The following is a 144,179-nucleotide window of genomic DNA, read 5'->3' on the forward strand; positions in this document are numbered from 1 at the left end:
TTCCACAGTTGTGTTGAGTTGGCTGGTGGTGGATCTCTATTCTGAATAGATTGTTCCATCTCATCCCACAGATGTTCAACTGGATTAGTTACTGGGCAGGCCACTGCATTAAGTCAAATTAATTGTCATGTTCATGGAACCATTCCTGGACAACCATAGCCTTTGTGACATGGGGCATTATCCTGCTGAAAAAAAATCAATTTGCAGATGGATACACTGCTGCCATGAAGGGATGCAACTGATTGGCAGTGATGTTCAGATATCCTGTGGCATTCAAATGTTGCTCCACTTCTATCAAGCCATATCACTCTGCAACTCACAACTGGCAACCTATTGAAGCTAAGCAGGTGTGAGCCTGGTCAGTACCTGGATGAGAGACCTCCTGGGAAAAAAAACTAAGGTTGCTGCTGGAAGAGGTGTTAGTGGGGCCAGCAGGGGGCGCTCACCCTGCAGTCCATGTGGGTCCTAATGCCCCAGTACAGTGACGGGGACACTATACTGTAAACAGGCACCGTCCTTCAGATGAGACATAAAACCAAGGTCCTGACTCTCTGTGGTCATTAAAAATCCCAGGGCGATTCTTGAAAAGAGTAGGGGTGTAACCCTGGCATCCTGGCCACATTTCCCTTTGGCCCTTACCAATCATGGCCTCCTAATAATCCCCATCTATGAATTGGCTTCATTACTCTGCTCTCCTCCCCACTGATAGCTGATGTGTGGTGCCGCTGCATCATCTAGGTGGATGCTGCATATTGGTGGTTGAGGAGGGGCATGACCATTACCTGTAAAGTGCAAGCAATTATTATTATTAATTATTATCAAGGGGCCCAATGTGTGCTATGAAAACACGACCCACACCATCACACCACCACCAGCCTGTAATGTTGACTCATGGCATGATGGATGGATGTGGTTTTCTCCATGCCCTGGTCCTCTCATCAAAATGAAACACTAGGAACTGGGATTTGTTACACCAGGCAATGTTTTTCCAATCCTCCAGCATCCAATGTTTACGTTTCTTAGCCCACTGCAACCACAGTTTGTCAAAGGTTGTCATAAGGGTGTCGGCTGCCATGCCCAATTTATGTCAAGGTGTAGGGGTCTTTCGGCACCAATGTTGTACTGGACTCTCAGTTGACTGACTGTAGATTGTCTGTTGACCTGCAGAATTCATGTCAGCCTCCTTTCCCTTCTTTCATTCATGAGCCATTTTTGACCACTGGCCTGCCTTTGGCTGAATGTCTTTTGGGTGGCCATTCCAAATACACACAGGACACTGCTGAGCTTAAAAAACCCAGCAGCGTAGCAGTTCTTGACACACTCAAACCAGCGTGCCTGGCACCTACTATCATACCACATTCAAAGGCACTTAAATCTTTCTTCTTGCCCCTTCTCCCTCACATACACAATCCAAGTCTCAATTGTCTCAAACTTTAAAAATCCTGCTTTAACCTGTCTCCTCCCCTTCATCTACATGGATTGAAGGGGATTTACCAGGTGAAATCAATTAGGGATCATAGCTTTTACCTGGATTCAGTCACCTGGTCAGTCTATTTCAAGGAAAGAGTAGGGTCTCTTATGTTTTGGACACTCAGTATATATTGATTTGAAATTGCTTAATTTTAATTTCCACCTCCTCCATTCTCACTGTGGAACTGTGTAATGAGTAATGTAGGGTCAGAGCAAATAATGAAGTGGGAAAGGTCGTCTCCAGTTCTAGATTCAAGTTATTTTTCATGAAAACCTCCTTAGATTCAAAATACAGAGGAAACAAGGCTCTTGTAGCCAAGTTGTCAATGACATAACAGGTAGAAGAAGATGTAACACCTGGGATGTCTCAACAGCTGTTCTGTCAGACAAAGACTGGAACAGAATGATGCCGCCAATCATCCTGGACTCCATGGCTTCGTACTCCAATCCTTTCTCTACAATTTATAAATTGACACATGCACAGATGTTTTCCATTCCCAGTACATTCTTCAAGTCCTCCGGCTGTCAGCTAATGGCAAGGGGATCCGGATGTTTGGAAGATTCTAGTCCTGATTTTAGACAATTTGCAACAGGAAATAACACATAATAAATACTTTTTTTATCTTAAGACATCACTAACTATTCCCCACACATCTGAAAGTATATAGTCATTGACTGATAAAAGAGGCAGAGAGCTACGACTAATTTTGTTCTATAATCTTTTGTTCTAACATTTTTCACATTCTTTTGAATTAGACATCTAATTAAGGAACTTCCTACAATTTAAGCTTCCACTTTTTCAGATGTACAAACCAAAATGTACACAGAGGCGGCTTTTTTTATTACAATGGTAATGACTTAAAGCTTCAGTTTTTGCATTACATAGCCATTACTTAGCACGGCTATCAATGCATTTGCAAGTTTCATTGTATTTAACTCGGCAGGAAACAGAAATCTTTAAATACCAGTTGGTATTCAGAATTACATAGTTTCTTTTTTTAGTTTTAGAGTTGAGCTAGTTATGTTGTCAAGTCTTACTCTTACTTATAGAAATTAATTGTCTTTGAAATATAACTAAATTCTGCAGTTGTTCTTTCTGTACTGTCTACAGTATAACACTAAATCAGCCACTGAAAAGGTGTTCTTTGTTATGCTTAAAATAATCAAAACAATCATGAGATCACATTTTGGTGTTTTTCTGAGCCACTTGTATCATACTATACAATGCATATCTACCAATATTTTTTCATGATGATACATGTATGATACACCTAGTGAAAAAATAAGGTATGCGGTTCTTTTAAATCTGGGGTGGAGCAGTGGCACTGTGGCTAAGGATCTGTGCCTGTGATTAGAAGGTTGCTGGTTCAAATCCTGTGGCTCACAGAGGAATCCTACTCTGTTGGGCCCCTGGGCAAGGCCCTTAACCCCTGCTGCTCCAGGCATGCCATATAAATGGAGAGCATGTTGGGTATATGAAAAGACAAATTTCTAATGCAAAAAATTGTATAATAAAGTGATCTTACAATATTTGTTATGTTATATCTCATGTTTTTTATAAACAAAAGCTATAAATGCCAATAGGTACTAAATTGGTTTCTACATGGGTTTTTAGTCCCATTTTTCTAAATAATTATCTGACTTACTTTGAGGAGTTCCCTAGTGGCTCTGCCTCCAAATGGCCGCTGTGTGAACCTCAGGGCTTTGAGTGTCATCGGGACTAGTTGGGCCTCAATTTGATAGGGTGTATTCATTGTACTTTGGAATATTAAGACTACTAGACTGATAAAGTGCACAGACGTGTGCTTCAACTTCATTTCATTTTCATACCACAATTACACTCCATTGAAAACAGATTGTATTGTTTTTGCTTCTATACCATACTGAATAATAAGCATAGAAATGCAAAAAATCATATTCAATTATTTTGTTAAACAAATCATATCCTTTTTAAATATATTACTTGTCTTATCTTCAAATTCAGAATAACCTACATATAACAAATACTTTATAAAATGACAAAGAAATAACACAAACTATGATGTGAAGTTGTGACATTTATTAAAATCAGGATGACTGTTAGATTCAGAGTGTCTATGATTTTTAAAAATATTTAGCAGTACGAGAATCACAGCCAGGTTAAAATTCACTGTAACATTCAATGAAATCCTTTAAATATTTTAAATATTATTTCCTATATCCCTATATATTGGTCATTGACCACTTTTTGTGTCACCACTGATTTTGTGAACAATTCCATGCACTTTAACAGGAGAAATTCATCTCTTATTGTAAACCATTTCCTTTGTTTTTTTCCTTTTCGTTGTGTCATTCACTGATGCAACAGACTCTGTCTTTCATCTGCTACAGAAGATACAAATAAAGAAAACCCCTTTATTGTCATAGACTGTAAAGCCTGCACATGCAAAATAGTTACCATGGAAACACTCCACCAAGAAAGCTGCAATTTCTACCAGTACCTTTTAAAATTGCACTTGTTATTAAGGAGAATTCTTTGAGCTGGTCTCTTTCAAAATAAGGGTGATGGTTTGTCCAAGAAGCTTTGCTAGTAACAAATCAACTGGAGGCTTTGCTACATTTCAGGATTTACGATTCTCTGGAAAACACTCTAACTATATTTAAATATCAGTATTTGTCTTTTTTTATTTGCAACAAATTAACTGACTTTTTCTGATATGCTAAACAGTAGAAATGTAAGGGAAAGATTTTTTTTTCATTGAACATGCTCATGAGAATGCTTGTCAATGTCAATTTTGTTGTTGCAGAATCATTGACTATTTTTGTAAGTGGTTGATATACAGTAAAGGTATTTTATAAATCAGATATATTGTGTATTGTGAAATGTATTGTGCAATTTGTCATTAACAAAGAGTATTAAACAAAATGAAGTGAGAAAAGAGTAGAGCTGACATTTCGATAGGTGATACACTTTTATAACATGATATGTTTCATTCCTCAAAGGATTGCTTTAACCACATAAATCTATATTATGAAAAAATATTTCAGACAAGCGATATTTAAAATACGTTCTGGTCTATTGAAAACATGAACCATTCCAATGAAAAATGTAATACTTGATTTCTGTTTGATATTGCCAAGAAAAGCACTGGTGAAACATTCATATAACCAAGCATGACACAATATTTAGAATTGAGTATGTACCATTTATGAAAAATAAAACTCACAGCAATGATGATTATGTGGAATCTAGTCATTAGTTTAAAAGTGTAAGTGTTGCAACCAGGCACCGACCCCCATGGACACTGTTGATGTCACGGACCCAAGAGCTTGGGCACCACAGTCCAGGGTGAGTGTCCGGCTCATTGCTCCTTGTGTGCTAGACGGAGGTTGAAACTGTCCTCAGGCGAAATTGCCTGAGGAAATCCGCAGCCAGGTTCCAGGAACTTGGGCTGCCCAGATTTCTGGAATCCACAGGTTCGGTCCTGATTCCTTGCTGCCAGGCCCTCGGTGAAGAGGCCGCACGGGGTAGCGGACAGGATGCTTGCAGGCAGACTGAGAGACTGGAACACAGGGGAGGAGTTCAGGGAAAGCAGGTGCAGGACAAGCAGAGCCACAAAGGTCCGGAGCTGTGCTACTTATGTCAGGACAGTTGTCCGAAGGTGCACTAATGCATGCTCTTTGGGGGGGAGGGGTCTCCTGCCAAGATCAGGGAAGCTGTCAGGGCTGACTTCTAAGGTGTACTATAGACCAGATATCTGCTGAGTTAGGATCCAAAGCGGGGTACTGGCCTCTCTTCTGCACTCAGCAGCCTGGAAGAGTTCTGGCAGAGCTCCCAGGTGGAGCTCTGAAACTGGAGACCAGGAACAGGAAAGGGCCCCACTGTGAACCTAGGAGGCAGTTGAGTCAATGTCAATGCAGAATTACCGAAGAGAAAACAAGCAGGGTTTAAATATCCCTGAGCACCTGCTGCCGTAACAGTTCTCACTTCAGAAAAGTAGTGTGTAAGTTGTCTCCACAGTGATCAGGGCAGAGCTGACATACCCTGCTGAGGTACAGTGGGGCGAGAATAACATTAAGAACATACATAATAAATACTAAAACATAATATGTGTAGTTTGTTGTGTAGTTATACCCATCTCTGTGTTAGCTGAGAGACAACTGTCTCAACTGAAAAAGTAAGAAAATTCAAATAAAGGCATTTGGTTTAGAATCTGTTCATAGGTTTAAAGCCTGTTTGAACTGGACCAGCAGTGTCAAAACTTCTAAACACTTAGCTGAGCCATATTTTGGATCAATGTGCCAGTCATTCTTTTCCGCTATTATTTCACAGGGACCAGAGGGCAAGCAATTTCCATATTTTTGTCCAATATTAATGAGTTGTTGTCATACTGTGGATATGCAATAAGTTTTGATAGATTATCTAATTTCTACACCATGAAAGGCTTGTTGGTAGTTGTATGCTATTATGTTATCTTTTGTTAGTATAGTACTTAAAGATCTAGAAAATTCATTAATATTAAAAGAGTTTAATAGAATGTTATTAGGCGGACAGAAATATTAATGAACAGAAACCAGAAAATCCAACTGTTACTGATGAAGGAAAAACACATTTTCCATGGCACTTTGATACATTAACATTGCTGCTCAAGTGAAACACTATCACACAATCTTTGAATCAGTGAACTATTCATTAATGATGACTTGACATACTAAATTATTAATACAAAACTAAGACACCTCTAATACTAAAGGTGAAACTACCATTGAAGATCTGCAAAATATGTGTGTGGACTACTATAACATGTTGCTAGTCCTCACCATAAATGAATCAGACCTGCTCTGTGCTAGCAGTTTTTTAATAACCTTGAGGTCCAGTGAATGCTACACTGTACTTAGAATCTAAATATTATGTATATACAGTATATAAAACTGTACTTTGTGTGGCACAATAGTGTGGTGATTTATGAACATACATACATCAATTCCGTAACGGTGTCTTTGATTGTTTTCAGCTTGTGTCTGTCTACCTGGAGTTCTGGTTTTAACATTCAGCTGAAACTATGTCACATTATGTACATGTTTGAATAACAAAATACTTGTAAAGAATTATGCATGTTATTATATCGTGTTGTGTTTTTTTGAAGAACTTACGATGGAGTTTTTTAGCTTCATTCAAGTGTAATCAGATTTATTGTCACGATATTAGTCCCCCCTCCTTAAGGGTGCTCCAGCCCTTTCATTAAAGACTTCATTCTCTGCACCTGTTTCCCATTCCCAGCCCACCTTAAAAGCCAAGCGCTGACGCTCATCCGGGCTCTGCATCTGATTTCCATATCGTGCGAGTCCGGGACCAGGAAGCGCCTGGTCCCGTTAAGGTTTTAACCTCTGTTCCCCGTCCGCCGGTTCCGACCCGGCCTTCGTGGTTTTTAGTTCTTGTTCTGATGGATCTCCTGGTTTTGGACTTACTCGTGTGTTTTGGATTTTCCCTAAGGACTACTCTCGGATTGTTCGCCTCGGCCACGCCTCCCCCGTGCACCAGCGCACCTTGGACACGCCCCCCTGTCTTCAGCCCCGTTTTCCTGCATGACGTTTCCCCTGTGTTTCCCCACTCCGTCGGACTGTGTCGGCCGCATAGGGTCCGGAAAGAACTGTTCGTTACATTTATGCTATTTGTAATGTTTTCACTAATAAGAGATATCCTTCACACACCGTTACCAGAGCCTTTGGCCGAGCCAAAAACAGCTCTTGAGAAAACAATCCCAGGAGGTGTCTCCACAGTCATGATCATTTTGCTTATGTCCTTCAATTCTTTCCTAACACTCAGTTCTTTCCATGACTCAAAGTCATGTTACAGACAGATGTTTTAACCAGAACCTTTTATCCAAACTCACTTATTACCTCACATTTCAATCAATTTTATATATTCTCATAGAATGGAAGAAAAGCTACTCTATCACAAGCCAAAAAATATTCAACAGGATATACATTATATACTACACATGTACATGTTTTTTGTGGCAACTTAAGGGTCACACAGAGGGCATAATGTTGGCAAGAAATGTCTTCTTTAAGAAGATACCATTAATTCATCCATTTACTAATCACTTTATCCAATTCCAGGTTGCTGAGGAACTAGAACCAATCCCTGCAAGCAATGGGCACAAGGCAGGATTCAGCTGCACAAACAAGCACACACTCACACCAGGGTCAGTTTTCTCAGAAGCTGATTAAGCTTCCAGTATGTCCACAGTATACTGTTCACGGAAACCACAGTACCAGGAGGAAACCCACACAAACCCTGGGAGAACATACACACAAATGACAAACCAGGAATTGAACCCAAGGCCCCAGTGCAACAAGGCAGCAATGCTAAGCACTGTGTCACAGTAGCACCCATTCTTTACCTTTTTGTAAATGTAATTCAATGTGCTCTTTCCATATGGTCTATCAGATTGTCACTGTCAGATGTCACTGCTTCCCATTTCTTTAACCTCCATCTTTTGTCTCCTTTGCTTTCCTTTGAAAATACATTTATATACAGAAAAGTTTCCAAAGCTCAATTTTCTGCTCTTCTCACATTACTTAGAAATGTGTTTTTTTTCAGAAAAAAAATGTTTTATTTAACAGAATTGTTGACAAAATTAAAGAGAGTAATTATAGACCAATAAGTCTTACTTCTATTAAATGTTAGGTTATGGAGACAATAAATATAATTTACTAATATGATTGTAGGGGACAATCAGCATTGACATAGGAGGGGGATCTTGTTGATCAAATTTCTTTGACATGAGCTGTAATGAACAAACACAGAGCATGCTATAGCATTATGCTTGTAGCAGGGCAGCCGCCATGTGGAGAGTTTGATTTAGTTGTGGTGTCTAGGGAACCATATATGGATTGACTGGTTAGTGGGGTTAGTATAGAGATTGGGGCAAATGTGTGCAGATGGGATAATTACAAACATTTGGACATACAGCTAAGCAGTGCAGCTGCACGTGAGAGCACTGCGGCATCCTGCCATAGCTGACATTCTTCTGTGGTCTCTTTAAATGGTTGAGACAGAAACTCTTGAGATCAGAGCGGAAGGTTACACAGTGAGAGAACATCCATCGTGGAGTTTCCCTGTAGAAGGCTAAGACCTATATTCCAGCTGTGGAAGGTTAGACAAGTTTGAGGTTTAGGTACACCTGGAACACATGCTCTGCTTAGGAGATTGTCTCTGTATTGAAAGGGAAGACAGGGAGGGAGGAGCAAAAGTTAGCTTTCCCTTTGGGTTAACTCTGAAGATAAGAAGCTCTGGTTTTGCCCCAAGGTTATAAGGAACAGCAGTGCTGATATGACTGCCAGGTTTCAGCCTGTTGCTAAGAGGGAAAACACAGTTATCAATAATCGTTAAGGGAGTTACACAATAAAATAACATCTGGATATACTCTATAGAGAAAACACCAGGTTATTACAATTATGGACTAATGTATAGGGCTTTGGCTTGGCTGATGTGGTTATGGGCTGATGCATATGGTATGAAGATCTACTGGTTATTGTTCTCAGGTTGGTTGTGGTGTGTGAACACATAAAGGTTTAACGTTTACAGGTTTGGTTATGGGCTCTAGTCTCTGTCTTATGGTTTAAAAAGTTTTCTGGTCTATACCTTCTCTTATTCCCTGTAGGACTCTGTAAAGCTTGGGGTTTCACTGAAGACTGGAGTCTGGTCCTGCAGTGAGCATGCTCTGGTTTCAGGTTAGGAGGCTTCAGTTTATAGACACCCCAGAAAAGCAAAACAACACGACCATAGAAGGAAACTCAGCTGCAGGTCTGTAAAAACTCCACAAGTTATATTCAAGTGCAGTAGATGCAAAAGTGTGAGTCACAGACTGTGGGTGTCCAAAAAAAAGGGCTGTCATGTAGCTCATGGGGGTGATGAATGTGGCTATAAAGGTGTATTTAGATTTTCAGACAGATTTCAAATAAGTTCTACATCTCCTGTTTTCACACATAGAAACTACTAGGCCCAGTTGAAAGCAATTTTTTATTTGGAAAATGATTTGTTCATTAATAACAGTAATTAAGCTTTGTTTCTAAAGAACAAAACTCAATTTGCAAATTAATCATTTTAATGGTATAGGACTGTGTGTGTGGAATGTAGACATACTGGAGACCATTAGTGCTAGTCTGCAAGTCAAAGCCTTTCAGGAGAGGTAAACAAAAATTGGTGTTTGTTGGAAACTATATGCAGAACACCACACCAGGGACCATGAGTTGACGGCAGCATTTTGTCTCCCTGTAGCTGAGGTGGCTGATGTTGTCCATAAAGTTCATAGGCTGGCAACAACACAGTTGTTATTATCCATGTTGGCACAAAAAGCATAAAAAAACACACTTTACCTGTACCAAATCAGTGATTTTCTCGGGAATCCATCACAGGACAAAAGAAAACAATTTTAAGTATTAGTCCATCAATACAACACATAGATGAAGACACAATGTGTAGGAGAAGGCTTCAGCTTTCTTGGTCACTCGAAAACTTCCATTGTAAAGGAAATTTGCAGTGCATCACAAATGTGGCAAATTGTATCTGTTTATGTAAAGGTTTTTGAGGAAGTAAATATATATCCAGGACAATACTGGAAACTGCTAGACACTTCATGGGAAAAGGCTAATGTACTAAATGAGTATTTCACTCTGGTGTTCCGTGTGAAATCAATAACCTGCCCTAGGGAGTGGAAGGACAAAGTTATGTATTAAATAGTTCAAGCACTAAAAAAGGCAGAAGTGTTTCAGGTACAGTACTAGAAATAATTAAGATTAATAAATCCCCGGACACTGTTGGTGTCTTGCCTCAAAAAACAAGAGATGTTAATCAGAGATCATTGACATCACTCTTCAATGAACAGTCTCTCAAGACAGGGGTAGTATCCAGGAACTGGAGAACTGCTGATGTAGTAGCCTGTTACAAAAAATAACGAAATTGTATCAGTAATTATAAACCAATAAGTCTTGACTTCTACTACATGTAAAGTTATGGAACCCTTAATTAGAAATAAACTTGAGGATAACTTGGAAATATGATCCTATGGAATAGTCATGGATTTAGAAAAAGAAGATCTTACATATCTTATCTGATAAAAGTTGAACGAGCAACAACAGTAACTGACACACACAGAGCAACAATACGGTGTATTAAGGCTTTTATAAGACTTTTGATTAAGTTTTTCATGAGAGATTAATTCTAAAATTGCAGGTGGAAGGCATTTAGAGAAATGCTTGTGTCTGGATTGAGAATTGATTAACAGAAAACAGTACAGATAAGGGGAAAATACTAACATAGTTCTAGGACCACTGCTATTCATAATTTAGATTGATTATCTAGATTCTGATACTGTATACGTAGTAAAATATTCAGGTTTGCAGAGGGCACTAAAACTGAAGAAGTTGCAAACATTGGAGAAGCTGCAAATTAAATTCAAAACAATCTTGATAAAAACCAGCAATGGGAAAACAGCTGGCAGATGACATAGATGACATTTAATACAGCCTAGACAAGTGAATATTACATCAGATAGTAAATATAAGCTGTATATAACAATGGAAAATTCTGAGGTTGAAGATATGAAAAAGACATATATTTGTGTTGACATATGCTTTACAACTAGGCAATGCGGGGAAGCTATACAAAAGGGCAAAGGCAAATAAAATGTTAGGATATATACTGTATCTAAAAACATATTCTTTAAATCAAGCTATATAATATGCTAAAATTATGCACTGCGTTAGTAAATACTACATTTCGAATATTGTGTGCAAGTTTAAACACTGCAATACAAAAAATATATTGCAGCTCTGGGATCATTCCAGAGCAGATCAGCCAAATATATTCTGAGGCTTAAAGGAATGTCCTACACTGACAGGCTAAAAGAGTTTAACCTTTCTAGTCAAAGCTATTGACAAGTAAACTCAGTTGGCTTCTTCGTATTCAACAGTGAAACATGAGGTCACTAGTGCAAACTACATGTGCATTTAAATGTGTGAACAAGTGGTACCTGGGGAGAGCAAAGGGTTGTTTAGGATGGAACAAGCTACTCAGCCACGTAGTTGAAGACAGAAACCCAATTTCTTACAAAAACAGCTGCTCTTATGTTGTTATAAGAGTTTGAATTTAAAGGCCATTTATCCATCCATCCATATCTGTCCGACATGCTTGATGTTGCATGGAAGCAAATGTAACCAGGTGACAAAGTGTGTGGTAATTGCCTAAGCATTAGCATCCTCGTGTAGATTGATAGTGCCCTGCGATACTAGTGTCCTGTGCCACCATAAGGAATCATCTGGAAGTCACCTCCCCCCATTGTATATTAATATTTTTTTTCAGAAAAAAACATAAATAAGAGATCCTATGGGTTAATTCTTAACAAAAGTGTATCACACCAGACCAACACCATCAGGCCTGGGAGGAACCTGTAGGACATCACAACTGACATGCGGTTTAGTGTCTTGCAACATAGAAGCATTATATGAATTCACCTTATATGTCAGTGCCAACTAGATCTATACTAGCCAATTTTTCTGAACACAACTCTCTGCAAATTAAGTTAACCTGTTGCCCATGCAGGCCATGTGTAGTACAAGCCTGTTGTTGGGAATCACTAGGACAGGGTTAACTAAACACAGTCTTCTTTTCCATTGAAGATTGACCCACTTAAGGGTTAATCACTTGAAGGCTGTCAACACAAAATGATACACATAAAAATGAGATATTACATATTGTGTTATTCCAATGAGCCAGTGTAAGTAAGTGCACTCAAAATAAGATGGCAAGTTCAAAATATGCAGTCCTTCTGTCGGCTTATACAGTATGAATATGAAAGCTGAAATGGTTCAAACTATAAAGCTATAAAGAGTATTCTACCAGTTATGTTGAGTGCATTTAGAAGTACCTTTCTTAAAAGAAAGAGCTGTTATTAAAATATTGTCTTTGCTTGGAGACCACCTTTTAGCTATTTCTTTCAATGGGTAAACAATAGTTATAACTGACATGAAATATGAACTACATACTGTATTATAGTAAATGTAATGATCCATTTGATAATGAAATATTAAAATCAGATTCACAGCCTGCCCTTTAAATGGCAACAATGTGACTTTTGCTTGATGTATGTATTGATGCAAAAAAGCTTATCATATGACTGAATTTCACATCCATCAGAATAACATAAGAACCGTTATATATTATATATCATGAACTCTTTGTACACAGGGGATTATGAATAGAATGTAAATTGCAAACAAAGAAACAATGACATGGAATAAAGAGGTTTCCTTGTTAGCAGAAGTTTGTGATAACACTTACTTTATCAAGAAAACCCAAAGAATCTGTGCCTTTCTGTCCATGTATCATTTATAGAAAATAATAATTAAAGAACAAAATTTGTAATAATGTAGTAATATTTTTTTCAGTATTTTGTCAGTTGACTTTACTTATTTAATGAATAGAGAAACAGAAAGACCTAGGGTCACAAACTTCAGCTCAGTAAAGAAAGATTTTCCAGTGCGTTGTGAAAGTGACATAGCTGGGGAAGTACATCAGCATCTTGACATTTCTGCTGCAGCAACGTTTTTACTACAGTTATGCAATTCTGTGTACAGGAATACTATGCAAAAAATTTAAATAAAGCTTCCATCTAATAAATATAATGTCCTCACGGTCATTGTAATTCATTGATACAGTACCTATCGTAGTTAACCAACGTTAATTTCTGAATAAAGTTAATATGTGTTAGAATTAGTTGTTTGCTTTAAAGGTCACTGTGCTAAGTCACTTTATATTTTGGGGGATTTAAGATTCCATCACTTAAGGGCAACAAAACGTACGCAAACATAACTTACAATTAATTAAGTCTCCAACAGCTCTTCTACAATCAGTTTTTTTTAAATGGAACATTAGGGAAATGTGGTCTCCTTTGGATCTCTGTACAGAGATCATGCAGAAAAGCAAAAACTTTTCTTATTTATTTCCTCATTAAAACAAGGTTTCCCAATCTCTTGGGTCTGAGAAACTACAGTTTAAGCTTTTGCTTTAAAATGGTACTAGATTTAGATTGTGGTACTAATTTATGTCACAAATAGATTTCACTATTAGTGACGTAAATTTGAATTTAAACAGTACATGATAACCTCATATTAAATATTAAGATCAGCACTGCAGGCTAACACCCTGAAAAAAACACAAAAGGTCTTTCTAACCAGCAGGAAAAAAAATATTGCAAACGAGTCACTTGCCTTGCCTATCTAAGTTATGTGAGTCCAGTTACTCAAGGATGCAGAACTGTTTTAATTGTCTCTGAATACACCAGTATTCTTCAGTTTCCCTTTGGAAACCTTTTGAATGATACATTTTGTAATTTGTGACATGGCCCCGTGATGGACTGGTGTCCCATCCAGGGTGTGCCCTGCCTTGCTTCTTTGACTTGCTGGGATAGGCTCCAGCTCCCCCATGACCCTGAATTGGATGAAGTAATGGGAGGGTTAAAAATGACATATGCACTTTTTAAAACGCATTTTTCAGCAAAACTTGAATGCCCAAACCGAACAATTTTTTTATGCCCAACAGCCTGTGCTTTCTGACTGAAGCGGATACTGAGGAAGGCCTCTCAGTTCAGAGGAAGGACTGTGAAGGAAAAATTGTGAAGAGTAGGTATTAAATATGCTTTTAGTTCTGAATGTAGAGTTAGGCAGAAACGGTAGATGGAAACAATATATTGTACGTGATTAAAGCCATGAGCAAAGGTAATGGAAAACAGTTTGGCTCTATCTCCTATGGTGATAAGAGCGAGGCATTATGAATGAAGTACATCAACATTATGAAATCAGCACAGACTGGAAATTAGTTAAGGGAAATCTGAGGTTTTTCCCAGGTGCCTCAGCACCTTAAGATATAATCACATTTCAGATTCTTTTTGTTCTCTCTCTGCTGTTTCTATGCTTATGAATGAGTTATGGAAATCAAATTACAGGGATTCAGATCAGTTCTTTAGTCTTCCTTTGTCTCCATTGTGTTGCATAGGATATAACATGAATGGAGCTTTTGGACTTTAACAAATGGCAAGGAACTGATGTTAGTAGTTAGTTTTTTTACTGAAAGCAAATGTAAATTTCTGCTGATATACCCCATTCAAATTAAGCACTTAGTTTTATTTAATCAAAACATTGTTATGAGATATTAATTTGGTATCCTAGGTTCATTCTATGATTTAATTTTTCAGTCACAATTTCACTCACCAGAAGTTTTAAATACTTGTAATTAATAATAATAATAATAATAATAATAATAATAATAATAATAATTGCTTATATTTATATAGTGCTTTTTCTGGACACTCCACTCAAAGCGCTTTACAGGTAAGGGGACTCCCCTCCACCACCACCAATGTGCAGCATCCACCTGGATGATGCGACGGCAGCCATAGTGCGCCAGAACGCTCACCACACATCAGCTATTAGTGGGGAGGAGAGCAGAGTAATGTAGCCAATTCATAGATGGGGATTATTAGGAGGCCATGATTGGTAAGGGCCAATGGGAAACTTGGCCAGGACGCCGGGGTTACACCCCTACTCTTTTCGAGAAACGCCCTGGGATTTTTAATGACCACAGAGAGTCAGGACCTCGGTTTTACGTTTAATCCGAAGGATGGCGCCTGTTTACAGTATAGTGTCCCCATCACTATACTGGGGCATTAGGACCCACATGGACCGCAGGGTGAGCGCCCCCTGCTGGCCTCACTAACACCTCTTCCAGCAGCAACCATAGTTTTGTAACTCAACCATTGTAATTCAATAATTCAAAAATAAATGGATAATAATTCAAATCAAGAGATGCTAAAATTGTACATTAGGCTTTTAGTTTGTTACAATTGATTTCACATGTTGGTGTTGATTCCAGTTTGATTCAATATCGATTATAACAAACATTGATTCCACATGCTACATTGTTGATTATATCTGGAATCAATCCAGAGAACAACATTCCAGGACTTACAGGAATGTCCTACATTCTGACAGAAAAAGTACAGAGGTCACTTAGGAGGTGACCTGTTACAAATATTCAAAATTCTCAAGGGCAGTGACAAAGTAAAGCCAGTGCACTTCTTCACAACAGTGAAACAAGAACCAGATGACAGAAGTGAAAATTAGGTGGAAGGGCACTTAAATCTGAGAAGAGGAGGCACTACTTTATCCAAAGGTTTGAAACAAGGTACCCAGCCAAGTTGAAGTTAAGGTTAATGCCTTGACTTCCTTAAAAAAACATCTAGATGTGATCCTTCAATCGATGTTTTCTTTTTTTCATTTGTAACCTTTCTTGTTCTGAAGTTATTGAATAAATGCTACATCACAAAAAAAAACCATAATAAGTTATATCAAATGCATTTATCCTAGGACTACCCAGTTTACAATCTGAAATGTTCTGGGGGAAAAAGCAAACATTCAAAAGCAACATTCACAAGAAATGACCAAGGGTTTATCCCTTGTTGTAGAATTCTAACCTCACTCCCCTCAGAAATGAGCCTAGAGTTTGCTACCAAGGTGTACATCCAGAGATCAGAAGAGACAAAAAAAACCCACAAATTTAAGCACCTAAAAAATAACCTACTGTGGGTTTTGGTAATACTGTATTAACTTCCACAACTGGTATGAAGAACGATTTTTCAGCCACATGTTGTTATACTGACCTTAAATGCCCCAGGGAGTGCAATTATTTCACTTCAAAGCATTACTTTATGTCATCTGTTTACATCATAGCTGAAAATATTTTAATGTTTTCCAGCCCTTGTTATTTCATTATACTGTTTTCTTGGTGGACACTGTTATACTGTATAGCGTTTTGTACTCATTTTAGCTCTTTTTTTTTTAGTAGCGATCAAAATCAGTTGTCAATTGATTTTTTAATTTGATATTTTGCTTTTTGTTCAAGATTAATGCTTCAGTATGGAATGCTGTTAAAGCAAACAAATTTATGTTAAAATGAGCTATTATACAGCCTTCGTATCAAGCTTTAATGCCTATTGCAATTAAACCCTTAGGATATTTTTTTTTTTCCATATAATTTCATCTTTCGACATTATTTAAATAATATATTTATTTCTGTTGTGAAAATGAAATGGGCACTTTGAATTCTAAAAGAATGTCTTTAATTTGCTGTACAATAAACTGCATTGCCATTTATATCACTATATATCAAACTCAATCAATTATTCCAAAGAATTCCCATCTGTGTGCACCTCTCCATACTTTAGAAAAACTTTAGGTGCAACCTAAAAGCACAACAAATGAACCCATTGTTATTTCAAGTGTGTACTGCTTGTCTAACATTTTTAAATGTAGATGTAAGACTAAATTAAGACAAAAAATGTGTTATTGTAGTAAATACCATAGAAGTGAAGAGTTCTGTATAGGCAACTAAGCCAGTTCTCTCTTAATTTTGTGCACAAACATTTTTAATCTTGGCAAGCATGTATCATTTTAGATTGAAAATATTGACTTGCTTCTCTGTGCATTATTGTGATAAACAAGAAAGAACTATATACTAAAATATTTCAAAATGTGCAGCCACTTTTTATTGAGTTTATGGAAAAGAAATACAATCCAAATTTACTGAAGATTTTCTTAAATGCTTTGAGCAAAAGCCAAAACAAATGAAACAGACATAATGACATCGCTGATTGTGTTCACAAGTATATACAAGATCAAATCTCTGAACATGTGGAATAAACCACTACCAGGTGAAGTTGTGATGCAGCAATGCCGTGAAAACAAGTTTTAAATTAGGCCACCAGGATAAATGAATAAAACAAAACGTAACAAAATGAATCTATGATACTAAAATACACTTAAAACCAGGTGTTAACATTTTTTACAAAGGGACTTAACAATATGTAGTAGTGAGATTCAATTTATAATATTGTTCTTTGCACAGTGTACAAAGCCTAGAAAAAATCCAGAAACTTCAAATACAGGATTTATGCGGATAAAAATGTATTTCTCCTTGACATTACTGGCTGACTTTATTTAAAAAGCAGGTAGCCTAAAAAAGGTTAAAAACCTTTATTTTCAAGAAGCTCCAGTACAAAATATACAAAAATGCAGTTGTAAAAAGCAGCCTGAAGTCATAGAAATAGAAGCACAAAAATAGCGATCTATGAAATGGACGTTCTTTTAATGAGAACTAGATAGGAGGCAGACAAAGTTGAGTGGAGGTTCTTGATTGGACAAAGAGCAATTTGGACTTTTATTGGTTTAGGTTAAGAAGAACCAAATTATCATCCTCACTAGCCATTTCTGAACACCTGTTCCAAACACTTTTTTAATCAAAATACAGGATAGCAATTTCTGTAATATTTTTATCTGAAATTTGATAGGAATAACTGTTGCACTAGTGTTTACATATGTTGTTTTCCCAAACAAACCTCTACTAATTTGTTATGCAGATAATGTGAAAAGGTGTCATAAAGTGGTTAAAAGAAGACAAAAATGTGCCACTTAAAAAACAAGATTAAACAATTACATTGACAACCATATTGATAATTAAAAAACAATATTTTGTTAAAAAATACTGAGACCACTTAATTTTTGGCTGGGATATCACAGGGCAAACTATGTCCACGATTCTCATGAGGGATCCAGTCTAACAGTGGGCAGGAGCTCAGGCATTTAAATAGCAAAGTCATCCTGAGTGGAAGGGCTGAAGGCTGAAGCCCTCAGTGTGTCCAGACAGTTGACAAGTATCAGCGTGCCTGTCAGGTGTTTCCAGCGCTTAGTGATTGGGTTCTTCATTTTGTCCAGTCCTAAGTGCAGCTCTTGGATCACATCGCGGTAACTGTCGCCAATCTGGGCCGCCCAGGTCAGCAGAAAATCATATGCTGGCTTCCACATTGCCTACGACAGAAATACAAGATTAATTTAGTGAGTGACTTGTAAGAAGCATTATCAATCAGTCAGGCACAGTTTGATATTGTTATTCAGAGATGTAGCGTTTTCTTCATTGAAAATGCATGGTCAATATTGAAAACTGTATAACCCTTTCAAACTGCAATGGAACAACTGTGCTTTATCATATTAATTTAGGGTATGAAATTGTGTAATCTTGAAGTAGATAAGTCGGGGAAAGGAGAAAGACCCATTTTATTAAAATAAATGTGACAACAATGAGTCATAGGTTATTTCATATCTTGATAAGCAATGACTACTTTAAGCATTCGGTTTCTTAATATGTTGAATTACAATGCATATTCCCTCATTCCTTTATATAAAACCCTATAGTGTTTTAACACAAAACATCCAAAAAGTAAATATTTTTTAAAAAATATCTTAACACCTTCACAAAACTAAAGGAAATACTGTCACTAAAGAGTAAAGTTAAATTGGAAGATGTCTAGAATGTCAGTCAAAAAGGCCTTTCCCGGAGTTTTTACTTCATAACATGGAAAATAAAAATATCTTGGAACTTTAAAAACAATGCTAATTTGCAACAGATTTATTTCAATATTTATATATAATTAAAATATGTTGTTGAAAAATATTTGGAGAGAAGTCTGAGCATATGTACATACTATTTGCATACTATCATATATCCCTGTAGTCTTACCTCACTGTCCACCACTCCATTTTTGTCCCTGTGTGGAGCTTCGTAAGCATCCATTTGCTGTTTGGACACCTTTGCCAGCTTCTCAGCTAGCTCCCTCCACCTGCCAGCTATTTCCACAGCAGTGGTGAGCAGCACAAAGTCCTGGATAAGCCTGGCAACCAGCCCCTGGCAGTCCATCTTCAGCAGGGCCTGAGCAACCAAAAGCACAGTGTTGACAAGTTGTACAAGGACCAAGTGTCACTTCAGAGATTCAACAGAACTGGGTGGAATTGTCCAATTCTCCTACATCAATTCTGTATCACTGACATGAGGCGAGGCTACTGAGACTGAGACTTTCATGTTTTGCTGCATGTGCATAATCTTGGTCTGTGATGATTTTAATATGCCTGTCTGGGAAGTGTGTTAACCAAGAAAGCCCTTTTCACTCTTTTAGTACAACAAACAACACAGTACATTTTGATATGGTTTTCACCTAGGCAGAATGACGCAGAGCCTTGATAATTAAGTGTTACAGTATGAAAATTCAAAGTAACGTTTAGCAGTACACTGCTAAATAAATTAACAGAAAGGTTAAATTAATCCAAACGTATCTGAAGCACAACTGGCAGATCTTGGAAAAGAAACCAGGCCTCTCTGGTTAAGAAAAAAAGATGAGCAAAAAGGCTGAGTTACATATAAACAGATATGTTAACTGCAGTGGAGGGCACATACTTTGCAAAGCAAATCTTCCTTCTGCACTCAATTATACTTGTTTTCTGTATTCAAATGTTACGATGCCAGCCGTGGTTTACAATTGCAACATCACTTATGCTACAAGTTTTTTGTGCCAAGTATCCTTGTTATGTTCAAACATGATGATTCTCTAAGACAAATATTTGTCATCCATTCACAAATAAAGTACAGTGTGATGATGCTGGGTTGGAGCCAGCGTGTAAAGCACTGCCAGTTATATGGTGTGAGCCAGCAGAAGCTCTTGCGAATGAAGATCACAAGGTCAGAGATTGTATCCATTCATTTCTGACACAGTACCACACTGAAGAAGGCAGTGCCCTGGGCAACAGGCTGATTTGAAACATTACGGTTACAGGTCGGTGATAGCTTGGAATGTCTGGAATGGGAGACATGCCAGTGCAAGCAGAAATGGATGAGCAAGCTTCTCTTTACTTCAGGAAATTTGAAAACAAATGGGTTTCAGGAATGTCCTTGAAACAGGTATTGATGGCAGTCAGGTTATGACTGAGGAAACACAAACTATACCCTTTATTAAAATTATAATATATAACAACAATTGAATGGAAGTTTGATCAACTTCTATAAGCTGTTGTAAAGTGTGAAGATGTAACATTTTCAATATTGTTTTGCTTGTGAAGCTCTGCTTCAAAGTAACAGACTATGCATGACTTTATGTTAAGTGTATTTACATCATTTTGATTATCGCAGCTTTTTAACACGAGGGTACAGCTTGTAAAACAAAGCTGCTATACTAACTGCTGTAAAAATGTATTATATATTGGGGCTGTGTATTTGTAATTGTACAATAATAAAAAGCTTAATATCATGTTTTTAGAGTCCAGTAAATGTCACTGCCTAGTCATTTTTCAGGGCAGGAGGTTTCCTCAAGAAGAGATAAAAAAAAACTCTTATCCACTGAACATCTTTAATATTATTATTATATAATAATATTTAAATAACTTAAATAATATTATTATTTATTATAATCTTTTTTTCTGGATTTTAAGCATGATTGTTTGAAGGATAAGTAATGTGTTGGGAACTTCAACAGAAATTATTATTTGTAAAGTTTCTAAGTATGAAAGGCAGTGGGGATGCAACAGACATTTCATTTGGTACATTACTTTATACCAAAACATAGCTAAGGCTAACAAAGTCACACCATGTGAATTCAACCAGAGAGTCTCAGATTTAGTTAGAAAAATTCACCAAGGGACTTTTTTAAGGGGGAAACAAAGATAAACTTTGTTTATTTATTAATTGATTATACACAAATTCTTACTTTCAGTAAGATACAAGATATTTAATCAGAAACATCCTAATCTTGTATTTAACGAAGCACAAAACCCCCTATTAAACAAAATATACAAGCTTTCATTAAGAGACCATATACCTAAATCAAGAGAACTTATTATTGCATTGTTCATTTGTTCATTAACAAAGTATTCACGGAAAAAATGTGATTACAAAATTGGTTCAAGTAATATACTTAAGCATAACTGCTGACCTTATCATCCTAAGAAATAAGAGCACAGACAGCTCATAAAAAATATACCTGGTTTTCGCACATCATTAAAAAATGTAAAAGGTGCTCCCAAACTTTGCATAAATATACTAATTTGAATAAAATAAAATAAAAACAAAAGGTACTAAGCAAACAAAATGTTTACCTAAACAAAAGGTATTTGTTGATACATTAAAACAAACATTATACTCTATTAGACTGTTAACAACTTTAGTTAACTCTAGTTATCCTATATTATGCTACCATAAATACTCCGAATTGGATAATGCGAGCAGGAGACTGAGGAGGTTAACAAGGCTAGGCTGCAGAGATGCCTTTGGAAGACAGTTCACACTCAGGTCACAAATAAAACCACGTTAAGCTTAGCCCTCCCAGGAAATCAGTTCTCATCTCTTAATCTCTGCATATTTTAAAATGCTATGCAATTCCTGTCAAAGAAATCTGGCAGCTCTCAACTCCAGTATTAGGTCAATAACTGATAAGCATATTGGCACTGCAATATAGCCAAATTAAAAAAATATTCTAGTTGTTTACCTTTCAGAAAAGCTAATGCTTTCTTTAAAATAATACATTATTAAAGGGAGGAGCTGAATGCAGAGTCCAAGTTATTATATTTTTCCCCCACTTTCAAATGAGGAAAAACAATTGACCTACTGTATTCTGTAGCTGAAACTGTATGTGCTCTTGCATTGTACCTAAGAGGTTATGGGTTGATATCCTAGGTGGAGCGCTGTTGTCATACTTGTGACCAAGATGCATCATTTTCTTTAGTACCCAGCAGTATAACTTTGTGCAAATAAAAGTAATTTGGGATAAAAGCATCATCCAAATAAAGCTGTAATAGTGCTGAATTAAACTACTACCATGTTGAACTCATGCACTTTTTTATATAGACATAAAAGAAAAGACTATAAAATATATTTCAATTCCTTGGCTTAGAAAATGTTTAAATCCTTTAAAAGTTACAATATTAATAGGCCAAACCATACACATACACAGGTGATTTATGTACTACAACCACCTTGATTTATTCTCAGACTAATGTATTATATAATCTTTCAAGAAATTAACTGTGCTATACCTTGGGAAGCTGAGCAGAAGCCTTGCAACACACCTCCTTTAATGTCCCAAAATGGTGCTTTGTTTCATTAATAACAATGTACAGGAAACATCTGTTAAGTTGCTCTTTTCCATATTGTGAAAAACACCCTCCCCCCAACAAATTTGACAATACTTTCCCAGTGGTTGACTTTGAAGGGATTCTGGGATTTCTCTTAAGAAAATTCCCTTATTATACACAAATATCATTTAATCAATAACTTGTAACAAAATAAGAAATGCTACATAAGGTTTTGCAGTCATTTTGTAGCAGTCACACAACATATGCTACAAACTCTTAATAGCTAAATTGTATCCACAGTAATTACATTAAATGGCATAACAGGAAACAATAACACCATGCGGTATTCTGTGGCACTTCAGCATGCCCAGTTTTATTTGTGACCTGAGTGTGAACCGTCTTCCAAATGCATCTCTGCAGTCTAACGTTATGAGCAGAAGGATGAAGTTAACATTATCCAAGTCTGATGATGTGGTATAATGTAGGATAACTAGATTTAACTCAAATTGTTAACAGTCTCCTGAGTATAATTGTTTCCATGTGAGTACAAATTAATACCTGCTGTTTATTTAATTCAAATTAGTATTTGTAGTATGAGGTGTCAGGTATGTTTTTAAATGCTGTCAATGCTTTCATTTATAAAGATTTAGAAAGTTTTTTGTTTGCTACTCAAGCATGCACACACCAGTTATCACTCCTTTAAATTCTCAAATCGACAATTCTATAAATAAACTAAACAATGGAACAGGAAAGTATAAATGCAAAAGTGGTTGTAATATACTGTACTTCACATAAAACCAGATGATCATAATACCTCTTAAAATACTTGTACAGCTTTCCAGCTACTGTAGACCACACAACAGTACATGGATGCTGCGTGTGCATTTCAGATTTAAATTCTTTATTTTAATAATCTGCTTTATACAAGAAGGTTACACAACAGCTTTTGTTTAGAGTTGCCACCTCTCTCTCCCAAGTGAAATAAGCTTGCAAATCCACCAGGGAAAATAAAGGAAAATAATTCATTTAACATACCTCTGGTTGCCAGGAGCAACATTAAAAACCCTACCTTTTGTTTGAAGCCTAAGTTGTGTTTTCTTTTAACCCAAGTCCAATACCTTTTTGGAGTAGAATAAATGCACCTCTAGAGAGAGCTGCTTTTATTTATTATTCAGTTTAATTGCATACTATGAGATGCCGACATGAGATGGCAGCTTTAATAATAATATTTGTGTTTGAATCTCCTTCACACATTTAAAACAGTGTCACAACAAAGATTATATGTAGGTTTGTTCTTTACTTTTTTGACACCGTGTAGTAAAGAAAGCCAGCTCTGAGTCAATGAGCAAACATATACATAGCATATATTTCTGCAGTGATATAAAAACTTAAAATCGTGAACATACAAATAAAAATAAAAGCATTTCTATTTCTTTTGAGATATTACAATGAACTCAAAAAAGAAAAATATAATCAAATTAATAATATAAGCTGCCTTGCAGAAGTATTCTTTCCCTTCCAAAAGTGATCCATTTTGTAGAATTACAAAAGATAGACATGTAGAAGATGTGTAGACACATTTTTTCAAGTGAAAATTTACAATTAAAACCTGAATGCTCAAAACATGAACACATGCATGGGCAAAAAAATAATTATCAGACAAAACTGCAAAGAAAAATAAAACCCTATGATGTTTATTGCAAGTAAATCACCTAGTTGCTATGAAAAACCTAAATTAGTTGAGGTACACAAAAAGTTACATTGCCACATAGTTATTTGCCCTCTGCTTGTGTGCAATAATAATGGTTTACACATTATTTCAGAATAAATATACCGGTTTTGGTAAGGTTTCTCCATTAGGCAGTGAATTTCATGTATGCTTACATTGAGCATTAATAACTGGAAAGGGATATCCTACCACAAGGAACTCCCTATATCAGGTTGTCCCTCCAAAGTGAGAAGCAGTACAAGGAGGGAACTGGTCAGAGATGCCACCACAGGAGATTGTGAAAGGGCTAAATTATTCAATGGTTGAGTTGGGAGATAATAATCCAACAATATACAAAATACTAAACAAACATTCCCTCTATGGCAGAGTGGCAAAATGTAATCTATTCCTGAAAAAAAAATAAAACAGTTAACACCATCCACACATTCAAGTAGGTGGTGGCAACATTACAAGGTAAAATCTCATCTGTAGGGAGTGGGAAGCTTTCTGAGATTGGTGGGGGGAAAATGGATCAAGCAAAGTTCATTCAGTTTGCCAAAGCAGATACATAAACCTAAAACTAGGACGACATTCACCATAAGTCAGGAAATTTACCTCTCAGCAAGTAAATGACCCAAAGCACATAGCTAAACCTACAATGGAGTGACCACCATCTTGACAAATACTGATACAAGCTTACAAAGAAGAATCAACCCAGTGTGCAAGGTTGGCAGATACATATTTCAAAAGATTTCTAGCTGTCAAGTATGCTTCCAAGTATTGAATGCAGGGGATGAATACCTATGCTATCAAAACATTTTAAACAAATCCCATTTGGAAGGAAACAGAGTACATTGCAGTTATGATCCAAATTAATGTAGACTTTACATGTTCTGTGCAAGAAAAACACAGCAGTACCTTGAGAACAAAGTGCATAGGTGTTATACCACTGAATTATAAGAAAATAACGCGAATGTGGTTTGTGTTTCCTTTTCTTAATATCTTCCAGTATTTATGTATGTATGAATTACTGTACTGAATCTGAAGACACTCATTGCTGTTACTTATGTCTGAAAGAGGAAGTATCACAGGGCTTCTGTAGTTGTCAATCTAAACCACGTGGGGCCTTGCTAATGACCTCAAAGTGCCGAGTCAGGCTTCTCATTATTGCTGTCAAAAAGACTAAAAATAAATTCTGCATGGTTGCCTTTCTGTGTAGGCCACATTTTGCCATCTGTCACAGCTGACAGATAAGTCTGAGAATGAATTCTCCCAGAGAAAGGAGAACTGTAGTAACAATGTGACCTGCATTCTCCAAAATATAAAAATGCCTCCAGCCAACTAGAACAGCATTTGTTGTATAATCGATGTAGTATCAGAATGTCACAACTGAATTCATCAAACTTTATAGGAACTTGCTTTGTACTATGTATCAGAACAACTAACTAAAATTAAAATTCCAATGTTTTCAGAAGGCTATAGTAGAACATGCTAATAACGGATTATAATACGACTCAATACATTTTGTGTATTCTTATGCAAAAGTGTATTCAGACACATTATCTGTTTCTGAACACCAGCCATCCATCATCATCAGTCTTGACCTACTGCATATGATGTGCAGAAAGGATTGGGGATTAAGGTGCTTATTTACTTAACAGATAACCGGGTTTCCCTGACCCAATAAAATCTTTATAAATATAAAAACTCGAAGGTGATTTACACAACAGACACCCATACAAAAGGGGAGTAGAATTTGGTCTCTGGGCCTGTAACTAGAAGGATTTAGGGAAATATTCTGAACTGGGGATGCTGTTGTATCCTCGGGGAAAGTAGTGCACTTAAAATTGATCCACTGAAGTGTCCAGCTGTACAAATGGGTAAAAATATAATTTGCTATGGACAAAGCTAAGTAAACTGGTAATGATTAAACTTTAGTCTGTCATTTTTCTATGAAACATAAACATAGCATGTCTTTTGTGATAAATTTAAGTGATTGGTTTATAAATCAAGAGTCATGAAGAGACATGTTTTCTAATGTAAAAAAAAAATGTCTATACTCTACATATAGGCCACTACCATATCTAATTTAAATTCAGAAGGTCAAAAACATTAATGGTGTTGTTTGTCAAAAAGAAAGTTCTGAGATTCACTTCGATTCATGAGAGCAAAAGCTCTAACCAGGTTAGAGCTCTAAACTTTTAACATTACAAATTATAGGGACAGTTTAATATTTTAGAAATATCTCTCAGTTAAAACCAAAACATATAAACATCAAAATATCCAAACAAAATCAGAGGCTTGGTAAAAAATGTTGTGTATAAATGATTATGTTGCCTCAAATGTTCAAGTAATGCAAGTCCAAATCACATTTTCATTGATAACCTTTCAAAGTCTATAAAATAAGTACCCAGTAAAGGTTTTTGGTTAGAATGCAGTTAAAGCCCTGTAGTGCTGTGATCAATGGTTGGAGCTGTCATTAAGTGACTGTAACCTGGATTAACCTAGTAGTTGCAGCGAGTTTGAGTTGGTCAGGGATTCCTTGGCTTGGAAAATAACATTGATTCCCAGAATCTATAGTGCATCCTTATGCTATAAATGATTTAATCAAGAAAAATACTAGTCTGCCATTCTATGCTTACTCTACTGCAGCTTGCAGTGTGTCAAGTGATCAATAGATGGGCATGTTGAAGGAGTACAAGAACAGGTCCTCTCTCTTCCTGTGCAGGACAGGGGACAGGTCAGTAAACAGAGCTGATTCATAACTGGAGATGTGTTATGAATAATGGCCAAACTGTTTGAAAAGAATGCACAATTTGAATTAAAGAATGAAAATTACCATGGCAACACATGTGACAATGTTAGATTTTTCCCTGATATCCATAAATGTTCTGTTTGATATTCAAGAGACAGTTCTGGGGCCACTTAAGTCATGCAATGGGACCTTGGCTACCTACCTTTCCTGTTAATTCTTTTAACCAATAATAAGCAAACACTTAAGTCTATCATAATTAAAATCCTGTAAGTATAAAAAAATACTTCAGTTACTCATAGTTCCTTAAATAGCTTGAGCAATTCTTAGCTCAGTGTTAACCAGCTGTCTTGATTTCACCTTTTCCGCCACATTATAACACTGCTATTATAACTGTCAAGTTTTGTATGGTATACTATGTGTTTAATAATAATAATAATTGCTTACACTTATATAGCGCTTTTCTGGACACTCCACTCAAAGCGCTTTACAGGTAATGGGGTCTCCCCTCCACCACCGCCAATGTGCAGCATCCACCTGGATGATGCGACGGCAGCTATAGTGCGCCAGAACGCTCACCACACATCAGCTATTAGTGGGGAGGAGAGCAGAGAGTAATGAAGCCAATTCATAGATGGGGATTATTAGGAGGCCATGATTGGTTAAGGCCAATGGGAAATTTGGCCCAGGACGCCGGGGTTACACCCCTACTCTTTTCGAGAAATGCCCTGGGATTTTTAATGACCACAGAGAGTCAGGACCTCGGTTTTACGTCTCATCCGAAGGACGGCACCTGTTTACAGTATAGTGTCCCCATCACTATACTGGGGCATTAGGACCCACGTGGACCACAGGGTGAGCGCCCCCTGCTGGCCCCACTAACACCTCTTCCAGCAGCAACCTTAGTTTTTCCCAGGAGGTCTCCCATCCAGGTACTGACCAGGCTCACACCTGCTTAGCTTCAGTGGGTTGCCAGTTGTGAGTTGCAGGGTGATATGGCTGTTTGAAGTAGCATTTTTAACATTTTGTCTCCTCTAGAAGGCAATAAAATCATAGTAAAGTGCTAAGCTAGTAATAAGGTTAGTTTTTAAACAACCATGAATTTTAGTGATAATACCTCAATAAAAATTAAAGAATTTCCTCCTTCCACATAAAAAACACGCACTTGCCATGAATCAGCGTCACAGAGCAACTGAAAGATCATCAATTGTCTTGCCAATAGAAACTGCTCAGATTTCACTTCATTAGTGCTACTTCAGAGCTTCTGTCACTTCACCTTTTCTGTTTCCTGTAGATTTTTGAATATTTTTCACAGCCATAAGCACAAAATTTTGATTTTATTACCAGTTCTTCCACGTGATATGCTAATAAATATGGATCAGCTGAATGCTTTAAATTATTAAATGTAAAAACTATGTATAAAAAAATGCTCATATTAAATGCAATGGAGTCACTGCAACCGAAGTTACAAGCTAAGTTCAATGCCTTATTTAGATCCGTGTTACAGTGGCCTTTTATTTGAGCTATCATTTATTGTATTCTGTTTAGATTTCTCTTATCTATGGTGAAGCTGAAGACCATTTGAAATATTCCACCTCAACTGAAATAGATGTCAAAGTGACCTCTCTGGCCAGTCATAAATGGAAAAGAGAAAAACAGAAGTGAAATCTCCTTGCTTTTGTATGAGGGGACACCTATGAGGTAAATTGGATTTTATATTAGCAATAAATTTCACAGCATTCAGAACCTCTGCAAATGCTCCTGTGATAAATCTATAGGCTTATACAACTAACCCTACATGTCAAATATATATTCTTAATTCTTCTGAATTTAAAGATAATAACTACCTCCTCTAAAACAGCAAGGGGCCAAAGAAAATGAAGTTAATCTAAAAAGATATCTCAAGCATTATCAAAAAACACAACTACAGCAGACTAAAGTCAATTTGGTAGAGGACTAACTGGCCCTGAGAATATATTTCTGACAAAATACACTGCATACGACATCTCATGAAACCTCAAAATGGACTAAACTGTCGATTCATCATTGTAAGCTTTGCAGCGTTTGCTTCACGTGCTAATTTTTCATCACTAGTGATTGTTTAGTAAGCCATTTTCAGACAACGTAAGAAGTTGTAAATGGACTGAGGTAAAAAAGCAGGCTGAATAAATGACAGTCACTGATGTACAGATTTATGTTTTACTTGAATTTTCAATGCTCTCCCAGGAACGACCGCAGGTTATGTGCATAATTAAACGTTCTTTCCTTTTAGCAATACCAGGATTAAATGTTCTCAAATTTGCTTTCTTTGTGTTGAGCAGACTGAAGAGGCATTCCAGGCAATATTCAAGTACATCAAACAATTAATAAATGAGATGCAATGGTGTACCAGTCATAAATCAAACAGCTACCATGGTGCTAAAATACAATTCTAAACATACCCTTTGCTGTCATACACGAGTATGAAGTTCTTTACCTAAAGGGCAGGCAGTCAGAAGCAATAACCTTTTTAAGTAAAACAACTCTAATTCATATTTATGTTTTCACTCTCATAGTTTGGTTTAGCTGATCTATGTGGTATAGGTTATTTTTGTTGCCTTTTACATTTTTTTAAATACACTTTGTACACTTACCATTACTGTCTTGTGTATATATTAGAATGCCATGTATAGTTAGGCTACAAATTGACATAAATTATAAGAAATTCGCCACTGATTTTTATAACTGTCTTGTAAATGCTGGGTTTTCCATCTATCTCTTATGTTAGCTCTCAGGTCTTATTTATGCATTCATCATCATATTCTATTTTAAAAGTAATAGCCTATATTATTTTCTAAAAAAATAAGGAATTCACTACAAGAGCGCAAGTAACTATTGCATTACAGTAAGAATTGAAACATAGCTTGGGGAACAATTATTCAAAATTAAATTACACACATTTTTTTAAAAAATAGAAGGGGTGGTTGTGTAAGACTATATGTGAGACATAACATGAAAGTTAAAGAATTTAAGCAAAAGTGCACAGGAATTTTACAATCTATATGGATTAACATGGGAAACTAAGGGCTAGATTCTAAGGGCTTAACAACAGGTGTATGCTGAAGACCACCTGATGTAGAAAGTAAGCAGCTTACTGTATGAGATCAGGAAGATATGTAGCAGAGGAGACACTATAGTATTAGAAGATTTCAATTTTCCACAGACTCGTAAATTGTGGTGAGGAACAAAGAAGCTAAAACTGACATGGTCAAAACAGTCAAGGACTGTAAAATATAAGTCACTTACATTAATGTACAAATATGTATGATTCAAACCTTTTTTTCTATTTCTTATATTAGGATTTGTTTAAATCTCCAATTTATTTAAATTTAATCTCCCACCTTTTGAAAAAAAAGTTTATGTATTTCCATAGGATGGAATTTTATCATTTATAGGAACTGGGCGAGATGGAATTATGCAAATCTAAAACTACAGATGGACAGTAATTGCATATTTGAAAAGTTTTTAAATGAAGTGTAAAGTGTAAAGTTTGATCAAATAGGCCACAGTACGCAATATATGTTCCTTCAACAAAAATGAATGAACTATTACAAAAATGAAGAAAAAATAAACCATAGTCCATTCAAAAATGGATGTACAGTGATTCTACCAAATCACAGGACTAAGAGTCATTTACATGGACAAACTCATAATCTGTTTAATCCTTTTGTGCAAATACTGTATATACTGTACATAATACAGTTTAAGTCAAACACAGCTTTTCGAAAACAAACAAAAGTTTCAGCATTGAAGAAAAAAATAACTCAGTAGCATCGAAGAAATGGGTATTTCCATGTGATATGTATGCAATTTTAGGCTGAAGGAAATAGGAACTGGTAAAAAATAAATGTATTGGTGATATGCACTTAATTCAGAAACCCAGCTTTTAATAATAAGTGTTACATTCACACAGTATCGGTGCAGTACAATACTAAAGTGCTTCAGCTTTAGAGAACCTGCTATAAATTGTTCTAGAATACAATATTTGTGAATGATTCACAAAGCACATTCTGAATAGTACTGCTTTGAACACCAGTGTAATTTAACAAACATGTTCAGCATTTACCTCTGCTGTAGAAATCTGACTAAGCCTCGATGCCTGAGGGTCGAAGTGAGTGATAAGATAAGCCTCTTTCATCTGCGACATCACAACATCACATCACTTTCAAGAACCGCTTATCCAATTCAGGGTCACTGTGTCCTGCAGCCTATCCCAGGAAGCATTGGGGGCACGACTGGATGCACCCTGGACAGGGCACCAGTCCAACAGACACAAACACGCACACATTCAGATTAGGGCCAATTTTTACAGAAGCCAGTTAACCTCCCATCATGTTTTTGGACTGTGGGAGGAAACCAGAGCATTCAGAAGAAACCCAAATTAACATGGGGAGAACATACAAGTTCCAGCCAGGTCTGGAGTTGAACCCATGCCCCAGGGTTGTGAGACAGCAATGCTAACCACTGTGCTCACCTGATCAAAAACATTTTTTGAAAATATCATTCTGACCCACTTCATGGAACTTTCAGTATTTATAACCATCCTCATTCTTTTAAAATTACACAAGTACATTAAAAGGAACAGTGTATGAACCAAGCTTATATTTTTATGTTATTCGATTACAGAAAATCTCCAACGTAAAGCTAGAATTTAAATCTGTTAGTTTAGGGAGATAGCTTTTTGAACACTGATGAACGTGGTTCCTTTTGTGTATCTGATGCCACAGAAATTTGTTGATGAGCTTTCAAGATTATGTTACTAATTATCATTAATTAGCAAAGGGTGAAGTGGCAGACCAGATTATGTTAATACATCAAAGGTACAGAAAAAGAAAGGTCAAACTAGAATCATATACAATATCCTGTGCATATTAAACCATTTCTTGCATAAATCAAGACTTACATAAAAATGCACAAGCTGAACTAATGGAAATCAGCTAGTCATGGTCATTACTGACAACAAGGGACAAATATCATCACCGTGCATCACGTCTGCTTCTCTGTTCTTCTTTTCTATCTAGTTATGTTCCCTTCTAACTGAACATTAAGGCAAAACTAGATTTTCAAGAGTTAACTTAATGTACTCCAGTCCACTTAAATTACAGTATATATCATCACTGACTGATGCTACTGTCCAGTTGTTAGTGGTATTCTAAAAATTGAATAAATGTTAAACAATTGATCCACAGGGAATGGTGAAATGGGTAACACATCAATTCTGATCCAATTCTGAATATTAATATTAATACTGTGTAATAAGAAATTAGGTGATTTTTGCATAGTCAGGATAATTGTGTTTACAGTTAATATGTTTTCTTTGTGTCTCTTGTTTCATTCATGATGCCTTTTTGTACCTTTTGTACAGAGAATCGCATGATTATAGATCAATAACTGGAAAAAAATAAAGTTTATATCGAAGGAGGGAGATCCCTAAAGCACATTTCTTTATGCTTGATATTGCAAAATTTGGTATTTATTTCAATCATCACGAAGATTATACTTTTTAAAAACTAGATTCCAAATGTTAATTCCATTTTTTTTAAATGTGGGTAAAAGTGCAGGAGTAGAACTCAGGACTTGAATTATACATCCATTTGTTGCCCCAAAACAGCATCTGCCTGTTTTTCCTTTGCTTTTTCAAAAGTAGGACTAGGCACCAATAACACACCAATTTCAAAGGGCACAGGGAGTGATCAGCCAATTTTGTGAAGCTGGGACACAAACAATGGCAAATATCAATTAGCGAAGAAAAAGGTTATCACAAGGTAACCCAAACAACAGGCAGCTGTGAGGACAAATCTTTAAAAGCACGGGTAGGAAAATCCTCATCACGGGCATCAGTTTTTATAGATAAACTTCAGTCAGAGCTGCAATGCAGCTGAAAAACACACTTTAATTAGTTCAATTAAACCATTAAGGGTAGAATGAAAACTGGAAACAAACACAGTATTTCAATATTTTCCATTACTGCTCTGTTCTGGGAACTTACAGAGTTCCTTTATTTAATTCAAATACTGTAAATGTTAAACTATAAAGCCTTTTCATGCGATTTTATTCATTACCCATCCAGATGTCTCTTTCTGCTTTTGAAAGTATCGAATTCTTGCAATGACGCAGTTCAATATGGCTTAGTGTTCTAAAAATATTTATTTACAGTCCGTTTTTCCTAATACACGATTGCCTTTGAGCCCCTTGTCCAGGTCATTTTTCATCTCACACCTTTTTGGATGGCTTTTATCAACTATTTATTACATCAACAATTTTATTTTAAACCATAGGGATTTTCTATGAAAAGGTTATTTGTAGATGTCCCTCTATTTGTGCCAAAGACACAAGACACTAAACAAAAGGACCAGCAATTAATATTTGGAAATATTCCAGTGGTTGTCGGCTGTAGGATTCCTTTTAGTAGAAATTGTAGAATGCCATAACTTTAACTTTAAATCAATTTGCCCTTACTTAATGCACAACCTTTAGAAAACAAGGGCAGTGCCTTTAGGAAATTTGGGGTGGAATTGCATAAAAAGAAAACCCATAATCTGAACCTTTTAAATTAATTCAGCATGAAGGCCCAACAAAAATCAATCTGATTAATTTTATATATGCCTAGTCACTGAGTAAATCACATAATACAAACCCCACTGACTTCATCAGAACTGATAAAAAGTGGTAATGTTGCAATTTGCTAGATCTGAATCCTCACTGTTCAAGACAAAAACAATACACCCATTTTCTGCTTTTATCTGTCCATATATGTAGTAATGATAACCGATCTAGAGTAATGCCAACAGATCTAAAGGCTACCTGATCATCAATCTGTTAAGAAAAGCCAGTTATTTCAAGTGACGGTTGTGTCCACCCCTGAACTTTAAACGGATACACAAGGGACAAGGCAGGACTACATGCTGAATAAACTGCTAATCAATCACAGAAAATGTATGCACAAGCACAGGGACAAATTAGAGACACAGAGTAAACCAGCCAGCAAATCTTTGGAAGGTGGGTGGTACCTCCACAGAGATAACCCAGACAAACTGCTACAGACTCCCCACAGAATATATCCAGGTCCAGAATGTAACCCAGGATTAGCTGTGATGCAGCAGTGCCAACTGCCATTCCACTACACTGCCCATTAAATAATTATGTGTCCATTATACATTTAAATGCAGCTATAATCTCTGCTAGCACCTGTGAGAGTTAAATGACTATACAAAACAAAAAAATCCTATTCACTTTTGGGCTTTAAAAAGTTAATGTTTATTTAATAGCACATGCAATATAACTTCACATAAATTAAAGGACTGTGTTTAATTCCATACAAGCAAATGCATCTGGTCTGCCTAAACAGGTCTTACCTAAATTATATTTCTCCCACACCAATACAACTTTAAAATCTATAAATACTTGTAACCACTCTGTTTATAACTGGAATTAAATTATAGCTTTCATAAACTGCACTAGTTTTCTTGTGGGGTATTTTTTACTCAGTGATCATACATGTTCTGCTCAATGTATTTCCGTGCTTCAGTACAGAATGTCACATCATTTTTTAAATGGACATTCACCTTTTAAAAACACAAGTCACTTATTTTATTTTATTTTACCTGAGAAATGTAATATAACAACACATTTTAAAAATATATATAATTGCTAGTTGTGTTTTTAAAACCCCGTAATTCTGAGTGCCAACTGTTAATCAGGTCAACTCACCATAGCAACCTTATCATCAGTTCTGGATAGAAACATACAAAAATCCTCTAAAATGTACACTGTAGTCTTCAGGGGTCACAGTGTAATGACATATCAGCAAACACTCACTAACGTAAGATCCCACCCAATACTAGCACTCTAGGACAATTGTGAGGTGCCCCATGTGGTATATATCAACCAGACAATGACACAGTGTAGATCTGAACCAGTGATCCCAGGACTATAAGGCACTGTCAACTCTAAGTGGAGGCTGTACATTGGATCCTAAGATTAATTCAGAAAAAAATTAAACATCTGTAGTGATGAAATCTAAACGTTAATTGAATGTCCTATGTTAAACCATGTGTACATCTATTTTTTGCCTGTTTTCAAATTCCGAAGTGCAATAAAACTACTATGCAGTCATACATACCAGACATTTAACTGAAAGTAATTGGTAATATAAACAGCTGGAGCTCAGGGGAAAAGAGGGTCGCAGCAGAAAGAGTAAAAAAATACTTGTGTGCCTTGGTAATGCTGGACAAAATAGTTTTATACAAATCAAACCAAAAGGTTATTTAATAGCTTTAATGTTGTTTCTGTCTTGTTATTCATAGCTCAGAATAGAAATAGTTTATTCTTTTACCAAAGCTATAAAAAGCCTTAAAAAGTTCCTTTGATCTGAATTCTATACTGAGTATTCTATACTAATAAAAACACCACCTATTAATTCCAATACTCATTTGTTATTAACGCCTCTCAGTATATAAATCTAATCAGATGACAAGCAGAGCTTGCATTGTCTGAAGCTTACCAACAAGCTGTTAGCCAACATGATTACACAAACAGATCACATCTAAACCCTGAGACTGTGGAGTACTTGAGACACAATTAGAACATGCACTGCAACTACTAGCAAATGGAAGATTAACCACTTGCATTGCAACCCTTTTACGGTACAAGGCAAACAAACTATTTGGAAGGTATTTTTTTTACTGGATAATGTTATACAGTCTTGTGCTAATTATTTTATTGTGGATGAAGTCATATCCTTAAACGCAGTTTTATAAATTTAGTAGAAAATCGCTTAAAGGCAGCTGTGAAATAAGCTTAGTTACATATGCTGTCTGCTACACAGTTAATGACTGCAGCACCGAAATATTCTGTTGTGCTTCAAATATCCACAATATATTAAAATAACTCCTGTCAAATATTTCCTCAAATGTTTTGAAGAAACAAATAACTTAGCAAATAGAATAGGCATGAATAACTTAGCAAACAGAAAAAAATTGTACTTACGGTCATGAGCTCCTTCTGAAATGACTTTTTTTCTTTGTTGTCTGCATTATTGCAATCCTCCTTCAGCTTCTCTAGTACAGAAGCTACTCTCTCTGGCTCACTGTCTAGATCTGCCCGGCAAAAGTATGACAAAGGTAGATTGGTGTAGCCAAGAGCATCAGAGAATGCTCGCCAGCTCCCTATGTTTTCCATCAGAATTGTCCGCACTGAAGCATAGATATACGTTAAGAACTTGCAAGGCTTTAGGATCTGCTCCAACAAGGTTGAGGTTGTGAGATCAGGTCCACAGAAAAAAGTAGGTTTCATTTTTCCAACAATCAGAACATTTTTTGCATGGACAAGCCCAGTCTTTCCTTGATAGTACCCGATATACCACTCTTTGGTCCATAATTGTCCCTTTAATTTGATTTTCTCCTCACTCAGCAAAGCAATCACATCTCCTTTCTTGTACTCTAAGAGGTACTGATTCTTGTTTTGTCTGACTACTGTTTTTAGTAGCTTGCCATATTTTAAGCTGTTAATGCAACGGTCCTGAAATACTGGATATTTGGTTGTGGCAGCCAGGGGAGACAATATTATCTTCCCGATTTCCTTTTTCTTCAGGAATCTCCTTTGCCCAGTAGTCCGAACACCTGTTTTAGGTGGTGGCTGAGGCGTCTGCACACAAAATTGTGCCAGAATGCATTCCTGGTCATCTTTCACTTGGACCCGAAGAGTGAAGTCAGAAATGTCTTCAGCATTACGGGATGCAATCACATAAATGAGCCGACTTACTTTTCCCAACTTAATCTGAAACCCGCGTACAATCCGAGCTTGTTCATTTGCCTTGACTTCGTAATTAGACATGTTTGAGTACATGCCTATTTGTAAGTCCTGTGGTCTTCCCAAAACAAACTGGTGCTTTCCCCACAGTTGTAAAGCCACTGGTGGAGCGCTGTGTGCCTGCTTTCCAACCTCACTCACTAACAAGGTTTTTGGTGCACAATCATGCCCAAAAATTGCCACAACAGTTTTGAAGGAAGGGTGAATGTGTTTAGGCCCATAGACACCAAGTGTGACTTTCTTAATAACATGGTCCCAGACTGTCATGGGGGGAGAGACGTGCTGTGCTTGTACTATCACAGCTACATACATACAAGGCTCCAAATTGTCCAGCTGAACTTGCACAGTGTCCCCATATATGTATGCTTGGGGCACAGGAGCATAAGGCCCTTCTTTGCAGTCACTTCTTACACACAATATCTCTGCTGTTTTACTGCTATTCTTTTTTATATCCACAGACACTTTCATTTCCAAGGTTATGAAGGTCTTGATCTCCATGTTGTTTAGCTTTATCTCAACAACAGGACTCACAGTGGAGCATTTGTCATTGTTGAGCTCCAGAGGTGGATCAAGCAGAGCTTTCATAGAGATCTGCTGGGTGTCCCCAGGTGCTACATGGCCCTCAGGGACATGAATACTGATGCTGGTGTCTGGCAGCTGCACAGCACCCCCCGAACTGTCCAGCTTACAAACTATATTGGTTTCCACTGGCTGTGTCTGTCCCCAGCCTGGATTCTGCCCCAGAGAATCCAAGTCATGACAAGACCTTGCAAGTTTCCTATGGTTCAGCCAAGCAGTCCTAAAGTCCTCCCTGCTTTGAAACTGTTCAGGGGAAGGAGCCTTTAAGCCAGAGAAGAAACCACATGATGCTCCTGTTGAACCAGACTGGGCCTGGAGGATGGAAAGCTCTGACAAGCTGTATGAGCGTTTGCTCCTGAAGAAAGGGTTGTCCCTCCTGAGTGGTTGGTTTATCTCTAGGTTTGGGCTACAGGGAGTAATATCAAAAATGCTGTTGGTAAAACTATTGGTGGTTGAAGAATCAGCAACAGGGACAGGTGGAGCCAGGGAGTCAAAAAACAGCAAATCCACTGCTGTATTTTTCACAGCCTTATCACTGTTCTGATCAAGGGCTGTTTGCAAGGCTCCATTAAGAAATGGATTTGTGGAGGATCGGTGTGTGAAAGGATTGCTGTCATACGGTTTTGTAGGATTCAGGACAACTCCTGTCCACTCTCCAAGGAGGTCCAGTTCCTTGGCTCCCTCATCAGCACTGTCACCAAGATTGTCTATCATCCCACTGTCACTGAGGGATGAGTTCCGGTGGTTGACTGGTTGGACATATGCTGCAGGGATATAACCCATTTCTGTATTGTTGTGGGCATACCACCACTCTCCTCCTGATGTGTCTAGCACAAAGAGGCGGTCACCCTTGGAGAACTTCAATGTAGTGAAGCTGGTAGGACAGTAGTCCTTGATGGCAACAACCTCACGAGCAGTTCCAAAGGAAGAGGAGTTATCCAGCCGTAAGGCACTTGGAGAAGGCACTGTGAAAAAAGAATTAAATATACTCTTAGGAACTAGGGCTAGATCACTGTACAGGAGAAGCCTTTATGCTTGTCTAATGTATCATGATGTGCAACATCATAATTTGCATCAGCTAGATTAGGTTTTATTTTTTACCCTTAATCATAAGCCTCACAATCCTTTAGCTGTAAATCAGCATCAGGCCAAAGGACAACACAGGAAGCATCAACAGCCAAATCTGACTAATTTAGATAATAACCGCAAACAATTCATGGAAGTACTGCCTTTATCTAATATTTCAATTATGTAACAGAAGTATGTATTTTTTAAAATATGTTTAGACTTCAATAACAATGCTACAGAGAGAAGAGCCATTCATCTTATTTGTAAATTATGTTTTATTTAAAAATCTTAATATTTTGCATTACCGTTCTAAAAGTAAAACGTCTTTCTTATATACTGAGACAGAAGTCAGGACTGTAGCCTCAACCACATGGCCCAACACTCTGTGTGAATATAGTTTAGACATGGCTTATACTTGTGTCATAAGGCTCAAGCTTTCCTGTTGATTCTGAAGACGATTAGACTTTGTCAAAGCCTTTGAGGATTTTGAAAATGTGCAGCATCTCCTCATGTAGCCTTTTCTTTTCAAGACTAGAAGATTCAGTTCTTTCGTCTGTCAGTGTAGGACATTTCATTTGGAACCTGGGAACATATCTGGTTGCTCTTTTCTGGACTGATTCCACAGCAGCAATATATTTTTTCTAATGTGGAGACCAAAACTCTACACAACATTCTAAATGAGGTCTTACTATTACTATAAGTTAAAGGGGAACTGGAGTTCTCAGTTTCTATGACAGATTACTAAATCTCAGTAATAAATTCATTGACGGTATAGATTTCACAAATTTTGAATTGAGCACAAGTTTTATGAAAGCACTGTAAGTTGTTGCAAACTCCTGCTCTCGCCACAGGTGAGAACGGGAATTAGCACGGATTGCAACGTGAAGCGGCCCTTCTTGCTCACTGTTCTCAACATTTCAACGCAGAAATATTGCAACGCTGATCTATATGCAGAGTCAACAAATAAGCAGTATTTGCCAGCAAAAGGTGAGAGCAATATTTCAATTGGATATAAAAGAGATGTGTTCACAAGCCTGCTTGTTTAAAATGTAATACGGCCGCTTCACGTCACTGGAAGCTTTGTTGCCTCGGTCTGAATTGCAGAACATGGTGCTGCACAAACCAGGAAATTCTGTCAATTCTGTGATATAAATTGGAGTTTTTCCTCTTGACTCTATACATTTTAATTTCATTACAGTTTGAAATGCACTCATCAATGCGGATTCTTTCTAACATATAATAAAAAAAACAGCATTTCAGCTCCCCTTTAAAACAAAAAACACATTTTCAATCATGCTAAATGTAATGTATAGTGAAAGACAGTTACCTTTGACATCAGTAAAATTTGGCTCAGACACTCCATCACTGAGGTCTATGAGCGTCCCTTCAGATTTACAGCGTGGGAGCACGTTGTTATTGTTGGTAGCTCGAATTCTGTGGGCAGCCATGTCCGTCCTTGTCCAGGGAGACTATTTGTCCATATCCATTACACCCATGACAAAAGCAGTCATTGGAAGCATTTCATTTCGTCTAAAATAAAAACAGAAAGAACAAACGGAGATCAGCCACTTAAATGCATGGGACAGCACTTTTGAAAGAACAGATTCATTATAAAAGTGCACTCCATACTGGCAAACCCAATGAAGCAGTTTATAATCAGCTTGCAAGGAGATAATAAAGACTAAAACACTTACACAGATTAAGTGCATCATGTAGTGCTCTTCTTCCCCCAAACCAACATGCTGAATATTTTGAAACACTTAAAATGGTACTTAGCATGAAACATGACTGTTAGATGACCAAAATAATAATAGATCTAAAATTCAAAAAATGTTTCTAAAAGATGTATAAACCAGATGACCTCTCTATGCGTGTACAAGTAAATACAAAGACCATGAACTTCATGGATTTGCAGTTTCATAACTGATTAAGATCACAGTAGAAAGAAGGACAAAATTCAGTCTACTAAAACCACATAATGTGTAATTAATGAGTAGTATGCTCTGCTGGCCCCTGGTCTTATTATATGGTCTTACTTTATGTGCAGTACATGAAAAACACCAGTCCTTGAAGGCTAGAATTCAACTAGTTTTGCTGTCTCTTGTATTCATCAACAGCAGAAGACCTTTAAAAATGTGTTGAATAGGTCTAGTTAAGCTAATGAATAGCTTTAATTAGGTCATTAATAATAGAGGTGGAATGATAACATATAGACATTGAGGATCTACAGAGCTAGAGCTGGGCACAACTGGATTATACAGTTCATCATGGCAGTGTCGTGGTCCTTTAGTCCATTGTCTTCTCATATATACTCAGGTTTCTTAGCTAAGTGATGAGCTGAGAAAATTATTGGCAATTTAATCAGTTGTACATTAAATTTGTAGATGTACATTACATTTACTAGATGAATATTTACATTCTAGCCTAAAAATAGTATATTTACTGGATGATTTACATTGAGTCCTGAAAATTGTAAAGCACTCTTAAACAAAGTAGGTACACTGTAAAGTTTTTAACAACACAAACATCTAAGCATTCCGGCAGCATTTCAACATGTACAGCTTGGTATACTGTAGACTGCATATGTGTTGTCAAATCAGGTATGAGCAAAAATAAACAATAGGTTACTGAAAATTGGTTTTGTGACAAGGCTTCATTTGTGAAACAGTGGCTGGAGGCAAAGGAAAATGAAATATTGCATCTGCCGATACATGTAGATCCAAGAGACTACTACTAATGAAATACTTAGTTTTTCCTGTTCTCATACCTAATGTTACATTCAACTGCTTATCTTTCACTTTTGCTTGATATAAGTATTGAAAAAATACCAGGGTTTCTAATTCCAACTGTACAATACAGAACTATATTCACAACCATATGGCACACAACCATATTCCTCTAACAGAATCAAAGATGCACTTTGTTTAAATTGCAAGAAATGAAAAAAAATTATCCTTTATTCTCAAGGGTGTTTGTGGGGAGACAGCTTTTGTTTTTGGTGTTAGATCTTCCCGTTTGCACCCTTTGAAGTTAGTTGTATTGAACATTTTACCCTGTTGTTTGGAGGAATTTTGCAATATGATGCCAGTAATTTGGGGATTTCCTTTTGTTTTCTGAGTTTGCTGTCAACATAATATTTTTCCTTGTGTGTGCAGACCTTTTTCAGGACATTGATCTCTTGGATTAATGGACACATTTCTTTTTTTTGTCTTATCAATGTATTTTATGCAGTCTTTTTATGGAATATGTAATGTTCCTAGTTTCCTGCATTTCTCTACTAGGACAGGACTACAAAAAATATAGTTTCATGGTAATTGCACATAAAGATTTTTCTTTTTCCTCTCCTTTTGCTTTTCTCTGGAGTCTCATTTATGAGTTGTGAACAGCTTTAAAGTGTTTATCACATACATCTTTAATCATTTGTCTATGGTTATATTTTCTATTGATTTCTTTTTTTATCCTCTTAGTTATACTGCCTTTGGGTTTCACCATATCACATTTTACATGACAATATAAAGGCAAAAGAATGGTGGTAACATTCAGATAGCCAGGAACATGGTTTAACATTTAATGTAAAGGATAAACTACAAAAGGAATTTTTGGTTCCTTTTAGTATGGATTTTATCTCTGGCAAAAACGAGAATACTAAAGTAACAGTAAAAAAACGTGTTTATTTAAATATTTTGAATTTAAAACGGTGTCGTCTACAAAATTACTGAATTTACAAACTGTAAGAATAAATGGCACTTTTTTAAAACTTGGTATGGAGATGAATGGACAATTAGTGTTTCTTCAGAGGAAAGAGATCTCAGACAATACATAGGTTACTATCACTTTAGCAAATAAAAAAATAAAAATGTGTATTTTTACTCATATGAAAATAGTTCACATTTTCTCTAATATATTGCAGAAAAACGGCTCATTCTAAAAAATGTATCTGGACATATACATTGCACTCAATCTAAGTTCCCAGGGACTCACATGAAATAAGTCTAATTGACTCTTTCACTTTTGACCTATGACAAGCAATATGTCAACAGCTTCCTCTCTTAGCTATGTGCCAAGCCTACTGCTGCATTGAAATTTAGCATAAAACCCATGTCTATTAGTACTTCCCGGCACTGTTTGTACAGTGCATTAAACCAGTTTGTGACTTCACCACTATGCATGTTTAAAAAAATAATAAATTTGTTGACCACGTAACACAATGAGCACCTCCCATATTTGCACACATGCATGAGCATGGTTCAATGCATGAAGTTTCTGTACATTCAATAATTTCAACTACCATAACCTGGCTTCCACAAGATCTTCCAACAAACAACAGGTCAAAATGAGAAGGTATCAGAGTGACCAGAAACAGCTTGTATAACACGTCAATCAGGAAACAAATTAGTAACAGCAAGCTTGAGGCACAGACAGTGTATGATACCAAGTTGGTCAATATTTTTTTTTGCTGTTAAACATATACAGCAATGTCTGAAAGACACTGAAGGATTCTATTGTTTTTTGTCATCTTTATTAATTTTATTTACATGCATTTTGCATACTGGTTCTAAATTCAACATTCACAAGAGTATTACTCAAGTATTACTGTTGAAGAAAACAATTCCATTCAGCAAAAGTAGTCTAATGTGTGTGTTCTAAGAAAGTAATTTAGTTAAAAATTCTTACATGTACTTATTCTGTGTTACGGCCCCAAGTGTCTAGGGGTAAAGGGGTGTAACATTTAGGATAATTTTTGGATGCAGGTGGGTTCTGGGGAGGGACTTAGGAAGCTTGATAACATGGGTTGGTGCAAAAGTGATGATTTTAAGGTGAATAAGTGACTGGTACAAAATAGGACACGATAACACACACGGTAAGGGAGCTAGAGTGGTGCCAAAGAAAAGAAAATAACAAACAAAATGGAACTGGCTAAGAAAGTGAGGGAAAGCTGACCTAATTACAAAAGAAAACCTGAAACACAGTCTTCAAACTCCCTAGGTAACCTTCACTGACTACCCAAAACCATACAAATGGCACTCACCCATACTAAACTAGTGTGACTAATACAAGAATCAACTACGTGTGTGGAATGTACCCATCCACCTAAACTAACTCAATACACAAAATGTCACACAAATACACAAGTGAACTATGAATACAAATGAGAGTAGACAAGTAACAGGGTACAAAAGAACACAGAGGTTGATGCAATAACAAGTTTGGGCAAGGTAACGGCAAAACAAGGATAAACACAAACAAACGAAAGTACGAGGAGATGAACAGAACCCAACAAAAGCCGAAGCTATATGAAAATACACACACACAAAGCAAAACAACAAACCAACAAAGCTGAAGCTTAAGCAAAAACCAAAAGAACAAAGCCGAAACAAAAACCAAAAGCGAAATGAAGCAAAGCAAAACCAAGCAGGACCGAAGTCAAACGAAAGGCACCTTCCTTCTGAAAACCTCTATGTTACAGTATATACTGAATAAGATGAGTTCTGATTGGTCGAGAATTAATTGAAGATGATGTAATACAGAAACAATGGTGTAATGATGGACCAATGGGGGAGGGAGAACAATCAAAGTCAGAAGTGTGCAACATAATAACAGAAACACACATGGACCACACACTGGGGCGTAACATTCTGTATTCTAGACTTATTCATCTTCTTAATGAACTGATTTCAAAACAATATGCAGCTTATTTGTGTCACTTCAGGCAGATGGATTAAGCCTTGTCCTCTGGCAGCCCATACTACAGCAAGTAGTTTAACTCTCTTGTAAACTGGAATATTAATGTAATGTAATGTTTCTTTATTAGCCCTATACAATTTCTTGCATTAGGAATTTGTCTTTTCACATACCCCAGCTTTTTCTCCAAGGAAACACAGACACACAGACAGGGAGAGAAGCTTGGGGTCAGAGCGCAGGGTCTGCCATTGTACAGCGCCCCTGGAGCAGTTGGGGTTAAGGGCCTTGCTCAGGGGCCCAACGGAGTAGGATTCCTCTGCCGGCCGCGGGATTTGAACCGGCAACCTTCCAGTCACAGGCGCAGATCCTTAGCCACAGAGCCACCGCTCCGCCCTATTACTGGTACATCAAAGCTTTTCTTTAAGATGTGAAACAGACACATAAATCATGTACCGTATAGATATGCCTTAAATGCCTGTACTGCCAGTTGGCACAGAATACTCAAAACCAATTAAAAAGCCAAAAGCCTACACTTATTCACATTAAGTCAGAGAGTACTGAAAACAATGACATACCACAAAGAAGATACTCATAAGGAAACAAACGCTAATGTTCTAATTGTCTAATTCATAAACCATGACATTAAATTGCAGTAGAAGTCCTCCTTACTTCCTAAAGTACATTTAGCATACTTTGACGAGCCTTTGTACTCGTTATTAATTATAAAACAAAATTTCAAAATATATTTCTTAATCTTAGATGACACAATGGGGCCAAGCACCCTTCATCCAGAAATCATATATAGAAAGAAAACACTTTCGGCTTTATTATTCCAGGAGGCATACATGACATAAAATCCAATTTACAAACTGTCCAGGTGGAATAAAAAAAATAGATCAAACAAGAATTAATTTTCCATGTTATTATGTTTTGTTTTCAACTACAAAAAAACACACCGATTGGCTTGCTTGTTTGTTGCAATTAGTCTCTGTAACTGCAAGCAAAAACATTTGCATAAAAAAATCATTCATAGAACACTCGGAAAGGCAAAACCACACTGATGCACAATGGAAACAAGTTCTACATTAAGGCTCATTGGTCATGCAAATAATACAGGGTGGAGGGTATGAATGGAAAAAATGGTTACAACATCATCATAGTAATACTCAAAAATGATGTTTAGTTCTTATTTTAAAATTTCGGACTATTTTAATGATGAAGTGTATACTCTGGGCTCAAACACAGAACAATGCTCTCTGCAATGCCATCACTTTAACAAGAAACATAAAATGCAGACGTGACAAACATGGGTGGAACTGTAGTGTAGCTGTAGGCACCACTGCATCACAGGTTTTGCATCTCACTTCAATTCTGTGTGACCATTCTCCCTGTTTGTGTGGGTTTCTGTTTGGTACTTTCCTCCTTCCAAAGACATACTGGTTAGGTTAACTGAGGTCTCTAAACTGTACTCCTGTGCACATACCCTGTGACGGAATAGCATCTCATCCAGAGTGAAGTCCCGTCTTACACCCTATGTTTCCAGGATAGGCTCTGGTTTGCATGCCACATCTAGGAAAAATGCTTACTGATAATGGATGCATAGAGCGAGAGAGGACAAACCAACCAAATTCCACTCACTAAAGCCACAAAGCAACAGGAATGATTTTCATGAAGGTACTGCATTTCAGTACCTGTGAATTTACATAGTGATTACTGAGACTAGCCAGCAGCTATATCCTACAGGTCTCAACTGGCTACCCACTGAAGCCAAGCAGGGTTGAGCCTGGTCAGTACCTGGATTGGAGGTCTCCTGGGAAGCTACGGTTCCTGCTGGAAGTAGTGTTAGTGGGACCAGCAGGGGCCCACCCTGGGGTCTGTGTGGGTTCTAATGCCCCGGTATAGTGACGGGGACACTTTACTTTAGTGGGAGTCATCTTTCTGATGAGACGTTAAACCAAGGTCCTGACTCTCAGCAGTCATTAAAGATCCCAGGGCATTTATCGATAAGAGTAGGGAGTTATCCTGGTGTCTGGGCCAACTTTCCCCCCTTGGCCTTTACCGTGGCCTCCAAATTGTCTTCATGTATGATTGGCTTGCACTTGCCCTGCGATGGACTGGCACCCCGATCAGGGGTACACTGTCTTGTGCTTGTTGCTTGCTGGGTATGCTCCGGCTTCCCGCGAAACTGTATGGTATAAAGTGGTTTGGCAAACAACATGACATTACTGAGACTATCTAACAGGATACGTTGAAGTAAAAGTGGCAGGAAGTACAAACTGCCTGTGTGTTTCCATGGTTAAAAAATCTGGGAAAATGAACTTGGCCAAATAAAACTGGCAACTGCCAGCGATTAGCGATGGATTTCCAGTTATTTCATCGTGGCATCCAGTTTTACAAGCAATCTGTGGTACAACGTTAAGAAATTAATCTAGGAAGCAAGCAAAAGACATTCATATTTGCCGACAGTAACAGGGTGCTGAATTCAAACACTTAAACAGTATTTAAAGAACAGCTGTAGAGTAAACAGAAAACAAAAACACCAGAGCCAGAAATAAGAAAAAATGCTTTGTTCACATTTGGAATATTAGATTTTAAGGAATTGTGTCCTGTTCATCTGGGTATGATTTAAAACAGGTCATGAGTTGTCATGTTGTCTAATAAGCATATTGTGTAAATACTGTGTGAAATCAAGCTGTCATGCTTCTAAACTGCTGGCAAAACACAATGCTCAAATTGCAGGAAATGGCCTCCATCAGTCTTGTAAATGTTAAAAAACCTCCACCTGCTAATTCTCTCGGCATCCACCACTTGTGCCATCATACTTGACCGGAATTCCGGTTCCGGTCGAGAGGGAACGCTGGCGCATTTGGCTGCCGCTCCTCTCACCAGTTTTTCATTTCTATCTACTTATTTATGTTTTTTTTTCCCTTTTTCTCCTCGATTGCACTGATTTCTAGTTTATCTATTTTCATCCGCTTCACGTTACAAGTTCACGGGTGCGACTTCCACTGCATTGTGAACTTACTCAACTGAAGACTTTCACCTCTTGCTACCGCCTTCTCTGGATTTCCTTCCCGTCTCGTTTCATCAATCATGTCTCTGAGGTACACTGCACTGCAACTTCTTCAACTAAAACAAAGCTACTTCCTGGTCAAAGACACATTCGATTACTGCCGTTTTACTGGGATTTTACGACCGACTCGCTACATCCATCGCAGCACAGGACACCGTTCTCTACGTTCGTCTGCCTGCGGAGTCTCTATCCCTGCCTTTCGCCGCACGTCTGTAAGTCCATCACGTACCGGCGCCGATCTAAAAAATCTCCTCTCACTACCGCACCTGGACCGCACTCCGCTTCCCCCCGCATCCCCGAGACTGGCCAGATCAGCGCTACTCAACACCCGCTCCGTTAACAGCAAGGCTCTTCTTTTATGTGACATTATCAAAGAAAAACAACTGGACCTTCTGTGCTTAACCGAAACATGGCACAAACAAAACGATGGACTCCTGTTCAACCAACTAGTTCCTCCTGGATATGGTTTCTTTGACCTTCCGCGTCTTTCAGGCAGAGGCGGGGGCATCATTGTTATTTACAACCTTTTTTACAGTCTAAGTCCTATAGCTATACCTCCTCCCTCTTCTTTTGAGTGTCTTGTTTTAAATGTTTCTATCCCCCAATCTACTATTATTGCCACAGTTTACAGACCACCCAAACCCAGTGGAGTCTTCTTAGGTGAGTTTGCTGATTTTCTCTCATTTTTATCCCTTACATTTAAAAGGATCCTTATTCTAGGGGACTTTAATATACACATTGATTCAACTTCCTCCAGTCTGGCTAAAGACTTCCTTTCTCTTTTGGGATGCTTTGACCTTGCTCAGTTTGTTTGTACCCCTACACATAACAAAGGACACACCTTAGATCTAATTATTGCAAATGACTCCTTTGTCTCCCACTGCTCCCCCCTTGATCTAGGCCTCTCTGACCACTTAGCCATTCTCTTCAATCTGGAATTACCTGTTTCTAACACTTCCCCCTCACGCTCTGTAAATTTCCGCAACTGGCGATCAATTGATCACCCAAGGTTTGCAAATTCTGTTCTGTCCTCCTTATCCTGTTTCTCTTCCTCTGACCCTCTAGAGGACAAAATACAGTTACTTGACAATGCTCTTTTATCTACCCTCGACACCTTTGCTCCTTTAAAAACTCGAACCATCTCCTTCTCTCGCCCTGCCCCCTGGTACAATGACCATCTGCGTTTCATGAAGGCAGCCTCTCGCAAACTTGAGCGTAGGTGGCGTCTTTCCGGCCTAAATGTACATTATCAGGCCTGGAGAGATTACTTATCTGATTATAAGGTTACTATAGAGTCTGCTAGATCCACCTACTTCTCTCACATCATTGAAAATCACCAAAACAATCCCAGACATCTTTTCTCCACCATCAACAGACTGCTCAAGCCAAACTGCCCCACCACATTACCTGCCTCATCACAACTTTGCAACACATTCTTAGATTTCTTTAGTTCTAAGATTGACAACATCCGGCATCACATTCTCTCCACTACGGATATAATTTCCACACCTCCTCCCTCCTCATCCAACTTCTCTGGTTCCCGTCTCTCCAGCTTCTCTCTTCTTGACTCAGCATCCCTAAACAAACTAGTTACGCGCATGAAACCCACCACATCTATTTTAGATCCCATTCCCACCACTTTATTCCAGTCCTGTTTCTCTTCTCTCTGTCCCATTGTCCTCAATATAATACATGAATCCTTGAGCACCGGCATTGTACCAACGGTCCTCAAAACTGCTGCTATTACCCCAGTGCCAAAGAAGCCTAACATGGCTCTCGACAATCTTAACAACTTTCGCCCCATCTCCAACTTACCCTTTCTCTCTAAAATTCTAGAACGTGCTGTCACACTTCAGTTACATAACCACCTCATGACAAACAACCTTTTCGAACCCCTCCAATCTGGCTTCCGTCAACTTCACAGCACAGAAACCGCCCTAGTCAAAGTCACCAACGATCTCCTAATAGCTTCTGATTCTGGTTCTCTTTCCATACTCATCCTTCTTGATCTCAGTGCTGCCTTTGACACTGTTGACCATAACATCTTGCTTTCTCGTCTCGAGACTGTGTTTGGAGTCTCTGACACTGCCCTCAAATGGTTTAAGTCTTACCTCACTGATCGCTGTCACTTTGTCTCTCTCAATGGGTACAGGTCTGAAATTGGTCTTGTCAAGTCTGGTGTCCCTCAGGGCTCAATACTGGGCCCCTTGCTCTTCAGCATTTACATGTTCCCACTTGGTCAGCTTTTAAGATCACATGGCCTCAGCTTTCATTTTTACGCTGACGATACTCAAATATACATCCATACCAAACCCGACACTGATGTGGCTGTCTCTATTCTATCTAATTGCATCTCTGACATAAAAATTTGGATGACTCAAAACTTCCTTCATCTTAACTGTGACAAGACTGAAGTCATGCTTATTGGTACCCCCCATCAACTTCGCAAAGCCAGTCCTGTAACCCTGTCTGTAGATGGCTCTGTACTTGAGCTCCAATCAAAATTGAAAAACCTTGGGGTTATATTCGATTCTGGCTTAACATTCGACCCACATGTACAGCATACTGTCAAAACATCTTTTTTTCACCTTAGAAATATCGCAAGACTACGCCCTATGCTATCATTAACTGTGGCTGAAAAGCTGATCAACATATTTGTATTCTCTCGAATTGACTACTGCAATGCTCTGCTCCCTGGGGTATCTAAATCTACTCTGAACAAGCTGCAGTATGTCCAAAATTCAGCAGCCAGAATCCTGACCAGATCTAGTGCAAGTGTTCACATTACTCCTATCCTGGAGTCCTTGCACTGGCTTCCGGTCAAATTCCACGTAGACTTTAAAATCCTCATGCTCACCTACAAGGCTTTACATGGCTTGGCACCTCAATACCTGTCTGAACTTTTATCGCCCTACTCCCCACCTCGCAACCTCCGCTCTTCAAATTCTGCCCTCCTTACTGTCCCCCAAGCCCGTCTACATTGTATGGGCGACAGGGCCTTCTCCTGCTATGCCCCCAAGCTCTGGAACTCCTTGCCCAAGGATATTAGAGAGTCACCTTCTCTAAACTCCTTCAAATCCAGACTCAAAACCCTCCTTTTCAGAAAAGCCTTTACTTAACTGGTTCCATTCTTCACCCCTCTGCTCTTCTTAATACCATCTTCCACGGTCTCCTCTATTGTTATTGTTGTATTGCTGTAATTATAATTGTGTCCTGTCTTGTGAAATTTTTCTTATTTATTGTTGTAGTCTTCTTATTTATTGTTATTGTCATCCTGTAAAGCGCTTTGAGAAGCCACCTTTAAAGGCGCTATATAAAATAAAGTTTATTATTATACTTCAAATTCCTGTGGAGAACCCTTTTTACTTTTTAAATAGTAAGCAGATTGGTTTGTTGACTGAGTATTATTAGGCCTTGGGATAACATATCATGGGATTACACAAACCCACCAGGTGCCCAGTAGCTGCCTTTTCAGTTAAAATTGATAAGGAATCTTTAAACTTTAGAATTTTTTTTTCAACATAAGGAAAGCTAAATTTGTATACGGCTGTATACAACTATTTCACAAGAGAGTTATGAAGATAATGAAGAGAAGCTGCCTGGAGAATGAGATGTTCTGCTTTAGTAGCTAAGAAACTATTCCAGAGAAAACAAGAAACTGGCAAACTCCATGTCCTGATGCCACACCGGCCCAGAACACTTGGATCCATCTGATTCGTTCATGTAAAGGCTTTCAGACTGCAGTAGCAACACAATTAAAAAAAAAAAAGAATCAAGAAATATTTAACCTGTGCATTAGCAGAAAGACTATAGATGGCTGCCTGCATGAAAATGATCTATGTGCTTCCATGCTGTTAAGAACCAACAACTGACTGACAAGATACAAAATTGTCTTCCTATGTAGATCAGATACCTGAGGTGGTGGAAGAGACACCAGTGGAATGTTTCATTCAATGATGAAAACTGTTTTGGAGTATGTAGAGGTATTGCTGTGACCATTATATCCACACTGCTAAATTCAACCCGTAGAAAGGCATAAGGCTGATGTAGGGAGAAATAATATTTAGCACAAAAACACCTCTGACACACACTGAGGACAAATGTACTGATCAGATATACAGCAGTCTTTAAAACATTTTCCTGACTTGACATTTTCCTGATTTCAATCAGTAATTTTATGGTATCAATTTTTCAAGATCATCAACGGGAGAAAAATGCAACTGGTCAACCTTCACCTGCTGGCGATAGTGCCACCAGGAGAACAGCAGAACATCCCACATCAGGTCTATGCATCAAAGCTACCAGGATTGCATTAATGTTACACTTGTGATGCTTTCCTGTGTATCACACTGTACATCATAACCTTCTTTGATCTGTATTTTTGCTCACAATCAATCAGTGATTTTGTAAAATACCTACATGAAAAATATTTTGATTAAATCCACTAAAGTCTTGCATTTCTTTTGTGCACCTGCACATAAAGGCATTAGTGTCTCATCCAAAACATAGTCAAATACTACTGTGTTTACAAGGATATCTTAAATATTATAAGGTAAACCCTTTTTTTAGTTTTTGGCATTATAACAGAATGTTGGATTAAGGTTCTTTTCATTCCATGTGTGCTTAATAAAGGGATTCAGATGGATTAAATGCATCATTATCTGTAGCGAAAAAGGAAAAGAACTGCCAATTTTTTCTCAGAAAAAAAATAAACATTAATGCAGTTGATAACACACTGCACATTATTATTGTGAAAGGGGGTAGGCAGCAGGATGAACACAACAGACATCATTTTGAAATAAAATGATGACATTCATCAAAAATCTCAGTCTTATAACTTCCTTCCGTGAAGTCTACAGCAGGACTAGTCACAAGTCAAACAGAGTTAACCTTTGGAAATCCATTTAATCGAGACATATTATACTACCCACACCTGTCACTCATACTTACATTAGTTGTCAATCTTTAATCTGAGGTGCTGTTTTTCAGTTTTAGAGCCTGAAATGAAACCCCAATAACATATCTACATTTCACAGCAAAACTGTACAACTGGTAGTTTGAAAAGCTCTTCCTATTTCAACTGAAGACTTCTACATATGCACCTTGATGATATACACAGTTTATTTTTCAAATTCAAATTCTTTTAATTACAATGTCAAATAGATAATTGCTAAAACAATTAAGAAATTATTCTGTTTATATAAATCAGCATTTACATAAAGTTAAGAAAATGTATGTCAGTAACTCTATTTTGCTTTTGTTTGGTTTCCTACTTCAATATGATATGCATTTGTAGTGATGAAAAGATTTTTAAGTCATGCATGTTACCCCACTACTAAACTCACCGAGTTACTTTTCCAAAGTATACTCCAAAAAAAGCTCTTAACAAGTTGGTGTTGATCATTCTATGTGTAATCAATCACAGCTAAACCCAGGCTTTACTTGTTAATTTGGCATTTTCTAAAACTGGTGCTGCATAAAAACTAAATCCCCTTCCTTCTAATTTGTCTATAAAAACATTCTTTGTAGAATCAGGCAAAACCAAAGCAATTGAGCTTGTATGCTGTCTGTAACAGTCCCCTGAGGTCTTCTTTAACAGGGATGTGGCATAGTTCAGTACAACTAGACATCAAAGAGGGTTTCCTACCAGAGGCCTCAGGGTGCCTCTACAGTAATTAAGGATACCCAGACACACAGAGTGGAAAAATTACTTTTACCCTATAAGATAGGATAAGAAACTACAAACATATTAGTGATAAGCTTATTTTTTAGATAAAGTTCTCATTTGAATTTCTTGCTTTTTTAGGTAACATGGTAGCATTTATTATCTATATGACACACTTCTTCTTGACACACCTGAAGAAGGCTCCACGGCCGAAACGTTGTGTTCTCTTTCTTCTTTTTTTCAGCATGGAATAAACCTATTACTTGTTCCTTTGCAGCCTACGCATGCTGACGCAGCTACCCACCTTATCTATATGTAGTTAGGCGAAAGTATATTGAAGTAGGATATTCACTGAAGCTAAGCAGGTGTGAGCCTGCTCAGTACCTGGATGGGAGACCTCATCGGAAGAACTAAGGATGCTGCTGGAAGAGGTGTTAATGGGACCAGTAGGAGGTGCTCACCCTGCAGTCTGTGTGGGTCCTAATGCCCCAGTATAGTGATGGGACACTATACTGTAAAAAGGCGCCATCCTTCGGATGAGACGTAAAGGTCCAGACACTTTGTGGTCATTAAAAATCCCAGGGATGTTACCGCTGTGTCATATTGTCGTAGGATCACACAAGTCTTTTCTAAACAAAACCAAACTTGTCATTACAGTGCCTGTTTTTCAAATGCACTGTTTCTACTCTGCTGAGCGATGCATGGAGTCCTGACGCTAATTCCTCACTAAATTACTTAATGTTGGGTAGATACAATTAATCTTTTTCTCTCATTTTAAGGAAATCTGATTTTATTTAAATTTGGAACTGCTATGCATTTTGTGTTTAGTGTCAAATAGTTTTTCAGAAATATGTACAATATAATTTGCATATTTTAGGATTTCTTTGGATAGATAGGCAATATTAAATGAAATATTTATGGGTTGTTCTATGCTGTGTTGGGGGAAAGGAAGTATTTAAAAATCAGTTCCACACTGCAGGAACATTTCACAGAGACTAGAGCACTAACATTCCCCTAACATTCTCCTTACTTAATTTTTTATTTTTAGAATATTTCTTTCTCTGGGCACACCTATAATTTCTTCAAAATGTTTTTTTAACTAATACCTATTACTGAACAATAAGCATTTCTATTAGGTTTCCAAGGGAAGCACATTTAATCTGTAGTATTTACCACTTCTTGTCTGTTGTTGTCAGGGTAATTTTTCATGGACCCAAAAAGAAAATGCTGGGGTGAATGGTTACATCATCCTGTATGACATAATCTACTCCTTTCTCCAAAACAAGAATGTGAAAACTGCAAAAACATTTTTTTCAGGAAAAAAAGTATTTTTGGAGAGAACATCTTTTTAATGCTCCATCTACATAAAAAAGCAGCAAGCCAAAACAGTAAACAAAGTCATTTCAGTATCATACAGACATTTTCTAATGTGTGACTATTTAACAAACAGGTGTACAGTCTATGACTCAAATGTTCCATTCACAACACAAAAATTATTTGAGAATTAGTACTGTACATTTGGTGAATTGACAATTTTATTCCTCAGGAAGTCAGTGTCCAGCACAATCACAAATAGATACAGCTACGAAACACAATTCATTCACAAAAATGAAAAGAAAATTACCACCTCGTTTTCTGCATTCAAAAATCATCTAAATACAACTTGCAGTTGTGTTCACTGCCTTATAGTTTCCCAGAGCTGCAATCTCCAATCTTATGATGACCTGCTGTGACTAAGTGCCACTGGGTCTGAGAGAAAGCTGATCACACTGTCCTTGTGACCATGTTCGTAGACCACAAGCCTACTAAATGCGTCACTATGCGTCTTTGGAAATCATCCAACGATGAGCACATAAAAAATTGAAAAGATCTGCTGTTTATAGGACTTTAAAAAGATAATAACACTTTCCATGGCATACACTGTAAAGACTACAGCCTATATTCTAAAATAAAAACTGCATTTCAAAATATTCTTTAGTAATATAATCATATAGCTACTGTATGATTATATTGACTGTATGATTATACTATATATACAGATTTAGTTCCTTGTCTAGTATTAACTTCCTTGTCTCGAAAACATGTCCCTGTCTCATAAAGAGATTTTCACCAGGATACAACTATTATCATGTCACTAAAACAAACACATTTGCCTAAAAATGTATTTCAGAGACACACTCGGATGTATACACAAAAATATAAATGAGATGAGGGGCAATATTTTGCAGCAATAAAGAATGTGTGGAATTTTCAGAACTTTATCTACCCATTTTACTTAATGACGCATATTTCTTCACAGAATTTCTTCTGCTTTGCTAACAGTCCATATTGAATCATAAAGAGAAAGAGAAAGTGAAAGTGAAAAGAAAATGACCTTTCTTTTTAGTATTCCTAATCAATGATAATAACCTACTTTGATTTTTATGAATATTAATCTGTATTCAGTACTGGTGTATTTTTAGCAATACTAAGCCACGCGTATGAATTTCATATGAACACATTTTATCCTCATCAAGTCCCACGTGGGATTCTCAAAACTATTTTTGTGTGCCGTTTTTCATGAACTTATTTTTCTCTACTGCTTCACTGTTAGTGAACCTGTAACATCCTCTTTACAAAATGGACTTCCAAAAAGCTTTTAAGTACCATTTTATCTGCAGCTATTTTTAAGAATATACCCGTATATGTGCTTAAGAAAGCATTTTCTTGTGTCTGTTTTGTGATGATTTGAAATTATTAATATAGTATAAATACACAGGATACTACTTTCTAAAGTTGTTTACTATTTAGATTGTTATACCATTACTAGCCTTGGTATTAAACTGCATTGTTGCTGCATTTTTAAAGCAGACTTCTTGCACTTTGGAGATAAGCAAAACATGCTCTCGCATTATAGCCATTTCTTCGGTTCAGGGAACGGAAGTGGACCACTGTGAGGTATAAAGGCATATAAAGGTAAATAGCATTAGAATCTACATACCTATAACCTTTATAATAATAAAAACAAAAGTAAAGGTAATCTTGTAGTTTATACCCTTAGACATATAAATAAAAATGCATCTCTTTTACCTGGTTTCAGAAATTAATTTTATTTAATGTCCATATAGTAACCTACCACAAGCTAGGTTAACATGTCTTCATTATAAACAGTCCTTGGCATTTGTTTTTCACATTATCTTCTGTTATCCACTCTAAACCCAAGGCAAGACAATGCTGTCACTTTTAACACATTTTGACAGGAGCTGCGTCAGAAAATCTGCTTAAAACTATAACTTAAAACATACCCTGCTCTTTCCCACAAAGGAAAGGAATCTTTGCAAAACTCACCGATTTAAATGTAAATGGTATTCCCAAAAAAATCAATTTTTTCCATTTTTCAAACTTTGTATTTTGTACCACCATCTACTGTCTCCTCTGTGTTTTCTCATAGTGCGTATTTTTTTATTGTTGTTATAAGTCTGTAAAGTGCTTTGAGAAGCCACCTTTAAAAGTGCTATGAAATAAAGTTTATTATTATTAAAGAACACCTCCTTTTTTGTGAATCTGTTTTGCTTCTCACAATGCACTGTAAAGTCTATACACAGTTCTCTTACACAACTTGTTGAAATGCACACTACCATTCTTTAACCAATGCCAAACCAATAAAACACCCAGGTGGCTGACTTGGTGCATTATAAATTATTCCACAGCACTGAGCGACACCAACTTACTGTGAATAACCATTTTGTGACATTTTTCAATTTATTATTTCTAATACTAACTAGGAGTATATTCCTATTTATATATACTTTTAAAATAAATTTAATACAGATTATAGTCAATACAATACATTAATCCATAGAAATGAAGTGTATTCCTTCACACTAACCATAAACTTGGTCTTATTATTCTTTTTCATGTGAGGTAAATTTAGTATATTTCAAGAAGATCACTTCAGTGAAGAGTTAACTGATCCAATCTCTGGATGTAGGTTTATGTCGTTTTTATTTCTGAACCAATTAGTACCAAAACAGTGTATATGAAGTCATTAAACTGCAGAAAAAGTAAACCAAAGCATATGTCTGTTTTTTATTTTCTGCAAAAAGGCTCAGTGGTTGTTGCCTGGTAACATAACTTCAGGAAAAACTATCCATGTTTCTGACACTACTACTACAATAAATATATTTCTTAATATACCTTGGGTTTTACAGATGAAGGCAAAAGAAGTGAAAATATTTTAGTTCAAAAGGTAAGTACCCATGATCATATCAGATAGCTTATGTAGAAAAGTGTTTGGTATTGTCTTCATTATTCTGACAAGTTTAGAACCTAGAGACAGTGCACAAAAATTGGTAACACCAATGCAAAGTGACTTAAAAGGGTTTAAGACCACTTCATGCAGTCAGTACAGCCTGCGTGCACCATGGTATAGGATCTGGAATTCTGCGGGCGGAATGCAGCATCATTTTTCAAGAAGAAAGTGAATCAACTCATGCCTAGTTGCAGTAGGTAGAACACATGGTCTTGGGCATTATTCTACAGTATCTCATAAATATTCGATTGAATTCAGACGTGCTGAATGACAAGGCTGTGACATATGAATAACGTTGACGTCATGCTCATGAAACCACTGGGAAACCACACAAGTTCTGCAGATGAGAGATAGCAATTACCATTGACCTTGCCTTCTGAGGGAATGAGTGTACCCAAAAAATGTCAGGAAAATGCATCCCACAACATTATTGAACCAGCAGACCTCTTCAATGTTGCAACAGAACACTCAGCGCAGTAGAGTCCTTTAGGTTAGTATGACATATGTTCTTGTTGAAAACATGGTGAAAGACTTGTGTCCTCTAGGTTGTGTGTCTTCAGACTGTCAGCATAAAATATACACTTAAGCCCTCAAATGTATCTAGCTGCTTTTCTATGTGCCAATTCCACAACTGCAATATCTTTTTATAACATGGTAACCAGGATGTGCACTATATTCTAAACAAGGTCTTACCTACACAATTTTAATAGCCTTGAGACAAATTCTACACTTTTAACTTTAAATCCTAACATTCTATGCTTTTTAATGCTTCTTTTTTCATGAGTAATCTCTTCAAGCTTAGTGTTTCCTATTTTGTATTGATAGTTTATATTTTTGCTACCTGCATGTAATACTGCACTTGCCTGCAAGTGCAAACTTCATCAGCCACCAGTTTTCCCAGTCTTTAATCTTATCTAAATCTTTCTGGATTTCATTTGCTGTTGCAAGTGTTTTCTAATCTTACTTTTTTACTATTGTTTGAAAACGTGATTGGTTTAGTAACTATAACAGAAAAATTAGGGGGAGGCATGGTGAGACAGTGGTTAGCTTTGCTGCCTCACAGCACTGAGGCCCTGGGCTCTACTACCTGCATGGAGTTTGTGGATTCTACTCATGTTCACATGGGTTTCATCTGGGTGCTGCAGTTTTCTCACAGCCTAAAGACATACTGGGTTCTGGGAAAACTGGCCCCGGTGTGATTGTGTGCACGTCTGTGTCTGCCCTGCGATGGCCTGATATGCCTCCGTTGCTCTCCCACAACCAAGTATTGGATAAAGCAGTTAGAAAATGGGTGAATATACCGTACGTTAGGAAGAGCAGTGATCCTAGTCAGATCTCTGTGGTATGATTTAGAATTGAATACAAGTCATTTGGTGCCGTTTTTCTAAAGTCATGGTGGCAGCTCCCTAGAATCAAAGTATCCACTGCATTCTTTATTCTTAAAGAAAACCAAATGGGGAGGACCTCATTCCACAGCTTTTAATGCTGTACTCTTTCCTGTGTGAAATTGTTACAAATAGAAAAAAACAACCGAATCAGGCAAAGTTAACAACTGACTTTCACAGGGTCATAAAAATGGAAATCTACATTAAATATTAGTTAAGCCTTGAATGAGCTCAGAACAGTGAGCACTGTCTCTAGATTCAAAGTTTCTGTGGGGAGCAACTACAATATTAAATATTCTTTCTCCTCCAACCACACATGTAGTTCAAAGTCTCCATTAGAATCCCTTATTTCATTCTACTGTATTTGCATTGACAAGTTTACTGTATAAGGAAAGGAAAAAAGGCAATGTATTATATATCTTTCAAAAATACAAAACGTTTGAACCATTGTTCAAAAAACAGAAATTGGTGAAAAGAAATTGTCTAACAATAGTCTCTATACTGTCTATTTCTCACCATAAAGCATTCAGAGCCAAAGCAGTTTTACAGATTGAGAATTGAGCTTATATTCTGGAACCTGCTAACCTAAGGCTAATTAAGAAAACAAAACAGAATAAACTTAGTGTTAATTTAGTTTGGTCCAAAATACATAACTTATTAATTGTTGAGATGGCGACTTCAAATCTCCTAAAGGCTAAAGGCCTGTTAATTTCTTTCCTTACAGCCTGGATGACATGTTTTTCAAAATCACTTAATCTCTCTCCATGCAGAATGACAACATTAATTTCCAGATCAAGTGTTTTTGAGCATGTTAATTGTAACAAAAATATCTGTCATCCTCCCAAGATGGAGATCACATGTCTTTGTGCACTACCTACTCATGCGACAAGGACGGTTAATTTAAACAAACATAGCTTTACACCAATAAATCAATTCCATATCACGCTAATTTCACATCTCTTTTTTCTAAAAGTATAGTTCTCTCTATTTTAGAGAAAACTCTAAAATATTAGTTTAAGATTCATAAACTCTCCTGTCAGGAATTTAATCAGGCTTTAAACACAAACTCAGCTTTAAACACAAACTCAATATCAGCAAAAACATGAATGCTTTTTTCAGCATCTAAATCCATCTTCAATGTCGGAGCTCCACAATAATTAACTTGAGCTGCAGTTCCGCTAATGGTTATTAGTTCATGCCTGCCCCGGTCCTTTCAGTTGGCACTTGTGCAGTTTCCACGGCTACGACCTTGCAGGAGAAAAGCATCTTGGGACTAGCTGTTCCGAGAACAATGTTTCTTTACTTACATAGCCTGAAAATGAATACCTTCCTCACAGTATTTTTCTGAAAGCAGAAAAAAAGGCTGAGGTTGAGTCATCTTCCCATTAATTAATGATTGAAAACAAAACTTTTACAGTGAGAATAAGTTTGTGAGTTATTTTTTAAATGCCTTTCTCCAGAGCAATGATTTGGCCAAACCCACAAAATGAACAGAAAATATGCTGAATCGTTTTGTAAAGTATATATTTCTCCAGTCCGGAGGGATATGGAGGAGTCCTCCCCTTGCCTTATGTGTATGCATCTCATTAATAAGTAGTGATTATTGTAACCATTGCAACTTATTAGAGACAGTAACTATTTTTTACCTGAGATCCACAGAAAGGCATCAGTATTCTGGGATAGGAGAAAAGGAGAAAAGGCCTGAGAGTAAGTAACCTGTTAGAAACCTATTACACAACATTGTTGCCTTCAGGTCTGCCTGTGCCAACATTTAAATAGTCTATCTAGAAGCAAATTCATTGGTTTGAAATGCATTATTAGTCTGTCATCAGTGTGTCTGCATTGTTCAGCGAGCTTGTTTCTCACATTTTACCATCCCAAGGGCTACTGTAAAAGTTATTATATTGCTGTGTGACAAAACCATATTGGCCTTCTTCCTTCTGGGTCACAGAAGATGAAAAAAGCCTTGTCCTGACATTTGCTTTGGTTCTCATATCTTGCTAAATTGCATTAACAAGACAAGCTTTTTGCCTCTGCAGCCAATATGTCAACTGAAAATGAGGACTGGGCTATATGTGGGTTCTTATCATAACTATCATAATCATAATCATAACCGCATCATAATCATAACCGATAACTGGACTCATTGGAAGCAGATCAATCGCTCCTCTCAAAGGCAGTTTAGGCATGCTACAGAGAAAGCACACCAAGGTCAAACCTGACAGTTAAGATATCAGCAAGAAATATAAACATTTAGGCTGCATTTCTGAAAAACTGCAGTTAATATACACTGCATTCTGTATATACATAAGGCAATGGGTTTCACTGTATTGTTTAAACAAACATAGCATCCAACCGATGTTACAGACTGCACACACACAAATTTAATTAGGACTATGCATATCATTAAAGGCTGGAAATAAACCTAAAACCAACTTAATACAGAAGGAAAACTCAGCATTTCATCTTTTTCACTCATTGTTAACATTTAATTTAATGGTTTTCATTGAACAGCACTTGTTAATTGTATGTTGATATGGCATGACGTTTATCCATTTCATGTGGTGACCTACAATTAACTACTTATTTTTTAACACTTTAATTACATAATTCCCGAAACAACTGGAGACTGCACCTTTCTTTCTAGGAATCATGCAATTGAAATTTCTGATCGATTACATACTTACAATTAAAATGTTGTTTGCATTTTCTGAATAAATTCTTTTCACCCAACATAACTGCATCCAAGCTCATTTTTCAGTAGTTGAAAAACAAGTTTCAATAAGTCATTTTCATGTACTGTATGTAGTAATGAGCATGGTAAGCAAAAACGTCTCATATCACAACTTAATTATTTAATAACCTAATCTCTAACCTATCCAAAAGTTGTGCAAATCAAAATATATAAGATATAAGTATACAGCCCTGCAGTGCCCATATTAGAAAAAGCTGTTGGTGTGTCAGAATTTATGACTAGTAGAAATCTCAAATTATCAAAACAATCTGCAGCATATGGGAATAAAAACTGCCCTACAGATTTTGCTGTTGGATGTGAATTTATTGGTGAAAGCAAAATTTTAAAGGCACTCCTGAAAGATTATGAAAAAAGCAGACTCTCATATATGAAGGAACAGCCACTTAGTTTACAATGATGGTTTCTAAATAAAAAATGAACAAAAGACTACACATGAAGGATAAATTGCTTAAGTTTTATTTTTTTCCTTTCTGTGCAGATTCTTTTGTAGAGTTTTGATCATACCCTGTCTAAAGATCCAAATGCAAAAGAACATCGATCAAAACTAAGTATTAACAGATAGGTAACCCAAACAAGCACAACTGTGAAGCACTTAAATATAGATAGAATCACCCAAAACAACATCATTGCTGTCCTCTTTCCAGTGCTCTTTTTGATTAAGATCACACATTGCAAGGAGATCAGTATACAGTAGATGGCTAAAAGAAAAGTGGTCTCGCTTTCTGACTAAAGCATCTCTATGGCTTCCCATCTTTCATTTCACAGATACCAGGGGAAAAACAAACAAGCATCAGAATCCATCGAAGTCAGGCAAAAGCAAGCATCTTAAAAAAGGTTTTTATAACATATATTCCCCTAATAAGGTGACACAGTGGTGAAGTGGTTAGCATTGCTGCCATGCAGCCCTAGGGCCCTGGGTTCAAATCCAGACCTGAGGTGCTATCTGTATGGAGTTTCTCTGTTCTCTCAGTGTTTGTGTGGGTTTTCTCCAGGTGCTCCAGTTCCCCCAGAGAGCTGAAAAACATCGTAGATGAATTGGCTTCGGGGAAAACTCTTCCTGGTGGGAATGTGTTTGTGTCTACAGGTGTACCCTGCCTTGTGCCTTGTACACTGAATCAGAGGAAGTGGTTAGAAAATGGATGGATATTCCAATAATAATTCATTTATTATTATGTTTTACTCATTATACTCATATGCTGAATACTGCAGTTGTGTGCTCTAAAAAGTAATATTCATATGGCTGTTACTTGCTCTAAATAATAATATTCAGCACAATAATTTTAAATCCTACAATCTTGCGTGTAAGATTGTATGTCCTGGGACATACAATGGAATTTTTTCCCCACTCTTGGTCCTGGTTTGACTAATTTCTACAAACGTTAATTAAAGAAACAGAGCAGGTGCAGGTTCTGGTCTTTTCATTTTCCCAAGTAATGCAATGTTTGCAACAACCTAATAATGTTCTTCAATACACATTTTTGTACCTTTATAAATATTGAATAAATATTATAGATATACTATTTGAATTAACATTTTATATAATTTTTTAAAAATCTAAAATATTTTCTTGGAGCTTAAATTAAAATCCAAGAAAAAGTAACGGGGTGTTGACTGTGAGAATTAATTTCATATTTACTGTAAGTCTTACAGAAAAAAAATATTGAAAGATATTTCAAAGACTGCAAAACAAAAATGTTAAAATATTTTAACAAGTCTACAATCACTATAAAAAAAATCATGTGCTTTGTAAATTCTTAGAAGATCAATAAGAAAGTCCTAACAAACAGTTTGTGACCAGTGTTTTAGGTTACTTAAAAAGCTATATTCAATATTTAAGTGCTCATTCCCTGCCATGAAAAAAATAATTACATAATTATACCAACGTCCTCATTTTACAATTTTACAAATACTGCCACATCAGTACTGTAACAAAGGGCTGACGAAACCAGCAGCCTGCTTTATAAAATGAGATTGCATGCAAAAGTAAATATCAGTGAAAAGGCACTGGTGTTTTCTGGCTCTCCCCATTAAATCTTTATCCAGTTTTATCCAAACTAAAACCCCCTAGGGTTGCCTGGACTGACCACTGCCTTATTCGTGCCATATGTCATTGTTTTATTAATCCCTCTGCTACACTGATTTAAAGCCCTTATCTATTTGGACACTATGACATGCACTGTACACACAATTTGAACGATTCCTTAAGTTGTAGCAAAGCTTTGACATGAGTTAAAGTTGTGCAAGCTTTACGATTAAAACACATTAATACTTGGTCACAAATGGAATTTCTCATGGTTTGTGGTCTTGCAGGGGTGGTATGATGTTTCTTCCTGCCGTTCCTGGGGGTAGCTCAGCTTGTGTTTACGAAGCTGGGAGGGCAGGTCCCAAGGCAGGAAGCGTCTGAGGAGGGAAAACGAAAAGGAAATGCCTTCCTGATGAGGAACTCCAGCCAGATTCGACTCTTTATTCTTTTCTCTATTGTGATTAAAGGATGCTGCCTCCCAGTTTTTTTTCCCCCCAGCTTTGTCCTTTTTAAACAAGCTATGCCTCATTCTAGTTTAAAAATAGGGTGTTTGTTTACATTATTGTAATTATGTTAGTAACATTATTATGATTAATAATAACAATATTAACAATAACAATACTATCATATGATTAATGAGAAGAAATAAGTACCTTCAGTACTTTGTGATTCATGGGTTGACTGCACTTGAGATTCACCAATAATTGATTTATCTGATTAAATAGTGTGTGCATTGTTCCACTTTTATGCCACTTTCAAGAATCAGATTTTAAGTTTAGACTCAATGCTCAAAAGATGTCCTTGCTTGCTATCTGTCTAATGTCACTCAGGTCTTCAAACAATGTCCATAGGTCAGGAAAGCAATGATGACAATCTTCTGGGATCAAAGGGAGGCTCTTCATTCTCTTGTGACACACCTGAAGAAGGCTCCATGGCTCAAACGTTGTGTTTTCTTTCTTCTTTTTTTCAGCATGGAATAAACCTATGACTTGTTCTAATGTCACTCAGAGCTGGTAGGTAAGTCACTTCCTCCATAAAAATGTTATTTAGCTTCAGGAGCTGCAGTTCAATGTTTTATACACTCTGGTATTTTTATTGAATGCCCTGCAATACTTTATGCATATTGCTGGATCCTGTTTCCAGTATTATTTTTAGAAGCATGAAGTATGTTAGACTTGTTACTATTTCATGGGCCAGAATGAAGTGGGTCACAAGAGCCTCCCTTTGATCCCAGAATATTGTCATCATTGCTTTCCTGACCTATGGACATTGTTTGAAGTCTTTTTGGTGCTGGTGATAACGAGGAAGTCATTCCTCGCACCACTGGGTCAAAAAAAGCTCTTCAAGGACAAGAACGTCACCGATGACAAAGAAGTTCATGTGACAGTGCTGGGGAGGCTCAGCAACTAAACATAACCTTGTGAATCAGTGACTGGAACTAAGCTAAAAGATACAACAGTCTCCTCTATTAATGAAGTGATTCTGGTATACAGATCAAAAACGTTTCACATATCAAAGGTTATTTGTGTTGAAAGGATTGAAAGAATTAAACACAAGTGAAGACAATCACAGAACATTTTTAATATGATCCCAGGCCATTTTACTCAGCACCTACTGTACATACCAGGGCTCTGAATACGACTTCATGACTCTTTAACAAAATCTCTGGAGACAGGCCCAGTCAAGACTCATGATTCCATTTTAAGACAGCTTTTAGGGTAAGTAGTGCTATGAACTCCCACACGCACATGATCCATCATGTATCCTGCCTCTGGCAAGTACCTCTGCTAATAAAGTAAAGTATTTTAATTGGACTGCTTTTGCTCAGAATTAATTACACATTAACTGTAGTTACTCAATATTGCTGTTTTCCAGAAAACTATCTTGCTCAGAAACCAGTGTTATCTCAGCATCCACATTCAAACTTTCCACAATTATTTAAAAAAGCATTTTTTCTGGTCATGGGAGTCTGGTACTAACATTTCAACTTTCAAAGTGATAAGCATCCAAATACTTGGTGTGTATAGAAATCTTCATCTTTATTTAAGGACAAATATTATGGAACAGCTTGTGGCTAAAAGTATCATGAGCCTGAGAACTCAAAGCCTGAGGCAGTTAAAAAAATAAAAAATAATAAAATCAGTCAAAGGTCATTATCAGTTATGCAATGTTAATTAGATCCAGCTGGAAGCCATACTTGTGAAAAATGAAATACTAATAGAACTATTCATATTTTAAGATTATTTCGTGTTTTTAAACAATGTTGTATGGCACCAAAAAAAGACAGAAGTAAGAAATATAAAAGGATAAATTCTAAGTCTCTGGAAAACATTAAAGACAAAGACTTTCAATACCTGTTGTTCCCAAAGTACAGTTAACATGAAATCCAGAATTGATTTTCGGTTCCCCACTGGCTGGGAGTTTGAGTACTGGTGTTTGCAGGCAACACAAGCCAATGAAAAAACAAAGCTGACTGTGATAACTGCAAAGAGTTTCAGCATACAAAAAAATGTGCTGCCTAGAGAGCTGCTTGTCTGTGAATTATTATCTGTCACAATCTCAGAGAGTGCTTGATGTCATTGCTAAAATCTTGACAGATGAAGAAATCAGATGAGAACTGAGGAGGAATCTGAAACCTTGACTGGCAACATATCAAATATACTACAACCTGAAACCTGAAAAGGAAAAGGAAGGAGATGACACTTTGCTACTTTTATTTATCCACTCAGTTTTTTTTTACACAGACTGAGAATCCTCCAGGCGTGCCACATGTCGGCGATGTTTTCGTAATTAAGTGATAACATGTCTTAGATATTATTTTCAAGAAATCCATCAGCATTATTGGTACATTTCAAAGCTACAGAAAAGATCTCTGTATCACTTGTGTAGCCAAATTATATAAATGAGGTCAATAAAAGCTAACATTTAGTACAGTTCTTATGAATCAAAGTTTTTTGTGCGTATTATATTGTGTTTAAAAAAACAAAGCACACTGAATAAGTATTAAGGTAGAATTTGTTCCGGTTCTCCGAGTTGCAGTATAAATTGGTATGGGATGTACCAATAAATATTGCGGAGTACAAGTGAACCAGTATAGATGAAAAGCATACAGATTTCGGACTACAAACCATCTACTTTGTAAAATATGACCAATTACAAAAGTGATGGCTTCTGAAACCAAGGTTTAGTATCCCCATCTGTTTTCTGTTAGGGCCATCTAAGGCAACAGAGGAAATTGAAGTTATTAAGAGCACAAAGAAGAATGACTTATTGCCTGGATTAGAAATTGATTTAAATGAAGATTAGGGTACTGGGACCTCTACCTGGACGTCCAGTTTCATATTATAGATGGGACACAGCGGTTATATTCTTGAGCAAATTATCTCTCCTACCTTATTTGTGCACAAATCCCCAAATGGTTAAAAGTTTACAAGTTACTTTGTATAGGTGATAGCTAACCAATAGCTTAATATACAGTATCATGCCTTGTACTGTATATTTGAATTGCTTTACTGAAAGCTGTATCACAAAAAACGTTTTAGATTACAATACGTGGTGATTCTGATAGATTAAGATATCCACCCCAACAAACACAAATGGATTAGAGCTAGCATAACTGGGTCTAGCATACAGCACTGCCAATGCAAAGGATGCCAAGAGTTGACTGTTCTTTAGAGTGGAATTTATTGCCCCATAGCCTGAAATTCAAGAATGAAACTTCTTTTTTGCTTTTTCAAAAGTATTCGTGCGGTGTGCAGGGGGCCCGCAGACTTTCACATTTCTTTTCGGCCAAGTTTCACCTTGCAAAATCACGCTCAGTGGTTTATAAGATGAGGCCCACACTGCTTTGATTTATTTTCCAAGTATTTTCCCCTTCTTCTTATTGTTCACAAACATGGTAAAATGACAACGTTGAAAATGTAATTAAGTGTAATATTTCCTTCATTTTCTATCAAGGGGAAAAGGAAAAAAAATATTTATAGCTGTCTGAATCAGACTTAACTAAATTTTTTCAAACAATTTTTTTGCTCATTGATTAAAGAAGGTGATTAAAGACAGTGCATCCTACTGTGGAATATCTAGTTTATTATATTAATATCTAGAGATTCAATTCCTCCAGCCGTACCATACCCACACAGATAAGCGGAAACTGTGACAACATTCCTTGACAATTTTATTTGCCTAATCTTATCACTAACAAGTCTTCTTTAGGGTCCTCTCTTTTTTTTCCCCCATAACTTACAAACTAAAACTTTTTAAAACGGAAGAATATTTGAAAGACTCATTAGAGTAGTTTTACTACATTATTCCCCTTCGGAAATGCTACTGCTGCAAAAACCACTTTTCCAAAGGGGGAGTTCTATGAAAACTTTTCCTTTCTACATTTCCCATAAAGACCACTCTGTCCAGGAGGAGAATGTCATGTAATTTAAAGAGTTAAGCGAGTGAGCACAGGATAAGAGTGGAATGTGTGTGTTTCACACTTAATGTGCAAGACTTGACGTCTCTGTAAAACTGATCCACAGCATGCATCCTTGCACAAAACCGGTCATGATACAAATGGCATATGTCAGTGCTTAGCCCAACCCATTAGCAAACAACTGCCTCAGGCCTTAAAAGGCTAGAAGCTGCTATTTTTAGAGCTATAAAAATACCCTTTTATTGTCTTTCAACATTTAATGCTCAAATACCATAAACACAGACTATGTTTTTAAACTAAAAAATAGCCAGTTAAATGACACAGGTTCCTGTTTAAAAAACAAACATGAAAAACAACAGCCTCCCAAAAAAGGATCTACTTGGAGGTCAGGAGGCCCAGAGTCTGGTTACTGCAGGTCTAACCCCAAGACATGACATATTCTAGTGTGACCAAGATTTCTACTTGTAATTAAAAGCTGACCAATTTTCCCCTTTGTTCTTTTACCCCTGTCCTCCTCCACAGCTTCCCAAAAGAGCACCAGCCTACTAAGCAGTGTGCACTTCAAGAGCACATACTCACTTCCAATCAGATCTCTGTGAGATGAGCCTGAAAGCTCCCAACACAAGCGTACTTTCCAGTAAGGAACAATGCATAATTGCATAGCACAGAGGCTGCATGTCTCCTGGGGAACTCCCTGAGGACTCGAACACACCTTCAAGATGTCGACTCTCACAGCTGGGCAGTGCTTGAGAGACAGGCTGCTATTTGGCATACAGGCCTGCGCTCTGCTATGTCAATACTGGGATTACTATGGGAAAGGAAGTGACCAGCATTATAGCATATATCCACAAATGATACAAACTTGTCTAGACTCAACAGTTCAATTTGATCTCTGCAGAGGCTCCATTTAAAGTACAGTTAATATATTTTAAACACAAGTAGCATAAAGACAAGTTAATGACTCAAACTCCAACAAATGCCATGTTAGAATATAGCCTACATATGTGTAATTTAACACTGACATAGATAATTAATATTCACAACTGAGTTTTAAAAGCTACAGTATTTCAACTTTATACGTCTTCTGTTTCCTCATACAATCCTACTTAATATATAAACTACCTTACCAGCAAAAATATAGTTTAGGGACTCCTTTGTGCGTGTAAGAAAAGCTTTGTACACCAACACTGTTGGTGTTATAGGCCAACTTAGAACTTCTTCTAAACTTAGAAGGCAAGGGCTTTAAGTAGAAATATAAACCCAAATTACTCTGAGTGTATATAATGCACAAAATATAAAGACAGTAACAGGACATATAACTTATCAGAAATATAATAAACTACATATGGAGAACACTTAAGCCAAAGATTGAAGCCAAAGAAATTCTGCGTGTATAATTTATCTTTCTTCTATCTCAATTTCAATAGAATTGATTAATGTTGTCTTATTAAATGATTAATAAATTTGTCTTCCACAATGATACTGCAGCAACTTTGAAAGACTGGTGATTGTTAGGGTGCATTACACGGGAAATTGAGTGACCTAGACTTTCCAATGTTTCACAAACAACTGAGGTGGTGTCATGAAGGATATACAAGGGGAACATTTTTGTAGGTTGTTACGCAATATTGCATAGGATTAGAAAAAGGTAACAGTCAGTGGAAACTCATCTTTGTGTACAATGCATCAGTTTGAACTGTAAGGCAAAACGGGTGAGCTACTGCTGATCAGTTGATTGTAAATTTCAACCTGAGGTGCAAGCAGACAGGTTCATCATAGTGGGATACTTCAGTTGAACTGAAGTGCATAAACCTGGAAATATACATTTGTGAGTCCAGTGGCATGGTTTCGGTGCACTCATTCTCTTAGAAGGCAATGCTAATGTCTGTTTAATGGAATCGAATAATCATCTTCACCCTATGTTACAAATATCAGAGAGTCACTTTCCCTAAACTCCTTCAAATCTAGATTCAAATCCGCCTTCTTTAGAAGGGCCTTTACTTAATTGGCTCAGTTCTTCACCCCTCTGCTCCTACTGTCTCGAGTATCCCCATCTACTGTCTCCTCTCATTGTATTCTCATTGTGCATATGTTGTATTTTTTTTTCATTGTTGTTGTCATTCTATAAAGTGCTTTGAGAAGCCACCTGTAAAGGCATTATATAAAATAAAGTTTATTATTATTTCTTCGCCTTAGGGAGGGGTGTCTTCCAGGGCGACAATGCCCCCATCCACAGAGCATGTGTGGTTACTCAATAATTTGATAAACATGTCACTGATGTCATGTCATACATATCTCCTGGCCTTCTCAGTCACCAGATTTCAATCCAATCAAGCATTTATGGGACTGGAAAACAGTTCCCAAGACAGTGTTTACCATCTCCGTTAACCAGGTGTGACTTGAATGAATTGACTTTCTCATAGAGTTTTGGTGCCTCACCACTCCTGCAAAACTCCAGATGCAGGTAGGCTCTATGCTGTACTGGCAATGCTGGGCGGTCCAACAGCATATTGAAGTGACTTTACATTGGTGTTTCTATTTTTCTCTCCACTACCTGTGTGTCAGCTGGAATTAGTTTGCTGTCCAGGGTTTAGCAATCTGCCCTTTCAAGGTGTAGATTTGAATAAAACATTAATTCATTACACAATGCATCTATTCAATCATCTAGGACACTCTAGCAAAAAAATCGGGTTTATCAAAGCCAGGATGACTTTTTCTTTTTTACATTTTATCTAAACCACAAATCACTTACAGGATGAAATGATAGAGCTGTTTTTCAGTGGCTATATGAAAGCATGTAGTTTGAAGTCATACTCTGTAAATAAAACATACTGTGCATGGCACTCTAATGCAATATTAAGAATTAATGTGTTTTAAGCAAACGAGCATAAAATGTGTGCTACACAAATTTCTTCACTTCTCAGTGCCGCAGAAATAAAATTAAGTGGGTTTCCTCACTGTCTTGATTTAGTAACAATAGTATTTATTAGTGATAAGGTTATCCTTAAAGGTATCCTACCATTTGATTGCATCTAGGGATTAGGGAAATGGAGCACAGCTATTGAGCTACCCTCTGTTGTATTCAGATGGCAAATAGAAATATCACACCAATTGTTTCCTAATGACATGGGAGGGAGAGGTCTATTTAAACCAGATAGGCTGAAAAGCCTCCTCTCGTTTGCAAACATGTTCTTAAGGAAACAATGAAATTAAAATTGCAATGAGATCTTCTTACTGGTTTAAAAAAATCTAAATCATTGATATCCAAGAAGAGAAATAAACTTGATGATCGTACTGTTATTGAATACTTCACCTACCTTAAATATAGAATCTATTCGTTTTGCTTCAAAAAAGGATAGAGCGTTTTAATTAAAGCATTTGACTGTCTTTTTCTACATAAAATAAGCTTTTTTGCCGCTTAATCCAAATTAATTTCAATGCTTTAACATTTTCATTAACTTGTAAACCATTAACAGCCACCTAGGAACCGAAGTAGCCTCAACAGTAACCGAAATGAACAGCTTCGTCTGAGCGTTACACCCCGTATACATCTTGTTGACTACACAAAATATTGAAAAAGGACAACTAACTCGGCAGGAGGTTGAAAACAGAATTTCAAAAGGTGCTACTTCTTATCAACCACATGACTAAGTAAAGCATAGCCCGATCTGTTAACAAAACACCAAAAGTGTTTCATTTAAATAATTCACTGAATTGTCCACATCGTGCTGCAGCTTGTACATGAAATGTCATCAAATTTATTTTGCTGTTAATTTAGGCAATTATTTTCTGAAAACGTCAGCTTTAGTCCGGTTTTTATAAAACAGTTCCAAGTTATATTTTAAAAGCAAGCCTTCAAGTTTCACTTAAAAAAATAACGATACAATTCTGGGAGCATAGTTTAAAACGTTTCAAATTTGAGGCCAAGTATGCATGGAGTCGCTCAGCTACATGCGAATTCCAAACGGAATTTACACCAGTAGGCTGGAAAAAAAACTTCTGTATACTGCCATGGAAACAAATTACATACACTTGAGGTTTGTCACGTTGGAATGATCTTAAAAATATCAACAAGCTATACATTCCTAATACGTAATGTGATGAAGAATCACAAAGTTGTCAAAAAAACATGCGTATTCTAAATTTAAAACTACTACAGTACAAAAACACTAGACGTGGACGCAATGTTGTCACATACTCCCAACATTACTAGAAGCACGCGAAAAGGCTCATAAATACAACCCACAAGGTCCACACACACTTCTACATCAAAGTAACTTTTCAAACTGATAATGTTTTAAATAGATTTATTAATTTGTACAATTGAACAACGAATTAAGTAGTCGAATAACCACACTGGATACCTCTGTTCACCCAGAGATTCAGATAATTCATCAATTAACATAATAACATAATCCAGCAAATAATAATTTTTATATTGATGTTAAATTAATTGAAAATGGGGAGGTCAGAAATCTAAAAATATAGCCATCATAGTTTTCTCCATTAAGAATGTCCTAACCATCCCCAACACATACAAACCACCATTAATGTGTGCTAACGAAGGTTGTCAAAATTCTCTGCAATTAGCTCGCTAAACATCTAGAATACAGTACCAGTCCAATTCAGTCCCCAAGTTATACTGTATCACTAAACAAAAAAAAAACCTTTAGCACAAACCGTACAGAACAAATGTGCTCCTTAAAATCTTTACCAACACTTTTCGAAACAAGATCGCTCACGTAAAGCACATTGAAAAAGAAACAGAAATAAAAAACTGAAAACCACGTTTTACTTACCGAAGTAAAAATTAATAACTAACGGCGAATACATCCAACTAGGGACAGCTTTCGAACGCAGGTACTTCTGATATCACTCCTTTGTGAGTCTCCACTATACAGTACTGTGCTTACAAAAAAAGAGGCTTCGTGATGTCACTGGGAGGGAGGGACGGGAACCAGCGGTTCCACTGATGTCATTCAATCGGGAGTTTCAGATTACATTTAAATGTTCCAGTATAGTACAAACTAGTAATGCAAACCACGATCCAAGTTATGTTTCCTACTTATAATAATTACGGGTCACAAAAAACAAACAAACCCTGAGCTCTAAATATAATTGCGCGACCTTTATTTTTCTCCGTCAGAGCTCCTCGCGAACTTTCCTATTGCCCCTGGGAGACCTGGTGGATACAAACGTGAAACTTTGAAAATTCGACGTGGACGTGATTCAGTTACAACATTTAACGCTCTGTGCTGTTGGCCTTTGGGTACTCAGCACTTGGTGGTGTTTAGTCAGCATTATTCAGCTCGCTGTATGAAGGCTGCACATTTTTAATCATACCAGTTAAGGAAGTCTCCAGCTGGAGATCTAACCCCGTGTTTACAGTATCAGCAGTAAACATGCACAGCTCTGAAAAAAATGTGAGTGGGGATAAATATCCCCCCTTTTTTTAAGTCGAGCAAAACCTCACGCGTTATATTAACTGCAATATCATGTTTTATGGGACTGCAGCACATCCCTGATCCTGTCACAGAATGTGTACATTTAAGTGAAAGGCTATTATATTTATAGTTCTCTCTCAGGCCACCACCATCATTTCACATACTACGGATAGTTAAGTGATATTGCTTGTGCAGCTCAGCACCACATTTATAAATGATAACTGAGAACTGTGAAATGGGTGTTCAGTGGAAAAGCTGATACTATCCCAAAAGACAGGACATTGTGTTCCCATTGTATCGCTTATTGCAGTAAATGGCTAACACTGTGTAAATGGAGAAGAGGTATGCACCTAACAGCTATTTAATTGCACGCCATCTTGAACAGTCTAGTAGTTCTTGTGTGCTCTGCTATATTTGCCGATGATTGGCAGACCTCAGTTCACATTCTCTTCACAAGCATTCACTTTGAGTTTAAACATTCATGATGCACATACTAAAGATTGTCTGTCAGCTTCTTTGATATTGCATAATTATTCGGTTAACAATAAACAGTGAGTCATAATTATTGCTGCTCCATCACTCCTCTTGTGTCCTGTTTTCTCTTGGGTCACCTTCTTTGGTGGAGTGTGTATATTATTCACATATCTTTGTGGCTATACCTGGATCTCGGTTTTCTTTGGGTGCTCTGGTGTCCTTTCATCTTCTCCAAAGCCATGCTGAGAAGGTTAATTGACACTTTTGCGTGTGTGTGCTTACTGATGGTTTCAGTACTGATAAACACACAACAGCGACAAACCAAGTGAGGGCAAGAGAAACACTTACAGGGGAAATGGTCAGGCATTGTGATTTGATTTTCAGCGCGTAGAATGCCATCAGATTTAAAGACACTATTTACCATTGAAATTTGAATGCATTTGCTTTTCCCCATTGTTTACACTACTGTACCTGTGTAGCACTAGTGTTCTGCATATAATGGATTCGGGCACCTTATCTTAGTCATTGATCTTCTCTTTTCAGGAGACAATTTAAAAGCAAAAGTAGTAGTAGTATTAATTCCTTACACCGTATGTACTGTATGCCTCTTATTCTTGCAAAAGAAAGCTCCACAGCCAAAGCTGTGTCTTCTATCATTGGACTTTTCAGTGTGGAACTAACCTGCTTGTTGCATGATGTATTTCCCAGAAATATTGATACTTGCCTAAACAAAGGCTTCAAATGGATTAAAAATAATCACAGGATGTTTATTACAAGAACAAAGGCCTTAACACATTACCGTTATGTAAATATTGTTTAGATCACTCTTGATAAAGGAAAAATAAATATGTCTGTAAAAACCGAGCACTACAGTGCTGCAATAAATTTGAGTTTAACACACTGTATTTTCTTTAGCTGTTTTGAGAAATGGGTGTATTTACATATAAATGCAGGTAGGTTCAGTTCAAAATTATAGCATCACATTTGTATGTACAAAATACACAAAAGGAAGAGTTGATAGTTTGTTTCTTTATATTTCTTCAGATGAGGATGAGGAAATTAACTATAGTATGTCCATGTAGTCCAAATGATCTGTACACAATAAGAATGACATAGTGCTGTAATCGACAAATGTCTGGAACAAAATGTGCTCTTTGGTAAAGCCCAATAACATTAAAACATGGGAGTTGTGTAAATACAATAGTTTAGGTTTGAATTAATACTGTTTGTAGTAATGCAGTCAACTTACTTGACGTGACACATCACATTGAGTAACACAGCACATCTGTTAAAAATGCTTCTATCAGTCACATCTAAAAAACAGTGACAGCTCAATTCTGGGATATACGGGATAAAATATTAATGACAGTATGAGGAGGATTTTATACTATTAGAAACGGAAAATATGAAGACATTGTAAGAGCTCTCACAGACACCTGCGACCATACAAGGGTCATGGCTACTTAAAGTTAAACTTGTATTATCATAAACAGCATATTTCTTTTAATATTTTCACAAAGTATTGCACATGCAAGTGATCTCCGATATATTCTAAATCCAACTGTTAAATTTGTTTTAACAGCAGTGAAACTATTATATTTGAAAAACAAAAACATTAAGGTATTTGTGTTCCTCCCTGAATGAAAGAAAATAAAAATTTTCACAGAAAAAGTAGTAGACCTTCAAAACATTTTAGCTGTTAGTGTTCCAATAGCATGCTCATTTTATTTGCTGCTGTCCCAACTGTTAACATATAATCCTTTAAGTAACCACTATAAGACTGCCTAGCTGACAAAAAATATTTCCTGCATTGTATGGCTGGAGGTTTTTTTGTGTCTTGCTAATTAACTTTTTTATGTTTGCTTCTTTATATGGAAACAGTTTGTGCTTGTATAAGAGCCTACAATAGCAGAAGTGCTTAAATTAATGTTATGACTAAGACCAGGAAAACAGCTTATGCTTTAACATTAATGAAAAGTATAGAGTAGATTGTACCATGGCAAATAATTACTGATTGTATAAATACTTTATAAATAACAAAAATAAGTATTTTGTAGCTATTATGATGATATTTGTTATATGCATGCATTCATATTTCATTTGAGGATACTGGACATGTATATTTATAACAAAATTTGAAACACAGTAGTGTGAACTAAGCAAATAGGATAGATTTAGGGTGGATAGAAAGTATTTATATTTGTGCTATACTTGTTGTTTTATTGTTGGGATATTGCACAAGGAATTTTAATGTTTGTTGTATGTTAATATCATCATGTCCTGTATCTTATGTATCCATTTCACTCACTGGCAATCCTTGTTTTTTAATCGTATGCATTAATAAATGCATAAGATTAAATGGATTTGTGTTGTGTGAAATTTCTTATGTATTGTGTACCTCTTTTAATAATAATAATAATAAACTTTATTTTATATAGCGCCTTTATAGGTGGCTTCTCAAAGCGCTTTACAGAATGACAACAACAATAAATAAAAAGAATACACAACATAAAATACAATTACAATATACAGAGGAGACCATGGAAGGTGGTACTAAGAAAAGTAGAGGTAGAGGGGTAAAGAATGGATCCAGGTAAGTAAAGGCTCATCCAAAGAAGAAGGTTTTGAGTCTGGATTTAAAGGAGTTTAGAGAAGGTGACTTTCTGATGTCCTTGGGGAGAGAGTTCCAGAGCTTGGGGGCATAACAGGAGAAGGCCTTGTCACCCATACAATGTAGAAGGGCTTGGAGGACAGTTAGGAGATCAGAATTAGAAGAGCAAAGGGGAGTAGGGCGATAATAATTCAGACAGGTACTGAGGTGCCAAGCCATGCAGAGCCTGGTGAGCATGAGGAGTTTAAAGTCCACACGGAATTTGACAGGAAGCCAGTGCAAGGACTCCAGGATAGGAGTAATGTGATCACTTGGACTAGACCTGGTCAGGATTCTGGCTGCCGAATTTTGGACATACTGCAGTTTGTTCAGAGTAGATTTAGATACCCCAGCATGTAGAGCATTACAGTAGTCAATTCGAGAGAACAAAAATGTGTTGATCAGCTTTTCAGCCACAGTTAGTAATAACATAGGGCGTAGTCTAATGATATTTCTGAGGTTAAAAAAAGATGTTTTGACAATATGCTGCACATGTGGGTCGAATGTTAAGCCAGAATCAAATATCACCGAAAGATTTTTCAATTTAGACTAATGCTCAAATACAGAACCATCTAAAGATAGGGTTACAGGATTGTCTTTACAGAGTTTATGGGGGTGCCAATAAGCATGACTTCAGTCTTGTTACAGTTGAGATTATGGAAATTTTCATCCAAGTTTTTATGACAGAGATGCAATTAGATAGAATAGAGACAACCACATCAATGTCAGGTTTGGTATGGTATGGTTTGGATGTATATTTGAGTATAATCGGCATAGAAATGATAGCTGAGGCCAAGTGACCTTAAAAGCTGACCAAGTGGAAACATGTAAATGCTGAAGAGCAAGGGGCCCAGTATTGAGCCCTGAGGAACTCCAGACTTAACAAGACCAATTTCAGACCTATACCCATTAAGAGAGACAAAGTGACAGCAATCAGTGAGGTAAGACTTGAATCATTTGAGAGCAATGTCAGAAACTCCAAACACAGTCTCAAGACGAGAAAGTAAGATGTCATGGTCAACAGTGTCAAAAGTAGCACTGAGATCAAGAATGATGAGTATGGAAAGAGAACCAGAATCAGAAGCTATTAGAAGATCGTTAGTGACTTTGACCAGGGAAGTTTCTGTGCTGTGAAGTTGATGGAAGCCAGATTGGAGGGGTTTGAAAAGGTTGTTTGTCATGAGGTGGTTATGTAACTGAAGTGTGACAGCACGTTCTAGAATTTTTGCAAGAAAGGGTAAGTTGGAGATGGGGCAAAAATTGTTAAGATTGTTGAGAGCCATGTTAGGCTTTTTTGGCGCGGGGCAATGGCAGCAGTTTTGAGGACCGTTGGTACAACGCCACTGCTCAAGGATTCATTTATAATATTGAGGACAATGGGACAGAGAGAAGAGAAACAGGACTGAAATAAAGTGATGGGAATGGGATCTAAAACAGATGTGGTGGGTTTCATGTGTGTAACTAACTCATTGAGGGATGCTGAGTCAAGAAGAGAAGTTGGAGAGAAGGGAACCAGAAAAGTTGGATAAGGAGGGAGGAGGTATGGAAATGATATGCGTAGTGGAGAGGATGTGATGCTGGATGTTGTCAATCTTGGAGCTAAAGAAATCTAAGAATGTGCTGCAAAGTTGTGATGAGGCAGGTAATGTGGTGGGGCAGTTTGGCTTTAGCAAGCTGTTGATGGTGGAGAAAAGATGTCTGGGGTTGTTATGGTAATTTTCGATGATGTGTTAATCTGCCCTAAAAAATGGGACAATAAAGGAAGTATCTTTTCTGCACGGACTAAAAATCTCAATCTCGATCTCAATTTTTCTAGATTTTAAGAAGACTTTTCAGAATGTTTGAGCATTTGTTTTTCACTTGGAAATTGTCTTATATAATGTGTTCATAAAGGTAAAAAAATTGTAAATTCTGATTTAAAATGTCTTTATTTCAGGCTGTTAGGCAACAAAATATGTAACTTTGGAAACAGATTGTTTGTACTTTATACGACTGTAGTACTTCCTTATTTCCCCCTGTGTTCAGTCCAGCAAACCACACTATTGGCAATTCTAAACTGGATTGGTATAATAAAAAAATATTAATTTATCCTAATTTAAAAAGATAGCAGATGTAACTGCATAAGAAAGAGAACAGAAGATATAAGGAGAAGCAATAACAAAGTAACAGGTTACAGCCTACAACCAACATTCCCCTTTGGATTCCTCTGATGAATTGAAACCTACTGGATCAGGTATCAGACACTAAAGAAATACAGACAACATTCAGGAGTGGACCTTTCTCACTGTAACAAATTTAATGTAATTATCTTTAAGATGTATTGCTTTTTATTGTTCTCTACTATGAAAACGTTTTGACAATTTTAAGTGTTATGGTTCATATATTGAAGGAAAAAATGGAAAATGGAAAAAATGTATACATTTGTAATTATGTATATGTTTTATTTTCACCAGTACTTGTAGATTATGCACTGCTGAATTTTGGGTAAGACCTAAAACTTGCAGTAACATGAATGTAAAATTACAACAAAAGTCTATTTTTCTGCCTCCACTAAGGCAAATTCCTTTTGTGTGAGTTCAGAAGCTTCCTGCTTCAACATGTTGTGAGTACCTATTTAGAACTGTAGGCATGTGGGCACAGATTTTATAGAATTAATTTAATTTGAATACCATAAAAAATACCATTTACCTCTGGTAGTTAATTCTTTTAGGGCAGCACGGAGTTGTGGTTAGCATTGTTGCCTCACAGAGCTGAAGCTGGTGATGTATTTCTACCAGATAACAAACACAGGAAAATGCATCACTTTGATAAGTAAAAAATACTGACTTTCATAAGCGGCACAACGTTTCTAGATAAAAGGCATCACACAAGAAACACATTTCTGAAACTTAACACCCATATTTCTGAGATAGCTTTTTGATTATACAGACAACATTAACATAATCCCAGTACTTACTTCAGAGAAACAGATGTTGTTTCCTGCATGGTTTAATGCTTTTATCTCAATTTCTGTACAACAGGAATACTATGACAGTTTTCAGTGTTATTACCAATTATTATTACCAATTGCATTAACTTTACAATTGTAGTTGACTGTGATTGTATATTGTGCTGCTGTAGACTCATGTAGTTCAAATGCAGTTCATTTTGCTTCTAGATAATGAATGATTTTTATTCAGAATTCTCTGTGTTTTTTCAAAGTGAACTTTTTTCAGTCATTCTATGGATGTTACAGAAACATCTTACTTTATCTAGAGCTCTAGAGCTCTGGAACAAGGAAAGAGCTTGAAATGATCACACAAAATACAGATTCTATACTGCTTTACTGACTTACTGCTGTTTGTAATGTGGAAAAAGTTAATTAAAATTCAATGGCTTTATTTTAGTATTGTATGCCTAAACATACAGAGCATCATGGTGTGGAATTTCGACTTCTATTCAGAGGCTTGTTTTGGTTTATGGTACATTTAAAAAAAACTTGAATCTCAACATCAAAGCAAATTTAAGAACAGGTATCACTAAACAAACTTTCAAAACTTTTCCTCTAGTTGCGTTGCACAAATATTGACACTGTTGAAACTAACTTCTGTCACAGCATATGATCTTGATAAAAACAAACTAAAAAAGGGCTGTAAGATAATTTTGGCATGAACAAGGTACAGTGACTATAGAAAGTCTACACTTTTTAAAGTAATGCATTTTGTGGCATTACAGTCTGAAATCAAGACATGTTAAATCAGAATTTATTTTACATTTATTTATACATTGTAACATACAATCGCCAAGTAAAAAACAAATGCTGAGACATTCAGAAAAAGAATTAAATGAAAACCTCAAAAATGAGTCTGCATTTGGTGGAAGCACCTTTAGCTTAAATTCTGTTTGCATAGGTCTGTACCAATGTAGCACACCTATATTTGGCAATCTTAAGCTCATTCCACTTTACAGAACTATGCAAGCTCAATTGAATTGGCAGAGAACCATTGATGGACCTTCAAATCATTACACAGATTTTCAACTGGATTAAGGTTAGGGCCCTGACTCGAGGATGTTTACACTTTTGTCCAATCAGAAAGCATTCAGAAAGTAACAAGTGCATATAATTTTTTTTGTCCCATGTTGAAAAAAACTGTTTATCCAGGAAATACTTCTAAGATGTAAACAAAATGTTTTTTTTTTACATGTGAACAAAAGTTTTAGCACATCTAAATTATATATCAAGGCACTGGGGCTTGGTTAGCATAGTGGCGTAGTGCTTAGCATTACTGCCTTGTAGTAGTGGGGCTCTAGGTCCAATTCCTGGGCTGCTATCTGCATAGAATTTATGTTATGTATTTATTGTTCTTCCCATGTTCATGTGGGCTTTTGCTGGGTGCACCACTTTCTCCCATATATGATTATATTTTCTATCAAAATAAACTTTATTTCACAATAATAAGTACACACACATGCAGAGTCATGCAATCTCTACTATTTTACGACTGTACTAAAAAAAGATAATTGTCCTTTATCAATCAGAGCAAGTGGATGTTGGAGCCAGATCTGCATAATGAAAGAGTCCCTCCAAGCCCTACCACTTGCTGTTGTCCAAGCCTTTTCCCTGTCCCGGCTCTGGAACTATGGTCATCCAGTCCTTCACAGGAGCTCCAAGGAACAGGGATTCCCTCTTGAGGAATCCCTGTACAAGGCCCGTAGTCCTTTCCAATGCTCCTTCACCCTTGAGAAGCTTCATTTGGTGATGTTGTGCATCATCCTCCCTATGAGGTTTGCAAGGATTATTCCTCCAGCTCCCCCGCTCCCTACTTTGTGTTGTGCTGGATGAGAGTGTTCCTTGCGTTCCATAGTCCTTGTTTCGTTAGGGACACCAGTTGTCAAAGCAAGTACTATGTCCCTTTGCCCAATCCGGTCGGAGCCAGCCCCACCAAGATGCAGTGGTAGCTGAGTACCACTCTCAGTCCCAGGAGTAGTGTTGTCCATCCTGCCCCACACTGCTTTGCCGAAGGGACAGCTCCAGAATACTCCAGTGCTCCTGCGTTTCCTTGATGAAACACATGCCTGGAGGGCAATGCAGGTTCCTAGTGAGTGAGTTTCTGTAGAGGACCTCTCTAGTCACCAGCCTCTGGTGCCTGGCCATTCAATTGAGGTCCTTTAGCTTATTGTCCGATTCTTTTGGTTACGTCCTTTCCCAGACTTGTCTGGGAACCAACAGTCTTTCTCTGGTGACCAGTTGCCCCCTCACCTCTTTGTACAGGGCACTGTTTGGTGCAGAGCTCTGGCTGTCTTGTAGGCTCATACCTCCTGCTCTACTTGACAGCATAGCTGCAGGTCTCCAGTTGCTTTTCTGCTTTCTGTCTGGTGTTTGTCCACTGGACTTTTCTGCTTTCTCTCAGGTGCCTCATCAGGACAGAGAGCCATAGCACAACAAAGTACTGGGACAAAATACTGGCTGATTGGCTCCCGCAGTGTACAACAGAGGTTGCAGGAGAAGATGCTGTCTAGTTTTAGGGAGAAATGTGGCATGTCTCTTCCCTTCCTCGACTGTCTGACACATCCAGTTTCTCATGACGTACTCATACCTACCTCCAAGACGAACTTGGGTCTTGGGTAGCAGACCTACCTTCTCTAACCACCAATGGAGGACGGCACTGGTGGCTGGTGTAGTCTATTGACACTGACCGGGTCATCCCTCAGGAAAACCCAGTACTGGCATTTGCCAGTCCAGACGTCGAACTTGTACCTTACATCCCAGGGCTGGGATATCACGTTCACGTGTCGTTTCAGGAAAGCTGTTACCAGCTCTGTCGGCACACAGGGGTTGTACATCAGGAGCGTGATGGGGTTATGTTTCTCCTTTCATGGGTTCCACCCTGAAATTGTAAAGTGGTGACTTAGATCCCAACTCCCTACATTTTGTGGTTACCTTCTGGTAACTCTTGTCAGAACCCAGGAAAGCCTCCATGTATGGTATCATTCTGATCAAGTCTCCTGGAGGAAGTAGATTTCCCCCACTGGGAGTCGTAGCAGTCCCTGGAGGAGAGTCACCACGAAGTGGCAACGTGTGTCATTTTCTCCTCTGTGTTCTCCCACTGGAATCACACTGTATTTCTGGTGTTTGCCATTCCTGCAGAGGGAAAAAACACAAGGCTCCAGTGGAAGACAAGAATAGAGGAAAGGAGCCCTGACCTTGTTTCACTTGCGGTTAACCCAACCAGGTTCAGGCGCAGGAAGAAGTACAGGGAGAGAGCCTTCACTGATCTCGAAGAGGAAGATGAGTTCTGCGGGCAAGCCACACATGCAGGCCCAGCAAAGAGACAGGAAAAAAAGCAGAGAAAAGAGAGAGCAGATAGCCTCTCTTTTCTCTCAAGCCTCAAGGAGACAGCAAGTGTCTCAGGCAGGCCACAAGCACTTACTACCAGCCTTGAGGCCAAGGAGGCAGACAGAGAGAAAGGAGGGAGAAGGAAGAGGAAAGCACTGGTTCCCACCCAGCTTAGCTGCTGCTTGGCTTTAATATAATGGGCTCAAACCAAACCAATACCGGCTCAAGAACTCTTCAAGGTCTTTGATCACCTTCTTGACCTTTGGAAATCAAGCTACATACACTTGATCTAAACCAAAAGGTCAAGACAATGATAGATTATTTGGCTTCTGGGAAAATTAGCACAGGTGTGTTTGCACTCTTGTGTTAAAATTAGGAAATGGATTGCACTAGAGTTAAGACAGTCCAGGGTTCTTTTCAAATTGTAAAATTTAATTTTATCTAAAATTGTAAAATAAGAAAGTTATTAAATAGGATACAAAATCCAATTTTTACATTTGCAAGGCAGAAGGTTTTGGTTTTGGATTTGGTTTGGATTATGTTTCCTGATTATGTTCCCTGGCAGAAACATGTACTATATAGGAAAAACAGTGTTGCGTCATGCACTGACATCTGCAGTACTTCACGTTACTTATAAATAAATAATTTATAAGTAATGTGAAATTACTAATAAATAAATAAATATTTATGTGAGCTACACAGGTATCACAAAGAATGTTATCAAAATTAACAACTATTGTGTCAAACAAATGACAGTAATGTCCGCGTAACAGAAGTCTTCTTTATTACATATGCATATGGGAGCCTAGCTCTTGCAGGCCAGATTTAAAGAGTGGTCTTTTTCTACAGTAAAGTCTGTAAAACTTGTCCATAAAAGGGATTTGACATTGGCTGTGCATGTGAAGAACAGTCAAGCAAGTTCCTCATTGTTTTTGTAACTCTGCCAGGAACATGTGGCTGTTATGCCTTGCAGCATAACATACGTTGACAATTCAGCATATATAGACAAAAACAGAACTACATACTTTCACAACCATTGGAGTAGGACGTTTCAAGACACAAGTGTTTAAGATATAAAAGAAATTAAGAATAATTTCCTCACAAATAATGTAAAGAGAAAATTCTCTAAACTTCACACTGGAAGAAGAATAGTCCTGAGGTTAACCCAACCAGCTATAAACAGTTATGGATTGAAATGTTTGGATTTTAACTGAAGCAAATGTTAAAATTCATCTGGGAAATCCTCAACTATTGTTAAAACTGCTCTGCTAGTCAGGTAGCAAATATTTTGTATTAATGGTAAGTAAAATTGTCGAAATACATCAAAGCCTAACATGGTGGTGACACACCTGTTATCTTATCAGGACTTATTTAAATCAATTACCTGTGTGATAGCATCTAATGAAAAATATCAGTGAAATTTCATTCCACAAGAACAGTGATAGTTTTAATGGGAAACTAATTTTTATTTTCTAGATTTGAAATGGTTTCTGTGTTCTTTTCAGATGCCCCACATAAGATTTAGATTTACGTAGCAATAATCTGTGACACAGACACTGTGAGACTGTGGCCTGTACAGTGCTCTTACAGTGCCTTGCGAAAGTATTCGGCCCCCTTGAACTTTTCAACCTTTTGCCACATTTCAGGCTTCAAACATAAAGATATAAATTTTTTATTTTATGTGAAGAATCACCAACAAGTGGGACACAATTGTGAAGTGGAACGAAATCTATTGGATTTTTGAAACTTTTTTAACTAATAAAAAAATGAAAAGTGGGGCGTGCAAAATTATTCGGCCCCCTTGCGTTAATACTTTGTAGAGCCACCTTTTGCTGCGATTACAGCTGCAAGTCGCTTGGGGTATGTCTCTATCAGTTTTGCACATCGAGAGACTGAAATTCTTGCCCATTCTTCCTTGCAAAACAGCTCGAGCTCAGTGAGGTTGGATGGAGAGCGTTTGTGAACAGCAGTTTTCAGCTCTTTCCACAGATTCTCGATTGGATTCAGGTCTGGACTTTGACTTGGCCATTCAAACACCTGGATACGTTTATTTGTGAACCATTCCTTTGTAGATTTTGGTGTATGTTTGGGATCATTGTCTTGTTGGAAGATAAATCTCCGTCCCAGTTTCAGGTCTTTTGCAGACTCCAACAAGTTTTCATCCAGAATGGTCCTGTATTTGGCTGCATCCATCTTCCCCTCAATTTTAACCATCTTCCCTGTCCCTGCTGAAGAAAAGCAGGCCCAAACCATGATGCTGCCACCACCATGTTTGACAGTGGGGATGGTGTGTTGAGGGTGATGAGCTGTGTTGCTTTTACGCCAAACATATCGTTTTGCATTGTGGCCAAAAAGTTCGATTTTGGTTTCATCTGACCAGAGCACCTTCTTCCACATGTTTGGGGTGTCTCCCAGGTGGCTTGTGGCAAACTTTAGACGAGACTTTTTATGGATATCTTTGAGAAATGGCTTTCTTCTTGCCACTCTTCCATAAAGGCCAGATTTGTGCAGTGTAAGACTGATTGTTGTCCTATGGACAGACTCTCCCACCTCAGCTGTAGTTCTCTGCAGTTCATCCAGAGTGATAATGGGCCTCTTGGCTGCATCTCTGATCAGTCTTCTCCTTGTCTGAGCTGAAAGTTTAGAGGGACGGCCAGGTCTTGGTAGATTTGCAGTGGTCTGATACTCCTTCCATTTCAAGATGATCGCTTGCACAGTGCTCCTTGGGATGTTTGAAGCTTGGGAAATCTTTTTGTATCCAAATCCGGCTTTAAACTTCTCCACAACAGTATTACGGACCTGCCTGGTGTGTTCCTTGGTCTTCATGATGCTCTCTGCGCTTTCAACAGAACCTTGAGACTATCACAGAGCAGGTGCATTTATACAGAGACTTGATTACACACAGGTGGATTCTATTTATCACCATCAGTCATTTAGGACAACATTGGATCATTCAGAGATCCTCGCTGAACTTCTGGAGTGAGTTTGCTGCACTGAAAGTAAAGGGGCCGAATAATTTTGCACGCCCCACTTTTCATTTTTTTATTAGTTAAAAAAGTTTCAAAAATCCAATAGATTTCGTTCCACTTCACAATTGTGTCCCACTTGTTGGTGATTCTTCACATAAAATAAAAAATGTATATCTTTATGTTTGAAGCCTGAAATGTGGCAAAAGGTTGAAATGTTCAAGGGGGCCGAATACTTTCGCAAGGCACTGTATATAGTCTGTCATGGCATAAAGTATCCCCCCACCTAGGGGCCAACATGTCTCTCCTATAAAAAGCAGATGAAATAGCTCCAATTATTAAAAGTGCATTTTGTGTGCTGAGCAGAGTGTTCCATGGGAGAAGAGCCTGATAAAGGATTCATCCCCTCATTGAGGTGTGGGGCCAGAAATAGTTTTCATGCGTTGACTGGGATAAAGATTCACTTTATTTTCTCTGATTGTCTATATCATATATTGTAAGTGTCAGAATGTACATTTATAGTGAAAACTTTGACAATTCATCCATCTTAACTTCAAGATCAAAACCTTAGTCTCCCAGGAGGCATTTTACAGAAACTTCTTGGCGTAATCTTAAAATTTCTAACTATGTAATCTCCTATTATAAGCACCATAGTAACAAGCAAACTAAGAGGCTTGAATATGTTTGACGTCTGAATGGTGAATTGGTTGTGTGAGAGCTCTAATATGTTCACCTAGAGACCATTTTAACTGAGACCAAGAGGTGGTCTGACTTGGCCAAGGAATAGACGCTGAATTGGAAAATTATGCCAAATTAACACACTTCTTGGTCTCTGTTTTCTCTGAGTAGATGCATGTGGTCCTCCAGTTCACATATTGTTTCCACCACCTTTGGGTTAGCCAGACATTTTTTACAAGTAAAACTAACTTTAAAATCAGCAGCACTTACCGTACAGAACATGTTATATGACTCAATGTCAGAGATATTGCAATTGAATTTACCTTTCATGGTGTGGATTAATATATATAACTAATTCCAGAAGATTAGCACACAGAAATGTACCACTACAGTCAGTACACTCGCATTATCTATCTGCAGCTTGTAAGGAAAGGTCTTCCAGTTTTTCTGTATTTCATGTTAAATTACTACTTTTATTCTCTGCAGTTATACTTTAGTAGTGTCTTTAGAGAGCTTTATAGTCTCTAGATATATCTACTAGAGGAGCAATGATGAATTTTTAATAACTCCTGACACTGCTAAAGATTGACTAGGGAAACATCTATGGGTCTCTAAAAAATGACATTTGCTGACTTGAAAATTGAATACATGCATATAATTATTCAACACCATATTCATTGACATTCATAGTACATTTTGAAAGACTGTTCTATATCTTACAGAATGAAAACAAGTCTTGACAAGTCTGCAGTGTGTGGAGACTGATGTTATAATAATAAAAACTGTGGTGGTAACCCCTATGGTAACCCCATACCAGACTGTTCTGGAGTAATGTGTAGAGGAGTAAGAAAATACTTACAGTACATGCTTCAAGAAACAGGGCAATACCATATTAGTTTTTCTGCAGTTTACTACATTTTACAGGCACTTGATATATCGTATTAGTTAAAATATGCTGTACCAGCACAACATGAAGACAAGCATTAAGTAGAATAAAAGTTATGTTTTGTTTGTGACATCATTTTCAACATTGTAAACATATTTCTCATTTGATTGTGTTCAGGGTGCAAAAGTACACATCTTTATTACCAGATCTGTGGTTTCATTTATTATGATTTCATACTCAAGAGCTGTGGAAAAAGGCAATGCCACTCCAATACTTTGTACTGTACAGACATATTACAACCTCTCATATAATAATGCAGGTGAGTGGTTTAGCTTTGCAAATTTATATAAAATGTGTCATCTTTCCAAAGTGACAAGTGAAGGTTTATTCCATGCTGAAAACAGAAAGAAATTAAACACCCGGGGAAGGCTCCAAAGCAAAAACATTACCTACTTTTGTTAGCTACCTACTTGAAAACCTTTCTAAAGTCTGAATCACTGAGTGTATAATTGTTAATAAAAGAAACATCTTAAAGAATAAGCTTGGCAAGGACTTGCCATTTTGTTTAACAATGATGTACTTAATATTTTGTGACAAACTAGTTAAAATACAGAATCTATACTTTCTCTGATTAAATCTCATAGGGAAAATGGTAAACCTGAAGAGGGTAATAATATTTTGTTTAACATCACTTCAGTTGTTAGAATACAGATTTAATACAGACCCCCTTTTTGAAACAAAACTAGAGATATTTCCATACAGATTTCTCACAGTAGAGAGGTTAAACATGTCAGCTTTTATAATAATGCTGCTGATTGTGTTTGGTTAAGGAAGGGAGTGCTCTCTCTGTCTCTTCTTTGCAATGAGAACACAGACAGACTAGAAACCTCTTTTCACAAGCTTCCTGTGTTTCCACGGCAACAGCAGAGCTGCTGCGCTCCTAGCTGATCAGTATTCAGCTCTTCAAATGCAAAGCAGAGCAGCAGTTGCTCAAGTACCTCTCTACATAAATGGGTCCGCTGAACCCACACAATAAAATATATAGGTAACATAATAAATCAAAAGCTGTTTTCATAAAACTGAAACATAGTATGAGCTACCAGTTACAGGTCTGAAGAGTTATTTCTTGTATATGATTGAGAAAAAAAAAGTGTCTCATTTCCAGCTTCTAAACTTCCTAGAATTTAGAACCTAGGAGGTCGTTTAATAAGGCTTAGTTCTTTCACATGAGTTCCTGTGAATTCTCACCAATATTATCATCTGTAGTGCTGGCGATCCACTACCTGATGGGGCTTTTCCTTTTCCTTTGTTATCTTTGTTATCAGGAACTTTCCAGAATTAAAAAGTTGCCACATTCCATGGAAACAATGTTCACTTTAAACTGTCTCCTGTTTGCAGGCCATTTTTCATTTCTCACACCAGTTGTAATTTTTGTAATGACTTCATGGAATCACCAGTAAACAGGTAATATGCTTCGCAGAGGATTTCTCTTTGAAATACTGTAGGTTGTAAGTTTATACTAGTGTATAAAATCTTAGTATATCCTTTTACTGACTACTGTTATAAAGACTACATGAGCCTGTAACACATTCTGAGTCTTATGATTTCAATTCATTGCTGTTACTATTACCTATCAATCCAACACATACAGCTATAGATGCATACAGTATATGCATATAAAATATACTTGTTTAGAGCTTTAGAATTCAAAACAGCCTCATACATTTCATTTTGCATTGGTGAATCCTGCAGGAGATTTATAACTATATAGAAAATACAAAATGTATCTCTAGTAATTCATAGGAATTTTGAGCAAAAACATTTGAGTAAAAAGTAGTATGGTAACTTACATTAATACATATTCAGTACAGAGCCTTTCTGAATCCATATAGTCCTGCAGTGACTACCATTCTAAATATCTTGAAGAACATTGTTGCATTTACCATTTTCTCCTATAGGTTTAAAATTCCATATGAACCATTCAAAAAGTAGCAAAAAATGAATTAAATAAAGCAAAACTATCAATCTATTTCCTTACTGCTTTATCCAATAAAGGGTTGTGGGTGAACCCAGCAAGCAACAGACTCAAGGCAGGATACGCCCTGGATGAGACGCTAGTCCATCGCAGGAAACGCACAGACTCACACCAGGGCCACATTTCCCAGAAGCCAATTAACCTACAAGTATGTCTTTAGACTGTGGGAAGAAACCAGAGCACCCAGGAAACCAGGTGAAAACAGGCAGAATATACTGTACAAACTCCATGTGGATAGCACCCCAGAAATTGAACCCAGGGTCCCAGCGCTGTGAGGCAGCAATGCTAACTACCACTTAAGACAAAACTAGTATGATTATAATCTAATGGAAATATAGACTACAAGCATCTTTTGTCATAAGAAAGACACAAGGACAATGTGTGCTGCATTAGCATGGTGGACATTATTTGTATATTTAAAAAATGCCGTAATGTAGACTAGAAAAAAAGCAGCATATGGTGTTCTGTAATGCTAAATTTTAGTCTTATTTTTCTTATTTAGGTTTACTTTTAAAAAAGATGCCTGTTTGTTAGGATACCTCGCTTTTTAATAATGAAGAATGGTGCACACACCAGGATGAGCTTTGTATGCTGTACCTTTATAACTAAGACACCTCTGCCCTTAAAGTATCAATATTAGAGCTGTGGAGAGAACGTCTTGCTAAAGGGTTTCATACATTAAGATATTAAGCAGGTCTGATTAATGAAAACTACACTCCCCTCACATACCTTCCTTTCTTCATTGCTTTGGTGTTTCAAGAGATTTAGGCAGGTGTGCAAAGTTTCAGCTAAGAAATCACTATAGTTACGGTAACTTTAAACAAAACTTCCACAAATTCCAACTAGCACGGTTTCTTCTTACTTGGAGTTTCATCTCAAAGACCGATTTGCAGAAATCAGCACTGCCTGAAAAACTGAAGCCTCCCGGCAGACACATAAATAAAAAATACACAAACTCTCTCCCAGGGATCTTGCTGTACAAACAGCATGGAGATACCTTAAAATGGTTTGTTCAGCAGAACACCAGGAGACTCAGGTGCAGCCACAGAAGATGTTGAGAAAATAATGCTGAGTTTAAAAGCCATAAAAATATAACAACAGAAGCTGAAATGGTTAAAAGACACAGGACATTTTTGTGCAAGCTGAAAATAAACCAGATGTTCTGTAGCTGAAAAATTTAGATGAAGATGAAGATGAAGAATTTAGTATTAAACATCCAGGAGATATATAATAGATGGCAGGTGTAGAGTATTACATTATGGTAACGAAAACAAACTACATACGGAAAAACACTGAGTTTCATGAAGCTCTATAAGAGGTTTTTAAGTTGACACATCACTTACAGTATATGTCAAATAACGTGAGGAAGCAATACAAGGCAAAACAGAATGCTGGAATACATAATTAAATGTGCAGAATTTAAATCGATCGATGCTATATTAAAATTAATGAATATTATGCATTTCAAACAATCAATCATATAATTAATAAACAAGCGAAGCATTTACATGTGAGAGTCTTTGTCACTTTGTCCACAGTGTCCTCTATAGGCCATTTTATGGGCACTGCAGCCCCTCTAAAGATAGTCTGCCCCAAGAGTTTTGAAGATATCATATAATTATATAAGACATGAGAAACTATAATCAGAAATAATCTGATTATTAAAATATGCCTTCACACTACAGTAGTGATATGAACAAAATTCAGACAAATTGTACAAATATTACGATACAAATGATTTTTCAGAAATTGATTTTAATGCCTCACCTTCTTTGTTATTTTCCATTAGTTCCTAATATCGGGAATTATACCTCAGAAAACAGAGAAAAAAATATGGTTAAGTGCAGATACTGTACATTGAAATTCTAATTGCAGAACAACTAGAAATACAGTATGAGTTTCTGTAGGAAGTTTTAGATTTTAAACCCTTAAGGACAGCTCATCTTGAGTGAAAATGAATCTCTTGAAATCATACGCTGCAAAATGTTTTAAGAGCCTCTGGGCTGTCAGTCAGTTTTTTTTTTCTTGTTATCTTCCTTCAGACCTCTGGCTACATCTCTGCCAGGGCCTATCCTGTGTTACCACTCCCCCTCTCTGTATCTCTTGCAAAACTCTTGCCCGAGCTGCAGAGATTCCTCAGACATATTATAAATTATTAAATGTTACTCAAGAGTTATTTTCCCAGTAGGCTCCATTTCATAAAGATTAATGTATGTGAGATCTGAAAATTAAATTTATCCAGATATCCAAGATGTCAGTGTTGAGCGTCACATATCATAATGTGAATCAATGCATTTCTTCAAAATCTTGTCATATTCATGTTTAAATACATATTTCTTCAAAGGAATGACAGCAAATATGATTGAGACTGCCTATAGTCAGATTTATAAAAACTGTGATCTACCAGGCAATTTCAAATTAAAAATCCTGTTTATGCTTGCAGGTTTGACAGTGATTTCTTGTATCCGATAAAAGGCCATGGTTATTAGCAGATACATAAAAAGTTCAGATTCAACCCAAGCCTCTTTATAAAAGAAAAAAAAAAAGACCGATCTTTTGTCCTTGATTCCAACATCCTTTGTTTTTTAGTTATACAATTATGCTATATAATTAAAAATGTAGTCACTGCTAAACTTCTAAATCAATAAATAAAGCTCTAAAACTTGGTGCATACTGTTAATCTTTTTCTGCTTCATCCAATTCATGGTCACGGGGGAGCCGGAGCCCATCCCAGCAAACAGCAGGAGAAGACAGGACACCCTGGATGGGACACCAGTTCCATCGTAGAGCAGACATACAGACACAAACACAGACATGCACACCTGGGCCAACCTTCCCAGAAGCCAATTAACCTGCCAGTATGTCTTTGGACTGTGGGAGGAAACCAGAGCACCTGGAGAAAACCGACATGAGCAGGGAGAACATACAAACTCCACACAGATAGAACCTCAGGTCCAGAACTGAACCCAGGGTCCCAGAGCTGCAAGGCAGCAATACTATTTACAACTATATACAGCTATACTATATACAACTATATACAACTGTGCCACCCAGACATGAAAATGATACCATGTTAGTGTTTTACTGTATGTAGGTACTTCATGAAATGCAGTGATTACCATCATGCAGTATATTTAGGCATATTGTTTTACCTATATGTAATACTTTGTATTTTGTATATTAAATTATCTGCCAAGACTAGAGTGTTGTCCACTTCTCTTTACTCTGTAAAATAGTCATTCTGATTGAGACTGCATAAAAATATTAAAGATGCATCTGGTGTGCAAAAGTTGTCTTCGACGGGAATTATTAACATTTATTTTTTCAGAAGTTGCCCTTATTTATACAACTTGTACAAAGTGTCACAGTAAATGTAAGTATAGTATAAACAGACTCATAGACTCATGGTAAAATGCAAGTACAAGTACAAGATATCATTATAACAGCACATACTGTATAAATTACATCTACTGCCAAACTGAAGTATATTTTTGCATATTAATTTTACTGCAAACTATAAGAATAGTTATGGTCATAAAAATACTAAAATACATTACATTTTTAATTAACAAACAGCTGCTCTCCATATGGTTCTGGAATTAATACTGTTCCTGCACATTTCCAATTCTGCTAGTATTACTTTTATGAAAGCTACGGCGAAATAAAAAAAACAATTTCTGACATCTAAAAATGAAAGTCAGTAGCATTAAAAACTCAGCAAAAAGAATGGAAATTAGAATTGTCATTGTTTCAAACAGAAACAAGTGGCTTTATTGCAGGAAAATATTAATATGTTTCATTTAATTAAGTAAGGGAAATGAGCATTGAATTTAATGTTATTTAATGTTTCTTTATTAGCCCTATACAATTTCTTGCATTAGGAATTTGTCTTTTCACATACCCCAGCTTTTCTCCATGGAGACACAGACAGGGAGAGAAGCTTAGGGTCAGAGCGCAGGGTCAGCCATTGTACAGCGCCCCTGGAGCAGTTAGGGTTAAGGGCCTTGCTCAGGGGCCCAACGGAGTAGGATTCCTCTGCCAGCCACGGGATTTGAACTGGCAACCTTCCAGTCACAGGTGCAGATCCTTAGCCACAGAGCCACCGCTCTACTCCATTTTGTTAAATTAAATCTGGAAATTAAAATAATAATAATAATAATTAAGGGTGATTTCACACGTCTTACCAAATCCTTCAGTATAAAAAAGAAAGAAAAGAGGGAAAAGAAATTCACATTGATCAATATGGGTCATGCAATTTCTTTCAGCTGGTAAAAATAAATTTTTAACTTCATCAGTATTCCAAAAAAAAACAATTGAATTTCAATTCCATTCCTCAACACCACCCTAAAGCTACAACACAAAGCCAGAGCATTTTATTTGAGCTTTTTCACACTTCAAATAAATTTGAGATATGAATAAATAAACCTTCAGGATTTATTTAAAGCTAGAGAACGCTCTAAAGTAACCACAAAATATTGCATACACTTTTGTTGCAAACAAATAAAAAGTATGGTATTCTTGACCAAAAAACACCATCATTAATACAAAATACCAATGAAGCGAAGAATAATGATATAATACATTAATTAATATTAAACTCCCAAACTACAGAAAAAATGACATTCTGGTCCTGAAGGGTCACATTATCTTGTTTCCATTCTACCTAACATCTTAAAAACGTAAAATAATCAATTACTGACTGAATCAGTATAGATTTCTAGATTTCCAAGTTTTTCTTTAAGGTTGTGCCTCATGACGGCCTGGATTCTTTAAAGATCTTTTTTAGGCTTCTGAAGAGAAGTCTATTATATAATTTGTAAGGATTTCTTTCTGCTTGGCAACTAAGCAACTCCTTCAAAAGCAGGTCTACTGTGACTGACAAACCATTAGAATTGTAACAAAACTTGGGGTTGTGCAACACCCAAGATGGTAGCTTAACCCATCTTTGAAAACCATTACAGTTTAAGCCTGAAGATTTGCTATCGTAATATTAACACCTTTAGCATACTGTATAAACCATTTTGAGAAACATGAACTCAAACAAACTGCTTCTGCTTGGCAAAACTAAAGTATGATTTAATAGGTGACAAGACTCCCAGTGAAGTGGATAACATCCAAATTTCTGCTATACCTGAGAATAGGGGTAGTAATATTTATTAGTCTCTAACATCAGAAAAGTGTTTCAATAAAAATCTACAAATTAAACACATGGTATGTGCAAAGGAGAGAGCTTAGTCAGATTTACTGTAGCTCATTAAAATGTTTCCTAGTCTAGCGCTCTCTATAACTTACATTTAGTATTTTTTACTTAGTTTCTGAAGCTCATAAATACTATATTGTTCATTTACACCTCTGTCTTGTTTCTATTTCTCTGTACAACATACAGAATGATAGACATATGCCCAAAGAATGGCCATTGTGCTTGCTTAAATCATGAGCTTTCATTAATAGGTCAATGATGAATAATTCAACCGTTGACAATTCAAGAGGCTGGAGACAGGGAGCAGCTAAAAATGTAAGAGCAAGCAAATACCACAATAATTTAAACCTGCACTAATCTAAACAAAAAAGTGAGTGAATTAAAGTGCAAAAAGTCTAATATAATAACAGTGCAAATATACAATGTCCCATTCTTCATGTAGATGTATTTGTCTGAAGTTAAAACTGGCATGTAATGGTCCAAAACTATGCACCATCTTTTAAAAATGTATTAATTTACATTCCGGCAAATTGTTACTGTTCCACCTTGTCTGATTTTAAGAAGACAATAACCAGGCACTACTGATACTAGAGTATCCCAATTTGCAAGTGAGCACGTACTGTAAACTTAATTTTAAACCACATACCTTATAGCCTTCAGTTTACACTTCATTGAGAAGGGGCTGCCAACATTATTTTGGTAAAATCACTTAAAATATAATTTTAACATACTCAAATAACAGGTGGTTATTAACAGCATCGATAGCTTTTATGCAGTAACAGTTTTTAAGCATGTGCCTAAAAGGGTCGAATAGTATACATATTATAGATATGTAGTCCCTTCAGTGGTTAATTTTGTGTTGTATTCACTGCACATCATAGATCATCAGTAGATCATTTAGACTCAACATTTAAAAAACAGGATTGTTGTTTGTGGAGGTCAGGGAATGGCTGGTAATGATGACAAAAACTCTTTTAACTTAAATGTAAACCACACTTTTTTATTGTGGTTTAGGTCCTCTTCATAGTACATTTAATGAAATAAAACAGCTTTTTGAATCTCAAAGGTATTTTCAGAAATAGCACGAGAACAGGTAAAAGGAAGAACACTATGGTAAGTGAGCAAATAAAAAATACATGGAAGTCTTAATACGAAGGATCTCATCCAGCCATTTCTTTAAAGATGCCAAGCCACTGTATTCGATAAAATGAACGAGCAGCTTGTTCCTGGCTTGATTTTCATAGTTCGCTCTAAAGACATTCAATGGGATGACTTTGTCAATGCCTTTGAGGATTGGGAATACTTGTATTAGCTCACCTAGTCGTTCACCCTGTTCAATGTTAAAAAATATTCAGCTGTTTAAACCTGTCATAGCAGGAGACTCCTTTGAAAACCATGGCTGCTTCTCTCTGGACTGACTCCAGAAGTGTCATATTTTTGTTACAGTGTGGTTAGCAATACACTGTATTCTGAGATTTTACTAGTACATAATGCAATTGTCACTTAACATTTTGTACTTTAATTTCTACACTTACAGCTGTTTATCTTAAAACTTTGTCCGCTTTTTAAATTTCTTTCCCACATCATAAACTGTAGAACAAGAAAATCCATCAATCCATCCATCCATTTTCTAACTGCCTTGTTCAATCCAGGGTTGCAGAGAAACCAGAGCCTATCCTGGCAAAGTAGAGGGTGCTAGGTGGGATTCACGCAGACACAAACATTTGTGCACAAACTCACAACAATCATGCACAAACTCACAACAGGAACAATTTTTCCAGATGCCGAATAAACCTACCACTATGGCTTTAGTTTGTTGGAGGAAACCAGAGCCCCTCGCAAAAACAGGGAGAACATCCAAGCTCCACACAGATCCTGAATTAAGATAAGACACGACAAGATCACTTCATTATCCATGTACAATTTCTAGCATTAGAAACTGGTCTTTTTCACATATCCCAGCTTGCTCTACATGAGACACATAGACAGGAAGAGAAGCTTGGGGTCAGAGCACAGGGTCAGCCATTGTACAGTGTCCCTGGAGCAGCTGGGGTTAAGGGCCTTGCTCAGGCGCCCAACGGAGTAGGATTCCTCTGCCAGCCACAGGACTTGAATCAGCAACCTTCCAGCCACAGGTGCAAATCTTTAGCCATAGAGCCACCCCTCCACCCCAACACTGTTGCTGTAAACACTGTAAACCCAGTGCCCCAACACTGCATAGCAGTGATGCTCAGCACTGCACAACTGTGCCTCCCAGACATGAAAATGATACCATGTAAGTGTTTTACTGTACATAGGTGCTTCATGAAATGCAGTGATTACCATAATGCAGCATATTTAGGCATATTTTTTTACCTATACAGTATGTCATACTTTGTATTTTTTATATTAAATATTATCTTCCAAGAGTTTACTCAGGCTTGAATGTTGTCCACTTCTCTTTGGAATTCTTTCACGGTATGTGCTTATCATCTTGTTTTGGTTTCATCCGCAAACTTGATTAGTTTACAACTAATAATTCCTTCCACTTATATAGTGCTTTTCTGGACACTGCACTCAAAGCGCTTTACAGGTAATAGGAACTCCCTTCCACCACCACCAATGCGTAGCACCCACCTGGATGATGCAACAGCAGCCATAGTGCGCCAGTATGCTCACCACACACCTGCTATCAGTGGGGAGGAGAACAGAGTGATGAAGACATATCATAGATAAAGATTATCAGGAGGCCATCACCTGGTAAATGCCAATGGGAAATTTGGCCAGGACACCAGAGTAACACCCCTACTCTTTTCGAGAAAGGCCTTGGGATTTTTAATGACCACAGAGGGTCAAGACCTTGATTTTATGTCTCATCTAAAGGACGGCACCTTTTTAGTATAGTGTCCCTGTCATTATACTGGGGTATTAGGACCCACATAGACCACAGGGTGAGCATCCCCTGCTGGCGGATGTAATACATCTTCCAGCAACCTTAGTGTTTTCCAGGAGGTCTCCCATGCAAGTACTGGCTAGGCCCATACCTGCTTAGCTTTGGTGCGTTGCTATTTGTGAGCTGCAGGGTGATATGGCTCACTGATTTAAATTAAAAAAGCACCCATATAAATACAGATCTCAGTGGTACTGATATCACACTAATTTAAGCATCCACCCTATATCTGTACACTCTGTTTCCTATCCAATAATTAGTTCTTAATGCCCAGCCATTGCCTTTAGTGAATTCTGCTAAGTATTAATCTTTCATGCAATTTTTTTTAAACCTTACAAACATCGTAATACACTATATCATATGCTCTGTCTGTATCTGTTCCTACGGTTTCTTGTTCAGAGAACTCTACCACATAAATTAAAGAAGAGAATGTCATGTAGATGTAGAACTGGATTATTTCTAATTCTTGTTTCCATGACCAAAATATGAATGAAGATAGAGTCTTTAATTACATGGTTCACTTTTGTCACTTTTTTGGTTGATGAATGCCACACAAAGAGTATTACTCCATCTTGATTGACTATCTGAACAGTTTTGTCGACATATAAATATTGCTACTTGTTTCTTGCAATACAATTGATATCACAATTATTTTTTTTCTATTTCCCTCAAATTTAATATGAAATTTTACTTGCTCCCAGCATGTGGCATGCTGTCAGTCAGGGTGAGATATTCAGTTACTATATTATCCATTACCTTTCATCATCTAAAAGCTTTTCACTAACATCTCTGAGACTCATTTCCTCTTCTTTTACTGTTATTGTATTTCTGTAATACTAAACATTTATTATTTTAGCCTTCATCACAGTATTCTTTTCTTTCTCTTGCTTAGTTTTTCTAATATCCCTTTTACCTGAGCTTCCAATCTTATGTACACCATTTCTTTAATTTGATGCTATTCTTTTAAATTATGATGTGAAGAGTTTTTCCCCCTTTATATATATCTTGTTTTACTGCTTAGGCAATTTTATAGACTTTGACTTAGTTTAGGAACGGATTTTTTCTATTTCTTCATGCAGAGTATCATTAAACTGTTTCTATTAATTCCTTTCTGATTCCACATTCATCATATTGCACTTTACTACTGTTAAACTAATTTCTTCATAGCCTTCTTTAATTGCAGAACTTAGGTTTGGACTGTACCGATTCAAGTTATATTTTAAAGCATATCTTCCCATGATCACAGTTCCATTAAAGTTCTGTCACCTCTTTTTGTCTTATTTGATCTTAATTATTCAAAACGCCTAGATCAATATAGGCATTCCTCTTGTAGGTCTGCAGATGCTCTTTGGATTCTTCACCTGTCCTTTCCAATGTAAAAGTTTCTGAATTACTTTTTAGATCCTTTTCCCACACCTGTTGGTGCCCATCTCTTTCAGATGTAATCCATTGTATCGGTACAAACAGTTAAATCCTTTTGGAGCCATCTACAGTCAATGTCAACACATTTGGTGTCACTGAGTAACAATTATACAATTAAATTCTTCCCTATCCATTAAATTATTTTACAAAACAAAGTGTTAACATTTATCCATCAATCGATTTTCTACTTATTTATCTGATGCAGGTCAATGGGGGAGCCAGAGCCTATCCTGGCAAGCAATGAGTGCAAGGCAGGATACACCATTGACCGGACTCCAGAGCATCACAGGGCAGTGAACAATTATTAAGCATGGAAAATCCCATTAATGACTCAATCAGAAAAGTGTTTTTTTCTTACATTTGTTTTCTGTAGAAATTGATTGTGTCACACTCTTTAATGCTGCTTTTCCCCATCTATACTAAAAAGGAGTATTTTTATTTTGGCTTTAATAGTGCATGTGCTGCAAAAAGGGTAATAATTTGCCTCCTGCTTGCCACTTTAGTTACCATGGCCATTTTATAAAAGCCTAGTTCTCATACTTAGATTGCTTCATTAGTGTGCTACATTACAATTTATTACAGTGCTAAAGGACATCACTCTGTACAAACTTAATTTCGATTAATTATTTAACATTTTACACAATACATACAGTGCCTGTAGAAAGACTGAACATCCTTCCCAAAGTAACACATTTTGTGGCCGGACAGCCTAAATCAAGGCACATAGCTCAGAAATCATCAGAATTGAAACAATTGAATGCAGGTGGTGGCTTGTTGTGTGGTTGTGTGGTTAGGCCACAAAATGTGTTGCTTTGGAAAGAGTATGTAGAATTTATATAGGTACATTATGTGTCTGAATGTACAGTAATACTGAGCACTCCCAGAATGAAACTCACTGGACATACCTCTGTCAAATATTTTTTCTCTACAGCAAGCTTAAACCCTCTATAATATCCATATTAATGGGGAATATGATGAGTTTTGTTGTTATTTTTTGGGTGTGTAACTGACAGAATAGTCAACTGAAACACTAATATACTGCACTAATGAAATAACCTTTAGCAATCATATGCTGTGGGGAAACTACAGTGTTATGAAGTTGAAAGAGAAGCAGAAATGCAAGCAGTCTAAAAATGAAAAAAAAAATAGTATATCATAAATGTGGGCATTATAGTAAGTACACCAGTAGTAATTGTTTTAGCCTGATCAAGGTAAAAGAGACTTTATTATAATCAGCAAAACTCCACCTTCTCAATGTTTTCCTGTTTGCCTGCTAAGTCACCACAGTAATCTTAACTATTCAAATGTTGGCATTTTCGAATCCTTTTTCAATTAAATGCTGTGAAATTCCTCATATTTCCTGACAATAGTCAGTAAATCTCTACTCCTCTTTCCCTTTGGATAATTTGTCACTCTGCTTGCTGTCAGAACTGCGCCATGTGAATCACACTTTACAGGAGGCTGAAAAACAACTGTGCCACTAGAGAGGGGATGATGAGAGGCTCAAAGGGATTAATTTGCATTGCGAAGGATAGTCATGGTGGAAGAGGATTGGCTGGACTTCAGAAAAACAAAGGAATTAAAGATCATTGGGAAGAATCTGGATCTAAAGACTACTATTGAACTGTATGGAGAGGTCAGTGCCATCTGGCATTCTTGCTCCTAAAGATTCTGCAGTATTTCTCTGCAAAAGTAGCAAGTAATTTGTGTAGTATTTTCCCAGGATTGAACACATAAGTAGACCTGTTTCCTAGGCGCAGGAATTTTTCTCTCTTTGCCCATTGTTGCTTCTATGGTGAGACTTGTCAGATACTTGTGTACGTGGTCTATACAGCCTCAAAGAGAAAAGGTTAAATGAAAAGTGGGAAGGAACAAGCACCCCAGGTCTACCAATTAACACAATGAAAATGCCACTCAGAATGCCTTAAGTGCAAATTCCTTGGCTGCTTTTCCCAGAATGGAAAAGTATGCACTCAAGTGATTTTACATGAACAGCAGCTAAAGTTGCAGAGTTCTTTTTCTTTCTTGGGTTCATACATTTTGAACAATGTGAGAGTTTATGAGTTTTATAAGATATTTTATAAGACATTCTAAACAAGATTGAAAACAAATTAGAAAAAAACATTGAAACTGTTAAATAGTTGATTTGGGAAACTAAACAAGTCTTTATTAGAATTTGTGATAAGAACTATAGTATGTTCATAAACTGTTGTTGTTTCAGATTAGGTTTTTTCTAAATTTAGCCAACCCACGTTAGAGAGATGCCTTAGGCAGCCTGCAATAATCACCAAGGTTAATGATATTGTAAATTTGTTACAGTGTAGGCATAAATATAAATGGTTTGCATACATATTACGGTATTAAACTCCTGTAAACTACTTTTAAAAAGTATTGTTAGCATTTCCAAAACTGTTATATCTCAAGAATGCATTTTGAGCATCTGATAATCGATCTGATAATCTGAGGACATAAGAAAAAAAATCAAGTAATGTAGGATCTTTATCTTTTATCAGATTATAAATCATTAAAAGATTAAAGTAGCACCAGTGACAAGTCCCTTCTTAAGTAATTCATAAGATGTTCTGGAAATTTTGAGAGGGCTAAAATTAAATGCCTAATATACAGAACATTAACTATTTTATATAATATGGTGGACTAGTTACTCATACTAACCTAGCATGTTTTGTGTGTAAAGACCTTAGTAGGTATGAAATATTTCAGTATTACAGTTTTAGGTCTGTGTATTACTGGAACATAAGAGAACATAAGAGTTTGTTTCCCAAAGGAAATAATTCACGTTACATCTAACGTCACATCTAGCATTCTGTAAACCATATCTTAAGGAAATTATTCATTCAATGAAGACCTTTAGGCAGTAGAAGACACCACTTACTCATGTTTAGTTGAAGATTGTAATGTATACAGTACATACTACCTGCTTAAACTCTAGTATTTCTTATTGTATTACTACTTTCTCGTGGGAACACATTTCTACAGACTGTAGGATACTAATCGGTAATACGTGGAATGCAGGATGGTATCACTTATCTGTAACAGAGACAGAATCTGTTGGGAAAGAGTGATTTTTTTTCATTGAGTGCTCATGGGCTGCAAAGAGGAATAATGGGATTGTGAATTGCACTGTTCTGTTTTTGCCTCCTTTGTCTAAGTAACAATGTAAGAATGACAAAGATGTGCACATTTCTTATAGACATTGTAAAGTGCAAGCACAATTCAGATGAAGCTGTTTTCCTAATGGGTACTGTATATTATAAACTACATTTGCCAAAACAACAACAGGTAGATAAATAAATAGAGAAGCACAAGTTAAGAAGAAAAGGTGAAGGGTGCTGATTAGTCAGAAAGTATGCTGTTTTTTGCTGTTTCATACAATACAGTATGTAGACATCATTAAATTAAGAGATGAAACATTAAAAACACTAAAAACATTTGCAGGTTCAAATGAAATACTAGTTGTGTTCAGTATTTAGTTTGATACACAACCTAATCCACACATTAAAATCAAAAACTAAAACAAGATGAAAATAGATCATTAATATGAAAGAAAATAGAAAAGACAGAGATGCATACATATTCCATACATTAATTTACAACTTTTCTCTGATTTACCAATCCATATGAAAATGATGTCACCTTCTTGTTCTTTTGGTGACTTTCTCCAGCTTGTCATGTTTTACTCAGGTTAGTGGTGTTGATATCATATCTTAGACATTCCAGGGAAACTAATGCGTTACAGCATACTGGATGGTCTTTGTCTGAACAGTTCATGGGGGTTCTGATGTCCTTTTTCCAAATTAAAACTTTCTTTTAAATGTTTTACAGCAGAAAGGTGACCCTCCAGGACATGACTATCCAATTAAGAATGATGATGCAGACTAAGTTTAGGGCACTTTTTCTGGTCCCTTTTCCAAAATGGGTGAACAGAGTGTATCCTAAAAAGACTATTCAGTTGCAGTTACACTTTTGTTCAAACTTTAATCCTTTCAAACCCTCTGGTAAAAATCACTTCTATTGGTAGATCATCATTAGGAGCTTCCAGACATCAATGGTCTTATTACTATCACCAAATAATGGTCAACAAAATAATGGGAAAATATTCTGAGGATGGAAGGTGCCTACATATGACATCTTTTGCTGTGAGAAAGCATGACACACCAGTTTCAACATATATATTTGACAGAAAACAATCTTGATCCAAAGTGTACGGATAAAGATGTTAGGAAGTCTCACTGTCCTGGACAGTTCTTCAATTGAGGACTTCTTCTTTGAGGATTTCCAGAATTCTAAATTACTGCAGAAATCCTAACAGGTTTTCAGGTTAAGTGACTCCAGGACTCAGGGAGCCTTTTGTACTGCACTCTGCTGACCCTACATTACTCATTGCCTGGATTGCACACTGATTAAAATCTAAAGAGATTTACCCTGTGAACTTTCTCAGAAGTAACACAACACTCCTTTTGTACAGTTTGAGCAATCATGTGACTGTTTCTTGAGCCTTAGATCAAGCACGTTTTCCTAGATGACTCTACAAATGTTCAAAGAGGATCAGTTGAGTAGGGTATCCATTACATTAACTGTCTTATTCTCATGCACCAATAAAGCAGCTGTTACATGAGCAGTGTTGTCCTAATGGAGTTTTGTCCCTTCGGGAAGAGCCCACAAGCAGGGGAAGACCCAGGATTTGTACCATAGAACCACAAATTCAATGTACTACTAATCTCTACATTTGATTACTATAGGAATAGTAGACATCCCAGGCCACATTATCACAATGCAATCTAAAAATGAATGTTTTATGAGTAGCATAATAAAAAAATAATACCCCAGTATAGTGACCAGGGTGGTGCCAACATCACCAAATGTGAGATTGAATGTGATCCTTGCTATTTCATCATAACATATCCCATTACAATGTTGCAAGGGTAGGAATTTTAAATCCACTGTCCTGGCTATTTTTTAGCTTGAACAATCTGGCCTACTTAATTTTCCCCTTTGATTCTACTGAGATTCTCAAATCATGATTTAACATCTAACAAGATTAAGAACTCAAAGCAAAATGGCTATGATGATTAACTAGATTTTTTCAGTAACTCTGGTTTCAAAGCCCTATATGAGTAACACCAATTTTTTGCAGGAGACAAATACTATACAGTCACATTCAGTTTAGCTTCTCAGCAGCTATGAGGTTTTCTCAAGCTTTTGATGAAATAGTGATGTTATTTAAAAAATATTAAAACATTAACAAAATTTGAATTTTTAAAATACAAGGATTATGGGTAGATAATGATTTGATAATTAACACTGGTGTTATCATTTGAAAATCCCCTTAAAGTGTCATCTGAATTCACATAAACATCAGTATCAGTATATACTGTATATCTAACAATGGAAGCAGTGTCCAGATTTGAACATACTGTATATCAGATCAAAATGTGTCTCGCAAGCACAAATGTCACATTCCACTGAGCAGTACAGGGTCTACATTTATGCTGTAATCTGGAAGAAGAAAGAAATGTTACTTTACAACAAAATATAGAAAATTTCCCACCAAATTAATTTTTGTCATAAAAACTGTAGTGCCCCAAAGCCAGACATGGTACTTTGAAATACATTTTAATCAGTAGATAGTCACTGAAAAAATACTGGCCCTCATTTTAAAATAGCTACAGTAGAATCCTAAAATCACTGAAAAAATATTAATTTCTGCCTAAAAGCATTTCATTCTGGCACAAACAGTATCTGTGGATTTATCTGATAAATACAACTTCTTTCTAAATAAACAATTTAGAGGGGAAGTACCTGCAAAATCACACATCAAATACATTTAACCAAACTGGTGTTCAAAACCTTTTCTATGATAAAATGCCACCCTGCCAGTCTGAAAAAATCAGTCCTCAGTGTTGCCTGGAGAGTTTAGTACAAGGAGAGGTACATGTACTGATGCATTCAGACCATTCCAACCATTAGTTTGATTGTTTGTTGTTTGATTTGCTTAACAACCTATTTTCTCCTTTACCTTAAGACTATGTTGCCTAAAAGAAGGCAAACTAGGCCACATAGCTAGACTGTTGTCATGGTGGAAAACAGTGTTACCATTTTCTAGTATAATCTCTTCAGATTTCAGAAACTAAGCAATGCTGGGTCTGGTCTGTACTGGGATAGAAGACCAGACTGCTGCTGTAATTGGTGACCCAACGCAAAATACTGTGGTTTTTTAATTGGATACACACAACAGATAAACATACAGCCATGATATGTGACATCTGGACCTCGCCAGGTAGATTCCAAATTTAACCAGGATCTCACCTTGAAAACGAGATAGTCACCTCAAAGAAGTTAATTTGAGATGGCTGATCTGGAAGGATAGGATAGTCCTCACATTACATTATCTTTGTTGCTATGTTTTACCTTTAAGCCATGTTAAGCAATATTTCAAACAGCTGTCACCTGAGTAAATTGCGTATTTTTCACATTTAGGTCTTTACCAAGCCTGTAAGGGAAATTCACCTTAAAAAGATGTACTACAGCAGATTAATGACATTGTTCAGCAATGAAACTCTGACAAAATACCCATATTCACTTTAAGAAGTTGTCTACTTAGAATGTTTGGGTTTATTATCTTTATCATTGAGGGTTTGACTACATGATGAAATATGGTCATATGTGGAAAAAAGGATTTAATGAGAATGTGAATTACATTTGGCACATTTGCATTATGGGTAATTTTTTATGGAGAGAAAATAAATATCTGAGAGCAAACATGCATAAAATGCATACTTATATACTTATGTTTACCTTCAGGTGATTACATTTATTCATGCAAAAATATCATATGGCTCAGATTCTTCAGTCACCTCATCTCAGTAACAAATAATAGTCTATATGTAAGGGTTTGTTTTTTCTTCACTAATTTTGAAACCCTTATTTCAGCCTTTCATAACTACGAGATATTCTATAGTCTAAAACAATCATTCCAATGCCAAAGTGAACTAAATTGTCATTTAATTAATGTTACTTGCACACATATTCCACATGTAGATGAGCAGTGATGTATATTGACACTTACTGGGAGCACAACTCATTTTTTTCAAAAGGGGTATGTATTTCAAAATGAGCAATTTTAATTAATTTTGCTTGGATTGAAGAGATGAATAACACTGAAATCACAAAAAAAGGAGCAAGAACATTTTAAGCTACATCAGCCTATATAAAAACAAGTAAAGTGAAAAAAATAAGAAAAGGCCATCTGCTAGTAGCACACAAATGTCCCTTACAATTCAGCTAAAGAAAGCGTCCAGTGTGTTATATGTTACTGTTAAATTTAATTATTGTTTACTCGTTCTACTTTCATGGATTGATGTTTGCTGTGCAAAAACGTACCCACTTGAAGAAATGCCTCTTTGAACATCCATATAATTGGTAACAACTGACAAGTATAATATAGCCTTTTATATTAGGTAGGCTATTTTTCATTTTTTTCCAAAACATCCAAACAAATTCCACTGCCTTAGCAGGTTGTTTATACGGTATTTGTCCAATTTAGATAAGTTCATTCTCCAAGCCTGAAATATAATTGGGAGGTATCCATGCAAGTGCACACTTGCTTCAGGTTGAATATCCTTAATATGACTGTATACAGCATTTGTGAGCTTGTTGAATGAAATATGTTTTCTTTTGTAATTAATCCAGGATGTAAGCAGTCAGTTTTTCAAGTAGGTACTGTAGCTGCGTCAACATGCGTAGGCTGCAAAGGAACAAGTAAAGGTTTATTCCATGCTGAGAAGAGAAGAAAAGAAACACAATGTTTTGGCTGAAAAAGGCTCCACAGCCAAAATATTGTGTTTCTTTTCTTTTCTTTTCAGACAGTTTTTCATACATTTTAACTCGATGCATTTATTGTGCTGTATGTGCTGTGCATCAGCTGTGTAAGGTAACTGGCATGCATTCATTAATTTTGCAGTTTTACTGCATGTTTCATTAAGTTTGTGACACTCATATCACTGGATTACAACAACTAGACTCTTGCTCTTACTCTAGACTGGAGAGAAGTACTGTATGTTTCCAAACCTCATACATCATTCAGCAATGTTTTCAGCTACTCTAACAGTACTGTAGCTGGTAAGTTTTAAGTGCCACAATGTCAGGTAAAAAGTAATATATTTAGAATTGTGTTTTAATACCGTCGCACATTGCATATTATTCAGGACACACAGTTAAGTGTTTGTTAAAATGAGCAGATTTAAATACATCACACTGTAATTTTCTTGTAATTCTGTGATTACACTTTGAAATACATGTATTTACATATAGATCACATGACTGATATAATACAATTACAATATCAATTATAAAATCTATATGTAATTACATGTATTTCAAAATATAAACAATATACAATTCCAAGGTATTTAAAGGGTTGAACAAATCCAGAATCTACCCTGGTGGTCATAAAGCAAGACAGCATCATGGATTGGATGCTACCCTATTGCTAGGCATCCAGAATATGCGCATTAACAGTTAAGAGTCACTGTTAAACTGAGCTTGTCAAGAATGGTTCTTAAAAATCTGGTAAGGACACAACCACATAATTCAATGTGTTTTCTTTGAGACAGAGAAAGACAGTCTCACAGACTGATTTTGGTGCAAATACACTATGACATTTTCATTCCTACTACACCTGTGTACATTCTTAACAGAATTTTATCTTATCACACCATTTTCTAAAAACATACATGAAGAGATTTTTTTTAGTATAATGTATATAAACACATACTGCATATAGCTTGATATACAGTATAGCACATGAATTTCAATTTATGTTCATAATAATTCATGAAAGGTTCAACATACCTTTGTGGCATCTTTTATTTTTTATCTACAATACTATTATTTGCTTCTAATGCTGGGGATTTTCATAAGCCTACTTCTTGCAAACTGAATCTTGAGAGGTGAAATACTGAGAAACTTACATTGCTGTTCCATCTTTGCTTTATGGTTTTATTAAATATTTCTTACCACATGAAAAGGATTCACTTTGCCTTGTAAATTACACAGTTTAAATTGTTCACTTCCCATGTAACAGATGGAATGTACATTATATTCATCCATTGATCCATTATCTTTCTATTGTGAGGGGTGAGGCAATCCAGAATCTACCCTGGTGGGCATAAGGCAAGACAACATCACTGTTCAACTGAGCTTGCAAGTCTTTGGGATGTCTGGGAACTGGGATACCACGGATATGAGGCTAACATTGCAGCCAAAATCAGACTGAAAATCTTTCAGTAAGCAGCACTGACTTTCACGTCACCCTGTTGATACTTGCATGCCTGTCACGATCTTCATCCCTCCTCTAGAGGGCGCTCCGATCCTTTTGTATTTTAGTTTCATTATCTCGTTCACCTTCCCCTTGTTCCGTCTATTATTTCAACCTCATGCCTCTGAAGCCCAGGGCTCTGCATTGGAAGATGGACACCCGGAGGCCCACCTAGCATCAAGTGGCCCTAAGTCTGTGGCTTGAAGGCATAGGCTTCCGAACGGCACCCAAATCAGCTGAGTCCGGGGCTCGGAGCGCCTGGCCTCGTCACTCTGTTTTTAACTTCCTTGTTCCTGTTTGTGTCCCTGATCCCATTCCTTGTTTTAATCGTTTGTCTTGGATGGATCTCTCGGCACTTGGACCCTGGACTGCGCCCTAGTTTCCCATTTGGACTTCCCTCGTTTGGACTTGTTTGCCTGCGCTCCCCCCATGCACCTGGATCACTGTCGGCACCGCCCCTTGTTCGCCATCCCTTCAATTCCTCACCACGTTTTCCCTGTAGCCCTTTTCCAGTCACTCCGGATTATACTGTCCGCACAGGGTCCTAAACTATGCACTCACGGGAGTCGGGACCGGCTTCCGTTACAATGCCTGAATAAAAAGTTTACAAAAGTGAACTCTAAGAGTAATTGTGACTGTATTACATCTTGATTACTATCTTTTGCCATTACTTAGCAAAATTCTTTTTCCTATTAATATATGGTTATGTGTTTAAACCTTATTTTAATTATTCTTGTGCTAAAAATTGCTTCTGAGTAGACAATGAAGGACTACAAAAAATAACAAATTGAAATGACTGTAGTTATTGATTATGCATTAAAAACATCATTTCAAGTTACTTTGTAAACACACTCTTTTTAAAATGAAACCCCTTTTTGAATACAAAACAATAAAAACATTATCACCAACAATAATGGATTAAGAATAGCAACTACCTTTTAGATGTATTTTGAAAATGGCTAACAATTATGATTATTCTAAATAATGTTTGGAAGTAATTGAAAGAAGTAAATAGAATAAATAATCTACTGACACCCAACTTTTGTGTCTATGGTTGTTCACAGACCTTCATTCCTAGAATTGTTAAGAACAATGTCTGATACTATATGGTCGGAGATTACTGCAGTATTGTATAAGGTTGTTTATGCTCTTTTCCAGAACTTAAAAACAGGCCCAGCTGAGCTCATCTTCCAAAGAAAATAGAACCTGGGATGGAAGCTGAGGTGTTTTAGGATTACTGTAATGCAAGTTCCTTGTTTTCAAGGGAACTTGTCTGTCCCATTGCTGCTTGTCCCAGCTGAATGCCCTTCTTTTTGAGAAAGATTGTCTTTGTGGTCCTCTTTGTACTTATTCTGGTTTGCAGTTAAAATGAACCCTTCTAAAGATTAAAAGTTTTCTTCTGGCCCTCTAATTTAAACTAGCTGCCTATGGTGCACTCCAGTGTGTGTCACACAAGCCAGGAATAAAAGATTATCCTTGTGATAAACAAGGATATCCCTGTGAGCTGGCAGAGGTGTTGTTTTGCTTGAGCAGTAAGAACATTTGCCTTTTTCCCTAAGGTACCTACAGTAATTGTCTTAGGTAAATAAGTAAATAGCTTTGCTTCCAGTCAATGTATAAAAGATAATTAATTTTGCATAAGTTAATATGACAGTGATCATAAATCCAGTAGCTCTAAAACTACAATGCTCTATAGCTGTTCAGGTAGTACTGTACTTGAAACATAATTTATTATTATTCTTTTGAGGTCTGTAGTTTGATTCTACTATTCAGATCATGAGACATATTAAAAGCCAGGATTCAGTTTTGACAGACGTCTAAAATTGCATTCTATGTGTTGTCATGATTGGCTTAGAAACAAAAAGCATGGTGATTTGGGGGGGGGGGGAATTCAGCTTTAAATATTGTTTAATGACAAGAAATGTGGCTATAGCTGTGCTGCAAATAAGTCATATTCTGTAACTATCCTTGTAGTGATTTTTATTCAGATGCAGGAGGTGTCCAAAGCAGAAGAACCTCATTTAGAATAATTTCTGATAATCATATTAAAAAGAGACTTTTGCTACTTTTGCTACTGTGAAGTAGTTAAAAAGACTGGGTAACTTTTGGTTTCAAAGAAATGTTATAATTGCACATATAGGTTCATAGGGCTGAATGTTTTTTCATCAGAGATATTAAAGACTTAATGCAAGTATCAGAATGAACAATAAAACAAAGACTTAGACAAATAAATGGGAATTAAAAAGAATTTAAGACTGAGAATAGGACATATGCTGCATGAAGAATCATGAGTGTTTGGAGCAAACTACACAGCTCTGCTGTTGAAGATGATCCCTTTAGATCTTTAAAGTAGTGTAGTTCAATGAGATTAACAAATTACAACAAAAACCCAAGGGACAAGGTGACCAGAACTTTTGAATCATAAGATCACAAGTTGATTTAAAGGAGATTAAATGACAGAGAAAGCCATTAGGCTTTTGGACACGGCCAAGGACTGTGACAGTCTTTTTAATTATCTTGATTAGTTTTTAATCTACTCTGGAGTGCTTTATTAATCCTCAATTGTATCTTGATGGTTACAATCTAAGTGCACTGCTGTGGAGGAATTGAAAGAGAGCAGCTCTTTCAACATTCCAATAAGTAATAGATAAGCTTTAAGAGCCCTCATGTTTAGAATTGCATGTTCTTCTTATTTGCTTAATTTCAATGTAAGAAATAGAGAATAGGAAAATGTAATTATTATTAAAACTGAAAACAATCCAAACTGTATTGCTCAATAGATTATTACTTTGGTTTATGTGTGTAAAATCCAAAAATTACATTTATGTATAGAAAAGTATATTTCTGGCATGGGATTTAATTTTTTGGGGGTGTTTTTTTCCAAATCTTTATTAAACAGCCTTTATACAAAGGAATACTACATCCCAGTCAAAATGAACTGTCATTTATTTACTCTGCTTTTTATATGCGGTATCTTAAAAAAAATGTCTCAAAAGATATCAGCTGCCCAAAATCAAACGGCTGTTTTTTATATACAGTTTTATTCTTAATATCCTTCACCTATACTGAATAACTTTTATCTAGGATCTAAAATGGTCAGAAATGCATCCCCCACTTTTAAAATTTTAATATTCAAAGTTTGTGAAATATCAAGCGAATTCAATAGCAATATTAAAATCTCATGGGAAGGTATGTTCTAAATTACATGGTCTAAGGTACATGGTCTGTGTCATCTAAATGCACTCTACAGTATATTACACATGTCCCACTGGATGAGATTAATGATGCAGTAACATCACAATGTATTTGTTGTTGTAACAGAGTCTAGAATATTCCATTTTTAAAACACTAGTAAGCATATAGATTATAGTAAGATTACATACACTAAGCAATTTATATATAGTTTGTATATATACCTTGTGTGTATATATATATACAGTAGCTTGAATATACTGTATGTACCAATTTATGTATAACTTTCCTAAGATATAGGAGAAAACCACCAGCTTTTGCACAAAAAGCAATTCAGTATATTTCAGTTTGTTTAGGTTCTGAAATACTTAAATACATGTATTTACAAAAGCTAAATTTTAAGGAGTGTTTTATTGAACTATGAAAAGCATGATACTCTATGAAACATGAAATACTCTTCTAGTGTCCTCTAGTGGATCTAATTAAAAATGCATGAGGGAACAGGAGAAGGAGTTTGATGATTGGGCACCTGACTAAAAGTATTGTGTTATTTTCTCCTTAAGTTTTTAAATATTTGTTTTTTGGTGGTCAAAGAAAATGAGCTGAGTTTGACAGAGATTTAAATTGAATGAGTTAATTCATTCAAAATTGCTTAATTACATAATGTGTAAAGATTAGCAGTTTGTTTGTTTTTTCATTTAAAAGTAATATGCAACACTCTGATGCAGTGAAATTGTTATGCAACAATTTTGTATTACCTAAAATATGGAAGTATGTATATAATCACAAAATCATGTACTGTATATACAAACACAGATGATTAATCAAATATAAGGATTTGCTCGTACTAGGAGATATTGTTTTGTAAGGAGTATTAGAAAATATATTCTTAGTGTGTAAGCAGGAACCAAACCCCATTCTTTTGTTACAAATTCTTGTAACAAAAGAGTTATTTTGTTATAAATATTTTAATGTCAAAGAATGGAAAGCATTTTCTAAATATCCCCTTTTACAGCATATTCATATTCCTACCCCCTAATGGTCACTGTCTCTCCAGTTCCTGCCTAGGATAAATAAGCTACAATTACACTGTATAGTTTCCATTATTAAATCACCAGACCTGGTTTCCTAAATGCCAGCATGGAATGGCTGAAGTGGCAAAGGTTACACACACGGTATGCATTTCTGAAAACAACAGACCGTCTACAAACAGACGACCCCCAACCCATTTCAGACCGTTTACCTCATTTGTCACAGCCACAAGTCCATGAATCTTAGGCCTATAATTTAAACTGAATAGTGAAATGTAAAGTAATGCAGTAATATGAAGTAAGATTATTGGGTTATCTTTAGTTATAACATAAAAGCATAAAAAGTGACAATGTATCAAACATAAGGAAAGCAACTGTGATTTTCAGGTTACTTAAAACTAAACTTAACTTCTCATTATTTATTGTCTTATTACTGATGAACAACAATGTTGACACAAGCCTGACTTTTGGGAAATTCCTTGATTATCCTGAAAGTCTAGAAAAAATACAAAGAAAGCAAAGAAAAGTATTACAAGTATTACATCAGTGTGTGCTTAAGTGGGAAAATGTAGATGCCTTTTCATTTATTTGTCTATTTTTGATATTTTATTATTGAGTGAATTGCAATTTTCCAGTGATTATAATCATAATTAATCAGTGGGAAATTTGATGAAGAACAAATGTGGGCACTTCCTAATTAATTCTGCCGTGCAAACACATAATTTAATTAATAAATTTAAAATGATATTTCATCCACTTTTCCATCTGCATTGATTTGATTGTTGAAAGCATAACAGTGTATTCTATTTGAGACAGAGTCCCTTGTAATGTTATCTGGATCTCATTGAACAAATGTCCTGTTAAGTGAATAATTGGTCATCCCAATATTGCTTTCTGCTAAGTCACAGACATAAGTCTAGAGAGAATGTTGGAGATATGGATTAAAATCTGATTGAAAACTGAACTAGTATACTTACAGTAATTAGTTTGGTCACAGTGTGAAAATCCAGAAAAATGAATCACATGTGCTTGTGCTATAGGGATCTCTCCATAATAGCATTATGAAGACGCTCATTACAGTGTATATGCCCTTTTATAAAGGTATAATATAAAGTAATAACAATATTTGTTTATCAGTAATTGGATACCTTCCTCAATACTTTGCATTGTTTTCTTCATTACTTGTTAAATATAAATAGCCACCCCAGCCTGATTATTATTTTTGGGTTACCTACTGAAGTAACTATTGAGATTGCATTACATGTATACTGTAAGGGAAGTTTTTGTTTTTACTGCTATTTATCTGCCTTACAGTGAACACTTTTAGGACTATGGCATTTTTTAAGAGTAAGCCAGCCATTAATTATGGGATTGTGATTCTTAATTAGCTATGACACTTTTATCCCTGAATGGTGTTTCGTGTAAGATACAGTATATACTGTTCATAATAGTTCAAGTAGGTAGTTGCATACTGTTTATATGGTAGCCTCACCAGTGAAAGTATAGGTAAAATATAGGAAAGTATATATATTTAAAAAGAGGTGCCCTTCACCACACATTCACCTTTGCAGCATTCTCTTCCTGGTTTAGTCCTCCCAAGTGGAGAAGGTTATGGTCAGTGCTTTAATTTCCTAGCTAGGTAACGCCAAGTATTAAGTACACTGCCCTTTTAATTCATTGTTTTGTTTTCTTATTCTTATTAGCATTTAACCAAACTACTGAAAGAGTGTTCAACAGCTGTCCATGCCTGCTTACTTGGACTTTAGAGAAAAAGTCGAGAAAAATAGTTCTGCTTTCTAGCACTGTGAAACAGCCAGAGCTAATAAACATTCAAGTTCCAGTAAAAGCATCTTTATAATTTTACATGCATATATTTGAATATGAACTAAATATCTTGGATTGTTTTAAATAAAGTATTTTAAAATAATTCTGAGGTATTAAAAAAACAATTGGAGCAAATTTAAAGAATTGTCTTTTGGTATTCTCATATATACACTGTCCTTTAACAATGAAATCATATTGGTTCTATATAAAAATAAGCCAGGTTATTTCATTTTAGTCCCTAGGAAAATGAAACATTTTCACATTCCACTCAAAAGGTTTCATTTTAAAAGTGTAATTCAATGTATGTGAAGAGAAAAATAGAGAAACAAAGCAGAACATTATTCAATTATGTGGTACACTTGTGTCAAATTTAAATATTTATGTCAAAAGGTATCTGAATTTACTGTTAGGATTTTAAGCCTGACCACAAAAGTTCAGAGCAAGCAATAAAATTGATGTTTTGAATTAATATTTTGTTAATATACTGTAAATTATAATTAATAATGTGTCCTTTCTTTCATTTCCAAATATTATGTGCCTAAGTAGGACGGCATAGTGGTTAGCATAGCATTGTAAGGCTAATTGGCTTAGTGGAAAATTGGCCCTAGGTGTGAGTGGGTGTGCATCTGTGTTTGCGTCTGCCCTCTGATGGACTGGCGTCCCACCCAAGGTGTACCTTGCCTTGCATCTCTTGCTTGCTGGGATCGACTCCAGCTCCCCCATGACCCTGAATTAGAAGTTGTTAGAAAATAATAGATGGATGAATGTGCCTAAGTAGATGATTGTTGTTTTTTTGCAGTCCCAGAAAATTCAGAAATTTTGCAAAATAACAAACAACATGTGACGCTTGCCTTGTGTCAAATTTGCTTAACTTCTGGCAGGAGCCAGGAGAGATGCTGCTCTACTCAATCTAACAAGAATGAAGAAATAAACATATAAAATTCAGGGCAGCAGTATCTGTCATGAAAAATAAATCATGAAAATGTATGTTTCCTTTTTAATTTAATTTTTTAAATGTGCCAACATTTTTAAACATTTCAGTGTTCCCTTACAGGAAAACATTTTTCCATTAAAAAAAATAATGTTTGGATTAGCCTTTTCCATCTGTCAATTTCGAAATAAATGTAACAATATTTTTGGGCTACTACATTAATGCATATCACCCATTAAATTAATATTTTATGTTATCAGTGTTAGGCAGCCATTTTTTTCGGTTTCTGTTTTTCTGTAGGCATCTGTACAATACAACTGCTGCTTCTACCAAAACTGTTGCTTGATATTCTTTTCAATGACTTTGTTTTATTAAAAACAGCACTTTAAGACATCCCTTAGGTGATTTAAACATTATGTTGCCCTCACAAATAACAGCATAACAGAAGCAATTATAAGCAAATGGTTTAAATTTCCCCCAACATAGTTACATGAATATTTAGATAAAGTCAGAAAAGCAAGAAAAGAAAAAGAGTATCAAAATGCTGAAAATTACCTTGCCTTTTTTAAAGTATGTCATCAAAAAGTAATCTTCCTAATCTTCTGTTAGTTCTGCTCTAACTTTCTGACTCTTTCGTCTTAAATTTCTAACTCCACCCTCCTCTCCCACATTTCTGACATTTAGAAGTAATGTTCTACTGCTTCCTTGTACATTTCATACTACTCTTTGCCCTGTTTGTATCCTTTATCTCAACCAATGTCTGCATCATGATCTCTCATCCATGCATTCTTAATCACCCTCCCTTTCCTCTCCTATTTCTCTTTTCAATCTCCCTTTTTCTTGAAATAAAAAGGTAGGTGTAGCCAATATTCTCCAAAACAGTTCTCTTGACCTACCCTCTTTCAAAAATTAGAACCCTGTTGTTTTGTTTTACTTCTTTTACTGTGTAATGCTCCAAATCACAACAAAAACTCTTCATGCCACTCTCAGTTTTTCTTTCAAGATCATGTCTGTCTCTCTTTACCTCACCCCCTGTCTAAAGGTGTAATGTCTTGAATGTGCCCTCTTTTTTCAGTTATTTCATTCTATGGCTTCTGTTAACTCTGCTGGCAATGTTCAGATCTTTCCATTTCTTCCCACCTTTTTGTAATGTCTTATTCCCTGTTATCTTCACAGAGCTCAAATGTGCCAGAAATCTTCTAGCCTCCTATGACTGTCTCTGTCCTCTTTTCCATGCAGCTCCTTTTCTGTGTAATATTCACTGTCTCCTTATCTCTGTTTGCATAGGATTTCTAATCCTGTTTCTTGCTTAACATTCCCTTCATCACTCTTTCTTCTCCTCTCTCTCCAGACCCTTGTCTTTCCCTTTCTACTGTACATTCTTGTATTTTCTTTTTAATCATCTGTCAGACGTTTCTGTTCCTTTTGTTTACCCTCCTGTCTTTTATGATAACTACTTCTTCTGTCTTTCACCACAGTGGTGAAGCAAGGTATTTGTAAATATTGAGACTGCTGTCTACCTGCTGGTGCCTCCTCAAGACTGTTCAGACTTAAGGAGCAGACCTTGTACAGATGCCATTTCTCTGTTTCAAAACAGAGAAAACTGTGAATTTTACAATGATCCCAAAAATATTTTTGACCAATTGTTTTTGATTATTTTCTCTGCCAAAATTGTAAACAAATTCAAAGTAATACTTTTTCTCTTTTTTGTTACAAATATTATGAAACTACTTGCACAATGGAACCTTTCTTTGACTCCGAGGATCACACTGTGTTGTGTGTTAAGTCTAACATCATGTGTGAGATGATATATGAATTTAAAAGGTGGTGATTTTGTTGTCCTTCATCTTAGGAAGATACACCAACACACTAATATTTGTACATCTGAGGTTAAATCTAACCTATTTAGCAAACCTCAACTGAGTAGAGACTAGATGATTGAACAACTTATCAAGCTGATGACAGCAATTCATGCCAGCTACAATTATATCTACGTAACTACAGTAGATATCTGTCTCAATTTTAGGGAATTGAGCTGAATGGACTTCCTGGAATTTCCCTAGTTGTGTTCATGTCTTCAAAGCTAAAAGAAAGACAGCAAAATGTAACAAATATATAATATGAAGAGAAGAAAATATCAGGAAAGCAGTAAGGCAGATGTGAGTACGTTACATTACAATGGACATTAACCTCTGGATTCCTCCTTGATGAACCAAAACATGTATGGTAATGGAAACTGAAAAGACTCAGACAATATGTAGGGAAAGAAGCTTTATTGTCATGTTGCTGGAGCTATTCAAATTTCCTATTAACATTTTGTCGACAACATTTCTTCTTATTGTTTTTTGGACACATTCTTGTTAATTGACTACTGTAATTCTCTACTTGCAGGGGTATCAAAATCTACTCTGAACAAACTGCAGTATGTCCAAAATTCAGCAGCCAGAATCCTGACCAGGTCTAGTGCAAGTGTTCACATTACTCCTGTCCTGGAGTCCTTGCACTGGCTTCCGGTCAAATTCCGTGTAGACTTTAAAATCCTCATGCTCACGTATAAGGCTCTGCATGGCTTGGCACCTCAGTACTCCTACCACTGGCTCACACTGATGTTTTTTTAAATTGTATGGTATTTAATTTGTTGTTGCTGCTGCTGTTCTGTGTTTATGTTTTGGTAATTCCATTAATGTCTTTGTATTGGTGTGTACATACTGTACAAATAAGCATTTCGTTGCACTTGTGCATATGACAATAAACTTAACTGAACTGAAAGCAGACCTGTGAAGTTTGTGAAAGCAGTTCTACCTACTAAATTAATACCTAGTGAAGATTTTTTTTTAAATTTCTCATTCTAAGGACAATGAGGTGATCAATCTTAAGGCAATATTGGAGAAGGTTAGTTGTGAGGTGCTAAATTCTAATTTCTACTTTAAATATCAATCTGTAAATATTAGGTTCTGTGTTTTATGTCTTCTCCATGTTTGTTAGGGTCTTAATTGTGTTAATAGTGCTAATTGTGTTAATAGCTATTGCCTATTTATTTCTGTACTACTAAATTGTTAATCAAAGCTTACAGAAGCTAAATTACATTTTTCAGTATTCAGTGTCTATTGAGAGTCTACTGTTTATTATAAATTGCTTGTTCTAACTATATTAACTTAAATTCAAACGATTTAACCTTAAATTAACCTCTCTTATCACTAGCAGCACTGTACAGAGAGTTCATATAACAATAACATGAGGTAGATACTCTTATGTAACACTACTTTTTCCTTAACTGTTTTGGTTTAATTACTTCCACAACAGAAAACAGATTAACATCCATGCTGACATATTGACGCAGTAGATGTTTTTAGAAAAACGTAACACACTTTAAAATGCATTAACCTGCTTTCCCCATAATTTTCCTATAAAAAGAAGCAAAAAGAAGAGAGAAAATAGAGCTTTAAGGTGTGATGTCGACTAATACTACTGCAAATTCCTCTCTTTCCCAATAGATGTCCCTGTTTGACAGCTTTTGGAACATTTGTGGCTTAAGTCAACTGGTATGATTATGCGTATTTTCTTCTTGTTAAAAATCAGCTTTCCACTTCATCTTTTCATCTTTACAGTATGTTGTATCATCTAAAGAATGAAAAAACTAATTTCATCTATTGACACTCCTGGAACAGTCAGGTCAGCAGTCTGAACGATCAGAATTTCCAAAACTACATATTCATTCAAGCATCTTTGTAAATTTTAGGTGTGAATGTCAAGGCTGTGAATATATATATATATATTTTAATCCCAAAATATATTTATATAATTTTATTAATTATTCCTGAATAATGGTGAAAGATTATGTTTTTTCAGTATATAAAATGGGCTACTCTGAAATCTATTATGGAAAAACTGAAAATTGATTAGATCTGTGTGAAAATAACATATACTGTGGTCAAATCAATTTAAAAAAAAGAGAATTTAATACAAAAAAGGAATTACATTTACTTAAAGTAATCTAAGGGATACATTTCTCTTTCTATTGACAGTGGCCGATCAAGAGAAGAGCAAAGTCCTTTAAATACAGAAAACACATCCTCTTCAGTAGATCAATCCCTTATATAGTTTCCTGGAACTGTGTGTGATCCAGTACAGAAATATGTATTAGTATTTTCCCTCTAGGCTAGTCTATGGTTTTCTAACAGAATACTCACTTTTCGCCACACAGAGAATACTGTATATTCTCTATTAACTTCTCTACTTAAGAATATGGCTTGAAGAAAGACCTGCTTTACAGCAACTGTATACTTGAGCATATTCTCAATTAACTTTCTGCTTAAGAATAGTGCTTTCTGAAACAGAAAATATGATCCTGCCATGAAAAAACTTTCTGAAATGCAATAGTCTTGCTTTACTTTGTTACTTGTTTTTTTTTAAGTTTTACATGAAACCTAATGTATTATGCCTTAGTCATTTCAAGAAGAAAGATAAATCATCTGCAGAAAAAAAAAATATTTTCCACTATTCTCAACATTCCAAACGGAAATGCATATCAAAACCAACAAGCTTAAGCAAAGTCAAGATATATGCTACATATTTCCATTTGAAAATCACTTAAAACAGGACATTCCCAGGAAGAAAATCATTTGAATTCTCCATTCTGTGCCCTGTATTCAAAGCCCTTTTTTCATAGTATTAAAGATATTATGTCTTACAAGAAAAGCTGTTTAAATTTAACAAGACGTTTTTAAAAAATAAGTAATACTTTTTACACTTGCAAAATGCTTTTTAACTTTTTTAGTTTTATTTTCTACTGTATATTTCAAGTTAACATCACACATTCCTTGTTACACAAACTGAATTCTAATTATTTATAAGAACATTTTTAACATTTGATGACATTAAAAACAACTATTGAAGTGTTAAAATATACATGCTGCCAATGTAACAGTGTACAGTTGTGTAGTGTAACATAAATAATGTTTTAAAACATCTTACATTAAGCAAATTTGTGAAATAAACTACTGGCTGATATTACTTAGGTCTCCCTTCTTGGAAAAATATTTAATGTGTCTGCTTGCATGCTTTTCTGTTGATTTCAGAAATGTTGGTCATTATTGATCTAATAACGACAACAGCAATAGCGGTAAATACAGATTTTATTTTTAACTGCTCAGATATATTAGACATTTTCATGCAATAAAGACAGAATCAATGTGCAGTATATTGTTTCATACGTAAATACCTTGATCAATTGTATTCCTGATTGAGGCAAAAATCAATGAATTTATTTGTATTAGCCAAGGTCACAGCATCCTTTTACAGCATAATATTTTACAAATGTACTTGATAAATCAAAAGTACAGAAAGAAAGATTTCAATTTAATAGCATAGATCGAAGTTACAGAATGCACATTTGAGGAAACTAAATTACCATTCAAAAAGAAATAAAGAATTGATACAGTATTTTTTAAAAAAATATTTTCCTTTGTTTTTAATATTTAACGTTTGAAGTAAGGGCTGCAATAATATACTAATGAATACATAATTAAAACATAATGCATTTTCTGGAATTAAATACTGTTTCATTTAACCCCATTAGTACATTGTAGACTACCTAAGAATGTTGTTCATAGCTGTTTACCATCAGAGTGAATATATATATCTAAATATATAAACCGCTTGAGGACCATGAAACAGATATTCAGTTATGCTACAGTTACACTGAAGAAAATTATTTTCTTGAGGCAATGAAAGCTAAAAATTGCTTTACAAAATTGCTAAAAATGATTTCATAAGCAGGAAGAAGACATTCTTTTTTTACACTAGGGTTTAATTTTAGAAACATCCAAAGACAAAAAGGCAGATATTTACAAACCATAAAAAAGATTTTGCACAACATTCATTTGTGGAGCAATCTATCCAAGATCTATGTCTATTGCCCTCAATAATTGGTACTGACCAGGATATTTTGTAGATACTGTATTTTCAAGATTATTCATTCACTGTGTTTGATGTTATTCAACTAAGTGTCATGGACGTCCAAAAGAACTAACCGTGGGGAGCAGGAGAGCGGAAAAAGACCCATATGCGTAGCGGCGAGACGGGAAAAAGGCCCCGACTCATTAGTTAAAAGAGTTCAGGAATGCCGTATAGAAACCTATGCCCTCAGGGACTGGACGTGGGGCGCCCTGGTGCTAGGCGGGTCTCAGGACACCCGAACGTCAATGCTGAGCGAGGACAGAGTGCAAGACCCGGAAATATATAGCCCAAGGGAAAGAGAGGGACAGGAAGGACAGCAGACCGGAAACTAGAGACAGGACAGAGAAGGAGCGCCCTCTGGCTGCAGAGGGCGTGACAGTACCCCCCCCCCCCCCCCCCTTCATGGGCGGCTCCTGACACCCATACAAATAAATAAGCTGCACAGCACTGGGGGGAGGAAAAACCTCATTTAACTGAAAGGAAACCTCTGGGAGTCCACGGCTGAGAGCTACCCCCTCCTCCGGGGTATAAACCTTTATTGGGTGGAGGAAGGGGGGGTAGAGTAGAGCTCCGGAGACTTAAAACAAAAAAAGTACACAAGCACAAACACAACAGACAAAAACCTGGGAAAGGCCAGGGAGACAAACCACAAAAAACCAACCAAAAACAGATAGGAACCAAAGTTCCGAGACACAGAGAGCAGGGGGGACCAAAAAGGAGGGGAAACCAGGAAGAAAAAAATCAAAACAAAAGGCAAAAAACAAGAAAAAAAACCACAAACACCCCGTGGAAAAATACCGCAGACTGGGCAAATGGCATGTTCACATTCTAACGCTGATATCGGAGTGGACAACCTGAGGAAAGCCAGACCGAAGTCCGCTCACAGACACAGATGCCCGGAGTGATATCCAGCGAAAAGAATGGAGGAACGGCAAATGGGCACGTTCACATTCTAACGCTGATATCGGAGTGGACAACCTGAGGAAAGCCAGACCGAAGTCCGCTCACAGACACAGATGGCCGGAGTGATATCCAGCGAAAAGAATGGAGGAACGGCAGAAAGCTTACCATTCTATCACTGATATCGGAGAGAGCAAGACCAGGAAGAGCCAGGCACGAGAACCCGCTCCAGACACAGAAGCTCCTGACACCCATACAAATAAATAAGCTGCACAGCACTGGGGGGAGGAAAAACCTCATTTAACTGAAAGGAAACCTCTGGGAGTCCACGGCTGAGAGCTACCCCCTCCTCCGGGGTATAAACCTTTATTGGGTGGAGGAAGGGGGGGTAGAGTAGAGCTCCGGAGACTTAAAACAAAAAAAGTACACAAGCACAAACACAACAGACAAAAACCTGGGAAAGGCCAGGGAGACAAACCACAAAAAACCAACCAAAAACAGATAGGAACCAAAGTTCCGAGACACAGAGAGCAGGGGGGACCAAAAAGGAGGGGAAACCAGGAAGAAAAAAATCAAAACAAAAGGCAAAAAACAAGAAAAAAAACCACAAACACCCCGTGGAAAAATACCGCAGACTGGGCAAATGGCATGTTCACATTCTAACGCTGATATCGGAGTGGACAACCTGAGGAAAGCCAGACCGAAGTCCGCTCACAGACACAGATGCCCAGAGTGATATCCAGCGAAAAGAATGGAGGAACGGCAAATGGGCACGTTCACATTCTAACGCTGATATCGGAGTGGACAACCTGAGGAAAGCCAGACCGAAGTCCGCTCACAGACACAGATGGCCGGAGTGATATCCAGCGAAAAGAATGGAGGAACGGCAGAAAGCTTACCATTCTATCACTGATATCGGAGAGAGCAAGACCAGGAAGAGCCAGGCACGAGAACCCGCTCCAGACACAGAAGCTCGGAGTGATATCCAGTAATAAGAATAGGCAAGCCAGCTCAACATTCAATCACTGATATCGGAGTGATCTACCCGAGGAAAGCCAGGTACAGGACCCGCTCACAGGCACGGAAGATCGGAGTGATATCCAGAGATTAGAATAGAGGAACTGAAAAAAAAAAACAGCCCAGAGAACAAGAAAAAAAAAAAAAAACCTGCGGCAAGACAAAAAACGCCGCTCGCGGGGTCAGTAGGTGGCTCAGCATTCTGTCACGGACGTCCAAAGGGACCGTGGGGAGCAGGAGAGCGGAAAAAGACCCATATGCGTAGCGGCGAGACGGGAAAAAGGCCCGGGCTCATTAGTGCAAAGAGTTCAGGAATGCCGTATAGAAACCTATGCCCTCAGGGAGCGGACGTGGGGCGCCCTGGTGCTAGGCGGGTCTCAGGACATCCGAACGTCAATGCTGAGCGAGGACAGAGTGCAAGACCCGGAAATATATAGCCCAAGGGAAAGAGAGGGACAGGAAGGACAGCAGACCGGAAACTAGAGACAGGACAGAGAAGGAGCGCCCTCTGGCTGCAGAGGGCGTGACACTAAGAGCTATTCTGTAACCAAATTATAACATCACATGCACTGGACATTGCAAAAGCCTATCTATTAAAATAAAAATAAAAATAAATATTGAAACATATTTTGGGATATCCAATTCTGATTACATTCAATCATAACGTTTTTATGTTTTCATTATTTGGGGGAATGCACACTTGCAGTTTTTTTGTTAAAACCAGGACTAAGACATATTGTATCAAAGGTAAAAATATTTTAGAGCCACTCCATCTATTATATGAAGCAGTTAAGAGTGGAAATATATGGAAAGATGCAACACTCCAAAATAAATTAAATGTAGACAGCATACACATACAGTATTACAAAATATGCATGAACATTAACCAGCTTACACTCATGGAAAAATATTAAAATGTGATAGATAATTTAGCTTTCATATGTAACAATTAACTCAGCAAAATGTTGAAAAGCTAGAATATTGAATAGATCATGATCATATTACTCCTTTTTTGGCATCTGTACACTGGTTTCTGGTCAAGGTCTGCATTGATTTTAAAATAAATCTTTGTTCACTTAAAGCATTGCTCTAATGTGATGTTTTCTATTTATACAGTATCCACCGATTCTCATATTCTGTGAACTACAAGAATGGGCAATAGACTCTTATTCCTTAACTCTAGAACTCCCTTCCTAAAGAAATCCAGGATATTAGTTCCTTGGTTGATTTTAAATCCTTTGTTAAATGGTACATGTTGAAAATAGCAGACTCAGTTTTCTTGTTTATGTTATGTACTTACAGTATGTCTTGGTTTTAGTTTTTTCTATGTACATTGTTTTCAGACATATTATAAATATTAAAAATGTTTACTACATGCTCATGGTGCATTTCCAAATATAGATGTTGGAAACCACAGTTAAATATTCAAATCTGTCTTGAATGAAGTTTTAAATTGTGTTATCAATGGTGGCACAATGATCTTCTGGCACACTTCCAGTGAACTCATTGAAAGCTCTTTTCAAAATAATACGGAGGCCAGGAAAGGAAAGCATAACTTTTTTCTTTATCTCCCGGCCCATGAGCACATAAATAAATGGATTGACGCAGCTATTGAAATAAAGAAGAAAAGCAGCATAGTAGCCAACTTGACCTGCAAGAGAAATTAAGCTGATTTTGTTAGGAAGGAAAATCAACTGAATAACATGGATGTACTGGGAAACCTGGAAAGGAGTCCAACAGACCAAAAATAAAAGTGCTGTAAGGCAAACTGTGCGATTCACCTGACATCGTTTAGTCCCAACTTTCCTGTCTTTTGTGAGCTGGTAGACAATGATGGAACTGCAGGTGAAGATCGTGCACAAGGGAAGGAGGTAAACCAGTATTATCTCTGAGGTGGTAAGAAGCTTTAATGCTTCTAGATCCTTCACAAAGCATTGATGCCCACAGCCATCATCGAAACAGAAAAAGACCAATTCCAAATTGAAGAGGGTCATCAAGGCAAGAAGACACGAGATAGTCCAAACGAGAGCACACGCAAAAACAGGGACTTTCTTTGGGCGCCTACACTTGTACCAGATAGGGTGGCGTATTGCCACACAGCGTTCCAAGCAGATGGTGGTGATGAGAAGGGTACCGGCATAATAAAAGACACGTGCAAGGTACTGCTCAATTCTACAAAACATCAGACCATAGATGTAGTCATTTTTGGCAAGGTCAATGGGAATCTGAGTGGCAAGAAGGGCACAAAATCCAAAATCTGCCACTGCTAGATTGAGTACATAAATGAAGAAGCCAGTTTCTTTCATCCGGAACCCCAATACCCAGATTAACAATCCGTTTCCCAAACACCCGAATACCATAAAGATTGTGTCCAGGCACACATCCACCCATGGTAGTGTGGTACTGTTGCTTTCATTGCCCATCACATAGCTGCCGTTGAAGACGTCGGCCTCTTCTGTTCTATTCAAAACGTTCTCAAACCCATCCATTGTTCTACTGTAAAATAAACAGGCACACAAACGATCAATAAAGAAAAGAAACACTTAGATATACGATGTTGGAAAAAAAAATCAAAAGGATTTCAGGACAGTCTGTAATGTTTCATTTTACCAAGTTGCAACTTTGTTTCAGCTTCCTGGGCTGTGATTTGATGGAAGAAAATCCAGATCTGTATTATTTTTCTAGATTTATGAACTGTATAAAGGCTTTTACTTTTGAGTTCATGGAGTAAATCATGATCTGAAGAAAAAAAAACCTGTTACAGAGCTACAACATTGAACATTTCAGCCTCTATTTTCTTGCAGAATGTATTGGAGTTGTATAGTGTAATGTATAGCGACTTACATTACTTTCACAAAGTTCACGGTTTTGTGCTAACTTTAAATTTGTTAAACTCTTCTATAACTGTATTTCGTTACCAAGATTTAATATCCAGTCTGGGAAACTGGCACTGCAGTTCCCCTTTAACTGAAGTGTGGTGGGGATAACTAAAAGGTCAATCTCATAGCTTTACCTAATTACGATCTCTCAGATAGACCAATCTGATGTGTCGGTCCTGCTCTGGTGTGGTCAATCGAAGGCGACATCTCGCATGGTCATCTGTTCTGCCAGTCTGCTGAAACCTTTTCTTCAGTTGGGACACACTGGAGCGGCTTACTCCATAGTGTCTGTCAACGCTGACACATAACAAGCCTGCCTATCTCACCAAATATTCCAAACATTCACATAGCATTCAATTCTTGCATGCTGTTGTCCTTAATCAAACAGTGGTTACGTTATTTAAATTATGTAACCTTCTATGTTATGTGGAAGCATTTTATTTAAAGCATCAAAAGATATACAGTAAATCAACAAGATCATTAGCTTAGTGAATAAGAGAGAAACAAGAATAAATAGACTGAGAAGAAGCTGTTTAAAGAGGAGTGGATATGGAGATACTTTAGGGCAGGGGTGGGGAACCTTTTTTCTGCCAAGGGCCATCTGGCTATTTATAACATCATTCGCGGGCCATACAAAATTATCAATTTATAAATTAGCCTGCTATATTTGGTCAAACATTTAATTAACTCACCCCTAATGTGATGGCTGGAACTGCCTCTCTTTGGTGAGGCATATGATGTTAGCTGGTATTGATGATGTTGCTACTCGCAACTGCTTTTCCAGGTTTGCATCGGTCAGTCTGGAGCGCAATCGATCAAACAGCCACTTGCTATCATTGAGTTCCCTGACAGGTTTTCCCTTCACCTCCATGAACTGCTTGACTTCATCCCGCAGTTTGTAAAACACAGTGTGTTAACACTTTCCCAACGTGTACACTCCCAGCCTGCCTGGCAGTGACTGTCCTCTGAGTCAACGCAATACAGGCAGACGGGCCGCGGCCAGCCGGCGAGAAGCATGCGTGTCTGTCCCGTCATGTACTCGTATGTGTCCTGTCTATCCCGTAATGGACGTTCCTTGCTTGTCCCTCAAAATTTATGTTATTATTATGATTCACTTAATATAAATTGCTGCTATGTTGCTATGAAAAAAGCTCCTAGATTTATTGAATTTCAAGTCCTGCCTGCGTAGGGCTGGGCAATATGGCCAAAAACATTATCACGATAAAAAAATTCATATCAGTCGATATCGATAATTATCACGATAAATGTCAAATCACTATTTCTTTCAAGTTTAAAGGCAAATTGTTTTCTCCTGAGTGAAAGTTGAAGAAACCAGACAGTTAATTGGTGAATTAAACAACTCTATATTTTAAGAACACAACACTTGCCAAACAGCAGAAACATTAAACAAATCTGTTAGCTGCCCGGTCTGCAACACGCACACGCACTCGCACAGTATTTAGTGCGCATGTGCGTATCATGCGTAAAGCATGAACATTTATCAAACTTTTGATAAAATTATATCGAGGAAAATTATATTGCGATACTTATCGTTATCGAATTATCTCCAGGCTCTACGACGGTTGCCTTGGCAGGGCCAGACTACATGATTTCACGGGCCGTACACGGCCCGCGGGCCAGACGTTCCCCACTCCTGCCTTAGGGCAAAAGGATTAATTGAATCTTATAATAACCTGATTTCCTGAATCTTGACCTGAATTCCTTCAACAATTTTTGTTGGTTGAAAAATCTGTTAATAGAATAATATAATAATAATAATAGAATAGAATTATATAAAGCAACTAAAATTTTGCAATTGTATCTATGAAAGTCTTTATCCTACTTTTGAATTCTAGTTTTGAATTTGCATTTGCATCTACACTGTTTCACCAGGTTTAATATATTAGATATTATTTTTATTCTTAAGTGCAGTTTTCAGATTGTTTGCAGTTCTCCTTTGTAAGTTTCATGTAAATCACAAGGCATGTGAAATGAAGTGGATAATTAATTTGTATTCAGAATGATGAAAGCAGAAATTGTTTTATGTGTTGCAGGTTAAGGAATGGCCTCTCTCAATCCAGCACAGAAGAGAGAAAGGAAAAACATGAGGTAAGAGAGTACAGAAATCTTAATGGTATTTGATTAGGTAGGTTTGTAATATTTGCCGTAATTATTGAGTTTTTTAAAGTATTTCACAATTGTAATTAAAACTAGTATTGCAGATAAACATATAATGCTTTATGTATATAGGAAAGCTCTACATATTTTAATAATTGCTTGTCATTTTTTAACTATTTTAAAAGGTATTCATGTCAATTTTGCCAGTTTACTCTGTCTCTTACAGTATCACTCCACCTGAATTTACAAATAAACTTGTGTTAAAAGCTTAAAAACATTTAGATAAACATGAATAGTTGTAACGAACAGTTCTTTCAGACCCTATGCAGACAACACGGTCCAGAGAAAAGTGAGGAAAGACCAGGAATACGGGGTGAAAACGGGGGGGCTTGTCCAAAGTGCGCAGGTGTCCAAGGGAGTGAGTCCGGGGTAAACCAAAAACACAAGAATAAGTCCATGGCCAGGTGATCCATCCAACAAGGGATTAAAAAACATGAACTGGGTCGGAACCGGCGGACTGGGACCGGGCGCTTCCAGGTCCTGGACTCGCACGATACTGAGATCAAATGTAAAGCCCAGATGAACGTCAGCGCCTGGCTTTTAAGGTGGACTGGGACCAGGGGACAGGTGCACATAATCAAGTTTGAAGTGAAAGGGCTGGAGCACCCTTAAGGAGGAGGGACTATAATCGTGACAATAGTTTTGTTAGTTGTCTCATACATTAAACTAATATTCCTATTTAAACAGGGCTTCTTGCATTTAAGATTGAATTCCACATTACATGCTCAGGTAGTTATGTAGTTGATCTGCTATTAAGCTCATGTGGCATAGGATATGTACGAGTACGAGAGAAGCTTTAAATGGAAAAATAAAACTTCCTGTATAGAAAGAGTTTTGGAAGAGAAACTACAATGTACTGTACATACTTTAGAATATTTTTAATTGGTTGGTATTTAAAAACAAGAATAATTTGTAATTAGAGAAGTGAACATTTAAAATAAAAGGACTTCAATTGGGGTCTTATTACACATACACTGAACATGTCACCAGCTGAGATAAATGAGGAACTGTATCTGGCAGATTTTGTGGTTTACTAATGATGTTATTTCTTTATGTCTATCGCTATATTATTCAATATGTTGTATTTTTTTACCTAAATATTGTTGATTGATAATAAAGTTTTGCTGATTGATTAATTGTATATTGTCACAAATATTTATTCTAATCTATGTACCTAAACCTGACTTTTTGTTTCAGGAGAGGCTGACAATAGTCATGAGGTAATCAAAACATGTTTTAAAATTTTGATGGCTTAGTTAATTCTGTTTCTTATTTTCTAAGTTATTAAATATTCTACTCTACCAAACAGAGCATTAAATTATGGAACTCTTCAAATTCAAATGTTTATTCCAGAGCGCAGACCCATTACACTTTTATGAGTGAATTTCTGAGTCTGCTGAATAATTGTGCTAGAGCTCAACAGTAACTTTCTAACTGAATAAAAAAATAAAGTCCACCAATAAAGATGAAAATTAAAATAATTTGTTTTCTTATTTTAAGCATCGATTTATGAAAAAAGGTTCTGTTAAGTCATTCCATAAAGTCAGAATAAAATTCAATACTAGATTAAAACATTTCATCAAGGAAAATCATTAAAACAGGCAAAAATCATTTTAGTATTCATGCAAAAGCACTCACCTTTTTACTTGATCAATGCAAAATCTTTTTCTCTGGTCTTGAATCTCTGGTATGATTTCAGCTCCCTTTCTGTATGTGTTCCAAAATTTCATCCTTTTGTAATACAAGACTTAAAAGCATTGGTAAACCACAGACACAGTGGGAAAAATGGTTCACTTAGTTTTTTCAATACCACATCCTAGATTGTCAATTTAAAGGACTCATGCATCAAGCCATGATATTCCATCAGGTTAAAATGTCAGTTGGCATGGGGTGCTTCACTTGACTCCTTGAGGAACCACAGCCAATTGTACATACATTATGGTTAAAGCTTGATTGAGATTCGTTTTTTACTTTGTTTGATTAATGTTTGAAGGGGGAATAGATGTTCTAAAGCTTCTAAGCTGTGAATATTTCATATATAGATGATTCAAAATTTTACAAGCCTTTGAATAAAAAGTGCATCTCATTGATATAACGGAAAGGTACAATGGTACAAGAAAATAATCTTCTTTTCATGACCAAGACAAGCTGGAAGAATTTCTTGCTAAAAGCTTGGGCCTTTTGGTACTAATAAATTGTAAATAATTAGTCTGTATGACCCCAGGTTTATACTCTGGTCTTACACCAGTCCTTTTCAGAACCTCCAGGTTATAGAAAAATTGCCAATACCTTTTCATCATATCCATCTAGTTTCTAATCACTTTATCCAATACAGGGTCGTGAGGCAGCTAGAGACTATCCCAGCAAGCAACAGGCCCAAGCCAGGACAGACCCTGGACAGAAAGCCAATCCAGACATTGCAGGGCAGACACAGACACAAACACACATACACTCACACAAGAACTAATGTTCCTCAAAGCCAGTGAACCTACCAGTATGTCTTCGGAGGAAACCAGAGGACCCAAGTGGAAACCCACTTTTTCACCCATGTGAAAATGTGAAGTGCATACAAACTCTATGCAGGAATTGATCCCAGGGCCCCAGTCCTATGAGACAGTAATGTTAACTGCTGCCCCTCCGTTTGATCCATTTTTCATTATATTTAGAAATCACCTGTGTCACGCCCTCTGCAGCCAGAGGGCGCTTCTTCTCTGTCCTGTCCCTAGTTTCCGGTCTGCTGTCCTTCCGGTCCCTCTCTTTCCCTTGGGCTATATATTTCCGGGTCTTGCACTCTGTCCTCGCTCAGCATTGACGTTCGGATGTCCTGAGACCCGCCTAGCACCAGGGCGCCCCACGTCCGCTCCCTGAGGGCATAGGTTTCTATACAAAATTCCTGAACTCTTTGCACTAATGATCCCGGGCCTTTTTCCCGTCTCGCCGCTACGCATATGGGTCTTTTTCCGCTCTCCTGCTCCCCACGGTTAGTCCCTTTGGACGTCCGTGACACCTGATGTCGTACCCACATAAGAAAAATGTAACACAAAGAAGCCCCTCTGACCCCCATCTTTCAATCTTCTGCAATCTCTTCAACTCCTGACATGAAGAAAAGAGGAGCATTCCACAATGACATTACCACAGACTTTCTCAGAAAATTTTAGCCGTATCCCAGCAGCACAGAGTCAACTGTTGCTCTGCTATCCATGAAATTTTTTCTCAGTCAGTTAGAAACATTATCAATTACCTTATTTACTGTAACTCTTGCAGTAAATGCCCAGCCATCTACATTGGAGACACAGGAAGGAGCCTAAGAGACCACTTCAGAGAACATGTTAGGGCTCTGAAGACTAAAGATCTCTCCAAGCCCATTGTTTCTCATTTCACCTCTGATGGCCATGACCATTCTAATCTCTACGTCTGTGTTCTCAAATACGGTTTTCAGAACTCATACATCAGAAAGACTACAGAAACCAAAATTATCCTGCAGCTAGGATCACACCTTCCCCCTTCTCTTAACGACAGACTATTTTTCTTCTAAATTCTCTCTATTCATTGTAGGTTTCATTTCACACCTCTCTACACCTATTCTGACTTCACACCTCTTGATTGGCCTCTCTTTCTGTCCCCTGCTCCCGTCTCTCACTCCTCCTCTCTCCCAGCTTTTGTTCTCCCACTACATTACCTTTGCTTACTGCCTTGTCTTTCTCACACCTGAAGAAGGCTCCACTGCTGAAACGTTGTGTTTTCTTTCTTCTTTTTCTCAGCATGGAATAAACCTATTACTTGTTCGTTTGCAGCCTACACATGCTGACGCAACTACCCACCTGAAACATTATCCACTGCTGTGTATCCTGTGATACAGTATATTAAAAGATTAATGGTTCAAAAGGTGGGTGGTTCCAAGTGGCCTTTCTATGCTTTCTCATTTTCTCCTGCGTCTTGTCAGGAAGTTTGTAGCTGCAAGCTGTGAAATACAATTATCCAAGTTAGTACAAATAAAAAAGAACAGCTATTCTTTATTAAAAGGTTGTAGTCTGTCAAGTGCTCAGAATGAACAGAATGCCCTCCAGTAGGAGCGAACCTCTCTTATTTGATCTAGGAGAGAATGTAATCAATCAATCTTGTTCTTATACTGTATAATGCCTACCCAGGGCATTCTCAAGGTGCTTTACATAAATTATGCATATAAAAATGTACAGTAAATAAAAGAATACATCTGGTGAATGCCAACCCCTAGGCTATAAAATGTAACCCAGACAGAATATCACCAGATTAGGAGTGCATGTTTCAGTGGTCTTTTACTGTTCATCCTTTGCATTGCCCCTTTAGGCTCCTATGATGTACCAATCATCCACTTTTGGAGAAGCCTGCTTTGTGCGAAAAAAAAGGGAACATCACGGAGTATCAATAAACAAAATTTCTTATCACCTTTTATCTGCCACTGATTGATTTCTCAATTCCTTTATAATCCTCCAGGAGGAACCAGAACTGCCGTGTTCCTGAAATTCCATTTCTCTTTTTCTAAAACCAATCATGACACAGCCAGGAATGCTTGAACACTGAACTGGGCTCATCCCTTCAATAAATGGCCAAGGTTCCCCTTTAATAGGAAGGCATGTCCCTTGTCTCCTTAAGCCTTGGCATCCAATTTTCAATGATAATCAGCACTAACCAATAACTGTACAGAGACAAAATGTTAAATTCACTCTAGATCTGTCATTCATTAGTTAAACCCACTCCATGACCAACAAGATACTTGCAAGTTTCTTCCATTAAGTCTCTTAAATCCTTCAAACTATATCTGGAATTCAGGTCTGTAGGTTGACTACTGATGATATTTTACTTGTGTTCTGTAAGAACTCTTGTGGTAGTTTATTCATCTCCTAACCCTCTCCTTGAACTGCAAGAGCTTAGATGTATCCCCCATCCACTGCACTGACTGCTGTTATATCCTAATTTGCTGATCCTGTGAAATGTTCCATTATTCAACGGGCCAATTACATGAATCCCCTTTTCATCTCTGGAATCTCATTCCACAGGATTCTTATCTGCCAATTAAAACAAATATACCTCCTTCCAGCAGGAGGAGGTTTCAGCCTCGGCTGGCATCATCATAATAAAATACAAAAGGGATATACTGTATATATATGAACTTAAAAGAAATAATTAGGTTAAGAATTCAAGGCCATTGAAAACAGATAAATTTTGACAGCAAATGGTACATTTTTAATATAGTCAGAAAGAAGATTCTGAAAACAAGGGGTTATACTGTAGCTAAAAAGGCTCGGTCCCCTAATGCACAATGTCAAGTCTTTGGAACAGTGAGGACTTTAAAACAAGTGAGAAACAGAGGAGCAAATTTTGGTCTCTTGAAAGTACACAGGAGACAGACCATGTAGTGCCTTGTACAGTAGTTTTACAAGAGAATCAAGTGGATCTGGTAGAAATCTGAGTCTGGTAGTAAGGCCATTGAAAGCATCTAAGGTTTTAAATAGTAAGACAGGTAATAAGACAGTTTTTCAGCACAGAAGAAGTATCTTTAGATTTTTTAGACTTGGTCAGCACTCAAGTAGCACAGTTCTGGACATACAGTACTGTATTTTCTGAAGTAATTTCTTGGAGATCCAGCTAGCAAAGCATTGCAATTTAGTTTTGAGGAGCAGGAAAGAAGGATGTTTGTAGCCACAAACTGCAAACATAGCCTGGATTTAGCCATGGGACATTCCTGCTACATTATGCATGATCTTGGCATCAGTAAAAGAAAGAATTGGTCTCAACCCGGCTATGTTTCTTAAATGGAAGAAGGATGTAGACTTGTGATTTGATAAATAACGAAGAGTAAAAAACAACCCCTATATTTTTTACAGAAATTGTTCCCTTAAATCTTGTAACATCAAAAGTTAGTCCTAGACAGCCTCATTTTAAGACTTGATTGGGAAAGACACTAAGTCATCTTGATCTTTTTCTTGTTGATTGGAAATAATTTTGAAGATGCACATCTTCAAGAACTTTGGTTGAATCAACAATTTGAGGGTTTATAATAATAATAATTATAATCATTGCTTACACTTATATAGCGCTTTTCTGGACACTCCACTCAAAGCGCTTTACAGGTAATGGGGACTCCCCTCCACCACCACCTGGATGATGCGACGGCAGCCATAGTGCGCCAGAACGCTCACCACACATCAGCTATCAGTGGGGAGGAGAGCAGAGTAATGTAGTCAATTCATAGAGGGGGATTATTAGGAGGCCATGATTGGTAAAGGCCAATGGGAAGTTTGGCCAGGACGCCGGGGTTACATCCCTACTCTTTTCGAGAAACCCCCTGTGATTTTTAATGACCACAGAGAGTCAGGACCTCGGTTTTACGTCTCATCTAAAGGACGGCACTTGTTTTACAGTATAGTGTCCCCATCGCTATACTGGGGCATTAGGACCACATGGACTGCAGGGTGAGCGCCCCCTGCTGGCCCCACTAACACCTCTTCCAGCAGCAACCTTAGTTTTTCTCAGGAGGTCTCCCATCCAGGTACTGACCAGGCTTACACCTGCTTAGCTTCAGTGGGTTGCCAGTTGTGAGTTGCAGGGTTGTGAGATTTGGTGATGTATGCAGGTAGATCTGTGTTTCATAATTATAACAGTGGTGTCACGATGCGTAGTTTAGGACCCTATGCAGACGGTATAATCCGGAAGTAAGTGGAGAAGGACAACAGGGAGGAAATGCCGAGGATCAGGAGAGGTTTACAGACAGGGGGGTGTGACAATGGTGAAGTCCAAAGTCCAAAACCGGGTGATCCATCCAAGACGAGACAAAACATGGTTAAAAACCGGAACAGGATTCAGTACGGGGACAGGGAATAAAAACAGGTTAACGAGGCCAGGCGCTCTGAGCCCCGGACTCAGATGGTCAGGATGCTAAAATGAAGCCTATGCCGTCGGGTCACTCATGGACCTGATTCATACCCACACCAGGCTTACATAAGGAGGGACAAACAGAGGCAGGTGCACATAATCAACTAAAATACAATTCTTAAAATACTTAAGGGCTGGAGCGCCCTTAAAAGGAGGGATTACAATTGTGAAAAATGGAAATTCACACCGTATTTTTACCCCATTAATTTTGCTAAAAGTATTAGCTGTGAAATGGGCCTTAAATATAAGAAATCGAATTGATTAAGGCAAGGCTTTTTCAAAAGACAGCTACATTCAGCCATTTTCAGCTGTGGAGGAATTTATTATAGTATAGATAAATGGAAATAGTGCTGATAAATATCCTAAATATTTGTGGGAGAATTACAACTACTGTAGATACCAGTTGCCAAAAGTTATTTTTAGATCTAAACAAGTCAGAGAAGAGGGTGACAAGCTGTCAGGAAGCTAGGTCATGGCATAACAAAGTGGAGAATGCCAGTGGAGAAACCTGATTATATTCCAGAAGATGATGAGACACTTACTGTAGGATTTTAAGACTGTGAAAACATAAGCAGGTCTTAACGCACTGCCAGGTAAGCAGAGGTTACCAAGCACCTGCAGCATAGGTGAGGAATTATGATGGCTAAATTTATAATAATGACTAGATGTGTGTAATGAAATAAATACAATTTTATAGTAATGACACTTAAGTGTGGCAGTTTTTTGTAAGTGGGGACATGTATGTGGTATAACGTACCTTTACGTAATATGAGCCAAAATAGTCTAACATTAGAAATTCCTTAGGAAGAATATTATGGATAAGGATATAGGCTCCCATTTATTTTGTGGCATCCAGGCTGCAGAGTTTTAACTGCAGTTAAAACTTGTGTTAAAACTTGTATTTAGTTAGAAGGCAGCTCATCTCTTGTGTGACCTCTGTAGGTATATTAAGACACCTGTGGAAAAACTACAGCCCGCAGGCCAGATCCGGCCTGTCAGCCTGTTTTAACCAGCCCTTGAGGTAAAAAATAAATTAGTCAATATTCGCCTTATTCCACTTTGCTTGGTGCTGTTTTTTCTTACATTTCATTATTTGTGCCATTAGGTGGCACACGAATACTTTACCAGAGTGATTCCAAACTGTGCATCGCACCACCTTAGGGAGGCGGTCTGTTGGTCTCAGGTATCACCAGTCAAAGAAAATTTTTTATTCTGAGCAAAACCCACTGTTTGTGTACACAGAATGTACGAGTTGCATGCTACCTAGCTAGATTGTGTCACATGACACTAGGCAAGAGAGTCGGCAGTCTGTAAGCAGTTTACCAGTTGACCGTGGCTTCAGTGTTTCATGTTTCTATAAGTGGTCATTTTATGAGATTTTTGTTACACGATCGCAATTGGGAGGTTTTTAAATATGAGTAAAAAATGTGAAGGACACGGAGCCTAGTTCTAAAGAGAAATGGAAACACAAATAAAGAAAGTGTGACGACAGTTACACATGAATTTCAGTTTCACGTGCACAACTGTGGAAACTGAAGAATGTTCTCAGTGTGTTGTCTGTCTTAAAGTGTTGGCTGCTGAGAGCATGCTCCCCAATAAATTGAAATTGTCAAGTCGATAGTATTTTTCGTGCAAGTTAAATCAATGAATAGAAGGCTGCTTTTTCTAACCAAACTACAGTCCCCAGCAAAGTTCTTCTTTCATCATACAAAGTTGCTTACCAAGTAGCACAATGCAAAAACCCTCCGAGGAATACCGAGGAATAAGTAACAGAGCTCTGTGAATTCTGCTTCCCTTTGCAATTTCCTGCCTTTGGGAGGCTGGGTTTTCAGCAGTTACGGTTATTAAATCCAAGTTCAGATCAAGAGTCAATGTTGAGAAGGAGATGCACGTTGCCATTTCAAAAATACTACCCAGTATTTTTGGTGAATTATGTTAACATGATTTATTAAACAAGCCCACCTACCCATTAAGAGGCACAAACAAAAAAAAAATTGTATTTCTCCCCCTTTTTCAAAAAACATTGATGTTAAATTTGTACTTTTTCTAAGTCATTTTATTTGCATTTTACAAAGACTATTTTTAATTTTTTTCAAATTGTTTTCACATTCAAATTATTTCAATAAAATTGTTGGCAAGTATTTTTACTATTTTGATCAAGCTTCTTGGTTTTGAAAACGATTAAAAATAATAAAAACTGGATCAACTTTTCTTTTATTTTGACCTATCATTTCCTTTTCAAATATATCATCTTTTGTAAAATATCACACTGCCAGATAACTTATTTTTGAGACGGGAGGCATGTGAAAAATTTGTGAGTTGAACGCCAAGTTTTTATTCAATTTTTATTTTTTTATATTTAAAATATTTATTAATTTCTCTCAGGTTAACGTTAACCTTGAACTAATAGGCCTATGTTGGATTTTAAACGTATATAGGGCATAGGCTATCTGTAACATCAGCCTGAAGCAGTCCACTATACAGTTTCAAAATTTTATGTGGTCCTTGGGCCAAAAAAAGTTTGCCCACCCCTGTATTAAGAGGTTAGTGCTTAGTAGCAGTCTGGGGTTTTCTGTAGACTTGTCTGTAAATACTGTATATTAATGTAACTTTGTGTGTTGTATGTTTTGTGTCTTGTGTATTGTGTATAAATACTTGTTTTAACCAAATGTGCCTGGATTATTACTCCTCTCAACAAAGGTGTACCAGAGAATAAAGAATTCACGTGCCTCTAGTTATATCAGCCGCTCAGGTATATGGTTAGAAATCACTTATAAGTTGGAGATTGTGAATAATTATTTCATTTATTGACTAAACCGCTTGGTCAATTGCTGATTTTTACCAGTTTCGTAGCCCCCCATTTGTAATAGTATGTTTGAGTATCTCTGATTTCACAATTAAATGAGATAAACTGAATGAGCAAAAAGCCACAATAGGGTGATACAATGTCTTGATGTTAAAAAAAGAAATATATTGAATCTACTTTTTGACAACAGTGCATCCTTAAACCTGAATGAGTAATTATGACCTTTTCTTTTCTGATGCATTATTTTAGGGACTACTGTTTTGTGTATGTAATACAGGTAATACAGGTAATTTCAGATCCTAATGTTCCATTCATTATAGATAGATAATACTTTATTAATCCCGTAGGGAAATTGATGTGTTATTTGTTTTGATTATGTTTTTATATTAAATTCTGATTAATCTGTACCACTTTCATTAAGTGATGTTTATTTTGTTCTATATTGCAAATCTTTTTAATAAGCTTTTTTGATGCTTCATGTATTAAATGTATTCTTTAATTAGTAAATATTAGAAATAGATAAATTATGTGAACAAATCATACAAATGATACAATGATACAAATCAATTCATTAAGTGCTCTGATTGGAATGAACACCATAAGTCACTGAGGACTTCCAGGATGAATAGTGAATATTAGGAATATTAGTGTTGTAGTGGGTATTGACTATCTAAATATGGAATATATATTACTTTCTAATGGGCCTTTGACTACACATGTGATTGACTAATTGTGTTTGATTCATTTATTAAACTGTTTGCATAATTAGTCTTGGAAAAAGGTCATGTGTTAAAACATTAAGTTATTTATTTTGGTATTGGTAACTATCATCCAGGTGGATGCTGCACATTGGTGGTGGTGGAGGGGATCCCAATTACCTGTAAAGCGCTTTGAGTGGAGTGTCCAGAAAAGCACTATATACAGTAAGTGTAAGCAATTATCATTATTATTATTATTATTATTATTATAATAATTATTATTATTACCGATGACTTGTATACAATAAATCATTCAAGCAAACATGAAGCAATATTAAATTCACATACTATATCTTTATATTCATATATATTTCTTTACAATATATTAGCTATTTAAACCTATACAAAATATTGTTGCTGTACTTACAGTATACTGTAATATTTTGCAATATATCCCGCTACAGTAATTTCAGAAGACAGAGCTAAATAATATATTTTTTTAAATATAAACATTACAATTCTACATGGAATGAGGAAAAAATAGAAATTATGTTAATTTAATCCATAACTAACATTTTCTTAATTTCATGGTTTAAAACCATTTGTCTTCATCTGTCTCACAGATATTTAGCCCTATCCTCTCATAAAATAAGTTTGAACATTTAAATCTTAATCAATAAAAGATCATTAGCAGCATTATCTGTTAAAACCCATTATCAGTGAAAACCATAAAGACAAACCAATATAAATATTTAATTTTAACTGAAAACATTTAAGAGCGGGAAATGAAAATTATATTCTGTTTTGTATTATAAAAGATTTTGAGAATGTTTTTTTTAATACTTTATAAAAATCTCAATGGGTATGGTGCTGGAGAGATGCAGGTGTGGGTGCCATAGCTATACTTTTTATGAGTATTATTTTTGAATATATATGATAGGCATTATTGCAGAATTATTTTTCAATTACATATAACAAAAAGATACCTAAAATCTGAAGTGAATTACATACAAAAAGTCAAGACTAATTCTTAGCTATTATCATGTACTGTAATTAGCAGATTCTTACAATTTATACTTATACTTATATAATAACAAAGAGAAGCATTTTTGTAGTAAATGTTACAATATTTTTTTTAATTTGGAGATGTTTTCCAGAAAGAAATATAATGATTGATATAACATGGTGGATATAACTGCATGGTGGTGCAGTGGTTAGCATTGCTGCCTTTCAGAACTGGGTCTTGGGTTCAATTCCTAGGGTGTTATCTGTGTGGAGTTCGTATATTCTTCCCCCGTGCTTCTGGATTTCCTTCGAGCTCTCCGGTTTCCTACCATAGTCCAATGTCATACTTGTAGATTAAGTGGTTTTTGGTAAAACTGGCTGTGCTCTCAGTGTGTGCATATTTGTGTCTGTGTGTGCTCTGAAATGGGTTGATGTCCCATCCGGCTTGTACCCTGTCTTGTGTCAGTTGCTTGCCAGGATAGGCTCCATCTTCCACACGACCCTAAATTGGGTGAAGCAGTTATAAAATGGATGGAAGGTTGTTTCAAAACTAAAATGACTAAAATTAAGTGGCATGGATCTGACAGACTTAAAACCAAATGAAATAAAAATGCATTCTTACAGTGACTTCATCTGGCATACCTCTGTTGTGATATCGCTTATCCTGCTCTTCTTTTCTGTGCTTCAGAAACATATTACGTACTTGATTATGATTGGTCATTTTTTGACTGGGCTTCCATTAAGACAATCCACAGGAGCAACGGAAAGATCCACTATGGGGAATGTTTCACTCACATTTTAACATGCTGATTAAAAATATTTTGTTGGGGGCCCCGGGGCAGCCTTGGGGCCGTGGGCAATCACCTAGTTCGCCTGTGCCCAGGGGGTGTTGTCATGATCTCATCCTGTAAATGTTTAATATCATTCAAATCTGGTAAGTAGGGTATGCATGGCATAACTCTCACATACAGAATTTTCAGCATTACATTTATAAAATAAGTAGCATTAGGGCACAAGGTCTTACACTGAAATATCGTCACAATAGAATCAAGTTGCAAGAGGGGCAGAAAAATAGTTTTCAACAGAATGCTATGCACTGAAGCTACCAGCACTCGGCTGCAAGTGTTTTGTAGCAATAAGAAACTCCTGCCCCAGCCATCATATTTTGGCCTGTGTATCGATTGATTTGTTCCGTATTAAGCATTTTGTTCCCTATAATTGCACCATACTTGCTAATGTCCATCACAATCATTACACAACACCTTGCTTAATTGTTAAGAAAAATGACACATCATTGTGAAATATGATTGAGAACAAAGCGTGGTGATGTGTTAATGATGTCTGTCTGTCCAAGATCCAAGTTGTGTACTTAGTGTCCAACATACTTATGACACAAAGGCACTATTTCCTTGATGAATGGGATATTATTGGTATATTTTCTAATTAGTTCAGGTGGGTAGCTGCATCAGCATGCGTAGGCTGCAAAGGAACAAGTAATAGGTTTATTTCATGCTGAAAAAAAGAAGAAAAAAAGAAGAGAACACGTTTCGGCCGTGGAGCCTTCTTCAGGTGTGAGAGAGATAATTTCTAATTAGAAGACTTCTGATGATATAGAAAGCCTTATTTACATAAAACAATATAGTTCAGGTTGGTAGCTGCTTCAGCATGCGTAGGCTGCAAATGACCAGTTAGAGCACTTCCTGCATCACTTCACCAACTTCCGCCCATCTCTTAAATATACAGTTAACATATCTTCCACTACCCTTCTGTTTCTAAACATAAACATATGCATTAACCATCCCCGAATCTCTACTTCAGTCTATTACAAACCCACGGATTCACACAGTTTTCTTCTGTACAGCTTATTTCACCCCAAACACACTAAAAACTCTCCCTTTTTTACAGTTTCATCAACCGAGGATACCCTGCCCATGTTATTGATAGGGCCCTCATCTGAGCCAAAAACAGCAACTGGACCATCAACACAATCAGTGACCCCCTGCCTAACAACACCGTATTCCTTTGGTGCTTCCCTTCCACCTTAACACACTTTCTATCCCCAGGACCATTAACCACAACTTTTCCATCCTACAGGCTGATCCCTCCACTGGGGCCCTCTTTTCTGACTGCCTTATCTCATATCTCTGACCACCTAATCTGCGCAACCTTCTTGTTCACGGCTCCCTTGACCGCCCTCAACAATCATCCACACCAGGTACTTTCCCCTGCAACAGAGCTCATTGCATCACCTGCAAGTACGTATCTAACACCACACTCATTCAAGGCCCATCAGGACAATTCCGGATCACCCAGGCGACCTCTTGTACCTCCAGCAACCTCATTTACTATATCTCTTGCAGGAAATGCCCAGCTATCTACTGTACATTGGGGAAACCGGAAGGAGACTCGGAGACTGCTTCAGAGAACATGTTAGAGGCTGTGAAGATTAAAGATTTCTCCAACCCCATAGTTTCTCATTTCACCTCAGATGGCCATGACCAAACTGATCTCTCTGTCTGCGTTCTCAAAGAAGGGTTTTTTAACTCCAATAGCAGAAAGACATCAGAAACAAAAATTATCCTGAAACTTGGTTCACATCTTCCCCCTTCTCTCAATGACAGACTTGTTTTCGTGTAATCTTCTCTATTCACATGCAGGACTCGACTTCCCACCACCTGAGTGGCCTCTCTGCCTCTCCCCTGCTCCTGCCTTTTCCACTCTCCCAGCTTTTGTTTTCCTATGCTATTTAATCTTTGCTGTCTGCCCTGCCTTTCTCACACCCAAAGAAGGCTCCACCGACAAAATGTTGTGTTTTCTTTCTTCTCTTTTCATCATGGAACAAACCTATTACTTGTTTCATAAAATAATATATGTACAGTATACTGTATAGTGTCAGTGAACCTGTTACAAAAAGGATCAAGGTGTAAGTTTCCTTATAATAACTTTTTGAATTTGTTGCATTTATTCATACAATTCAGGATTGTTGAAGAGACTTTGGAGGAGCATAACTTTGGTTTTATTTTTTTCTTAAGCAGTTCAGTTAAATTCACCAAATAAATATTGAGAGTAGGAGCATGAGAATTATGTGATTTCTAGATGACTCTTATTCAAATGACATGGGTTTCTGATTTTCATCTGATCTTTGCTTTTTGTCACCCTTTTTAATTATTTGCGCACTAAGTGGTCTTTTTACTAGATTTTAAACAACTCAAACATTAACATTCTATAACTTGGGTAATGGGAGAGCTCCAAGACAGCATGTGACTTGTCACTTTCCCTGTAATGTAAATTTATATATATATAGTGTAATATTGTATAATTATATAGATATAATACAAACTCCTGAATGCATGAAGTGGTTAGAAAATGGATGGATGGATATTCTAAGTTATCATATGCAGTAAATATACAGTAAATACGAGATTTCTCTGAAACAAAAGCTGAAAGAATTCTGAAAAGTGTGTTGAACAAGGAAAATTCGATAATTTGTGTTAATATCTACAATAATAATTGATGTTTTATAATAACAATTGTAATGTACAGTAGTAGTTGCTCTTCTATGGCATACAGTGTCCTGTATAAGTATCGGCACAGTGAAGTCTAAACTGGAAATTTCACTATCACCTCTAAAAATAATAGTCTCACAAAAATAAATAAAAAACAGCTCCTCAATTCATTCAAGTCAATTCATTCCGCTCTCTTTAAACCTCTATTTTTAATGAGAAAATATGTCGGGACAATTGTCTTACAGGTATTTCTTTGTAGTCAGATGTTTGTTGCTACAGTAGGTAATAGTTATGAGCATTCTATCTACTTGTTTGGATTTGAGTTCTGTGTTTGGAGTTTGTAACTAAAAATACACTCACTCAGAGCCAAAACACATTAATAAGGCAAATCAAAATCCAGAAATTATTTGAAACTGTAGAAGAAAGAAATCACAGGCTTGATTACCTATCAGAATATACGACCTATGTTACTAGGGTGGTTAACAAAAAACAACAGCAGCTTATCTAAGAAATATTATTAGATCTGTCAAGGAAAATCTTAAAAACAACCATCAGTGAAATCATTCACAACTTCCAGAGGGCAGGGAGGAAGGTATCAAAATCCACAGTTCACAGAAGAGTTACAAAAGGTATGGCACCATCTCTTCAGCACCAAAAAGGGAAGAACAGATTAGAATTTACTTGGAAGTAGAAAGATGAGCAAAGTTAGTTTTAAAAAAATATTTTAGGGACAGATGAAACTAAGATAAATCTTTAAATTGCAGAGAAAAGTGTGTGAACCCCATAAGAGTTATGTTATCTAAGTCCTAGAAATAGATTAAGTTAACCTGATGAAACAAATGACACAAAACATACTCTTTCAACATTTATTTACTTCAAAATGTGTCCTTGTTTGACAAAGTATGTGTGCCTTGCACACTAAGTAGTCAGTTACCCAGTTACTAAACTGGTGCCTCGATTTCAAGAATGAGGACTTAGGTGAAATGATGCAGTGTCTGGGGAATGCATTTAAAGATAATAACCTTAGGGGACTCTGGAACAGCATAAAGTGAATGACGGGAATCTCTTCAATGAGGAAACCGATAGTGACTGATAATAATAGACATCAGTTTTTAGATTAACTAAACTTGTTTTTTATCAGATATGGCAAAGCAGACCACCATGATGATTGTTTTAACATTCTCAGTTTTGCCAAACAGTTCACACAGGGTTATCATTAATGTAGACAAAGTCATGAATATATTTCAGCATACAAATTTTCATAAGGTCTTGATAATATACAATACAGTAGGTG

General features: G+C 36.8%; 1 protein-coding gene across 3 annotated transcripts; it reads right to left on the bottom strand.

Annotated features, from left to right (window-relative positions):
• Nucleotides 1–17,032: 17,032 nt before the first annotated feature.
• On the bottom strand, nt 17,033–72,649 carry sh3bp4a (SH3-domain binding protein 4a). 3 transcript variants are annotated; one of them, XM_088606896.1, is made up of 7 exons: nt 72,511–72,648; nt 63,538–63,668; nt 62,200–62,282; nt 39,745–39,947; nt 35,949–38,314; nt 19,085–19,273; nt 17,033–18,375 (listed from the first exon to the last, which is right to left on the bottom strand). In XM_088606896.1, exons 4-7 carry the CDS (start codon nt 39,863–39,865, stop codon nt 18,151–18,153), a joined length of 2,901 nt encoding a protein of 966 aa, XP_088463022.1. In that variant the 5' UTR covers nt 39,866–39,947; nt 62,200–62,282; nt 63,538–63,668; nt 72,511–72,648; the 3' UTR covers nt 17,033–18,150. The 3 variants fall into 3 exon arrangements, with proteins under 3 accessions (XP_088463022.1, XP_088463021.1, XP_088463020.1); XM_088606895.1 differs by lacking the exon at nt 62,200–62,282; XM_088606894.1 differs by lacking the exons at nt 62,200–62,282; nt 63,538–63,668 and having other exon boundaries at nt 72,511–72,649.
• Between the last annotated feature and the right edge of the window lie 71,530 nt (nt 72,650–144,179).

Source organism: Lepisosteus platostomus, chromosome 14 (assembly GCF_059453375.1).
Source record: "Lepisosteus platostomus isolate fLepPlt1 chromosome 14, fLepPlt1.hap1, whole genome shotgun sequence".
In the NCBI taxonomy this organism is placed as follows: Eukaryota; Metazoa; Chordata; class Actinopteri; order Semionotiformes; family Lepisosteidae; genus Lepisosteus; species Lepisosteus platostomus.

Bases quoted from the DNA above. Each gene is read 5' to 3' on its own strand.
- sh3bp4a (XM_088606894.1), bottom strand. From the start codon at position 39,865: ATGGCTGCCCACAGAATTCGAGCTACCAACAATAACAACGTGCTCCCA. The intron at 19,274-35,948 runs GTAAGTACAATT...TTGGTTGCTCAG, and splicing joins TTCAGAAGGAGCTCATGACC to GCCCTGCTGAAGATGGACTG. The intron at 18,376-19,084 runs GTAAGACTACAG...TTTCTGTCGTAG, and splicing joins ATGGAGTGGTGGACAGTGAG to GCAATGTGGAAGCCAGCATA.